At 46.5% G+C, this 142,571-nt stretch overlaps 4 protein-coding genes across 7 annotated transcripts; 2 read left to right on the top strand and 2 right to left on the bottom strand.

The window, feature by feature from the left end:
* The first annotated feature begins 52,812 nt into the window (after positions 1–52,812).
* On the top strand, positions 52,813–60,133 carry XPA (XPA, DNA damage recognition and repair factor). Its single transcript, XM_074569728.1, has 6 exons — positions 52,813–53,160; positions 53,514–53,636; positions 55,800–55,905; positions 57,508–57,673; positions 58,349–58,466; positions 59,884–60,133. Exons 1-6 carry the CDS (start codon positions 52,965–52,967, stop codon positions 60,030–60,032), a joined length of 858 nt encoding a protein of 285 aa, XP_074425829.1. The 5' UTR covers positions 52,813–52,964; the 3' UTR covers positions 60,033–60,133.
* Positions 60,134–61,470: 1,337 nt separating this feature from the next.
* Positions 61,471–92,370, bottom strand: NCBP1 (nuclear cap binding protein subunit 1). Of its 2 annotated transcripts, none has more exons than XM_074569721.1 (23): positions 92,238–92,370; positions 91,955–92,040; positions 91,080–91,180; positions 89,688–89,844; positions 88,219–88,326; positions 87,563–87,684; positions 87,025–87,094; positions 85,239–85,454; positions 84,103–84,200; positions 82,653–82,716; positions 79,337–79,447; positions 78,306–78,370; positions 77,505–77,567; positions 76,112–76,186; positions 74,882–74,985; positions 73,973–74,095; positions 72,632–72,734; positions 71,171–71,264; positions 68,579–68,682; positions 67,810–67,924; positions 65,205–65,348; positions 64,672–64,785; positions 61,471–63,945 (listed from the first exon to the last, which is right to left on the bottom strand). In XM_074569721.1, the coding sequence occupies exons 1-23, from the start codon at positions 92,269–92,271 to the stop codon at positions 63,832–63,834; spliced, it is 2,385 nt and encodes a 794-aa protein (XP_074425822.1). In that variant the 5' UTR covers positions 92,272–92,370; the 3' UTR covers positions 61,471–63,831. The 2 variants fall into 2 exon arrangements, with proteins under 2 accessions (XP_074425822.1, XP_074425824.1); XM_074569723.1 differs by having other exon boundaries at positions 92,226–92,360.
* A 51-nt stretch (positions 92,371–92,421) lies between these two features.
* TSTD2 (thiosulfate sulfurtransferase like domain containing 2) lies at positions 92,422–107,691 on the top strand. The gene is made up of 10 exons (XM_074569724.1): positions 92,422–92,649; positions 92,784–93,091; positions 95,661–95,769; positions 97,409–97,534; positions 99,468–99,573; positions 101,288–101,406; positions 102,062–102,220; positions 103,164–103,302; positions 104,613–104,821; positions 105,546–107,691. Exons 1-10 carry the CDS (start codon positions 92,422–92,424, stop codon positions 105,636–105,638), a joined length of 1,596 nt encoding a protein of 531 aa, XP_074425825.1. The 3' UTR covers positions 105,639–107,691.
* Positions 107,692–110,050: 2,359 nt separating this feature from the next.
* Positions 110,051–139,992, bottom strand: TMOD1 (tropomodulin 1). 3 transcript variants are annotated; one of them, XM_074569726.1, is made up of 11 exons: positions 136,580–136,903; positions 135,672–136,083; positions 128,551–128,715; positions 125,868–126,024; positions 121,718–121,837; positions 118,698–118,787; positions 118,057–118,187; positions 116,354–116,461; positions 114,384–114,527; positions 113,506–113,650; positions 110,051–111,008 (listed from the first exon to the last, which is right to left on the bottom strand). In XM_074569726.1, the coding sequence occupies exons 3-11, from the start codon at positions 128,668–128,670 to the stop codon at positions 110,944–110,946; spliced, it is 1,080 nt and encodes a 359-aa protein (XP_074425827.1). In that variant the 5' UTR covers positions 128,671–128,715; positions 135,672–136,083; positions 136,580–136,903; the 3' UTR covers positions 110,051–110,943. The 3 variants fall into 3 exon arrangements, with proteins under 3 accessions (XP_074425827.1, XP_074425828.1, XP_074425826.1); XM_074569727.1 differs by lacking the exons at positions 135,672–136,083; positions 136,580–136,903 and adding an exon at positions 139,837–139,992; XM_074569725.1 differs by lacking the exon at positions 135,672–136,083 and having other exon boundaries at positions 136,580–137,041.
* Between the last annotated feature and the right edge of the window lie 2,579 nt (positions 139,993–142,571).

Raw genomic sequence — 142,571 nt, 5'->3', positions numbered from 1 at the left:
GGAGCATCCCCCAAGAGCGAGGGACCTTGGGTGACGGCACTGCCAGGAGGCTTTGATTCATCTTCTGGTACAGTTTGTGTCACCAAGGCTACAGAGCAAACTGGACACTTGGTTATGGGGAAATGGGTTTTCATTTCAACACCCTGGGGCGGGAGGGTCGTCCTCCCTCCCTCTTACATGTTACAGCTCTCAGTGTAGACGTTGGCCTAGCTCCAGAGCCACCAGTGCCCTTGTCAGTGTGGCATCAAGAGGTGTGTGCTGCTGCGCTCCCCTTCCTACAACACCCCCTTGGGCAAAGAGGGTCATCGCCATGGCTGGGAAAGCAATGTTAATTTATGTTGCTGTTTTAAGGCCAGATAGCAAGTCTAAAATAAAACTTGGTCAACTTCTGATGCTCGTCCCAGCTTCTTCCGTCGCAGAGTTCAGCCTCTCCCACAGTGCTCACTCGGGGGGTTGACCACAGCTGGCTTTCTCATCCCGAAGCTTCGCCTAGCCCCAGGCGCCGCGCTGCTTGCATGGCAGGCAGACGGTGGTGCCTCACCTCTCTGCCGAGTGATGGGTGCTTCGGCACCGCGTGAGCCCCAGGGGCCGGGGCTGGGTGTGGAGGGAAGAGCATCTCTCAGGGCTGCTGTGCACAAAGCCGGTTTCCGATGAGCTCACGGTGGGGTCAGTGCCAGAACAAGGGCAAACAGAGCGTAAAGAGGGTTTGCGCCCACACGCTGGCCCGATGCAACCTGTATTTGGTAACTGGGATTTAGCTCCTGATCAAATTCCTGACAGATTATTGCGCAACCTCCTTGTAGGGGCAGCAGTGGCATACAATAGGTGAAGGCATTTGGCCTGGTCCAGCTACTAGGCAACGTCTTCTCTGCTTTGGGGTTTGCTCCTGCTCCCTGTCCGGAAGGACTGCCAGACCCTGCTGCGATGGCCGGGAATGTTCTCCCCTTACAGGCAGCTCAGTCGGTGCATTCCCAGCAGCACCCAGCTCCACATGTGGCCAACCCAGCAGATAGCTTGTCTTGCCGCATGAACCAGAGACCTAGGAGCTAGTCCAGCATTAAATATGCTGGGAGCCCAAGGCTTGGAGCTTGCTTGTCCTCCTGCTTGATAGAGCCAGGATAAGACCTGTCTCAGCTGCCCAGGTCCTGTTTGTGCCATGAAACACCAAGGTCCCAGCAAATAGTCTGACGTTCCCGTGAGATGGAAACCTCTGCACATCATGCTCATGATCTGGCTGAGATCGTCTCCAGCTCTTTGTTCACTACAGACCTGGGGGCAGGTGAACCTTCAGAGCTGTTCAGAAGGAGGTGGGAAAGGAAGCAGGGAAGCTTGAAGGCACCACAGAAAAGCCACAGCAGACCCAGGGAGTGCCGTTTCCATCTTGGGTTGGTAGGAGGAACAGAGTGTGGTCCTTCTCCCTTCCCTGTAACACAGGACAATAGCTGTTGCCTGAATTTTGAGTCCTCACTATCACAGGTGGCTCTGGAACCTGCTGGTGACAGGGACAGCTGGACTGAACTGCTCCCTGAAGTCCCTGGCCCCCAGGCCTGCCAAGGAGAAACAGAGGCTGACCCATACTGATGTGCAGAACAAAGTAGGGCTGGTGGCACGGCCATGGAGAGGCTGAAGAAAGGGACCAGGAAGATCGCAGGAGTGTGAACTGACCTCAGCCAGATCTGCCAGGAGCAGAGCGTTAATCTTTTGCTCTGCCCTCATTCCTTCACCATTAGGAAATAGTTCTGCATCAAAAGCATGGTGTCACCTTTCCTTCTTTACCCTACCTTCCCTTTCCTGGGAACCAAAAGAACAGCAATGGCTACGGAACTAGGATGAATGGTTTTCCATCTCCTGCATGTTATGCCTCTTGGAGCCTGAAACCCATCCATTTTCACCCCAGACCCTCAGCCAATTCCTGGCATTATCCTGGGTAGATATTCCCTCAGCTCAGCTCCTGTTTCCTCTCTGTGAACCAGGGATGATGGTATTCCATGTCCTTCCCCAGCAAGGTCTGGCACGTTTGGCAGGTACTAGGTAGGAAACATCTGAATCCAAACCTCAGCACTGACTCATTACCACTCAGGCCCTTAAAATGTTCCCGCGCAGCAGACTTTTCTCCCAGAACCTTTCCCAGCCTTCTAGGCATTGAGCATGAATGGCACAGTGCCGGAGCAAGACACTGTGCCTTTCCTAAATGATGCCTGAGGTTCTCCTCCATTTTTTTGGTTTTCATCATATTCCATTTCTTTGATTATTTTTTTTGTTTGGTTTTTTTTTCTGGTTTTTGTTTTTTGTTTTGGAAGCCTAGAGGGCTCTCAGGAGGGGTCACTTAGGGAGAGAGGCAGCTGAAATACAGACATTTCTTTCTGGTTTTATTCTGAGTCAGAGTAGGAGGTTTGGTGCACAGATTTACGAAAGTGCTCGGGATCTAAGTCTGCTGCCGAAACACCTCTCTTAGCCCAGCAATGGAGGCACCTGAAGCTCATAGGCATGTCACTTCTCCTGGGCTGTATCTATACTACCATGCAGGGCAGCTCTTGGGCAGATGGAGAGGAATGTACCACTGCTTGCAGAACCGGCGCTGAGCTGGGAAAGACCTTCTGCTCCCAGCGCTCAGAGCAAGTTCACCGGGGGAGCCTAGTGCTGGCATCCCCCAGCCCTCTCCACCTCTGCCCAGCCTGCAGGGATGAGGACGGGAAGACACTCGGGCTCCCAGGGCTCCTGGCCCCATGGGTGGGCTGTAGATAGGATAGCTGGCAGGTCCTGTGGACTCAGGGCACAGGGGGTGACCAGATTAGCAGCAGCACCGGGAAATACGCACCCCTATGTGCAAGGATGAGCCCAGCAACATGTTCAGCTCTTGGTATTGGGCAGGGGTGGGGAACAGCAGCTAGCACTGCTCTGGTGGCATGTGCCAAGTCCGTTAAAGGGCTGGAGGGGTACAGGAGCCGCTCTCCTGGATCGGCTGGTATCATCTGACCAGTGTGAGTGTCTACTGCAGAGAGCAAGAGCCAGACCACCCCACCAGGAGCTGTGTTACTTACTGCTCTGGGGCTGGAGCAGCCCCAGTCTGCAGTCTGAAATGGCACAGGACTCTGAGAGGGCTACCTGGCAGCCACAGTTGCCCCTGCGAGAAGGAGTACATTGTGTCTGTCCTGCTCCAAGGACTTCTGGAGGGCTGTTACATGAAACAGCCAGTGCATAAAATGCGCAAACACTCCTCTGGGCAGGAGCACGAGTGATGTTGACCCTTGATCCCTCTTTCTGGCCCATTGATCTTTAAAAAGCTTAGCCTTAGCAGAAAGGGCTGAGGCACCTCCTCCCCATGCCCTCCCACTCATGGAGCAGCACGTAGCCTGCAGGAGCAGGAATTGCTCTTCAAAGGGAGGAGGTGTGACCCCTCAGGGTCTCCCTCAGGCAGAGAAGGGGTCGGCATGGGGAGCCCAGCTCACCAAGTGCTGGGCTTGGGAGACAGAGCAAAGGTCCCCTCAGGAGAGGGGGGCATGATGTCCATGTGGCAGGATGCATGTTTCCACTGCAGACGCACTTCCAGTACTCCCCATTGCTCGGCAGAGGCTGGGTCCACTCACATCTGCTCACATTAGGGCAGGAGGGCCAAAGGTCCAGCGCGCACCTCAAGCACAAGGTGACCTAGCAGCTGCGAGAAAAAAAGCCTGTTTTGGGGGCTGAGCTGGACCCTGACAGTGGAATGTATCCACAGATCGACACCTGAGCATCCTCGCTGTGTTCATGCTTCATTACCAGCAAGCTGCTGACTAACTTCTGGGTAACGAGAAACAATATTCCCCAAATGCAGCTCTGCAGTGATTCATCAGGAGAACCCTTATCTTCATCTTTCAAAAGCTTTAGTCATTTTAATGAAGAAACAACTTCCTGCTGGCTGTATGGGCAGCTCCCCAACACAAACTGCAGATATTCAAAGAGAAGAACCTGTGATCCATTAGTTGACTAAGGGCTATTCTTCAGCCCAGTGCTAGGATAATCCTAGGTGGGAACATCTGCAAAAGGGTCAGCTGTTAGAGGCATTTAAGTGCCTTTACATTGGTATCTAGAGACCTGCTGGGAAGCTGAACCCTATGGAAGACCTCCAGTGACCTCTTTCACAAGTCTTGGGGGTAGGTTTCTAAATCACTGAGGCACGTCTGAAGGCTTCGCTCTCTGTTTTCTCCGTCACTGGGCTTTCAAACAATTGCATCCTTGTCACACATTTGTCAAAGAGAAAGGGGGAGATGAAGAAAGAAATTTCAATAGTCTCAGGGTTTTGCTTACAGCTGCGTTAATGCTGAATAGCACGCGGAGGTAGAAGGGATATCCTGAACAATGTCTGGTCTCCGGGCAGAATCCGTTTCCCATGACAGTGTCTTTCTGAAGCAGGAATGCCAGCATGAAGCAAAACTTGTTAAAGTAGTAAAAGAAGAGGTCTCTATTGTGTCCTGCGTGACAGAATAATCCTCCCTCAAGAACAGACTGCTGTCATTTTCCCTCCCATCTGTGAATTTTGGCTTCAGTCAACTTCGTGATTTTTACAAAGTATAAAATTAAAGTCCTAACCCTTGAAAGCAACACAGCCAAGCCCACAGGATCTTCCTGCAGACATGTCCATGGCTGAGGCTGGAGTTTTACAATACGGATTCTAAAATGTCTGGCTGCATCAGGCTGAAATAGAGTTCCCTGTTAGGCAATATACTTGACAAATACAAACAAACATTTTCCATGTCTCCAGCTGTTCCACTGGCTAAACATCATTCTCCCATTTCAATGCGTTATTCATAGGTTATCATTCTCCTTCTGATTTCTCTTTAAAGCTTTCCTCTCCGAAGTACCTGTGAAAACCTGCAGACAATAATTTAGAGCTGTCTTGCTGCTGTCTCCCTTTCTCCAGCTCCTCCTGCCCTGTGTGTGTTCCACCTTTCTCTTCTGCGTTTGTGCCCTGGACAGAAGTGTCTCAGCTCACAGCACAGCCTCTCCAGTGTGGCATTAATAATTAATCACAAGCATCGTCAGTGTTGTCAGCACCCCCATACGGGAGCTGAACACCCCAAATAGAAGTGAAACAAGTATCCTGGGCTGCTGCAGTCAGACAGGCCACCTCAGGGCCGAGGCACAGAGGGGTTCAGGTGACAGGCTTTCGCTGCCAGCGCTGAGGGCTGCCAACAGGCTCTGCAAAGGCAAGGCGCCGAGCAGCCCGATCAGGCTTGAAGGTTGGACCAGAGACCTCTGGTGGTTGCTTCCCACGTAACTCTTCCTGAGATTTGGTGACAAAAAAAAAAAAATCTTAACAGGACTAGCAGGCAGCTGCGTGAATGTCATCTGCATATTTGTGTCCTTTTGACTCAAAATACGGTATTTCCCCAGGGGTAGATGATGCTTTCCTGTCGGTGGAAGCAGCCATGGCAGGTTTTTGTCATACAGCCCAGCAATTCACTCCTGCTCTATGGTGCCAGGTTCACCCCCGCCATGGCTCCTGTCCCCAGCAGGTTGGTCTCTTCTCCAGGCTCACAGAGGTTGTTCCCCTCTCCTGCTGCAGCCACCACTTGTCAGCCACCACTGTGACCGCCTGAAGAAAGGCAAGTGCAGGTGAAAGGCTCTCTCTGAGCTCACCCACTGGGATCCACACAGGCTCCGGGCAAAACCCATTTGTTGTGCTTTAACTCGAATAAATATGAAATGCTTGCTGTCTGTGCTGGTGATCAGCTATCTCTTGAGAAGGCAAACACTGAGAGCATTATGAAAGCAGACCAGTAAGAGAGAAGGTGCTATTTATAATATAGCTATGATTCTGCCATTAAAGGAAAAACAGTTTATTTTTTTCTGGGGATGGAGAAAATCCTAGGGATGAGTCTGGTTCTTGCTTTTAAACAGTCTTCTCTGGAGCGGAGCATCTCTCCAGGTCCCTGACCACAGGGGAAAGGATGCACATCAGGGAGGCCCAGCTGGTGGGATGCATGCCCTCAGCTCAACAGACTGCATAAAGGACCCTGAAAAAGTGATTTTTAACTTCATGTGCCCAGGGCAAGCCCAAGCCCTGGACACCAGCCAGCACAGAGGAGAGGGTGTCAGAGACAGCCCAGGGACCTGGCCAGGCTCCTGTGCGGTTCCTGCTCAGGGACCACTGGGCAGGTGGGTGCTTCTGGTGTCCTCACATTCCTGTCTTGTGAGGTCAAGTCGGGGATCTGGTGAAGCAGCCTGGCAAATTCGGAGGGAAGCTACCATGCCAAACACCAATGCCAGTGCTGGTGGGACCTTTGCTTTGATGGTAAATGCTATCCAGATTTGGCTCTGGCACTGGAGGCTGAAGTGACTTGTTACAGCCTTTGCACACAAGCAAAAGAATTTCTCGTAACTTTCAAAGCTACACATCTCCAGATCTGATGACAGCTCTGCACTGTTTACTTAGGGATTTCTTGCATTTTTGAGACGGAAGTCTGTCAGCGAGGAATCAGACCATGGATGACTTGGTTACTAGTTCGTCAGTAATTCAATTATGCGGCCCTAAGATTCAGACTGTCTCTTTTTGAAAGATCTGCTCTGTCTGAAGCAGATGGGTTTGGTAAAGGTAGTACTGTACCGCAGTCAAAGCTGTCCGTATAATTTCATGTATAGTGATGTTCCTACACAAACCCCTTGGTTGCACACAGGAACTCTGTGATGGCAGACAGGCAGGGTCAGCTCCGTGGATGGAGTTTCCAGATGCACGCTTCAGCCAGTAAAGCTGTGCTTTGGTGGCAAAGCAGATTATTTCTTGAACTTGATCCAAACTGACGAATAGCTTTAATTGGAAAGAGCGGAGTAAAAGTTCCTGAAAGAGGAAACAACATATTTTGACATTTTCCAAATGAACTTCTTTGCTTTCTTGTTTCACAAGATTTCAGTTTGAAACACACCTTGAACTCTTAGTTGTTTTTGTTTTGTTTTGTTTTGTTGTGTTTTTTTAAATGAGTGAAAATCCTCTAAAAGGGAGAAAGAGGGAGGTTTGCCTATGGTCCAGTTGAAGTGGAATGAACACTCCGGCTCACCCACTGCCAAGCACAGTCAGAAACTTGCCCTCCCTCGGCATTTGTGTGCTGTGAACGAGTCTTCTTTTCATGGGGAGGACAGAGATCAGAGGTGGGGTGATGGGCACACAAACTCTCAGGCAGAGTCTTGTGGAAATCGTTCTTTAAAAACTCTTTAATTGTGAGTTTCTTGAAGGTGTGGAGGGATGCAGTTTCTGATTACAATCCCATGACAGTTGTTACAAGGGGTCTGGTCTATCGCTACTAAAGATTCAAACTGTGATTCTCTCTTAATTAGGGCTGCACAGAGAGCACTGCCTACACCCAGGGCTACCTGTGACCCATTAACACTCCCAGCCTTCCCTTCTTACTGCATTTCAGCAAGTCCCCACTCTCCTAAAATTGCTGACCATCGTCCTCCACGGGTGGGAGGTGTGGCAAAACACCGCGTGTCTGCATAGGTGCCGCTCCGCTTGTGACTCTGTCAGCTGTAAACTGCACCAGAAACAGTGTCTTCTCCCACATCTTCGACTTCTTTACTTTGGAACAACATGCTGAGAACAGATGCCTGCTGGATCTGTGTCAGGAGCGTCAGAAATAGGACTTTCCACAGAGAGTTATTTTTTTATCAGTTGCTTGCTTTTTAATCCATGTGACAAGTACATCACAGATCTTCAAGGGATACTAATTAGGCACCTAAAACAAGATTAAGTGGAAGATGCTGGCAAAGCCATTTGACTGCTATAATTACCATCCTCCTGATTATGCTGTGCCTTTAGCTGGAGTTTGGGCATGACTGGTGAGAATCCAGGATCACTCATGAGTGTAAATCAGCGTTGAGTCACATTTCTCTGTTTTCCTGCATGGCTGCTGCAGATTTCAGATGGAAGCCAGGCAGAAAGGGGAGGACGCTTAGCACCGCTTCCTCCAACCCAGGATCTCTTATACAGTCGAGATGTTTCAGAATTTTTGGGGTGGCTCATACGTCATTGGGGTTGTTTTTGTGGCTCTTCATGTGTGACCTGCTGGCTGCCTTCGCTGTGGTATGAAATCTGCAGTTTCTGCAGTTTCTTTTCAAAGGATGGGGAACCCCTAGCCCTCTGAGGAGGATGTAACCTCAGGCAGTACTTGCTCAGTCTACCTAAATTGTCACGCATCGTGACATATGAGATATCAAATACAATTTTCTTAACAGAGTTAGCCCACTCTGACAAAGATGTCAGGTGATATGACAGCGTGATGAGATGGAAAACGGGGTGCTGATTTATATCTTCCAATTTCTTTCATGCTAAGACACAGTTTAGTTTAAAAGGAGGTTGGGTCGTAGTGCATGGATACAGCCCCCATGCCACCATCCTAAGGGTGCTGTATGCCACAGCAATGGCGTATAATTTGGGAGGCAGCTCTTAAAATCAGTGGACTTAGGGCACTTATGAGAACAGCACCAGATGGGTGCCAAGCTCCACCTCGACCTTGATAGACCTGGATTTAACAACCAGAGACTTGAGTCCTGCAGATTTGTCTGGTAAAGTTTGGAACTGGAAAGAGAGGCCTTGACTGGAAAAACTGAGATGTCTGGCAGCCTTTTCAAGAGAGCGAGAGTATGTGAGCAAGCAGAAGGGATGACTGCACATGCATGGGAGTGTGCGCATAAATTTTCCATTTACATAAGGACTGCTGGCAAAGGCTACCTGGGGTTTAAAACGAGAGAGGCCCAAAAGCTCAGACGACGTATGCTGGAGTGAAAAGGAAGGAGCGGGTGGGCAGACCTCAAATGCATGCAGTGTATTTGGCCTGTCATCGTCGTTTCTGGGGCATTTCTGTTATGAGGGGAGAAATCTCGGGCGGCAGAAGGGAGCTTGTGCATGTGATACCGCGCAAAATTGAAAGCCAGCTACATGTACTGAAGTACTTCTAGGTGGGTCGCCACCCAAACATTTGCCTTGGGAGCAAAACACCTAAATTTAAAAAACAAAAGAAGTGAAATGATCCGTTCAATACACACTTTTGGCAGCAAGGGTTACCGTGTATGCCGCTGTGCTGAGAGAGCTGAAGCAGAGAAACTGGCAGCAAATCTGCGATGACCAGCCAGAGCAGCAACCTGGGATACAACAGCATCCTGCCCCACGGGGTCCAGGGATGCAGGTGAGGAGAGTTGTTAAACTTCAGGAGAGGACTCATTACTCATTGTGTCCTGCCTCTCTGTTGTCCACTTCCTTTGTCTCTTCTGGACAGGGCGCCATGCAGACTTTTGAGTGTGGTTTCCGTAAGCCAGCATACATCAACAGTCCTAAAATCGGACCTTTGTTGGTGTCACTGCAGTGAGGCGAGAGCAAGTGCAGCAGTGCCAGTTGCTGGGTGCTCCACACGCGAGGGCTGGAGGCACCACCAGCTCACTTGGTCAAGGCACTGGATGCCTGAGAGTCACCTACCAGGACAGGGTCTGCCGCAGGACAGCATGTGCTGAGCCTCCCTGGCGAGGTCTCCAGATGTCCCATTCTCCATCTCCAGTGCTGCTGTATCTCCTTTGCCTGCCACCCCCAGGAAGCCACAAAATGATCCCCAAACTACTTCCAGTTTCAGTCTCGTGGGGCTGACATTTCAGCTTAACATCCTGCAGCTTTGCCTGGCTTCTCTCCTTAGGAAAAGGGGAGGAACAGACATTCAGATAGGTCTAGGAAAGGCCCAGGGGAAGGGGAGAAACCCATCACTTTGATGAGAGAAGAGTTCCACTCAAAAATGGTAAATCCTTTGTGAAAGGGTGGGAAACTTTGGAGGCATGTTGGGATTTTTGTTGAAAAATAGTTGAGAAATTTTGTGCAGGATTTCTTAAAAAACCATTTACAGTTGAAAGACAGATGTTTAAAGACTTAAAAAAAAAAAAAAGAAGAGATCTTCCACTGAAAAATCTTGAATCTTGAATGCAGGCTCACACATCCATGGAGAGCTGCTTCCCGGTGGTCAGAGATAGCTGCAACCAGGTCCTGCCAGATGGCATGCCGATGGAGCTGTGCACCGCAGTGCATGTGGACTGCTCACACACACTTCTGCGTGGGGGGATCCTTGTATGAGCCGCTATTCCAGCTTGCTGGTGACTCACAGGCACAGAAGACAGTCTTATTGAGAAATACACTGCTGGTGACAGCCACATTTACATACAATCCATCTCCATAAACCTCCAGAGCTTACCTATGACATCCCAGCCATGCTTGGAGATCTCTCACTTCCACTTGTCTGCTTGCCTCCATCCTTCCAGAGGTTTGTACTGATGGCACCACTGGCCTGTCTGCTGCTAAAGCCTCATGCCTTCCACATCTGGTCCCCATGGGTCCTTCCAGGATAAAGGACTTCACACGGTTCCCTGTTGAGAAGGTAGGGCAAGCCTGGCCCCTCCACCAGGTTCTCTCACACCACATAAGCCCAGGAGGGTCTTGCCTCTGCTCTGAATTGGTCTGTAGGCTCAAGGCACTTTCTTACAGTGGAGAAACACAAGCACACACCTAGCACAAGGTTACCACAAGGTTTGCCATTCTGCCAGTCAGCTCGGACAACAACTTCTATCTGTGCTCTCTGAAGTAGACAAAAACCTACCCAGGCTTCCTGATTTTTCATTTTCCCTTGTCACCGCCATGCAGCCCTCAGTGCAGCATCCCACTGTAAGCTCAGCAGATCCTTCCCAAGTCTACGGACACTTAACAGCTGGTCCACAGTCAGCAACTTCACTGCTGCCTTTCCCACTCTGCAGAGCTCCTGTCTGTCCCTGGTTTCCCTGTGTTCTTCATGCCACTTCCCACCTGCTGCAGAGCATGAGGAAATCGCCAGCAGCTGAGGTCTTATCCAAAGGCTATTTTGGCCCTGGCATGGCCATTCCTCCAAAGATCTGCGATGTGACGTGCTTCTCTCAACAGAAATCAAACACCACTAGCATTCATGACATAATTTTTTCACATGGCCATCAGGCATCTCTGGTGAAAGCTTCAGCTTTGCTTTCCGAGGACTGTGTAACAGTCTCTAGGGGAGCAGTAGCCAGGAAGGACAGTGAAGGAGGGGCTTTTCCTTCAAAACACAGTGTTGGGCACATTTCTTCTCAGAATAAGGCACGAGCACACCTACATCCCTACATCTCCCCATAGCCCAGGTTCTATCCTCATATAGGTACCCATGCAATGGACTGAAGCTCATGGGATTGAGAGAGGTCTCAGAAGGATCACTGTGGAGCTTCTTGAAGAATCGCAGAATGGTTTATACCTGATGGTCTTCAGCCCAACTCCCTGCTAAAAGCAGGGCTCACCAAAGCGAGGCCAGGTTGGCCAGGGCCTTGTCCTGTCAGCACGAGAATCTCCAAGGACAGAGATCTTGCCACCCTCTGGTGCCTGACCTTCCACTCTTGTGGAAGGAATTTTTTCCATATGTCCAACCAGAATTCCCCCTGTTGCAGCCTATGCCCATTGCCTCTTCTCCATTCCCTGAGGACCTATAAGAAGAGTCTGGCTCTCTCTTTGTAACCCCGGGAGGTAGTGGATGACAGCAGCTAGGTACCCCCTTGACCTTCTTTTTTCCAGGCTGAACAAGCCCAGCAGCCTTCTCTTCCATCCCTTACTCTTTACTAAGTTGTGCATACACTCAGTCACATCAAAGTATTTTCTTTTTTTTGGCCACCATTTCCTTGAATAGCTTTGCCCTAAATGTCTCTCCCATCATGGGCTGAAGATTTGGTAGCCCAAAAGGACCACTGCTGACCACCTTCAACAAGAAAGTGATTCACCGTATGGAAGCAGCGCAGTGAACCATACAACACCCCGCCATCAAGATTGGCAGAGATGTGTTCCAGAGAAAGGCCAATCCCAAGAGAAAGCCCATTTAATCTCCCTGTTAGATCTCTTCTCTGCTCTTTTTATTTCTGTCCTTCCCTCACTCCTCTTGCTGGTGCTTAGCTCTGAAGAGCTGCACTGCTCTCAGGGCAGCAGGCTGTGTTACTTCCCTAAGAACACTTTGACCCCGGCAGATCCTCTTTCCAGTCTCCACTTGGTCGAGCCGTTGAGTGGTTAAGTGTGGATTCAAGCCTTCTTGTCATAGCTCTGCTAGGCAGGCATTTCACTGGTGACATCATGCGCATCGTGCCAGAGAGGAGAAGGCCCTTGAGTCGGTTGCAGCGGTGGAGCATGCAGACCTCAGGGACCTCTTTTTTCCACTGTGCTTGACTACAAAATGTGCTTAAATGTGGCCTTAAGCACACACAACTCACATCTGTCACATCTTAGAAGGCAACGAGAGACACGGCTCTTTCTGATCCAGTAAAGTCAGTCACAGAATAACTGTTAAGACTGTCTGGAGCTACTTTTCCAGGATGAACCAAAAATATGACCTCATTAGTGAGTGGGAGGATTTAGCTGGTTTTGATGCTTGAGAGAAAGTCCTTTTCCTGCTGAAATCATTGGAATCCCTGCTGTCACCTGGATCAGGCCTCCAAAGCTCATCATTCTGCATGCTAAGACGCTATAACAAACCATCCCAATGCATCCTGTCAGTTTGGGTACCAGGCCACTGAAGGCTGCATGCCAAAAACTTCCAGGTACTTGCTGGTGCCCCTCTCATGTCCAAAAGCAGCCAGACACAACAGTGGAAAAACCCGAGAAAGACATTTTCGTGTCAAAAACCTACCCTTTCTCATCACTTTGGGATTTCTAGGCAGGCCACATTTTGTGTTGTTTGGCTGCCCAAGGAAAGAAAAGCACTGAACATTCAGTGATTACACCTAATGGGACACAGGGGACGCTGGGGATGCTCCCATCAGCGGAATAGGGAGACAGAAATGCCCAGCAGCGTGCTGCAGAGAGGGGCAGCTGCAGCAGGGTTCTTGCACATGCCGCAGAGAAGGTGATGCAGGACTATGGCGCGCTACGGAGGGACACAGCTTCTCTGATTTCCCCATGTGTCCTAGCTTCTGTCCTCCTTTCTCTGCTTTTTTGTTTTGCGACTGCAGGAAAGATGCTTTCTTGGAGGAGGCCTCGAAAACTCAGAAGCACGGATCTTTCTAAACTTTCCAGTTAAATATTTACTGTCCCAGATAGAAAACGCTTCATTCATCAATCGTCTGAATGCCCCCACCTGGAAAAGAAGCACAGAGCCCCAGAGATCCTTCAGCAAACAAATTCCTTCTCATTACTGACTCTGTGGGCATGACTGCTCTCAGGAAACTTGAAAGTCGAGCTACTCAGAAGTGCTGCCCGTACATGTTTACCTTGGACTGCAGCTTCCCTCTTCAGACTAAATCAGGTACTTTTTGTCTGGTTTGCCTAAACAAGTACAGCTGAGGAATGAACGCTGGAGCGTTCCAGGGGGTTCAGCCACACTAGCCCTGGGTTTTTGACATGCTTTTCAGTAGGACTCCTGCAAATTCCAGGTTAAACAGCAACACCTGCGTGCTCCTCAGCACCGCACGTAGATATCAGAAATGCGGGCGTATTTTTTTTAACGTGTACTTCACCTTACTCATACACGCTGCTTCAGGCTTGTCCTTTTACATAAAGCACAGCTGACAAGGTACTTCTAACCCAAGATGAGATGGTGGTCTGCCTCGCCCGTGGAAGCAGGTATTTAAGGCCCTCAAACTTCATCTGCATCTCCCTGAGAGGCCATCAGGTTAAGCTGGAAGTCGCAAAGGTGGCTGTGAAATGCAAACCATTTCCTCCTGCAGCCCGTACTGGTCCCTTCAGAGCTCCACAGGAAGCAGCAAGACCCCACGGTGTCCTGCAGAGGTCTGGTCATGAAACCCCTGAGCAGAACAAATAGGCTGAAAGATGCAGCATTCAGCAAGAGTAAGTAAATTTGCAGCGTGCTGGGTGGAGCGTGCGTCTGCAGCGTGGTGAGCTTATTTAAACTCTAATATCAGTGCATGCTAGGTTAAAATCACCCATACCCCAGCTAGTGAACCTGCGAGCAGCAAATGTGCTGCGATGAACATAAAGAGCTTTGTGAACAGGCGACAGGTTCAGTGAAATTCCAAAGACCCATACCACATGTTTTTCTCTCTTGGTGATTTCATATTTCAACCCTCAGATACTAAATGGTATTAACGTATTTCAGAACATCACAGAGAGAGTACCTGTGTACTTTTGCTCAAATGGTAATGCGGATTCATACCTGGTATGACTGCCATGCTGTTGGCGTGGCTGAAGTAGCCCTTGGGAAGAGATTTGGCCCACAGATTTTGCAGCATTGCTCAATAATCATTGTCTGGAGCTCATACCTGTACTGGGAAGTCCCATGTACATGGTGATACTGCAAGCAAGGGGCCGTTCGCCTGAGCCAGACAGGCTTCTGTGTGGCTGAGCAGCACTTGGAGCTGACCCCAGCAGTCAATGGTCATTAAAGAAAGATATGTAAGACTGTTTGGGTTTTGTTTTTGGTTTTTTTTCAGGAAAAGAAGATAAAGAAAAAAGAGAAAAAGCTAAACTAATAAAAGAGAGAGCAGGACATGCGTGACAGAAATGTAGCACACTTTATTTATTTGTTCAGTACTGACATGGAAAGAGCCCAGGCTCTCAGCCAAAGCTGATGCCCAAGTCCCAGGAAGAAATTCTGCCTCTAAGCACCCTCTAACCTAGCCAGAGTCCAGAGAGCCATCCCAGGCTGACCACAAGGTCCCATGCTGCCCACAGTCCCACTGCTTAACATCTTGCATGGCAAACAGCTCCTCTTTCCCATGCAGGCTCACCCTGTTGCCTCTTTCAGTCTCACATGGGAGAGGACACATGCTTCAGCATCATCGCAGGGGACAACTCTAGACAGCACTGACAGTAGTACAGCTGTACGAGCATTAAAATAACATCAAAAGAGCATTTGTCTTCTCAGGGCAGCTCAGGTCCTGTGTTTATGTCAGGGGTGAAGGCAAACATTGCTTGTTGGCAGATTGGAGAGACATCAGTGCGAGGCCACGGAGATGGTCGGGTGGGCTGGAGCACCTGATGTACTGGGAAGAGATGGAGGGAACCAGGCTTCGTCAGCCTAGAGAAGAGGCGTCTCATGGAAGACCTAATTGCAGATGCCCACTGCTTCATAGGTGGTTACCAACCTCCTCTCAGAAGTGCACAGGGATGTCTTGTCTTAAAATGTCCCTTGTTCTAAGGGGCAAAAGGGACACATTGCAGCATGGGAAATTCTGATTGCACATAAGGAGAAAAACTCCTTCCCACATGAGTGGTGCAGCCCTGGGACAGGGCCAAGAGACGTGGTGGGATCTCCACTGCTGGGCATGTTCAAAATGTAGCTGGACAAGGTCCTTACCAACCTGACCCACTTTGCAGTCAGTTGAGCCTGGAGAGGGAGGTTGGAGTGAAAACCTCCAGATGTGCCTCTCCACCTGAATGTTTCTGTGGTTCTGTGTGTAAAGCCTGCAGCTCCCAGTCATGTGTTAATCATGTCTTAAAAATTAAATTCTGAGTAATCCTGAGGATTATTTATGTGACCCTGGGGCTTACTCACATGAGCATCAAGTGTAGGACTTGCTCTTAAATGAAGAGCTATACATAAGTCAGCAGGCCAACGGGATTATTCAGCCTGCAACAGTATCTGGCAGATGGGCATGCATGCTTTCCATCCATTCCTTCTCAGACGTTGCTCTAATATAGCATTTTCTCCAACATTGTGTACCTATGTAGGAGAATGATTCAGATAGGCACATCCATGCGTTCCTGCTGGAAAGAAGGGTCATTTACTGCACCCGAATTGCCATTTTTGAGTGTCTTCAGGTCTTTTTGCTATGCATGTTTCAGTTTTGTTTCACTTCTGTCAGGTTAGAGATGTGCTAGAAATGAAGTTTTACATCTTTGACGTCCTGTTGATCTGTGTTACCAAAATATGTGGAGGCACCCACAGAAATCCCTAGTTCACCTTTACCAAGGACTCAGTGCTTTGTGTTTTCTTGGGAGTGGGTCTTCTCAGCACATCTACAACCAGTTGATCTGCCTCAGCTCTTACGGAGCAGAAAAGCCACTTTAACTTTAAGCAAATCTGATTTCATCTGCTCTTACTCATTCACAGATTTCCCCTATCCCCTCACACCTATGTGTTCACAGGCACAGAGAAGTGTATACCCAAGCAGTCTGGCCAGGATCACTTGTGGATGAGGGATACCAGGTATCAAGTTCTCGTCAAGCCTCCTGGGGTTCCTTGGTGATGGTAAGCTGGTTTTTGGGCAGGTCTTGTGTACTTTCTAGGATTCAGGGGTTACTATGGGGTGATAGTTTTCCCTCAGAACTCTGCTTACTTCAGCATCGTTTCTCCTTGATTTGTATTTCTTGAGGTATCAGAAAGAGAAAAGACACAAGTGTATTCTGGGACCTTGTGGCCATCTTCCTGTTGTCAGAGCACAAAGTCTCCTGTTGGTAAGTCACCACCTAATCTCAGCACAGGCCTCTGGGCATGGCATAAGAAGCTGCATTCAGTCAAAACAAATTCTCCATCTCAGCTTCAGTCCTGCTACAAGAGTCCTGTGGAATGTAATTAAAGGAGATCAGAAAAATTTAGATTGGAATGCACATCTGGAGGTCCCTAGTCCAACCACTTGCTCCAAGCAGGGCACCCCAAAGCCAGATCAGCTCATCTCCAAGGATGGAGATAGCCACCTCTCTGGGCCCTGTCCCAGGCCTGCACCATGCTTGTGTGGAAGGTTTGTCTCTATTTTTTCAAAACTTCCCTTGGACTGGATGTCCCAAAACAGGACTTAATTCTGGATGCAGCCTGATGTGTGCCATGTAGAGGTGGAGAAGCCCTTCCCTCCACTGGCTTGCAAGGACAACCCAGGCCCTGGTCAGCCACCAAGTCCACAGGGCTTCTAGCTGATGCCAGTGTCCCTTGGTGTCCACCAAGACCTCAGAGCTACTCTGCTGACCGTGGGTCTCATCCTGCACCACTGCTGGGCTCCTCCCAGCCAGGGGCAGGGCACAGCATTTGCCCAGTCTGTGCTCTGGGAGGTTCCTGGCAGCCCATTTCTACAGGGCTGTGCTCCCCTCCAGCTGGTCCCCCAGTGTGGTACCATCCCCAGTGCCCTACATCCCCCCTTCTAGGTTGTTAATAAAGATGTTAAAAAATATTAGCCCGGTATTGACCCCTGAGAAATGGCACTTTTAGCTGTCTACCAGACACACTTCAACTGATGGACCACTACCCTTGAACCTGATGGGCCATCCAGTTTTCCACCCATTTTGCAGTTCACCTGTGAAATACATTATTTTATCAGTTTAGCTGCAAAAGTAATACTCGAAAACTCAAAAACAACTCTTGCAAAAAGATTTCCCTTTCTAAAACATCATCATTTGCAGACAGAAACTTTTCTTTTTGATCAATTTGATGCTTTGGTGTTGGCCCAACCTGGAAATCAGCATGTCAGTATCGTGCCTGCTGTTCTGAATACCCTGTTATTGTAACAAAGAACACCCACTCCAAATTTCATACTGGCACCAGCAAAAAGGTTTTGTCATATGTGAAAACTAGCAGAGAAATCCATCTTTTGTAAACCCCTAGAGTTAGAAAGTTCATGTATTGTCAACCAGACAATAAAACAGATAGCACGAAGGAAATGGACAAACAGTGCCTTGTAAACATAGTTTCACTAATTAGAAAAAAAGGAGCATTGTTGCTTTTATTATCTCGGGACAAAACGTGAGCTACTGGAATGAGTTACATGCAGCAAAGAAACCTGGCTTTATCTGCAGGTTGGGCGTGCTTTAATCTGACGTCCTGACAAAGCTGTGTGGTGAGTAACACCTCGAGTATGCCTGCCAAAGCTCTGCAGCCAAAGCATGACTCTACCTGTCACTCCAAAGAGGCCCAAATGAATAGCAGGACGCTAATCCCTAGGGCACCACATAGCCTGCAGCTTCTGGCTGCTACAGGAGGGAGCAGATGATGCTTCCTTTCAGATTGCTACAGGTGTGGAGCTCTCACACACACAGACAAACGTGCCGTTGCTCTTTGCTTGGGGTAGGCTAAAGGTCTGGTATGGAAACTAAAGCGCTGAAACTCCCAGGGCACTTGCAGTTCACTGCCCGCTGTAGAGTTTCAGAGCAAAAACTGACTCATCTTTCTCAGGATGACCCCCATACCTCTATGCATTTGGAAAATCTCTTTGCCATGATGAAGGAAGTTTAGAAATTTGGGTGGGAAGTTTAGACATTCTTTCTCTGCACTTGTCTCTAAAAGTTTATATTCCAGCGCTTTGCTGTTTTCCTAGGGAAAAGCATTATACTGACAAATCTATGAGTAGCTCATATAACTAGTGAACACCGTTAAGTTATTAGATCTGAACCAGGAAAATGCCTTTTCCAAGTGAGATATATGAAAACTCTTACTTTGCTTTACAGGAAATGTATCCAAAGTTGCTCTTACAGCAGAATAATTGTTAAGAGCAGCGGTTACCTCTGTACCTGGTTCTTTCTGTAGGTCACCATCAAGTTCACACCAGTGCTTACTGGGTGGGGGACCCTCTCGATCAGCATTTCAGGGGAGAAGACCCAGCACCACCTTCCTCCTGGAGGGGGTCCTTCAACTGGGCTTTTCCTATCAGTTTCTCACCTCCATCACCTTAATTTCCTTAACTAGCTGTTAGCACTGTGTGAGCTATGTGAATAGCTAGGTATATCTGCTAGTAGCTAAAGGCTGTGTATTTCACCTATTTTAAAAGACAAACACATTTAATCATACCTAGAATGACTCCTCTGCAAACTAAACAACAAATATAAGCTCTTGCCTGTGGGAACTTTCTGAGTTATGTCACCATAGATGCAGTATTGTTGTACCATTCTCACAGCTGAGAAGAGAAGCACGTATTAATTTTGAAAAACAGTTCACAGGCTGATAAAATGAAACAATTGGCTCAGTCACTGCATGGGTACGATAGATTTCAAATCCATTGGATAGCAACAGCTGCTGGGAGCTTTCCTGCAATTGCTCTCAGAAAAAAAACCCAGAATTTTAGTGTGGAGTCAACTTTGGATCTCTGCTTCTTCCACTGACTGGAATGGCAGAACGTGGATTTGTTTGGATCATTTACTTACTGTCATGTGCAGGACAGAAGAAAAAAAGGTGCCTTTCTGGAGTGTTCAGACACATGTTTCAAACAGAGTTGTTTTTACTACCACATATATGCTATGACAGTGCCGAACATTTCAGTGAAAAAGGTGAGTCAGGAACATTGCACCTGCCATCAGGATGGGCCTCCCTGACTTACTTTCCTCCCCAGCCAACCCCACATCTCGGGTGTACAAAAATTTCGTATCATGCTTTTGGGGACACAGATTTCAACTCTGCCGCTTCAGATCCCAGAGGTGCGAGAGGTGTAAAGTCAAGGGTCAGCTGCAGGACACAGACCTTGAGCAGCTTACCCCTACTAAACCAAAAGACCTCTCCATTAAATACTTATTTAGTAGACCTGAGACAGCTGGGTACAAAGCCTTTACTGGTCAGAAGCCACATTTCAAACTCCACCCTGAAACCAGAAGCACGCTATGGTGTCATGTGCACGCAGAAGAATACCCAGCTTAGCAAGGAGCTGCCATACCCTGCCCTAACTTCAACTTTCAGGATGATTTAAGGTGGAGCTCATGTGGAGTGACTGTGGTGTTGAATCTCCAGGTGATAACTGCACTCCTGATGAAAAGCAGTGTCAGCATCTGACAGCTGTGGCCGTGGTCTGCTGGCCCATAGGAAGGAGAAGGAAGTCACGCCAGACCCACTGCTACTCGGTCCTGAAGGAACGAGAAGGAACCCAGCTCCTTCTCCTGGAGAGAGCTGCAGCTGCAAATGCAGGCACCGCTCGGCTACAAAGCAGATAGGCTTTATCCCCGTCTTCCAGGAACCAGCCAACATCCCTTGTATCCCAACTGGATTAAGCTTTGACTTGTTTCTTCTAGGCCCCAAGCTCATCCCTGTGCAGGGAAGAGCACTGCGCTGCCCTGCCTGTGTTTGGCAGCCGTGGTGGAGCTTAGCACTGCTGGTAGACAGGAGATGGAGCACGCCATGCAGAGGGAGAAGTGAACTGGTAAGGGGAGAGAGGCGGTGGCAACCTGGGGCTGCTTCAGTCCCCGTGCTGGCAAGCTCCCCCGAGCAGAGATCCCACCAGCTTCTCCAGCCGAGAAGAGGCATGACGAGTCTTTCAATTCCCGACCCTTTGCAGACTGGTGGGCTGCAGCTCCTGCTGGTCTCAGGTGAGATGTGGGCTCTCCAATGGGCTGGTGAGCAGAAGCATGGAGTCCCACCTCCGGCATGCAAAAGCAGAAGATGTAAGAGCAGAGCTTGCTGGCCTTAGCGATCCTGTGTGTGTGAGCTGCTGTCAAGGAAGTGATCCCTGCAAAAGTGGCCAGAGATTGTAGAGGAGTCTGGGTCCCGTCCAGATTCTGCACTTCGGCTGTGATAACTTTTGGGGGTAGATTAAGCATACCGCATTCAACAGGTTTAATTGTTGTAGTGGAAATACCTCCTTTGCTTATCTCTGGAAGCATTCCTCTCCCCACCCCCCTTCCCCCACCCCTGCATTTTGAAGGCTTGGGTTTCAAGTTCACATCTATCAGAACAGAAAATAGCAGGACGTGCCCTATCATGTCCTGGACACCCTAAGCCAAAAACGAGGGAGCTGCACCCTTTTCCCCTCATCCAGATTCTATCTTTTATATGCGCTTAAAAAGTGCACATAAAGTTTTATCACGCCCAAACCATTTCCGAAGCAATGAGCAGTCACATTAACTATTAGAATTTTGAAGGACTGTAATTCCAGGGCAATTTTACCACTCCCTCTGACAGTCTTTTGTATTTGTGATACTATATATGTCTCTCAAACAAACCAGCCCAGAACATATCAATCAAATTATCAGCATAGAGAGGATTACTTAGGCAGGCACTTACAATTTGCTTTTCAGTCCTAGTGAGTCCACAACAGCAGGTAGCCCATCTTACTCTGTAATAAGATTAACACTGATGGAAAAAGTGTTAGTAACCTTTCCAGCGTACCTATAACCCACTTCTCATATTAAGTTAGAGATGCATAAAATAACAGATGTTTACATTAGATATGTATTCTAAAAAAAACCACCTTGGTGTAACTAAACCCATTCTTCATGTAAACTTCAAAGTTCAAGCTGAAATGGTGTTTTCCATTGAGCAGTCTTCAGGAGAGTATGTTAATATGGTTTGTGAGCTCAGAAGTTTTATTCCTCCATGTTTTTCTGCCAAATAAATGTTTTATTTTGGTGTATCACGGACCATTCCTTAAAATAAGCAATAGCTTTGAGGCTCTGCTCTTCTGGAAGGGCTGTTTTGGGTTCACACACACTGAGGATCTCAAGCACCGGGGGATTCAGTCCTTCCTGAATTTTGCAACCACAATGCAGAAGAGCCAGGTGAGCAACTCCAAGAGGTAAATGGTTGTAACCAAACAGGTGGAATTTAGCTTTTGCCTGCCTATGTGCCTCTTCAGGCATGTAGATGTGAGCACTTTCATCACAACGAAACTAAGCTGAGACAAGAAAAGTCACCAAGACCTGATGATTATTGAGTAGTTATAGGCATGAGCCGAGCACTACCTTCCTCTCTGTCTCCAGGCAAAATTTAATTCAAAAACCACAGTGAATATTTTCTTAGAACATGCCTGCAATGTTGCTAGACACAAGTTTCACACCCCAGAGACAGAAGCATGTTCCTGGATTGAGAAGTAATCTTCAGGTCCTGAAGTGCCCACAAGGCTCTATTGAGGTCCATTAGAGTATTATCACCGGATCAGTACGTCAGAAAGGCATGGAAAAAGAAATTTCTTGACACTGTAGCAAACATCATCTTTGGGATAAAGTCTTACAGTTTTTGATGGTTATCTGGGAAGTCCAATCCAAACAGCAAGGTTTTTGTTAATGTGCTCTGCTGAATTTCTCAGAGTCTGACATTGCTCCACACTTTTCCAAAAACCCCTACTTCCACAGACATAGATCTTAGGAGGATCTCAGCTTTCAACAAGAACAATAGCAGCAATGGTGGTAGGGAAAAACATGTGACGCTTGAACACAAAGTTTTGGGAAAAAAGGAATTTAACTTTCATTATTCATTAAAATTCACTGTTATAAGACAACACCTTGTCTTTCAATTTGTTAATACTTCATAGAAGGCAATACTTGGCATAATGCCACAATCAGATATGGCTGTGTATGTATTACATTACAAAGCGATCCAATTTAACTACAAGCAACTACATTGCGTATAAGTGGCCACTCTGCTGGGAAGATGCATAGATCTGGAGTTCACCCTGGATGCCTTTGCTGCTTAATTCTGAAGCCTGCCTATATAGAAGTGAACTACCCCAAGCACATCTTCACATGACTATCTTCTAGGCATCTGATCTGTTCCTGGCATTTTAAAGCCATTCAGAGATACAATGCACTTTCAAAGCAAAAGGAACCAAAAGAATCAGCTGCTATGTATTTTTAATACACAAGCTCCTGGCATTTCAGCCATTCCTGAAGTCTGTTTAACGAGAACAGATGAGCAATCTCTGCTATTCTGACTACTGAAAAGCTTGAAAATAACCCAGAAGTCATTAATTTCCAAAAGGTGAAATGAAGCTGCTCCTAAACTCCGCCTGCTTTATGCAATCCTGGAAAAAACCTTGGATGCAAGGAAATATACATCACCTTTAATACTGGAGAGCTCAGCAAGATCACTTCCAACCACCTCTGGGGAAATGCAAACTTGCTTTACAGTGTACAGAATTTAGTCATCTAGCAGCTTACAGGGGCAGCTTCTGGTTTTGGAGGATCACAAGTGATGAATCAAATCTCTTAGCCATTTCTGCTGGAAAATAAATAATTTTCTGCATTTAAAAAAAATCTTTCTGGTAGATGGAGGGGAGCAGGAAAGCTGTACAAGAGACTTAATCCTTTTTTCCCTTTTTTGTTTCTGCTCATGGTAACAACATCTCACTTCTCAGAGACAGCTGAATCTTCTGGAACCTTGTCTCTTCCTTGCCTTATACTACTGCAGAAACAGGAGTGAAAGAACAGAAAACTGTATGAGAAGACAAAACCCCTGTACAAAGGCTGTTTTAACCTCCTCCTACAACCCGTTTGTCACAATGAAGTGATGCAGCAGGACCATCCTTCCTACACGTAGGTTAAAGAGGCAGCTATGCCAGTGTAAAACCTGTGCTGTAAACGAAATCCCTAACTCTGGTACGGCAACTGTTGCTTTAACAGAGGGTTCACTACGCAAGTGCTTGGGGTGCTCTGCAGCCTCGGGGCATATTCCTCTGAAGAAGACCAGCCCAACAGGAAGCCGGGAGCAGACTATAGTGTTCTATACCAATTGTGCCTATAAAGAGTTGGTCAAACCTGACTGCATACACAAAAAAGTGTATCCCACGCTACAGCAGCTAAAACCAGTGGGAAAGAGAAAAATGTAGGTGCAGCTACTTCTTCCCCACAACCTTTCCTAATTAAGTCTAAAAATGTCTGTAAGGCGAGCCCTGCCCCATCTTTTTAAAACCAGTCACTACATGTGCTTGTCAAAAGTACTTCTTGCACTCTGTTCCGTAAATAAATGCCAGTTAGAAACTGCAAGAAGATAGAGTGTAAATATCAAATAATACAAAGCCTTTAAGGAATGTTTCCAAACACAGGGACAGTGGAAGTATGTCAGACATATTGTACTTCCATCAGGGGATTTCTAAAAACAGTACTACTTCATGAATGCGGCTGTAGGATGGAGCACGTGAATTGGGCAAGAAAGATAGCCCTGTGCAGCGAGAGGTCTGTAGAGGTCTCTCAAAATGCTCACAGCAAATAACGAGAGCTCTGAGCCAGTCTCGTGTGGCTGTACATGACTATACTCCACTGTCCACCAGCCATCTAGAGAGTTTCCAGCAGCAGAAGGCATACAGTGTGAAAGTATGCCATCACTTCCCTTCTGCACAACTTCTAGACACAGCAACAAAAGATGACACGAGCACACACCTTGAAAGCTGGCAAGCATGAAGCATCCCCAAACCTTGCAGAGAGTGACTGTGCCCCTCTGCTCAGCATATCTGGAGTTTTGAGACTTTTTGGAGAAGTTTTGAGAAGTTTTATGTTTCCCAAGACAGGAGGGATGTTGACAAACTGAAGGTTTCAAACACTGGATCACAGAGATGTCCTGGCGATGGGAGTGCAGGATTTTATGGGAAGATGTGGAGGGAACTGGGCTTTTGTCAGCCTGAAGAAGACAGGGCTGCAGTGGGATCCATTTGCAGTCAGCCATTGCCTACTCGGGCAAGACGAAAGACGGACAGACTCTGAGGTGCACAAGGAAATGGCGAGAGACAACAGGCATGGGTTGCAACAGGGGAAATTCTGGTTGGATACAAGGGAAAAAAAATCCTTTCCATCAGTGGTGCAGACAAGGTCCACATAAGAGGTGTCGGGACCTCTGTCCTGGGGGATGTTCCAGATGTGACAGGACAAGGCCCTGGCCAACCTGGCCTAGCAGGTGGCCCTGCTTTGAACAGGGTGTTGGACCAGGGGCCTCCACGTGTTCCTCTTCTAATCTATATTTTTCCATTATTTTTATGACCCTTGGGTGTGGATTCTGCAGTTGTTTGATCTGGGGATGTAGGGAGGCTTTTAGCATTTCTGAGCTTTGTAGCCTTTGGAGTTGAAATAGGGCTTGTTTTACACATGTCTGTGAATTCAGCTGGGGTCTGAGCATCCTCCACAAGCCACCCCTCACTCAGCCACCATCACTGTTTGCCATGAGGCTTTCAGAGCCAGAACTTAAGGAGGAATTCCGGACATGAGATTCAAGATTTGAAGACCTCAGCTCACTCTGTCCACTAGCAGCACTAAAAAAGCTAAGTTGCTTGCCCCTCCCTCCCCTCCCTAATTTTTCCTTAGCTCCAGCCCCTGCCTTCTGTGGTGGCCCTCCGCATCTCCATCTGCCACCAGACCCAGAGCCTGCCCTTGAGACCACCCCAGGCTCAGCCGGTACCAGGACACAGACCCTGGCACTGCCTCTCACCCCGGTGCCCCTCCATCCCTGGTGCTCAATGGTGGGGCAGGACGGAGGGGGACCACAGCGGCATGGGGCAGGACCATCCCTCCTGGCCCCCTCCCCAGCCTCCTCGCTGTGGGGCGGCCGCTAACGAACCCGGGCTGTGGAGATGCTTCGGGTGTCCGGGAGGTGCTGCTGGGAAGACCAAATCTCTCTCAGTCTTTGTGGTCCATGCCTTCACCCAGGCTTTTCCCTTTCCCTTCCCCCAACACTGCTCACGCACTTCCGTGTCCTGCTGCAGCAGAGGCACCCCACACACACGCTGTTTTCAAAAAAAACCAAACAAAAACCAACAAAGTGGCATCCCATCCTTTGGCTTGTTAAGCTTGTTAACCCACTTAACAGCATACCACTGAAAGGGGACTGAAAATGAAGGTCTGGTAGGGAAATACCCCTTCCACTTGTTTGTAGCTGAAGTTTTTTCAACTAAAACATCAGGCACGTGCTAGTCTCACTCTTCCTTGTTTAACACAAAGCAAAGAGCTGGAGCAAGCTGGGAGGACGCGCTGCGGGAGGCTTGGAGGCACAGCCACTAGCCAGAAAGGTTTGGTTTCATAGGTGTGTTTCTTTGACTTGTAACATCATTATTATTCCAGAATGGTTGACAAAGCAAACAAGCACAATTGCTTGGTAGGCAGTTGGTACAGATGCTGAAAGCAGAGTCCCTTTGCCCATCCCTTCCCTGGACAGCTAGTGCCTTCCCGCAACATTCCCAGGACAGATCTCGTCTAACACGTTATTTTGTGTGAAGAGTTCAGACAAATGAACCGTGAAGCAATGAGACAGGCAGCAATGAAGCAAGTACAAACCATGCCCACAGCAGCAATCAGACAGGTTGAGAACTGTCTGCTTCTCCTTCATGGATGCCGTGACGAAGACACGGCTGCACCAGCGCGGCAGAAGGACTCTCACAAATATTTTTCTCACCAGGAGCAACGAGCAGAATATCAAAGAAATAAATACGCTCCCTGGCCCCTTTTCTCCCTTGCTGGCCCAGGCTCCCTCTCTCTTTGGTTTCCAGATCCGTTCCCTTTGCTGGCCACAGCTGAAGAGCATCTCTGCCTGCCCGAGCAGCCAGCCGGCACCTGCCCCAGGCCAGTACTGCAGACTGCCATCCCTGATATTCGAAGGGTTGTTGGGGCCCCCAAGAAGGACTGGCAATACAGACAAGCCTGTTCTCACTATCGTTATCTTATCCTTAAGTTTCCTGCATGTTTCTGAGAGCTGGGACACACGGCAGAAAAGCTAAAGCTGCCTGTGTGGCAACTCTTACACCTACAGAAGGCACCGAAGCTGTCCTTACCTGGGCAAGGGCATGGAGGCTCCAGACTCCGTTCCCTTTGGCGGCTGTAGCCCCTGTGATGCCCAGCAGGTTGGGAGGTGGCAGGGAGGGATGTGCTCAGCCAGCTCCAGGCAATACTCCAGGATGCACCACAGCAGGCCATGCTGTGTTACCGCACATGGGTGTAGGTCTGTTCCCCACAGCCCTGGCAGGAACACGTCCTAGCTCCTGCGTGACGCTGACCACAGGGCACCCCTCCAAGCAACATGTCACCTAAGACACTCATACCAACTGCTTTGCCAGCGTTGCTGCTTGGAAACTTGGGGCTGGCTTTGGGCAGCGGAACAAAGGGTGAAGGAAAAATGGTGCCCAAGACCCAGGAGTACATATAGTCTGGTGGGACACCTGTGCGATTGGGACCTTAGGTGTGCTTGAACTTGACCTGATTTTGAAGGGATGCAGGTGAGGATGGTTACAGGATTTTCCCAAAGGATCCAGGATCATCCCATGTCTTGGAGGCCATCCAGCGCACCTCTACCCATGTCTGCGCGGTTACACCCTTCCACCGCACCAGATGGCCACATCCAGGCTGTGGATGGAGAGCGCTCCCAGGCCTGGGCATTGTTTGGGAGCGTCTGAGCCAAAGCAGCGGCAAGGACAGTGAGGAACGCTGAACAGAAGTTCATGTCTTGTTTCACTGACCAGTGTAGAACTTCGTGTTCCTGCCTTGACACAGCTGGTAAATCTTCCTGTCTATTTCCCTCAGCAGCGCTGTACGCCACACTGCAAAACATCCATACCCTGCACAGTGGGGCTTCTTCTCCCTTCCTCCACCCCAGCAATCTCCACAGACTGGAAAAAGCTGGCCAGAGGTGTTACAACACGTGGTCAGATGGATATCCATGCAGACGCAGAGGCTGTTTGAATGATATCTCCCTGCACCAGCCAGCTCTCCTCCAGCCTGGTGAGTCCAGATGCCACCTACCCCAGTATTTCTTCCCAATGCATGTGTTCCCATTGCGGCCAGGAGAGCAGCTTTGTCCTGCCAGGACAAGGTTCATCTCCAATGACTGCTTGAACAAGAGAACAACCTGATTCCCGCAGTGGGAATGCGTTTGCTGCAAGGAATAGAAGGGGAGCACAAAACATCTGTCCATTTTCTATGTTCATTAAAACCCTTTCTTGGGTACACAGCCAGAGGCAGAAGCTCTCATACATACCAGATTCCCTGCAGGATTTGGTGGAAATTAAAGGAGAGCACAGAGATAGTATTTAGGTGAAGGTTTGGGTGATGAAGCAGAACTGGGGGATGGGGAAGGGTAGATGCCACAGGATTTAAGGCCAAAGCAGCATACAAGTCATGTCTTCTCTGAACCATAGGTGACGCAGATCTCATGGCATTACAGAGCTGCCTGCTGTTGTGTGTGTATCTAAAGCACCACTGTAACCTTTGTGCCTTGAACTGTGGGGATGGCTCGTGGGCAAGGAGACCAGGAATGATGTTTTGAAAAAATGATTGCAAAAATCCGCTCTTTGCTGCTCTCTGGGCTATTTTTAAAGCAGCAGTTTTGCTTTTCAGCTGTATTTGATGACTTCGAAGAAGAAAATATTCCAACAGCAAGAAAGGATAATTCTCTAAAAAGCACAGGGCATCTCACTAGCACGTTGTTCCTAGTAGAAAATTACAGATGACTGCTTCATCTGTTCTTCTGCTGACCCCCTGAGTGCCCGCTCCTTACCTTAGGACATCTGCACAAAGAGAAGCTCTTGCTCCGGCTGCCACAAGCCCTGCACAATAACCTTCTCAGATCTGGGCTGTGCCAGCAAAAATGGGGGCTGACTGCTAGGCCAAATCCAGACCCATCTGTTTACAAATATTTATTAAGTGCTGCAAGCAGATAGAAAATCCTGACAGCCTTCCCCCAGCTATAATCCTGAGGGCTTTTCAGCCTGAGCTGCTTTAATGCTCCTCTCCCCCGACTCACACACACACACACACACATAAACCCTTACCATAGCTATTTCCTCTGCAGAAGGCAACTCAGAAAATAAAATAGCTCCATTTCTTCCAGGTATGTCTGAGATGCCATTTTCTAACAGTAAAAGCGATGGGTCCAGCTGCTTTAACAACTGCAGTATTAGCTTGGCCTGAATTGCTTTCAGGGCTTGAGGATTCTGCTGTGACCCTCACACACCAAACTGCTTTCAGGGGGAATGACTCCAGTGTCACCTGCTGTGGCGCCTCCAGCATCCACTGCAAGTGCCTGCAAAGAACTCCCCTCTCCTGCCAAATGTTTCTTCAGCAGCCTCACTTCATGGGTCAGATCACCTCTGAAGGGTCTTTCCTTCTTTCCAGTCTTCCTAGTCCTATTGCAGAGTAACTCTTGTGGGTGCCTCAGCCTTAGAGGCCATCACTGACTTGCCCTGTCTCGTCTCAACACCTGGACCTCACAAAGCCATTTCCGCACAGGGGATTGGTCTGGATTCTGAAACCAGACGCAGAAACAAATGTGGAAAACATCTCCAGATTATGTCTGTGGGGCAGTCATGGTATGATTTGTGTTAGCCTCCCAGTGGCAAGGGAGTGAGAGTGAGTTTTCAGATGCCACCTGGAAACAGTACCTTTTGACCCTTCTGGAAAAGATGAGAATGAAATAAAAGGAGCAGTTTTTCTTCAAAAGGGCTCTCTTAAGAATACACTTCTCATCCTCAGGGAAAGGACTGTTTTCAAATGCATCTTGCAGGCAGCAAACTAGGCAACATGGAAATGGTTACACCACCACTGGCACCTTTAGTGAAGATGCCTAAAGGACCAGGGCCTGGACAAAGGTAGAAGGTGACACTGGTGCTGGTAATATCTTGTCCAGGTCATTGTTTTTGCCTGCATCACTGAGAAGCCTTCATCCAACCAGAGAAAACATTAGATAAACAACCAGCAACTGGCCAGTTCTCTCTTCCTTGATGAACATACCCAAACACCTCCTTTTAAGTCTCCTCTTTCAAACACATGTTACAATGCCAATGCAGTAATACTCAATCTTTATCTCCCTGGCTCAGAAAGGAGATGGAAGAGCTGGAAAAGGACAGAAACATATTGGGCAGATGATGAGAAGTAAGGAAGAGTTTCTTCATCAGCCAACTACGTCAAGACACATTGGTCTGGAAAGGAGATGACTAGAGTGAAAGCAGATCACATCAGTGGTGAGAGGCAAGGAGAGGGTGAATAGGCAACAACTGCTCATGTGTCTCTCAGTACAAGAACAAAGAGGCAACAAATGTCAGCTTCACATTCAGCCAGAGGAGATATTTCTTCTTACCATATGCAATCCAGCTGGGTGACCCATTACTGTTAGTTATTGTAGATCCAGCAGTTTTGCCTGGCTCAAAAACCCACAGGACAAATTCACAGAAGTGGATGGACTGAGTAACGGAAGAAGAGAAAAGCCACCAAAGCAAATATTGCTGTGGTCAGGAGAAACATACCCTGACCCAGCAAACAGGGCCAATCTGTGATGCTGGGTAAGAAGGAGCATGAGATCCCCTCCTGGGGCAGCCGACCGTGGCAAACCATTCACATACACCTCCCTGTTGCCCTCCCTCATCCCCACACATCATGAAATCATTACTATCATCGTTAAAACCTGGCCACAGCGACTTCCAATCAGCAGGTTGCCTCATGCCATCTAAAGAAAATGTGCCCTGCCTTCACACTGCCTGGTGACAGCTCCTGACTGGAGATTAAGGTATTCTTGACCACGTTAAAGAGATGTCCTCAGCTGAAGCCATTCTGCAAAACTTAGATACCGACTTGTACAAAGGGAAGTTTGCTTAGTGTGGAAAGGGATCCTAGGTACAGTCTGCCACTGCCTGAGGTGCATTACAGAGAAGACAGAGCCAGACTCCTCCCAGAGGTGCCCAGTGGCAGGGCAGGAGGCCCCGAGGCACAAGTTGCAAGAGGGGCTGGATGCAAGGAGAAAACTCTTTCCCATGAGAGCAGTGCAGCCCTAGAATAGGCACCAGAGTGGTGGTGGGACCTTTATCCTTGAAGATATCAAGCACTCAGCTGGATGAGGGCCCGAGCTACCTGACCTAGCATTGTGGTGAGCCCTGCTGGGCGCGCAGGGTTGGATTGGAAACTTCCAGAGATGCCTTCTGACATAAATCTTTGTCAGATTCTGGGAACCATATCCCATCCGGTGTGACCAGCCTTGCAAGCCAGGACTGATCACCCATGTTTAATCAAATACGTGAGTGTTTTTGACAGAGGAACAACATCCTCCATGCACGATTGAGACACCAGCCCACAGACTCCTTGGGTGGTTCAGTGCTCAGCCGTCAGCCCTGTGACTCACGCAGTGCCTCTGCTCCGCTGCCTGCCCTGCAGTACTGTAAAGGATTTGCGCGAGGGAGGAGCTGTACCTGGCACACATGCCGAAGCACCTTCAGCCACTTTTCTGACTATCTCGCTGAAGGATTATCTGTAATAGCGATTCCCAGAAATCTCACAGGTGTCGCCTTGTCTGTGGTAAGGGTAGGAAGCCTACAAGACCCATCATTAGGACGCTGCATGCAGCAGACTTCACATGGTGCCCCCTGAGGAACACCTGAAGGTTTTAGAGAAAACAGGAGCAATCTCTTTTGTTTCTAATTACTCTTTAAAAAAAAGTGTCACCTACCAGCTCTACCCAAGCTCAGTGCCCCATTGAGCCAGCTACCCAGGCGCTACAGCACCAGCACCATTGCCCTGAGGAGCAGCTGCCCACATAGAAAGAGGTGGGAATAGGCAATGACACTATGCCTATTGTCCAGCGTGGAATCAGGGGGACACTGGAAAGCGGTTCACTTTACCCCTAAAGGAGAGAAACAGGCAGCTCCTGTGATTCATCCCTTCCACACAGAGTCCAAATCATCTGTACCGATCTCCCATGGACCCCAGTTAACATCACGGAGAGTTTAAAGGACCAGCTTAGATGAGAAGCCTGAATTTTTGCATGGCTGCTGTAGCAGATGAGCAAAATGATCACTCAAAGAGACACTTGTTGGAGCTAACAAAAAAGGTATGGTACTCACAAGAGAGCTTGGATCTGCAGCCTTAGCTGAATTCCTTCATGAAAATCCCCTCTGCCTTCTCAGTAATAACAACAATATTATTTTTCTCTTTCTCTCTGTCTCTCCCTTCTGTCTGTAGTTTGTTCTTCCTGGTGGAAGGGAAAGGAAGTGTAAATTATTGCAGCACTGACAAGGCCTGAATAGCATCTTCTTTGACTAACAGCAAACCTTAGGAAGCAGAACACACATCTGGAGACGCTACCCATGTGCTTGTTTACTGACTGAAAAGATAAGCATGAAAGCAATTCAAAGCATGTCCCTCTTTTTTATCTCCCTTGTTTCTCCAGTTTCTTGTGCATCTCAGGTGTTTACTAAGCAAATTCACAATTGTTTAGCGCTGAATGCACTGAGATGGGACAGATCTAAATACTCAAGCAGGGAAACTCTAGCATACATTTGCCTTGTGCCTCGTGCAACCAAGGAATTCAAATCACTTGCTCTTTCTGCGCAGCTGGAGGGCCCAGAAGTAATAGAAACTGACCCAGCAGTGTGTAGATCACAGTCTTACAATGGTGTACAAATGTTGTTATCTTGTGAAAGATTCCTTACACGTTGTGGCTGGAGCCAAAATGCCTCAAGCAGAAATTTCACATAGGGTTTTTCATCCCGAATCAGACTCTCAGTTGGGGTAATGACATTATAATCACTAACACTTTTGTACGAGACTCCCATGTTTCTACCAGATGACTTCTCAACGCGCATGTGCTGTGCAGCACTGCCATAGTGAGCACTACGTACGCACGGTGGATTCACTGAGTACACACCGAAGGTGATTTTACAGGTGTGCCCAGAACACCCAGGACTGGTTGAGCACAAGCAGCTTGACCACAGAAATCATGGACCGAGGTTTTGAAGCTTTGAAGTCGTTTTGGATTCACTGGTTGTACACACAAAAAAAATAGGTCTGCACACGTGTCGTGGCTACCATTCAGGATGCCTGGACATTGGCCATACATTCGGAGATATTTATTGCTGTGTTACACAGTGCGACTCTTTGAATAGACTGCCAGACACTCACAAATACTGGAGAAACAGCCCAGATTCTTTTTTTTTGGCCTGGACAAAATATCTGCATGGGAAAAAGAGGACTAACTCAGGAATCCTTGTTCTAGAGCAACTCCCCAGATACTGAGCTATCCAAAATTTAAGAAAGATTTAGCTTATTTAGCTCACCCTGAATGGTTCTCCTCTTCTGCTCCCTAACTGGACTACACACTGCTAATCAGCAGAGCTAGTGCATGAAGACAGACAAATGATGTGTGACAATCCACCAGGGAGCCACTTTCTATAGAAGACTATTTTAATGTATGGATTCCAAGTGCTTTGAGATCCTGTGAGCCAGCAGGAGGAAACCTGGAGCAGGCTCTGTTTAATTAATTGGTTCCTTGCTTCTGATAGGTTTCCAGAGACTTTTACCAGAACTGTGCTCCTAATCCTTTATGCGATCTTGTACCATCTTGTGAGCAGCTGTCTTCACTGGTGGTGACAGACGGTCCCAACAGAAATCTCACTGAAGAGATGTCACCAGGAGCTTGAAGACACTGTAACATGGCCCATGACTTACACATGACTTTTATGCTGATTGAAAGTCACATTGAACACAGAGGAGTACACCACAGGTTGCCCTGGGGAGTGCACAGAAAGGATGCACTTTTCTTAGGCGTTTGCCTTAAAAGACCTATATTTTTAATCCTTAGTAAGAAAGACTAGGAAATATGCTTCGAGAAACCAGAGCTAAAATGGACAAAAAGTACCAATTTCAGCAGTGGAGTTTTGGAGTAGAGTCAGGTCAGCACGGGCATCTCTAATACGGCAGAGCATCTCGGCGCTCCTGGCCCTAGCACAGCCACGGCCGTTCCCGGCAGTGGCACCCACTGTAAGGATGGGATGGAGCCTCTCCGGCGCTGCCACGCTGGGTGGCACTCTGAGCATGCAGACAAGCCCCTGGACTTCTGACTCCAGGGTGACATAGCTGTGGTTTGGGTTAATTCAGCAGCGCAGCAGCTTTCGCCTCAGTTGCTGTGCCTCTCAGGGCTGCCTCCTTTCAGTTCCAGAGAAAGGGTGGGGGGGGCGGGGGGAAAAAACGAAAACAGAAAAAAGAATCAGCCAGAAGCTGGCTGCTTCATTCAAAACTGCACAGTGTGACTTACAGGGGGAATAAATCTCATCAGCTTCAGCTTCTGCAGAGGCAAAATTCCCTCCTCTAGTCTCGATGCTCATTTGTCAACAGCACGAACACACAGAAAAACTGAACCGTTGCTACCGTTATTTGCATCTATTGTTCTACAAACGACAGAATCAGAGGAACAGGATTTAAAAAAAAAAAAAAAAAGCAAAGGAAACAACCCAAAGGTCTGTCAATTGAGTAAAAAGCATTCCTGCGCTGCAGGGTGGGTGGTCCGCTTGGAAGTTGTTAATGGTGTCAGCGCAAACCGGCACAAAAGATTAGCGATGTGTGTGCAAATCTGTCAGCCTGAACACCGCGCTCGGAACCGGGTTAGCCAAGCGGCTTACCTGTGTACCCAGTCGTGTTCAACGTGTGTACTTCACCCGCTGGCACTCCAGTGGGAAATGCGCTCTCTGCCAGGAACGTAAGTGGCATTTTAAAGCCACGACGGATACGCTCACGCAGGGAAACAGGCATAAAACATATGAAAAATGATAAATTCCGGGATGTGGAAAACAGAGCAGTAAGTCACTTGTCCAGCTCCACTGAACACATCACTACCAAGATGGAAACCAAAATCAAGCCCCTTTGCAGCAGGTCGTCTGGTGTAAAAACTTGGGCGCAGCATTTGCAGACCAAGCACTGAAATCCTTTTTCTTTTTGGAAAAGAGCTATTGACTTTTGTATCAAATATGAAACATTTTAATATGTAGTTTGTAGGTGTGAGAATTGTAACTAAAGTAAACGAAAATTCCTGCTGTTCTTACAGCTGTGTTAATGTAAAAAAACCCCACAATGCATTAAAGTGAAGCTGCATAACTGAAGATATTGTCTGGCTTAGTGTCGGGTTAGAGGAGAGCGTATTTGGGTGGAGATTATACAACCAAGCATTGTGGCTCATTTCAAATAATTTAGCAAGGTGCCACTTATTACGACTTCACTTAAATTTTTATAATGTTAAAATTAGTTGTCCCATTAGCTCTGCGGATGAAAAGTCCAACGGCATTCACAGAACAGTAATAAGAGCACCCTCTAGTGGTCTTTATCACAGATATTAATTAAACCTTTTTAAGTGAGCCGTTAGTGTATCTGTTTTTTCATGCAAACAGGGTACCTAGAAAGTTTATTAAAATATGCAAACGATTACTTTATATCTTATTCATGCAATATCAGTCCAACAGACACAACTGCAAGGTTTTATCTTGTTTATTCACCAAAAATGCTATGCATTTAATAAAAGTATTTTGACACTTTCTGTAGCTCAGGGCAAAATAATTCTTTTATTTGCAATTTTCAAAATTGTCAAGGAAAACCTCACGAAGGACACAAAAAAAATGCCAGAGCAGTAAGCTTGGTCTCCATACCACAGACCTTAGTAGAAACTATAACAGAAAATGGAATTAATGTACAGCTGCGTAAAGATGATGTGTTGATAAGAAATCAGTGTTGCTACTGTAAAAAGGAGTCATGATTTACTGATTTTTACCGATCCATTGCAGTTCTCTGAAGCAATCATGGAACACATTGACTTCCCATTTAATCATCATTTACTGTAAAATAATATAGAAATTAGTATCTGATAATCATTAAGCATAAAACCAGAATCAGAACATAAGTACTAGGTTGGAATGTATGAGTAACTTACCAGCAGCTTCAGTCAACTTAGCTTTAGTCAGACTAAGCAGGAGTTACAGCATCAGAAACTGTCAAAGGTAAAGGACAGATGGATTGAGTCTTTCCAGAAGCAAAAGATTAGAAAGAATAGCCTGGATGCCAAGTAGCCAGCAAGCATGCTTTGTCTGCATGTAATTCCCAAATACACCTCCTAGACATGTACCACAGCACAAGAATTTGCCATGTCATAGTAGTATCACACGGGTCTTCGTTTAATCATTATATTGCGTGATTAAGTTAGAAAGTAAAGTTTTGTTATCTGTTATCACAAAAGCGTACTACTTACCCAGCGGGTCCTCTGGGATTTGCCATGTAAACACATGGGTCAAGAGAATTTTGTCCTGTGTGAGGAACTTTGCAACAAGGATTCTGCCTAAGTTAAGATGACTTTATGCTGTCTGGAAGTTTGCTGCAGTGTGTAATTCTGAGTGATCACTTTAGGAAAGGGAAGAAGTGTCAAGAAAGCAAGTTTCACAGCATCAAGTGAATTAATGAAATGATGAAAGAAAAAAAGGACAGCATTTAAATTACCAGGATATTAGGGCTGAAACTGAGGTTGTACATCACAGCACTAAAATGTTCCAGAAGACCACTCCTATGGACAACAGGAGGGACAGACTCAGAAAATAAAGAAATTGGGATAAAGCATTCCAGTGCTCTCAAATGTACCATGGGCAATTACACTGCTCAGAGAAGAGGTGGAGTGGCTAGTGCAGATAAACAGTCCAAGTCCATGGATGTCTGAGGTGATTTGCACAGGCACTTTCAGGCTTTTGTAGACACCAAGATAAAAGTTAATGAATCCATGGGATGTTGCTAGGACTTTACCAACTCTGTATTTCTTGCTTTCTCAGAAAAAAAAAAAAAAAAAAGCAAACAAACAAAAAAAAAAGCAGATGAGTTGAAACTCTTTAAAATACCTCAAACATAACGTAGGAAAATCTGCAACATTCAGGGGGTGAAAAACCAAAAAACAAAAACAACACAAAACCTTCCAAAACTGGAAAAACAAGAAGTGAAAAAACATAACCTGAGGAAGATCCAAACTTCAACAGATCAAAATGGAAGCTGGTTGAGTTTAACACTAATCACGCTGACACATCCTGGAGACACAGAGCTCATCCAGAGTCACGAACAAGTCACACATCCCTCCCGGCATGGGGCTGTACCGGCGCTGCACCAGCTCCAATGGCTGGCAGCTGTGTGTGTCAGGTCTCCGACCACGCAACGGCCAGATGCCAGAGAGAGGTGAGGATGCCTTCACTCAACAGTGATTGCCTCCAAATTCAAAGGGGATGCTGAAAACAGCGAGCCTTTGACCTCTGCTGTGATTAAAACTCTGGCTGAGCAAAAGCCAAGAAAGTGCAGCCTCCTGCTAAACAGATCCCAAATCTGGTCAGGAAGAGAAAGAATTTTTTCTTTCTTTTTTCCCTCCTTTTTATTTTTCTTCACAAATTGCTTCCCAAACTCTAGGCAATAAATGAACATACCACTGTTTTCAGAAAAAGGGTTCCAGTAAATGCCAAAGCTTGGAGTACCTATACCACAAAGAAAACCAATTCTGAAAGAGAGCAAACCAATCTCAAAAATAAATTGGAGGATCTGGTTTTACCTTGCTGCTGCTATGCAAGAGTTTGATTTGAACAGATTAACCAGACGCATTTGGATGAAGGGGAAGTAACACAGGAATGTCGTATGTGTCTCAAACCTGTAAGAAAGGAGTCAGGGACATCAGGAACTCTTTTAATTTTACTTCACCCATGAACGGTTTCAACTAAATCAGGAGTATTAAAACCTTTGGAATCCATTTCTCCCTGTTCCAAGAGAGACGGCAATTAATGTTGTGTGTTAAATTGCTATAGTCACTGCTACTCTTTTTGGCCAAGCAAAGTCATTTTTTTCCCTAGGGAAAAAAAAACAAAACACGACAACAAAAAAAAACCCCAAACAACCAAAACTAAGGTAACAAAATCAGCTAGCTGAAGGAATCCAGGTAGCAAGTGAAGACCCTGATCAGAAACTATTTTCTGCTCATGCTGAGAGGATACACTCAGATTATGTTCAAGATTCAAATGCTGTGAATGGCATTGTCCCTCCCACTGGTCCTGCATTCCCAGGAGGCTTAAGCTGTATGGTGGCTCCATATTTCTCCAACAGGTAGGTTGGTGTGAACCTAAAACGGATGGTCCAGTCAACAAAATCAATTCCATGTCCTCTTTCTCCTCCTCTGCCTCAACCTACTGACCAGGCTGTGGTCCCTTGTGGCGTCTGTCCTGAAGAGCAGAACAAGGGCCTGGAGATGCATGTGGCCAACAACGTGAGATGAACTTCTCGTCACATGTTTGTGGATAACACTAGGAAACCAAATTCTGGAGGGAGATCTGATCAAACCTATAGACAACAGCACTGAAATGCTTTGCAGAGATTTGCAAGTACCAGAAGAGACACATATTTCTTAAATCCTGGTAACCGGGACATGATTTTCTTGCTAGAGCAGACTTTGTCAGTTGTTTTATGGTTTTCTGTTCCAGCTACTCTGCACACAGGAACGCATCAGGCTGACTTGGAAGCAATCGTAAAAAGAGTCTCTTTATGGTATGGCTTAAAAAACCCCCAAGGTATAATACATTGAGTGATATAAAGCAGAAATTTGAAGAATTTGTTTTCAAATAGTTACATTCTCAAAGTCCCTAAACACTTCAGGAAGACCAGAATTTTACACATTTCTCCAGAATGCTCAGCCTCTCACCATCAATATGGCTAGATCTCCTGTCTCAGAGATTACTATAATAGGTGATGTACTGATTTTCTGTCTCAGAAACGCCTGAGAGCCTTTTAATAGAACGAAAAAAGTGACTAAAGCATTAGGCAAAGTTTCTTAATGGTTCTAAGTTGCTATGGGGAAGGTTCTTGCATGGATTAAACAACTGGCCAGATAGGAATAGTGAGATGGGGAAAAGAATTGCCAATACACACGCATATCCCTTTTACGTGATATGTGAATGTCCCTACACATGACAAGTCTTGCACATTTGATAAAAAAAAAAAACAAAAACAAAAACAAAAAACCCACCAAAAAAACCAAACCAAACAAACAAACAAAAACAAAAAACAAAACCAAAAAAACCCCAAACCTGAAGAGTTTGGCTTCATGACAGTTGAGATAGGCCTTCAAACCCATTTCCACAGCATCTCCTCTACCAGCCACTGGTGGGGCAGAAAAACCCTCCCAGTACTTTAGTTTCAGAAAAAAATTACATAGTTTCCTACTTTCCTACAATGTTTTTTATTCTTTGTATTGAAGATACCAAATCATCAGAGGCTGCTATGTCGCAGTTACAGGACACATTTGTTGTTTTGCCACAGTTTCCCATTCTTTATGTCCATGGAAGAGAAAGATGATTTCCCTGGTAAAACAGCAAAAGAGGATTTCTCTTTCTGGATTGCCAGTCAACTACAAAAGTGTGCAGTCATCTTTGTGGCGATCTCTGAAACAGTGAGAAGCAGCATTTTTTCATCATGCCTTGACATTTTCCTATTCACAGATGTGAAACCAGTGTTTTCTATTGATATTAAAAGCAAACATATTAAAGTCCTATTCAGTAAAAGTAATAAAACAGAAGAGTCATGTACAACGCTAGCAAATAAAAGAGATTTACATTGTAATTTCACATTCTGTCATCTCCTGTAACAAGAAAATAATCACAAACTTGCATTAAGATCTCCTGTCAGGGAAGAACGCCAATTTTTGTCTTTAAAAATTTGCACTTCAATTCTTGCCTACCTCTTCTTTTCAGATCTGTTGCTCAAGCATTCAACACTTTACGTGTTTCCTCCATTATCTATCTGTTCAACTGAGATTATATACATCAACTGGGAGATGATAAATGGAGCGTGAAGACAGGTCACATTACTGTGAAAATCCCCTCCTACAGGTGGTGAGCAAATGAGAAAATCTCACAGAGATGACAAATTTAATTCGCCCTGCGTGTCCCGTTCTGTCCAACAGGATGATTCACTGCATAACTCTGATCCATGCGCTATGGCATAGGTGAATCCAGAAAGAGAACATACAAATCCAAGCAGGTGCACTCTCCGGTTTTAACAAGTTCCCTTCGTTTTTCATCGGTCACGTGCCTCTTTTTCACCAAGAAGCCAGCAATACTTTGCCATTTATTTATTTAAGGTAACGTAAGAAATGGGTGTATCAAACTAAAAACCTGATGGAAATACAATCGCAAAGGGCATGTAAGGCAATTTTTGCCTTACATCCCTGAGGATGCAACCGAACTGTTCTCTCCCACAAAAAGCATTTGAAATCATTGGACAAAATCCAACGCCTTAGTCATGCTAAGAGGCATCAGACAACAGCCCGTGTGTATTGGCTGGCCAGTTGCTGGCTACAGAATTCAAATGTGGCTAAAACTGATGCTACCACCCGAACCACCAAACAGAAAGAGAGGGAGAGGGGGGAGAGTGGTAAAGAGATTTTTTTCTCCACAGCCACTCCCTTCAAAAGACAAACCCATGGAAAAGTAAGACTTTGTTAGATCTGTTTCTCATTGAATGAATAATTTAACTGAGGGAGGACAAAAAGATTGGCTTGGTTATAGGTATGCAATGGAACTGTGTGAAGATTGCTATTAAGACTTTTTGGACACAGAGAAATACGTATATAAAGAGTTGAAATGGAAATGTACAGCACAGCAGCTGCTCTGTAAGTAACTCCTGGTACAGATGAACACTGAATCCGGTTTGAAATACCTCATCACACAGGTTTGCTTGCTATTATGTGGCTCCAGGTGTTTAAGTATCAGCTGCAGGATGATTCTCCGTGAATAAAGAGGAAGAGGTGTACTGCCTTGGATGAAGAACCTGTTCATTCCAACATCTTGTTTCCACCACAGGCCACAGGTGAACACCAAGCAGAGGAAAAAACAAGGCAAATATACGGTATCTCCTCTGCAACACTCCCACAGCCTCCAACTGCTTTCAGCACCGGGGATTTCCTGAGCCTGAGGGGGTGTTTGTTCATTAACTCTCAACACAGCCCTCTTCCAAATCCTTGGCCAATCTCCCCTGCGCCCCAGAGAAACACCCTGCAACCCAGTCTGCCATTCAGAAAGGCACTGCACACATCCACCCCACGTCACCATGCGAAGAACCATCTCCTCTGGTTTGTTTAAAGCCCAGCTCCCACTACTGCAAATATGATGGTTTGTACCCAAAAGTCAACTGCCATTCACCCTCTCCAAGTTACTTAGGGTGTGACAGGCCTCAGGCATATCTTCCCTAAGTAATTTCTTTGGATTGAAACCCTGAGCCTACTCAACTTCTCCTTCTAAGGGACACGAAACCAGGCAGCTCAGCATCCTTGTTATCCTTTTCCAGTTCCAGTACTTCCTCTCTGAGAGGCAGGAACCTGCCCTGGTTTGAGGCAGAACAGAACCAACTTTTTCTTTTCAGTAATTTTACTTTGCAGTTAAGCCTCTTCTACCTGACTGAAATTAATGGCGTATTTTTCAGACAGTGTCTGCTCCCAGAGTGGTAAGGCCTGATGGTTACAGTTGAATACCAAGGAATGGTGTGCGCAAAGGCTCTTGCTTGTACTCACTGCTGTAAGAGCCAACGTCAGCTAACTGTGTTGTGTACCACTTTGGAGGGTCAGAGGTGGAAAAGCGTAGCGGGCCCGCACCTGCGGGGAGGAGCCATCGGGACAGGGTATTCCGTCCCGTCTACATCCCTCTCAGTATAAAAGCTGAGGGATCAAAGGGGTCAGCCTCTTTCTTCAATGGCCGGCGTCCGAGGAGGACTCTGTTCATCTGCCTTTGATCCCCATTCGTGCGTTCCTTTATCCAGATTTGGAATCCAGTTCCCATCTTGCACTGAGTCCAGTCTGGGACTTCCCCAGTGCCTGCCGGTGACGTGATGGTCATCCTGGTTTTGTATATAGTGTATATATTTCATTATTTTCCTTTTTTATATTATTATATTTTCTTTTTATTATTAATATTTAATTAAAGTAGTTTTAGTTTTCTTTTCAACCCATAAGTCTCTCCATTTTTCTTCTCCCTTCTCTTCTGGGAAGGGAGAGAGAGAGAGAGAGGTAAAGAGTGCATCTGTCGTTCATTCAGTGGCCAGTCCAGCCCAAACCACGGCAGATTTATTGGTGTCCAACATAGGGCACGACCAGGGCCCTGACAGATTGCCTGAATAGTTCGAATTCCGGCTTGCTCAGTTGATAGAGTATCGGATTTTTTCTGCAAAGTCTTAAGGGGTCGGATACTAAAACAGACAGCTCACATCATGTCGTTCTTGAGTGAAATGTGCTATCGTGCCTTTATAGGCCTTTGTTTAAAGTTAGTTGATGCAATGCTGCTTAACCTGCCAAATGTGTTGTATAACTTATTTACTCTTTGTGTTTTTATGTGGTGGTTTAAACATGTGTCCTGGTTTGAGGTAAAACGGAACCAACTTTCTGTTCGGTAATTTTACTTCTTAGCTAGGCCTCCTCTAACTCTCTAAAATTAACAGCATGTTGTGGTGAAAACTCTTCGTTTTCAGAGTGATAAGACCAATGTTTACAACTTGTGCCAAGGAATGGTACACGGAGACGCTCTTGCTTATACTTATTGCTATAACAACCAAGGTCAGATAATTTTGTTATTTGCCCCATTGGAGAGTCGGAAACGGAAAAGCGTAAAGGGGTCCCACCTGCAGGGAGGAGCAGACAGGACAGGTGACCAAAAATTGACCAACAGGCGTATTCCATCCCATCTGCCCCATGCTCAGTATAAAAGCTGAGGGATCAAAGGGATCAGCCTCTTCCTTCAATGGCCGATGTCCAAGGAGGACCCTGTCTGTTCATCTGCCTTTGATCCCCATCCGTGGGTTCCTGACTCCAGCTCCGGAATCCAGTTCCCACCCATCGCTGAGTCCAGTCTGGGACTTCCCCACTGCCTGCCGGTGACATGACCCTGGAAGCTTAATACGGTTTTGTATATACTGTATCTATTTCATTATTTTCCTTTTTATTTTATTATTAATATTTCATTAGTTTAGTTTCTTCTAAACTCGTAAATCTCTTTATCTGTCCTCCTCCTCTCCGTGTACGAGAGGCTGGGGGGGAGCATCTGTCACCGGCCATTGGCCCATTTGACCAAAACCACGACAGATTTATTGGCGCCCAACGTGGGGCACGAACGGAGCTCTGATAGATTGCCTGAATAGTTTGAATTCCAGTTTGTTCAGGGAGAACAGACAGTTCACATCATGTCGTTCTTATGCGAAATCTTGTATAGCGTCTTTAGAGAGCTTTGTATCAAGTTAATTGATGCAGTGAGGTTTAACTGGTTGAATATATTGCATGGTCTATTTCTTCTTTGTGTTTGGATGCGGTGGTCTAAGCGTGCTATGTTGGTGTGGATTTGCCTTCAGATGTATAAAATAATTGCTTGGATAACGGTTCTACCTGCATATCTCGGGTATCACATGATGGAGTCTTTTACTAATCACACTTTCGGGATGGATTCTTTTGCTAACTACACTTTTGGTTTTACCCGGGGAAAGTTTACTTTGCCCTCTGATGATTATGCCAAAGTACAGTAACAGAATTAGGGGATGAGAAATCTTTGGGCTATTTAGAGAGTGAATGTTACTCTCATTCGTACATGATTCTGTTGTTGGGTTTCCTGAATGTGTTGCAGGGGTGGTTTATTGTTAAATATCAGTGCCGGAGTGAGTATTATGTGACATCTGATATTGATACTCAAGCCCCATGGCCAGAGTCAAAGATAGCAGAAATTCTGACAATCCCGCCCCTAAAATCCACCGCGGAAACTCGGCCAGCCCCGCCACGGAAAGCTGCGGTAGGAATTCAGACAACCCCCCCGCGACTGAAAGCTACAGCAGACACTCAAACAACTCAGATTGCTGCCCAAGCCACAGCACCGGCACAAACAAGGCCACCGGCCCCGATAGCAGCCCCAGCGGCACCGGCTGCCCCGCCCCGCCGGCTCCGGCGCAAGCCACGCCTCCGCCCGTACCGGCCAAAGCCACCGCCCGGCCACAGCGACACCCGCGCCAACGGCTGCCCCCCCACCAGGCCCCGGCAAAAGCCACGGCACCGGCCCCAACACCGGCCCCGGCCCGGCCCACGGCGGCACCGGTCACCCCGCCGCCTGCCCCCCTCCCCCGGCCCCTATCGCCCCGGCCGCGGCGGCACCGGCTGCTCCAGCCCCGACAAGGAGCGCGGTCGCTGCTCCGGCCGCCCCCACAACCAGCGCTGCTGCTGCTGCTGCCCGAACTCCAGCAGAACCGGCACAAGTTGCCCCAGTGACCAGGAAACACAAAGTCAGCTCGTTCCCTCGCCTCTGATGACAAAGACCAGCCCAAGCCAGGCAGCGCAGGAGAGGGTTCCTCTGAGGAAGATCCAGGAGAGGGTCCTTCTCAGGCAGATAAAGGAAAAAGTCCTGCTAAATCAGATCCAGGAGAGGGTCCTTCTCAGGCAGCATTAACACAGGATGAGGACTCAGATGCAGAGATAATCATCAAATCCTTCTCTGTGAAGAATTTGCGAAATATAAGGAAGGACTTTAATCATCACGAAGGGGAGACACTTGTCTCCTGGTTGCTCCAGTGCTGGGACAATGGAGCTGATACCATAGATTTAGATGGCTGAGAAGCTAAGCAGTTGGGAAACCTGCCCAAAGATGGAGGGATTGATAAAGCGATTGGGAGAAAGGCAGATGTCCTCAGTCTCTGTAGGTAACTGCTAGGAGCTGTAAAGGGCAGGTACCCCTTTAAAGATGATATCATAAAGATGATATCGAAATGGACCAGCACAGAAAAAGGTATTAAGTACCTGAGGGAACTGGCTGTGCGAGAGCTGGTTTATAGCAACTGGCAAGTGGTTATAGACCCCGATGAAATGCCATGCAAACCATCTTTGTTGAGAAAGTTTGTGCAGAGTGCACCATCAAATTACTCCCACACATTGTCAACAATGGCCTGGGGAGGGTCTGATACTGATACACCAACTGTAAATGAGGTAGCGAAACAATGTGCAACAGTATGAAGACAATCTCTCTTGTCCCCTTCATGTAGCAGCCGTGGAGAAAATAGTTAAGCAAACCAAGACAATGGCTGATCAAACTATGACCATTGCTGAGACAGTGGAGAAAATGACTACGACAATAGCCGAGAAAAATGAGAAAACTGCCAAACTGCTTCATGAACTGCTTGAAAAACTGTCTGAGAAGGGGAAAGAATCCCACTCTTCCCCTGAGCAGACACAGGTTGTAGTCATTAAGAAAAAACACCCTCCTACAAAGTCAACTCAAGGGAAACAAGATCCACTCCGAGATTTCCTGTGGCTTTGCCTCCGCAACTACGGAGAGGACGTGAGTAAGTGGGATAAAAAACCTACTCCAGCCCTGCAGGCACAAGTGCTTGAGTTGCAAGGTAAAGCAGAGGGAAGAAAGAATTTCTGCAGGAGGGGGGCTGCTCCAGTCCATGGTAAGTGATGCTCCAGTCCTTGTAGGAACTCATCTGCTAATTGTAGATGTTCTCAACATTAGGGTTGCCGTGTCTCCAGCCAGGAGGAGGAGAGGGATAACCGAGTATATTGGACTGTGTGGATTCAATGGCCTGTTTGGATTAGCGCCACTGTCTGTTCATCTGCCTTTGATCCTGATCCGTAAGTTCCTGACTCCAGCTGTGGAATCTAGTTCCCACCCATCGCTGAGTCCAGCCTGGGACTTCCCAGTGCCTGCTGGTGACGTCATCCTGGGAGCTTAATACGGTTTTGTATATACTGTATCTATTTCATTATTTTCCTTTTTATTTTATTATTAATATTTCATTAAAGTAGTTTAGTTTCTTCTAAACTCGTAAATCTCTTTATCTGGCCTCCTCCTCCTCTCCGTGTACAAGAGGCTGGGGGGGAGCACCAATTTCAATTTTACCTTGGGAAAGTTTACCTCACCCTTTTATGACAAATTGATACCATCAGAGCTAGGGGATTTCGAAAATGACTGTTACTTTCTTAAAATTATGATTTCATTATTGATTCCCCTGAATGTATTCGGAGGTGGTTTCTTATTAAACTTTGCTGCAGGAGTAGGTGTTGTAAGACATGGGCTGCTGCTCCTCACCCTCCACCACCCGTACTGGCACGAGGTACTCTGGCTTCAAGAATGAGCACCGCCACTGCTTCAACTCTGACAACAACCACTGCCGCTACTCCAGGCTCGACAATGAGCACCGTCACCACTCCAGCTGCTCCGATAGTGAGTGCCACTGCTACTCCAACTCCATCAGTACCAGCACAAGTCACCCCGGTGACCAGGAAGAAAAAATAGGTCAGTTCGTTCCCCTGCCCCTTATGACAAAGACCAGGTCAAGCCAGACAGCATGGGAGAGAATTATTCTGACGAAGACCCAGGAGAGGGTCTTTCTAAAGCAGACAAAGGAAAGGGTCCTTCTAAAGTAGATCCAGGAAAAGGTCCTTCTCAAGCAGGTCAGGGAGAGAGTCCTTCTGTGTGGATTCAATGGCCTGGCATGTTAGAACCACAGAAGTATAAAGCCCTGGTAGACACTGGTGCACAGTGTACCCTATTGCCATCCAATCATAAAGGGGCAGAATCCATCACTATTTCTGGAGTGAGAGGGTCTCAAGAACTGACTGTATTGGAGGCTGAAGTGAGCCTAACTGGGAATAAATGGGAGAAGCACCCCATTGTGATTGGTCCAGGCGCTCTGTGCATCCTTGGCATAGACTACCTCAAGAGAGGGTATTTTAAGGACCCAAAAGGGTATACGGCTTTTAGTATATCAGCCATAGAGACTAAGAACATTACACAGCTGTCTACCTTGCCCAGTCTTTCAGATGACCCTTCTGTGGTGGAACAGAGGGTTAAAGAATAGCAGATGCCAACTGCTACTGCCACGGTGCGTCGACAACAGTATCACACTAACCGAGACTCTCCAATTCCCATCCAGAACCCGATTTCCTAGAGAGCCAAGGAGCAATCAGCAAGACTTGTTCACCTTTTAACAGCCCTGTATGTCCAGTGGGGAAGTCTGATGGAGACTAGAGATTAACAGTAGACTATTGTGGCCTGAATGAAGTCACACCACCACTGACTGCTGCCGTGCTGGACATGCTAGAACTCCAATATGAACTGGAGTCCAAGGCAGCCAAGTGGTACGCCACAACTGACATTGCTAATGTGTTTTTCTCTATTCCTTTTGCAGCAGAGTGCCGGCCACAGTTTGCTTTCACCTGGAGAGGCATCCTAGTACACCTGGAGTTGACTGCCCCAGGGGTGGAAACACAGCCCTGCTATTTGCCATGGACTGATCCAGACTGCACTGGAGAAGGGTGGAGCTCTGGAGTATGTGCAATATATTGACGACATCATTGTATGGGGCAACACAACAGAAGACGTTTTTAGGAAACGTAAAGAAATAATCAAAATTCTTTTGAAATACAGTTCTGATATAAAAAGAGGCAAGGTCGAGGGACCTGCACGAAACATCCAGTTCTTGGGAATTAAGTGGCGAGATGGGTGTTGCAGATCCCAATGGATGTGATTAGCAAAATAACAGCTATGTTACCATCAACTAACAAAAAGGAAACACAAGCAAGCCTCCTTAGGCATTGTGTGTTGCTGGAGAATGCACATTCCAGGTTACAGTCAGATTGTGAAACCTCTACATGAAGTGACTCTAAAGAAAAATGATTTTACGTGGGGCGCTGAGCAACAACAGGCCTTTGAGCAAATTAAACAAGAGATCATGCATGCAGTAGCCCCTGGACCAGTCTGAACAGGACAGGACATTAAAAATGTGCTCTACACTGCAGCCGGGGACAATGGCCCTACCTGGACCATGTATCAGAAAGCACCAGGGGAGACTCAAGGTCGATGCCTAGGATCTTAGAGTTGAGAATACAAAGGCTTTGAGGGCAACCATACCTCAACTGAGAAAGAAATCTTGGCAGCATATGAAGGAGTCAGAGCTGCTTCAAGAGGTAATAGGTACTGAAGCACAGCTCCTCCTAGCACCCTGATTACCAGCACTGGGATGGATGTTCCAGGGTAAAGTTCCTTCTACTCATCATGCCACCGATGCTACCTGGAGTAAATGGGTTGCATTAATCACACCGCGAGCTCGAATAGGAAAGCCCAGTTGTCCAGGAATCAGAAGTCATCACAAACTGGCCCGAAGGCAAAGACTTCAGAATGCCATGAGAAGAGGTGGTGACATGTGCTGAAGAAGCTCCACCAAATAATGAACTCTCAGATAATAAGAAACAGTATGCTCTGTTCACTGATGGATCTTGCCATAAAAGGTGGAAAGCTGCTTTGTGGAGTCCTGCACAACAAGTCGCGGAAGCTGCTGAAGGAGGTGAATCAAGTCAATTTGCAGAGGTAAAAGCCATTCAGTTGGCTTTAAACATTGCTGAACGAGGAAAGTGGCCAGTACTCTATCTGTATACTGACTCATGGAGGGTGGCAAATGTTCTGTGGGGGTGGTTAAAACAGCGTAAGCAGAGCAACTGGCAGCACAGTAGCAAACCCATCTGGGTTGCTGAGTCGTGGCAAGATATTGCTAACTGTCTAGGGAAACTAGTTGTAAAGGTACGTCATGTAGATGCTGATGTACCCAAAAGCTGGGTCACTGGGGAACATCAAAACAATCCACAGGTGGATCAGGCTGCTAAAATTTTCCAGACAGATTTGGACTAGGAACACAAGGGTGAACTATTTTTAGCTCAGTGGGCCCATGACACTTCAGGTCATCAAGGAAGGGATGCAACACATAAATGGGCTCATGACCAAGGGATGGATTTAACCATGGATGCTATTGTGCAGGTAATCCACCACCATGAAACATCCCGAAATCAAGCAAGCTAAATGGTTAAAATCCTTGTGGTACAGGGGACAATAGCTGAAATCCGAGTGGGGGGAGGCCTGGCAAATTGGCTATATCATAATCCCTCAAACCCGCCAGGGTAAGCGTTACGTGCTTACAATGGTGGAAGCAAGCACTGTGTGGTTAGAAACCTACGCTGTACCCCATGCCACCACCCGGAATACCATCCTGGGCCTTGAAAAACAAGTCTTGTGGTGACACACCACTCCAGAAATAATTGAGTCGGACAACAGGACTGATTTGAAAAACAATCTTATAAGTCACTGGGCCAAAGAACATGGCATTGAGTGATTATATCATATCCCCTATCATTCACCAGCTTCTGGGAAAACAGAGCAATATAATGGACAGTTAAAAACTACCCTGAAATCAATACGAGGTGGAACTTTCAAAAACTGGGAGAGCCTTTAGCACAAGCTACCTGGTTAGTTAACAGCAGGGGAGCCATCAATCGAGCTGGTTCTGCTCAATCAGACCTTTTACATATTGTCGAAGGGGATAAAGTCCCTGTGGTGTATGAAGGGAATATGTTGGGGAAATGTTTGAGTTTATCCTACTTTGGGCAAAGGCAAACCCACTTGTGGGCCTGTTTTTGCTCAAGGACCTGGATGTACTTGGTGGGTGATGATGGAGAATGTTTATTTAGAGCCTGGCTCCCACTTCCACAAATCTGATGGTTTGTACTCAAAAAGTCAACTCCCTCTCCAAGTTACTTAGGATGTGACAGGCCGCAGGCATATCCTCCCTAAGTAACTTCTTTGGAGTGAAAACTGCGAGCCTACGCAATTGTTCCTTCCAAGGGACAAAGAGCCAGACAGCTCAGCATCCTTGTTATCCTTTTCCAGTTCCAGTATTTCCTCTCTGAGAGGCAGGAAACACAACTGGGCACAGTGCTCATGGTGTGAGCTCACCACAGATTTGTGGAGCGCCATAAATCTGTTCCTTGTTTTGTCCTCTGTCCCTTTCCTTCAAACGTGCCTTGCTTTTCCAGACACCAAGCTGGTGTTTGTGCAGGCTGCACATACGCAAAGTCTCTCTCCTGAGTGGCAGCAACCAATGCAGACATCACTATTGTTTATGTAAAGTCAGGACTAGGTTTCCGCACATAAACAACCTTGCATTTCTCTACCTTGTACTTAATCTGCTTTTTTACTGCTGAGTCACCCAGAATTCTTTACAGATGACCCTCGCCCCTGCTAATTTAAAAAAGTTTTGTGTACTCAGCAAACATTCTCATCTTGCTGCTCACCCTTTTCTCTGGGGGAGAGATGAGCTGCCAAGCAGTGCTTAGCTGCCTCCCTGCACTCAGATACTCACCGATTCTCTTCTCTGTGGCTAGGAAATAATGCAGGTCTACACTTGCCAAGTAATGACAGCTACTTTTTAATATATGGCTACCAGTAACCAAGTAATATCAAGTATCGTTTGGCCTACAGCACCTGAAGAACTATTTAAAACACACGTACCATTATGATTATTGACTCGTGTCCACCCATGAAGCCATGTGCATTTCACATAAGTATTATTGCATGACCAGAGGAGCACATATGAGGCAATTTGTAACCCCTTGCTAATGCATAACTATAAGTTTTTATTACCTTCTCATGACTGTGAAAACTAGGAGCACTATGTTTGATTCATTCTGGTCGGAGTGACTCTGAGAAAAAAGGAAAAAACCTCTAGTACATGTTTCTAAAACAGTTTCACTTAATAAAGTGCTAGCTGCATTGCATGGATAGTTGAGGCCCACAGCCAATTTTGTTTGAGTGCCTTGCCTCTGAATTTACTTTTTGAAACCTTCTGATTTCCTTTTAGAAACCTTCTGATTTCCTTTTAATCCTAATTCCAGTTTAGTTGCATTATAACAATGTCCTTCTGCCCTTAAAACCCTTACACTGGGTCCCAAACTTGACTTTGCTTCCGTGCAGTTTTGGTTTGTGAATGATACAGAACTATTTGTTAATCCCCAACCACAATTCAAAAGTTCACTCTTCCCTAAATTTCTACTCCCACAGAACAAGGGAGGAAAGAGTGACACCAGAATAAAATAAGGAATCCAAACACAGGGGTGTTTGGTTTTCAATCAAACAATTCCATTTCCAAGTCATCCAGTAAACACTTTGCTTCACACTACTTGTACTTTACTTACTCGTAATATATTTATTCACCTCTTTGTAAGTCCACCGTGAGTCGGTCCAAAGGAGAGAGTAATGAGTCTGGAGAAGTGTATGCCCATGCGGTACCATTCCATAAACTGCTTCCTGTAGGCCAGGATTACAATTTGCATTTTCATCTACAGGCCAGGATTACAATTTGTATTTTCATCTATTAAATATCTTGTGTTACAGGCCCTTCTCTTTGACTGCAAAAGGTATTTGGACATGTTCATCGTGGCACTTTTCCAACTTTATACACACAGTGAAAAGCCATCTTGCTGAAAGCGGACAGTTTAGTATGACTCAGCTATTAATTTTTAAGGAGAAGGTTCTGTGAACTGTGGCAAGAGATGTATTTTAATTGACAGGAGGAACTACCTACCGCTCATGCAAATATTTGAAGCACTTTAAATGTCTTCATCTGTGTTTAAATATATATATAAATATATATATTTTAAAAAAAAAAAATTTCCCAGAAGCAGGATGTTCTTTTCACAGCGTCCACAGCACACTCTGCTGGCGGCTGTTGAAAGTTAATGCCAAGCACGGACGACATGCTAAAAAGAAATAAAATGTTTTTCGACACAGCAGAAAAGCAGTCTATGGAGGTAATTTCTGTGGGCAGTCAGGACTGTAAGGGAGAGGCTCCAGGGATATATTCCAGGGGCAGCAGGGGAGGGCTGGCAGGAAACTAGTTTCATGGGAGAGAGAGACCTTTTGGGGAGGAAGACTTCTTTCTGTGCTGTAAGGTCGTGCCGATTCGGTATGGAGGCAGGGAGCCAACATCTGTACCAACGTCTTCATTTCCGTCCCTTCAAGGACAGGGCAGCCACTGCCGAAGGGACAAGCGAGGAGGATCACTGGCTGTTCAGTATTAAGCTGGCTTTATATGAAAGTGGCTTAGAGCCACATTTGCATGACAAAGCCATTTACGTGGAGCTCATCAATAAGGAAGGCTATGGCCTCCATTTATTCTCCCTTTGCTCTTGCGGGTGGATCACGCGCAACCAGTAAAGGCAGACAGGGGGATTTGGGTTAAAAAAAAGCCCTTGGCACCCTTGCCAAGCATGGTTTGGATCACCCGGCACTGTGAGTGGATGTGGGGCTAGCACAGCCATGTGGCTAGCACAGCCATGTGGCTAGCACAGCCCTGGGGCTAGCACAGCCATGCGGCTAGCACAGCCATGCGGCTAGCACAGCCGTGCGGCTACCACTGCTATGGGGCTAGCACAGCTGTGGGGGTAGCGCAGCCATGCGTCTAGCACTGCTGAGTCACAGCCATGGGGCTAGCACAGCCATGCGGCTAGCACAGTCGTGGGGCTAGCGCTGCTGTGGGGCTAACATGCCATGTGGCTAGCAAAGCCATGTGACTAGCAAAGCCATGCGGCTACCACTGCTGTGGGGCCAGCACTACTGTGGGGCTAACACAGTCATGGGGCTAGCACTGCTGAGTCACAGCCATGGGGCTTAGCACAGCCATGCGGCTAGCAGTCGTGGGGCTAGCATGCCATGCGGCTAGCACAGTCATCGGGCTAACACAGCCGTGGGGCTAACACAGCCGTGGGGCTAGCACAGCCGTGGGGCTAGCACTGCCACGGTAGCAGTTTAGTATCTTTTCTGAAGAAAGAAACGGCAGCTGAGGCCGTCCTGGCAGGCCCACCGAGGTGGGGTAGGGCGGGCTGCCCCCCGGTTGGGGTGAACGCGGGCCGCCTTCCCCGGTGGCAGCAGAGGTCTCCTCAGGAGCAGGGGAGGCCCGGGGCCCCCCCGGCCGGGAAGGGCCCCGCCGCAGGCTACCCGCACGGGGCTCCACATCCATGTTTAGGCCGCCCCCCGGGCAGGAATGGCGGCCGGGCCGGGCCCAGCCCGCCGCATGCCGGCGGTCGGCCAGGGAAACGCAGCGCGGGGCCCGCCTTCCGCGGACAAAAGGGTGACGCCGTGAAGGAATTCCTGCCGTGCGGGGCGGCGGGCTTTGGGGGGTTTTGTGTGGTTTTTTGGGTTTTTTTTGTGGTGTGGGGGGTGGTGGTTTTTTTTTTTGTAATAGGGTTGCTCAAGCCCCAGGCGGGGGCTGCCGCAGAAAGCGCTCGAAAACGGTACACGCGGAAATCGCAGGGTCATCGCCTCCCCTCCCCCACCCCGCGCTGCAATCCCCGGTACCAACCCTCCCCCTCCCCCAAACCCCCCCGGGGCCGGTACCGGGCCGTGTCCCCCCCCCTCCCGGTTCCCCCCCCCCGCCCCCAGTGCGGGGCCGCCACGCAGGCCGCGGCCCGGCGCGCCCCCCCAGCCCCCCCCTTTTTCGCCCCCCCTCCCCCCCCCCAGTTCCCCCCCCCCCGGCGCTTCCCGTCGCGCCCCGCGCGGCGGCGGGGCGGGTCCCGCCGTGGCGGTGCGGGGAGGCGCGGCGGCGGCTGCGCGCATGCGCGGGGGGGCCTCGCCCCTTTCGCCCCCTCCCCCGCCTCCCGCTCTGCGCAGGCGCAGTGCGGCGGCGGCTCGGCGAGGGGAAGGGCGAGTCGCCACTGCCGCCGGAGCGGGGGGAGACTCGCGGGGCTCCGCTGGCTCCCGCCGCCGCCATGGCGGGCGCGGCCCCGGCCCTGATGGAAGAGGAGGAAGAAAAGGAGGAGGAGAAGAAGAAGGAGACGAAGAAGGAGACTATGGGCGAGCGGCCGCCCCTCTCGGCGGCAGCGCTGGCGAAGATCGAGCGGAACCGGCAGCGGGCGCTGGCACTGCGGCAGGCGCGGCTGGCGGCCCGGCCCTACCCTGCCGCAGGTCGGATGGCGGCGGCGGATGGTCCCGGCCTGGCCGGGCAGCTCCCCGCGACCCTATTTCCCTTCATTTTTGCGGGGGGGGGGGGGGCGCCGCGGCGCGGCGCCGTTGGGCGCGAGGCGGCGGGAAGGCGGGGGGGGGGGGGAGCCGCCGCGGCGGCGGCGGCGCGCGAGGGCTCCCCTCCCCCCTCCCTCCACATGGAGGGGGGGGGAGGGGGACCCGCGCGCGCGCGCGCCGCGGCCCCCCGCCTCGCGGCGCGCGGAGGGGGGGGTGGGGAGGAGTGGAGGACGCCCCCTAGCGGCGGCGGCTCCCGCCGCGGCGCTAAAACGCGGGCGTCTCGTTTGTCTTTTCTGCAGGCGGCGTGCGGGTGCGGGCTCCCCCCAAGGTCGTGGACACGGGAGGGGGCTTCCTCCTGGAGGAGGAGGAGGAGGAGGCGGAGGAAGAGGCTGGCGGCGCCAAGAAAATCGTGCATCCCCCCGGTAAAAGAAAAAGAACTATATATATTTCGTTAAAATAAAAAACCGACCGAATTTTCCCCCCCCACCACCCCTCCCCGCTCCCCTTCCCCCCACCCCACCCCGGGGGGGGCGGTGTGCAGGAAAGAGGCGGCGCCGCGTGCGTGGAGCCGGCGGGGGAGGGCAGGAAGGCGCGGGGGCGACAGTGAGCCGGGCTGGGCGAGCAGGGCGGGCGGGCTGGGCGCCTTTTTTTTTTTTCCCGGGCTTTTTTTTTTTTCCTCCTTTCTTCTTCCTCCCCCTCCCCTTCCCTCCCCCTCCCTTTTTTTTTTTTCTTTTTTTCCCCTTCCTCTTTCCTCCTCACGCGCCTCTCTGGATGTGCTCCATTTCTGGCGCCTCCGATTAAGGCGGCTAGCAAATAACGCGGTAATTAAAAACGAAGAATTTTAAGCCGCGGAAGTGGGACACAGCCAATGCCCTTGGGTATAGCAGATTTTTTTTTTTTTTCCCTTTTCCCCGATGAACGTTACTTCTAGTATTTGTTTCGGGAATTTGAATTTTAAGACTAAAGTAAGTGTAAATCTGCGCGGCTTCGTCGGGGTTGGGAATTTTTGGGATGGGTAGCGTTTATGCCAAGGTCTGAGCACTGCTGCAGTGCCAGCTTTTATCGTTATAAAACGTGGCTGACGCCAACTTGCTGATCGTTTTGTGGGGGATTTCGACATATTGTCTTGCGATATTCTCCCTCCAAAAAAGCAAATGGAGAAGTAAGGATCCCAAAATAGATTCACTTTCTTCTCTGGGATTGCCTTTGTCTTGCTTTGTTCTGCTCTGAATCGGCTGCAGGGCTGTTGGTGCAGTATATCTCTTTGTTAGAAATCGCCACCGGATTTCATTAAGGGTGTAAATAATTAGCAGCCCTGCTTCTTTTGAGGGGGTAACGGTTAACAATAAATTAAGTAGAACGGGGACGCCTTTGCAGCGGGGGTATTTTTTGCTGTGTAATTCATGATGTCATTGTCTTAATAAAGTGTCTTTATGTTCGGGAAGCACTGCCTTAAATGATGAAATGTGATGTAAGAGCATGGCTATGCGAAGTACTGAGCATTCCGCTGCCGCTAGTAGGACTGAATTGGCATAAAATGTCGCCTGTGCAAGATCGAATCTGCTATAAATGCAAACGCAATTAAAAATGTATGCTGCTGCATGCCGAGCATTAATCTTCCGTTTCAGGTATTCTTAATATTCTGCGGCATTACCTCACTTTTCACCTGGTGAAACTGTATAAAAATGTTAATTTTCTGCTAGAATTACAATGTTACTGTTAAGGGGAACATTCCTTAGAGCTGCGGTTACCGGGATCAGTGTTTCTAGGTGTCACATGGAACACAAAGCAGATGGCGGTGACGCTGGAGGTGATCTGCCCGGCGAGGATGCGGCCCCGACCGATGGCCGACAGCGGGATGAGTCTGGGCTTGGAGCAGTGCTGAGAGGGCTTGGGGAGAGGATTGTAGTGGAGCTCCATCCCCATTCCACTCCTAGCAGCTCTCTGGCCATCCACCTCCATTTCTGCCAGCTGCGACGGACGAGAGCCTTGCCGACCGCCCTGGGGCCTCCGATGAGCTCGTTTTTAGGGAGAGGCAGGTGTGGCTGAGCTCGGAAAAAAACAGGAGCAGAGCTGAGAGAACCATGATGCCAGCGCCGCTCCTGTACTGCTTCCTGCTCCAGCCACCCTCTGCGAACTGCGTCCCCTTCCGTCCCTGCTTCCTCCCGTTCCTGCCTGCACGTCCTCGCTGAATCAGGACGGATTTTGAAAGGCCAGAGCGGAGGAAGCCGTAGGAGGGGATATGAAGCACTAAATGGGGGAAGCGCGGAGAATTTTTTTTTTTTTTTTTTTAAACAATGGCTAAGTCGAAACAAATGTGTGCATTTGAATGTTGAAATCCAATACTTAATAGAGTGAACCTTCCAGCAAGAACAGAAATATTCTAGCAGAGATGGGACTGCGCGATAACGGGTTTCAATTTGTACTGTATCTTTCTGGAAAATTTCAATAGAGGAGTGAAACTAGTCTGTAACGAACACTATAAGAGCTATAATGTAAATTTTAGTAAAATTACCTGTTATACCAATTCCAAATGCTTGTTTTTAACTTGGTAGTTATTTAAAAAAAAAATTTCTTTCCATTAGCACCTGTACTAGAGTTTGACTATCTCATCTGTGGAGACTGTGGCAAAGAATTCATGGACTCCTACCTTATGCAGCACTTTGATTGGGCAACATGTGATAATTGCAGGTATTACAAATAATCAGGAGAGGGAAGCTTTATCTTACGTAAAGATTGCTGGATGTAATTTAGTTAATTACAGCCATTCTGTTCAATTTAAAAAGGCTGTCAGCAAAGACACTTTTCAGTAACTTTACACGTACTGAAAAAGTCAGTGGAAGTTGATAACCTGTATTTTCCCTTACGGAAGTGAAAAACGGCATTGTCTCACAAGCCTGTTTTAGGATGGGGGACATCCATACATTTTTACATAATATTATGGAAACATGATGTGTGGAGAGCAGTTAGCGCGTTTGTCAGCGTGGAAACGGGCGTGTGGTTGCAGACGAGCTGTTTGGAAAACGGTTCGAACGCGGAATCCCCGCTTTGCCAAGTGGAGCCGGGGGTTAACCCGAGCGAGGTTCGTACTTTGGTCAGTGGGAGCGTGGCAGGCAAAGGGCAGAGCCCCCACCGGAGGTTACCGGTGGACCTGCAGGGTGAGCAGGAGTTTGACCTTGAGCGGGAGGCAGCCTCTTGGCTGACTTACCGGCAGCACAGAAAATGCCCCAAAAGCCATCAAGATAACGAGGGCAATCAGACCAATCGAGGCAGCCAACCACACGCGAGTGTAAGAATGAATGGGTGGGGAAAAAAAATAGATTGCAGCGAGGAGTTTGTTCCGGGATCTCCCCTGTTTGCTGCAGGGAGGGGTCAGGGGCGCGCACATGGCGCGGGCAGTTCACAATCGGACAAAGTGCTGTCTCTCGAAGCCAAAAATGGGTAGAAAAAGGAGAGGGCTCAGAGCCTTAAGGGTGGTTTTCTTTCAGACTAAGTAGCTCTGGCAGCCGAGCGCTCGAGGTTGCCCGGTGCATTAGCTTTTACGGTGAACTTTGAATTCTAGTAAAGCTACGTTTACAGCAGAACTTCCTTGATGACCGTTGCTGGCACTTAGCGCTTGGAAGATTGTTCCGGCTCCAGCAATTTGAGTTACACTTCAGTCAGGATTGCGTAAATGTAGTTTTTTTTTCGTTAACTCATAAATGCTGCCGTGGTTACACAATTTTTCATTATCTGTCTGGTAAAAGTTACAATCTTTTAAGCTCTCTATTTTATGGTTCCTCTGCCTGCTGTCTTGCATTTAGAAACAAGTGCTTTGTTGTGTTGCTAAGCTGTTTTGCTAATCTGTTTCTGGGATCTAGAAGCATATGGAGTGTGTATATTCTCAGGTGATCTGACTGGTCTCACGTTACACATTCTTTCTCTCTTGACCATGTGTCAGGCTTGTACTTTGTCCTCTTGAATTGCATCTGGGTTAGGTGAATACTTAAAATTATTCATACTCCTTTTAAGTTTCAGTTACTCTCTCTTGCAAGAAAATAGAAGAAAAGCCCTTCTAGAAAAACAGGCTTCTCAGCCTAGGTTTCCTCAAATGGGAGAATTTTTAATCTTAATTTCAGTAAACCCATCCTGCAGTTTAGCTAGATTGTTGGAATCCAAAGTTATTTGCATACATAAAAACAGAGAGGATGAGGACTACCTGTATTTCAGGAATGTTAGAAGTGGTGGGGGATTTAGATGTTAATAACGTGGTTTTCGGGTGTGGCTTTCTCATCGTTATTTTACATCTTTCAGAGATGCTGAAGATAAACATAAACTTATAACAAGGACAGAAGCGAAAGAAGAGTATCTTCTTAAAGACTGTGACTTAGACAAGAGAGAACCAGTACTCCGATTCATTGTGAAGAAAAACCCTCATAATTCACGATGGGGTGACATGAAACTTTATTTAAAACTACAGGTATAGAATCTGTTAGCGTATTTCAGAGCTCTTTTTACCTTCATACAGTTCTAGTAGCCAAAATGGCATCGCTTTGGTTCTGACTCATGAATTAATTTGTTGAAGCCGAGTATATTATGTGTAGCCTGTGTAATTTCCTATATAGTTAAAAAAATACAGAGAGGTGGTCTAGATTCATGAATTTGCCGGTGTTGGTGAGCATTTTGAAGTTGTTCATGGAGCACAGCCTCAGTGGCTTGCACCATTGCAGGTCGTTTCAGTGCTAATCTCAAATGCGTGGGGCAGCTGCTGCTGTCTGTGGCCCTTTGTGGCGGTGGCCTCGTGTTTGCCCTCTGCCCTCAGAGGCAGCAGGAAAGGCCAGTAGATTTTTCTAGGGCTCTTGTCACTCCTTGTTTGCTACTTATACGGGAATGTGGCTGCTTTAGTGGAATATGCAGGAAATTAGAGCTGGGTTTTACCCCTCCAAGTTAAATCTAGCTGATACTAAAAATCAGTGTTGCCTCATACTGTGGAAGGAATGCCATGTTTGCAGGTCGAGAGCAAAGAGACAGATGGGAGGCAGAGGCAATATTGGGTTGGCTTGTACACGTGTAGAGAAAGAATTAAATTGAGTTAGAATAGTTTACTTCTATTGTTTCAGGGGAAAAAAGAAACACATTTATGTCCATCCTGTAGGTAATCAAGCGTTCTCTTGAAGTCTGGGGTAGCGAAGAATCACTGCAAGAAGCGAAGGAACTCCGTCGTGACACCAGAGAGAAGATGAAACAGAAGAAGTTTGATAAGAAAGTTAAAGGTAAAGGGTTAAACTTACATACTGCAGTACCTGAAGTAAAGTACAGTTCTGTTTGAATGTGTTTCTGCCTCTGACTAAAAGTATTTAGAAAACAGTCAGTTTGCCAAAATGGAGGCTTTCAAGAGCTGTGTGGGCAAGCCCGGAGCAGCCCGGTCTGACCTCGTAACTGACCGTTTTGGGCAGAGGGTTGGACTGGAGATCTGAGGTCTTCCAACCTGAATTACCCTGTTGTCCTACGGACATGATGTAAGGGAAGGAAGTCGATTAACAGCAGTTCATTATGGTGTTCTTTTAAGTTTTTTTATATGACCCAAGATATACCATAGATTGTTCTGTTACTTTTCATGACTTGGAGAAAACATAGATTTTTGTGGCAGTGGGTTCTAATTCTGTCATATGTATGCCTTCAGGTGGAGTAACTTTAAATGAAGGTAGAAAATGGCTTTTCCCCTTTTTCCCAGGTGCTGTTTTTACAGCTCGTTATCCTTGTTTTTTCCTGATAAATTAGGAGAGCATTCAATGGGTAGAACTTCTGGAAAACACTTTCGGCACAGACATGCTAGTAATTCTAAAAAAGACCACATATTTGTTTCTTGGCCAGAGCTGTGGCTGACGGTGCACCCGTGCTTCACTACAGGCCGGCACTCGGGGGGCACACAGCTCAGGCTGGCTGTGCTGGTGTTGTCTGGAGGGGGCAGAACGTGAGACTGAGCAAATTACCCCCGTCCCGACCATTGATGTCCAGCGCACAGAAGGACGGGCAGCAGACTGTAGCCGAGATGCCAGAGTTCCGTGCGAGTACAGGCCTTAACGTGACAAAGTTTGCAGCCTGAATGGCTTGTCCCAAAACATGACGGCGTTCTGCTGTTCGGTATGCTTGCCCACCCGCCTGCAACATCCGGATAATTTCTGGGGCTCAGCTGCCAGCCTGGCTTCACTGCGGCTGCTGCAGAGGCAACTCGCATTATTGGGCATAAAGCTTGGAGAATGCCAAGTCATTTGGGAGGCTTACTGTGACCTGAATGGAAAGTAGTCTTTCTTGGTCACGCAAAACAATGAGGCGTTTTATAAAAACTTTTCCTCTGCATTCCACCGACCCCTTTTGGATACCCTTGAATGGCTTCCTGTAAAAAAAGGCAGGGGGCAACATGTACTCAGGCCAGATGGAAAATCTTCTCCTGTGAGATCTCATGTCGGCATAGTTCTTATCCTTTAAAATATGCAAACGAGGTGAAGATTGCAAGGCAAGTCAACGCTTGTTCTTGCAGTAGCAGATTCTCACACAGAATTTGTGGAAGGCGGGCAACAAGCAGATTGTCATCTGTTAGTCCTCAAGAAAGGTGGTTAGCCTGAGTTTTACTAACCATTATTCGTAAGATTTACTAAAATCTTAACGTTTTCTTACATTTCTCATCAGAACTCCGCCGTGCTGTGAGGAGCAGCTTGTGGAAGAAAGAAGCTAGAATCCATGAACATGAGTATGGACCAGAAGAAAACATTGATGAAGATACATTTAAAAAGACATGTACTGTATGTGGCCATGAATTAACTTATGAGAAGATGTAGTGCTAACCTGTTTTTTTTTTTTTCTTTTTCTTAATTGCGTTATCTGTTTAATGGTATTTTGTATTTAAAGTGAAATAAATTCTAATTATGAACAAGCCAAATTCTGTGAAGCATGATGTTCTTCAGTTGCAAGAAGCTCTGTAGAGAAGAATAAGCTTTGGCTTTTAAGCTAGATGTTGGTGTAGCATATAACACATTTTTAACAGTTCAATAAATTGGTACCTTGTAGGCCCAAAGATAAGTCGGTATCCTTCTGTTTCATTTCACGCTGGTGAAATGAAGGTGAACTTCCCCCTACTTGCCTGCTTCCCTTAGCGGAGGAAGGCTCCACGTTTTGCCCTAACTGGAGCCTGGTTTCCAGTTACTGTTGCCGTGGGCGGGCAGAGGACAGCTAGGTGGTAAAGCCCCTCCTCTGGTGGTTGGAGACCATGTTGCAAGGCAGGTTCTCCTGCTTGGATTGGGAGACTCGACTCCATTAAAGGAGAATTCTCTCTCAAAAGGAAGCTGGATGCTCCTGGGGAGTTTCTGACTCATCTCTTAGCATGCTTCACAGGGGAGAGGCCTTAAGGGTATTCTCTTGCTTTGGAGCAAAAGACAAAAGGTGTCTCTGAATACAACTTCTCCCTTTTCATTTACAAATTTCTGACAAATACCTTTCTTTGGGGGGTGGGGGAAGTAGCATTCCAATGTAGATCGCTCTTAAGTGCGCCCAAACGATGTGTGCTTTCAGTAGAGGGGGGATTTTCTTTCAAATCTCTCAAATTGCAAATCTGCAGTTCTCACAGCTGTTGTGGAATGCGGGTGGAAATGGATGAAGTGTAAGAAAACGGCGGTAGCCGGCAGCTCTGCATTTGTTTGCCGTTGTAAATAGGGCAGATCTTGGGGAAGCCTCTGGAGACTCGGAGGCGCCTGGGCCGCTGTGGCTGTGCAGAGCTGAAAGGTTACAGGGGGAGAGAAGGTGTCTGGGAGGGAAGGTGATGCTTCCACCAACAGGCATTCACCTCTCCAAAGCCTAGAGGACTCGGGGCCGTGCAAGGCGTAGGAAAGTGGCACATGGGAGGGCAGGAGGCAGGTCCTGGCAGGGCTTTTGGAGGTAGTTTTCTGGGTGCCATGACTCAGTGCTGTCTTGGGTCCCAAAACTGGCTGCTGAAGCTCCTACCTGTGGGTAGGCGGCAGGAACCACCCTGCCTCACCTCCTGCAGCGGCACCACCCAGAAGGTAGAGAGGGAGGAGGACAATTTCCACAGCAGCAGCACGCGTGCTTGCCCAGGGTGGGGGAGGCATGTTAGGTCAGCCAGGCGGTGAGGGCCTGGGTGTTAGTCATGGCACCAGCAACTGTGCAGGGGAAACGAAACTGCTCCAAACCCGACCTGCTTTGCTTCAGTGCACCACCACCACCCCCCACCCAAAAATAGGTAGCACAAACACTCCCAGTAGCAACCTGCATCACCTTCATTTATTATTGTCTTTAATTGTGCATTTTTTTTCCAACCACACCACATTTCTACAGCATCTTTACAACTATCCACCACCTCTCACACTTCAGCAGTTCCTGGTTTCTCCAGTTAGCTGCTGGCATCACTACGCAAGCGTCTCCTCTTCCCTACAGAGCCAACCTGCTCCGCCGTCAAGTCAGGTGGACGCCACTGGACCTACAACGAGGGGAAGGTGTCCAACAGACTCAAGAAATGTCATCAAAGCTCAGGCTCACCATGGAAGTCAAACCGGTTTTGAAAGACATCGCTATTTGGTTTTAAATCGTAGGACTATGCTCAGGCATTTGCAACTGGATCCCCAGCACCTGCATCTGTCAAGGCTCAGAGGAAGTTACAGGTTTCCAAGTTTTAACTGCATTATCAGTTTTACAGAAGTCACATTTATAGTCAGATCCCCACCATTAGTTAATATCAGAACTCTGATACTGATCTGAGCCAGTGAAAAAAACTATTAAACCCCAATTAAAACCTCTACAGTATTAAATGTTTCTTAAAAAAAAATAAGAGCCAACAGAAAACCCTATTTGATTACTCAAGAACATTAACAGAGAAAGATCTGAAGCAAAAGTCTGCGCGTAACTGACAAAACCCTGGCGTAAAGCAAATTTACAACAATTAACAGTATACCCTGAAAGAACAGAGGGATCAGTCAAATCAGAAAGGGTCAGCAGAGAAAGCAGAAGTCACAGATCCAAGTCTATGAGGACATACTGCGTCAGTACAGGCCAGACACAAACTTATGTCAACATTCAAAGTAGAAAGTTCCATTTTCACCCTCCTCGCTTGATCAGGAGGGTCAATTGGTCAACGTACAGATGAAATGCATTACTAGGCATAATATTTGAAAAAATAACTTGTACAGGAACAAAATTACTCAAAGCTCATCACTTTCTAACCTTAAACTGAATAGCTCTGGGTATGAAATTCTTTAAACATTTAACTGCAAAAGGAAGAGACCATAAACAGCCTGGAAACAGATGGCGCACCAACGGACCCGAGGACCCAAGACAGTGTCTTTGCCATTCATCACTGCTCACTGCAATACAAACCACTCTGCTCTGGCCTTTATGTACGTAATGTTATTTGCGTAACTCAAAACTACTGTATTTTCAGGTTGTGTTTCCCCAGTCTAAGTCGCTGCCCGTGAGATACCACTTAACTTAGCACCAAAATGCTTTCTGAAGACACAGGAGCCACATGCTGTTGTCACATTTTAAAGCAAGGGCAGGGTGTACCATATGCAGCCACTGCAAAGCAGTTGTTACTGAGCCAGGTTGAGGTGAGGGCACCTGCTTCATCCACCCTCATTATCAGTAAGGTTTCTGGCATCACAGCCAGCCTGCAGGTCCGGCTCAGCGCAGGTCTGTCAGCCCAACTTGTTACAGGCTGAAATAAAGGAACAAGCCCAAGACTGCCCTTCCCTCTCCCCTGGCACCTGGAGTTCCTCACACCCAGGTAAGGCTTGCAGTACAGAAGTCAAAAGTTTGTTCCACCAGCTCTTGCTTACTGTCTGTATTCACCAGTGACGACCGCTGCCAGAAGCAGTTCATGATTCTTCCACCATACCCCAAACAAAGGATTGCCTTTTTCAGAAGTTGTCCATGAAGTTCCTCTACCGATTGTTTATAGCTACTGTAATAAGACACTAGACAATACATTTAAAAAAAACGTATTTCAATTGTATTACAACCATGTTCTTTCAAACTGTGAAAATCTAGCTGGCTTGGTAATAAACAAATCTATATGCTCTATACTACTTTGAAAGCTTTAACTCAAGTGTTTCACACGCCAAAGTTAAGACACTTTTCCTGTGCCACCCTAGAGAGCTTACCACACTGCTCACTGAGAAGGTGCATCCCCTTTCATACTCATAAAACACCGTGAACTTTTTATCATTTCTACAATTCCTTTGATTTAAGCGCCAGGCAGAGGTAACAAATTCTACTAGTTGGGGTTTTTCTGTTTGGTTTTCTTTTTTTTTTGCCTGATTTTTATTTTTGTATAAACAACATGGGAGAAACAAAAATACTATTATGAAGTCAAGAGTCAAACCAAATTAAAAGACAACGAAAAGAAGTCATACTTTACTTCATGTCTATCCCCTATCAGTTGTATCTTGTAAGGCTTACGATGCTTACACAGTTTGCTGTTGGTTAGAGTACTGTATTGTTTTATATATAAGCACATGAAAGCCAGTTTTAGTCAAAAAATTTCTTCCATCCCCATATCACGTTTCCTATTAAAAAAAGAAAAAATTAAATTCATTAAAGTCCTGCAGACAAGACTCTGCCCGTGGAGAATCCTCAGGCCTGCAGAGCACAGAACTGCTGAAACACAGCCAGTATGTGGTGGTCCAGTTCAGCTGTAAACAGGAGGTTCTCCAGGGTCACCATGTACTGCTGGATTATCTGGTGATGCTGGTGGATAAAAAACAAAACACAAAACTTTGGTTTTTTTTTCATTTATCCTCACATAAGAGCAGGCAGAGAAGTCAAGATACGTAAGAATCACAAGCCAAATGTTTTCATCAAAATTGTTAAGCGCATCTCATTTTCACAACACGGTAGCCACTGACAAGAAAAACATAACGTCAAGCCACTACTGATTGGCAAGAAGAAGCCCTGTGCTGAAATCCTCTCTTGAGAAGCACTCTGCTCTTCACTCCTGCAGCCCAAATTGTGTGCAGGACACCACGCAAAGGCAGAGAACTCTTAGGAGAATCATGGTATTTGCTTTTCTCTGAAGCCACATCTACTACCTGGGAAAGGTTCAGCCCAGGGGAGAATTATACCACCACTCCCACATCCCCTGCTCGCACAGGTATAGTTTTCTATTACTATCACTTTCATCCAGCCACCTGTGCTTGTTACCTGATTTAATACAGAGCCCAGAATTCGAAAATTATTTTCTTTTTGGAGTACACTCGCAGCGTGGGAATCAACCAAGGACCAGTTGCTCCACCAGTCCGCGGCAGAGATGTGGCCAGAACCAGAGTTCTGACCTAGCCCCACAGGAGCCTTCAGAGAAGACGTGCTGCTGCCACCTACTGCTACTCCCGCAGAGTGCTCAGTTCTCCAGCCACAAAGCTTGTCTACCCGGCGCGTCCCTGCCCACAGCCCTCCCAACCACGAAATGAAGTTTACCTGCAGGAAGATCTGCTGCAGCCTCTCTATACAGCTCTTGTACCAAGGTGTAAATACATCAATTCCACCGGTTTCACAGCGCACTAAGTGCTCAGTTAACAACATAATGAAACGCTGCAGGAGAGGAGAAAATACTTTTTCAGTGTTATGAATAAGCATTCACTGAATACTTATTCAGTCTCGCCAAATGGAAGCTGGATCCTAACCTCAGGTAAGAGGATCTGGGACACAGAAGCTTTGAACAGCAATGTGAGAATAGTTATTTTGCTTGGCAAACACTGAATTTAGCAAGCAAATAAAATCCAGTTACCTTCTGGTTGTTCAAGAAACTGTATGCTAGTAGAACTGCTTTGTTCCTGAGCACTCAAAACCGAATTGATCCTGCTCAGAAGTGGTCTTTGCAGGGATCTGGATTGACTCTGACCCACAATCAACCCTTTCCCATATTCTTATTCCAAGAAGACTCCTGAGATACAAGTAACACTGAAAGCTTATAAAACCTGGAACTGAGAAGAGACTTTGCGCATCATTACCTGGAATATAACAAGGAAGAGATTCTTTTGCTCGCTCTGGGCTGACTCTACTTTCTCCTGCAAGCGCTCTATCTGCTCTTCTAGTGGTCCATCTTCCCGATCGCTGCTTCGGTCGTCGTCGTCGTCATCATCATCACTGTCTCGCTGTAAGTGACAACACCACAAGACTAACTAGTAACCTGGCTACCTGTGGATATGGTAAATGCCCTTTGGTTCCACATGTGAAAAGGTCTGCAGCGCAACTGAAGAGCAGCAACTGAAGCTGCTCTGTAGCTTGGTAAGTATTGTATTTTACTTTGAATATGGTTCAGCAAAGAAGTCTGGGAGGAAAAACGCCAATATGGGGAAGCCCTGAAAAAAAATAATCAAGGTTTCAGAGAAACCGGGGCAAGCTTAAAGATTTACTGGTCTTTTATTGAGTGGAAACACAATAAAAGGTAATACCCCTGCTGACTTATCATTATCAGATAATGAACAGCTTTTTTAAAAAGAAGGGGAAAAAAAATCCAATGTAGATTTTTTGAATTGTTTCCACTGCAGCAGGGCAGGTAATTAATTCAATGAACAGTTCTGAAGTCTCAGGGGTCCCAACAATAAAGCACTTTTGTGCAAGAACTCAGATGAATCCGGCTGGTTAGCACAAAAGGAAGACTAGAGACTGTAGCCCATGGTGTTGAAGTGGGGACTACCTACATTCGTGATCAAAACGGATGTTCTCAGACTAGAAAAGGTCAGCATGGAAACCAAACTACTAATGAGGAACACGGCATGTTCTCATTGCCTCAAAAACAAAACAGACCACCACAACAGCCACCACAAAATACCCTAAGTACCGCACTTGGGAGCTCAGGTAACAAAGTCTTGCACAAGACTAAGAGGTACACAGCAGTAAGCAAAGGCAGAATCTGACAGATTATGGTACATTCAAACACAGATATTGCTTCAGTCTTGTAGGATTGTTTCTGTGCAAAACTACCCTTAAGTTAACAGCCCAAAATTCAAAGGTTTGTTAAGAGGAGCACATGCAACTTGTGACAAATATAGGGCCACGTGTTAACTCACCTACTGCATAGCAAATGAAACTCACAATCAGAAGATAGCTACAGCTCTGAATCAGCGTAAAAAATAATAATGACTTCCCAGAGCAAGTGAGAATTTAATTTTATCCTCTCTATAGGAACTTGCTTTTTCCCCACCTACAGAGGTTTCCTGAACTCAAAATGCTAAAGGACCAATAGGACCAGAGAAAGCATGTAAGCCTTGGACTCATTCCGTAGTAAGGCAATCCACTTTATGCATCAAAACTTGATGGCTTACTTCCTCTAAAGGGCCATGCAGCAGAGCAACAGCCTGCAGAACTACTCAATGTTGCATACAAATATTTCTTCCTGGCACAGTACTCATTTGAAGTACTCAGTAATAAAGAGCTGCAGTAAGAGACAAGTACAAAAATGAAAACACGTATATTTGTTTAGAGACGCCAGAGAAGCTCTTTGCCTCACAGTAAGATCAATGACTGCATCTAAGTGTTCTATATTTAAGGGCATTTATTAACTGCTGATCAATGTAGATTGAGGATGCAAGCAACTAGGATGGCTTTTGCTGGGAGCGAAGGAAACAAGATGAAGGGGCTGGGATGAACCAACACCGGCAAACTGCAAGGTATTGGTGATCTCTCAACAAAAACTTCTGAAAAAATTACTGACTTGTGCAGGTTTCTTCAAAAGCCATCAGCAGCCTCTGTGCCATGTGTCGAATTCTTACCTTAACTTTGTCAGAATTAATGTTTTGGAGCTAGCTACAAGTTTCATGCAGGTAATTATACTCACAGACTACACAGAAACATGGAAATTCTCTCTTGCTATCTGTAACTCTCAGCATGTCTGTCAACTGACTTCATTCTATCATGACAAAGTATTGCATTCAGCCACGCCTTCTTGGGCCCTGTCTTTCCCAGCTGCCACAGAAGACATTCTCTCACCCCATTTTATTGTCTCACTTGGGACAACGGAACAATACAGCGGCTGCTTGCCCATCCATTCGTTGTATATAGTAACCCAGATCATGCAAAGGTACTCAGAAAAATAAGCTGGAAGAAGGAAGTGACAGATGCCAGTGTCAGAATCCAGCAGCATCCATCAGAAGAACAGTAACAGCCAACTTTTCAATGGCAAATAGCTGTTTCCGTGCACTTCTGCATGGAAGCCACAAGAGTACTCTTTAACAGAACTTACTGTAAATAATTTGTAACTGTTCTTATTGTTATCTAATAAGGTAACTGTAATCTAGATTAGAAGGCAAGTGGAAGACATGCTTGTATTGGAAGAGAACTTGTGAGAGAAAGCTTGAACAGAGCAAATGCATATGAATTCCCTCAAACATTTTACTGGATTCTTAGGTTATAGCTACCATTAGAAAGGCGGACTGAGAACATGCAACGAATTTTTAATGGTTTAGTGCTACAGATGACAACATGTCTGCAGACATGCTTCCTGACAAACATTTTATTCAGCCCTTCCCAAAACCAAATGTGTGTCAGTCTGATGGCATGCAGGTTTGTATAACTTAGCTTATAATAATTAAAAATCACAAACAAATTACTCACTCTTTTGTGCTGCCTGGCCAATCTTGCCTTAGTCTCCTCCAGTTCTTTGTGAATCTTCAGAACATGCTTATTCATCTTACGAATTGTGGAATGTAAGATCTCCCAGATATAAAACCTAGGAAAGACACAAAGCTCAAAACACTACATTACACACTAAGATAGAAAACTAAATGTAGTTTCTTACAGAAAAATGCATCTGGGGGAATTAAAAGACTTAGCATCATCTAAGATATCTACTAGAGTGAGCAAACACTCGGCATATAGGAAAGCATACCTGTGATGTAGGAAAACCTAACAATCACTTCTATATTTTGCAGTACACTTCCAATTCATACACATACTGCAAGACTACCAACATCAGATTGACTTCACAGATGAAACATTTCTCCTGTTCTCAAGAATGTCTCCATACAATAACCACGTATCAATGGTTCTACAAGTTAAATACCTCAATCAAAGACCAGGACCACGTTATGCTAGCAGCTATTAACACACAGCAACACACTTTGTCTAGAAATAGTTCCAGTGTTGTTCTGCTTAGAAGACTACTTGCAAAATGACACGCTAGCAACATTCTTGCACTGTCATGTAAACATTCATACCTCAACTCAGGAAGAAAAAAATGCTGAAGTATGTATTTTGTAGAAGGAGTAAAAGCTTAATTGTACCTTTTTCTTTCACTACTCAGTTTTCATAGATTAAACTATGTACTGGCATCTTAAAGTAGTAATTAACAGACAAATAACAATGCAAGACAAATTCTTGTTACCTAGTAAAATCATGTGCAAGCTCTGAAGAGAAGATCCAGTTTGCTACTGCAGCACAGTCAACAATTTGTGTCCGAATCATCTTGTCCACAAGCACAGCAATCATCTATATTTTGTGAAAGACATGATCATCATTCAAAATAAAAGGGCTTGCACACACAATCTCTGTAAAGTATTCCAGCCTCACATAAAACCAGAGATGGTTTGATGCAACTCCATGTTAGTGATATTACTGGCTAATTTCAAATACTTTAGGAAGTTGTGTTGTCTAGCCTAAAACTGCTCAAATTAGGGGATTTATATCAATTACATAAAAAGCATTCTGATTTTGTTTAACAACTCTTTCTACCTCTTGTGAAAGTGATGTATGTTTATTAACATACATACTTCCATACAAAAGCAAAAAAATACAAGCATCACAGTTGGAAGTGAGGCATCAGAGACACAAGTCCTAATATTTGTCATTGAAGTACTCAAACCAGAGCATATATACCTGGTCAGACCACCATAAAGAAGGAGCTACTGTCAGCACACTCTCCTTGAACCGCAACAGCCTTCAAACGCAATAGTAAGCCCTTCTCTACAGGACTTATTAATTTCAGGGCAGAGCCAGCACTGTGCAGTCAATGGAAGTGCTTACTTTGGGGGGTCACAAGCAAACTAGCAGGCAACTGCAGAGAGGAGTTACTGACTAAAGCAGTTGCAAGCTATTCAGAAAAAAGGCTTATCTTAGTTACGCATGTGCTTGAATGCCACAGTATCTAAGAACCACAGCCTGCACTGTATATATCCTTAAAACCACCCATTGTCAAAAAAGGAAGTGTAACAAAACTCCTTTTAAGGAAAGAAAATTAAAATAACTGAATGAATCATACAGAAGACTCAGCGCTTAACTTTCAAGTCCCAGGATAGCATCCTATGCTCTATTTGTCTTTCTCTATTGCCAGGAAGAATTTCTGATTATGGAGCCTGGTCTTAAAAGAACACAGACCTAGGTTTTTGGGAAAACACTTCCTCTCAAAGTGTCTGCTTATGAAGTCAGCTTACTTACAGGTTCAGGGACTACTATTTTGCCAAATCCCTATCTGTAGCACAGAACACTCATTAGCCCTCTATGTTTTGCAAATACTGCTGATAGTCTGAACCAAATCAAAGGACACTCCCACAGACAGAGGAGTAGCGTGAGCAGCATGAAAACAGACTCTGTACAAGTGTCCTGCTGTCCAGGCACCATTTCTTCTGTGTGACAGGGAGGCTGTGGAATCAGAAAAAACAAAGTGCTTGACCAGACGCAAAAGACAGAACTGCAATAAATGCAACAGAGGAAAAATTAAGTCCCACGACCAAGTAGAACAGCAGACCTTCCTAACTTTTGCACTTGGTATTTTTTAAAGTGATCTTGACTTATTCATAAAAATCTAACATGTCTGTTTAGTCTGGGTTTGAAACCTCCATGCCAGTTTGGCCATGCTGCAATACAAAAGAATGGAGAGGAAGAGGATACAGATATTAGATTGTAGTAATGTAATTTCTTCTGATCCAGTTAAATGGCAGTAAAAAGTAAGTCAGACTGTATCACATTTTCAAGGTCAGTAATTTGGATAGGAAGTTTAATACATAAAAAAATTCAAGCTTTTTTGATGGTTTTACTGTATTTAGAAGAGAGGTGACATCTTGCATAGGTAACTCCTAGGTGCTCAGTTTCTCCCCTAGGGAATGGACCACAGGTCCAGCTGCAGATGCAAGGATTACCCACTGCTCTCAGCAGCTAAAGCCTGGCCTATGCAGCTGTAAGGTACAGTCCACTTTCAAGCACAATAAAGTGCAACACAAACACACCACTAAGCAACACATGAAATAAATAATGCAGGCAAATTCAGCTTGAGTTACTTATCAATTTCTATTTACAGAAGAAGGACAGCTGAGGGAGAAAACAACTGCTTTGAACAAACTGAACAGCTTAAACAACGGAGGCATTTTTCATAGGTCTTTCGGGGTGTTATTTCCTCTGTCTCAAGAATGAACATGATCATGGCACTGTCAGACTGATGCGCTCTGAACAGCCACTGACTGCAGCTCTACTCACTCTGCCCACACACAACAGTGACTCCAACATGAGCTTTGTGGAATAACTGTATAGCTTTCACTAACAACTGAAAAAAAAAACAAAAACCCCCCAAAAACCCCCAGGTTTCCACATTTCTAAGAATGTGGCCTGTTTTTGATGGGAGATCTACATCTTATTCCAATTTACACATCCACACTGTTTTCCAATTTTGAACAGAAACATGACTTTAGCAAGATTTACTCTCTTGTATGACAAACAGCATATTACGAATCCGAGCCATAATGACAGCCTTTGCCCTCCCTCAATGAAATCTGAGGAAGAAGTGGCCTCACTGATTGTATATATTTTATGTCCAGCCTTCATTCTAGGCACTAGCAACAACAGTAAATACAATTTGAACTTTCCTTCAAGTAAGATGACAATAGACAAGTTATTTTTATAGGATATAAAGCAAACCAACATTTTTGTTAAATATGACCTCTGTGAGTTGAAACTCACAAAGATACTTGACACTGCAACCTCTTACCTGTGGATGATTCTTCCAAACCTCATATACAACCCTCAGAACATGGAGTTTCCCCTCATCACTTTCAGCAAGCGTTTTGAAGACTTCATGAAACCTTTTAATAGATGTAAGTAGTCAGTGGAGGGGTTGGGATCAGGTCAAAAGCGCAGCAGATACAAAGCAAGTGGTTTAGATTGACCAAAAAAAAATTTTGTGACTATCTGTAGTAGTTCTTGAAGAAATATTCCCTGGAAAATATAACTATCTTGAGCTAAAACAGGCTACAAAGACACAACAGCTTCTAAAAGCAACTTAAATCTTAGTGGTGAACTTACTCCCTGAATCTGGGCTACATTTCTCATTCTCTTAAAAGCTGGAAGCACCTTCATGCTTCATGTGCTTAGCTATACACAACTGGAGCAAAATTTGCTGCCTTTTGAGCCTCAGACCTTCCTTTTGGTGTGTGTTTCCATAACTTTAGACACTTAACCAGTCTGCCCCTTTTTGACGGAAATGCTGCTAAAAGCCTCTATTTTAGCAGAGTTATGCTGACTGCTACACAGCATTCACAACCCAGCTTATTGTAATGTAACTATAAAGCATTAAGAGGCTATTTCTGATCTCACGGCTGCCACTGTTGGTGTGCAGCAGTGAAAATACCATGGCTCGAAGTACTCATATCACCCAGCCTCTCGTACTACTGATCACAGGTGACTACCTAAAGATTCTTAACAACGTTGCCTCTATAAAGCTCCCAGGTCCTTGTTTTTGTAACACCTTTATATATCTTTAAGGACAGATAGAAAATTAACTCATTAAGATGCATGTGACTGGCTTTCATGTATCAGGACGACTGAAGACCAACTCCAAAGCACACAGGATTAAAAATTAGTTATTTTATCTCATTTTGCTAAAAAAGGTGCAGTAAATTCTTTGAAAGTTGAAGCATATCTTTAAGGGATGCACTCAAGTATTTTAGAATGGATTTTACTGTGCTTTGGTAGATGAAAGAAGTTTACATCAGACTGCTTTGAAGTTTCATGTTTTCTTTTTCTTTCTTCATTTTTTATACAGATTTAACTGTCCTAGAGTCATATTCAGAGTGCAAGATATTGCAGTGGGAACTTCCCAGTCATTCAAATGTAAGGAGAAACCCTTGTTCCTCACCATAATGAGCAAATGAGTAATTCTAAAATGAAATAATATTCCAAACTCGTCCCATTTGTGTGATTTACATCACACGGCTGTGATGTACAAATTTCTGTTAATTGCATACACATATATGACCCAGCATTTACACTGCCATTCCTTCAGTAAGTGGTGTCATTAGTTGGCTGTCAACTACAGCCTACAAACTAATCATATTGCATTATGGACCACTTAAAATGTTGCTGACGCTTGCAGTCCAGTTCTTTCATCATGCGTTTCACTGCCAGAATTAAACAGTTCTGTAAACCCCAAAATAATGCACGTTACACTTACTTTGCCAGGGCACTGAAAGAGTGGCTGAAAGACTTTGCAGCTAGATGGAGCAGAGTCTGAACAAAGACTTCTATTTTCAGAGGGTTGAAGGTAAATCCTTCATCTGCAAGTTATTTAAAGTTAAAACTGTAAGTACTTCAAGTACATCACGTAAGCTACTCATAAAACCACAGAGCTAACTTATGCTTTTAACTCATTTCCCAAAAAAATAGTTTCATCAATAGGGTTTTGCAAGGCTGAGCAAGGAGCTAGTAAAGACTTTCCAAAATGTGCAGATCTTCAGGCTCACATTTTGTCACAGAGAAAATGTGCAGAAAGAATTCCAGGTCAGTGAGGGAGCTATCAGAGACACAGCCACCCTACCAAGCTGTAACAGCACTGATGAACAGCAGCAGAGAAAGACAGCAAAGGAAACCGCAGAGCTGTGCGTTGAGCTGAAGGCCTGGCAGACCATAAAGAAGGGAGATCTGATGAGGAGAAGGGAAGTTAAGGATGATTAGGGTACAGAGTCTGGCTATTTATGACATAGGAAAAGGGTCCAGCAAGCATGCATAGCAAATAGGGGTACCAGCGGTGAATGATGCCAAACCCCCTCCAGTAGCTGCAGCTATCTGCAGCTGAAGACAGGCAGGGGGGAGAGCACTCAGTAGTGTCTGATGCCTAAAACAAATTGGGAAACATGATAGTGGATCCCAGGGCAAAAAACCAGATTGTTGCTGCTCTCTGCTTGCATAACAGAACACTTGCAAATATTAAAGAAATACTGAAGCTGTCCCCATTGTAAAGATCACTTCTTAATTCTCTGTCTCCCCTTCTTCTCGCACTCACACGCAGGCTTTAGGAATCAATGCTGTCTGTGTCTGCAAAGCCAAAAAGAACATGAGTGGAGTCCCATCGTGAGTTGGTATCTATGGAAGACTACAGCCAGCGTGATGGCTCTTTTATCTGTCATGGGGCTGCACCGAGGTGAGGGAAGCTCTCAGACAGAGCACAAGCACTGAATCTTGGGTAAGGATAACAGCTTGAACTGCACTCTGTTGCTGAAGGCAAAGGAAATGTTAAATTCTTTCATGTTACCTCTGTCAATAATCACAAGCAAACTCACCTCAAGCACCAGATTACTTCTATTAAGAAAAACAGGGCTGCCTCTACATATAAATGTCTACAAAAATCTCTTAACAATGGTGCATTATTTCCATTTACTGATAAATTGAAACCCACTATTAGAAAGGAAAGAATACAGTTCTGTTAAAAACCACACTCATAGCTCCAAAGGATGGTAGATCAGTCTACACACAAAAGACACTACAGCCTACCAAAGCCTAACAGCATATATCTTACCATCATCATCATCCTGGTTTGGATTAGGCACATCTTTTAAAATGCTGAAGATTTCATCATTACTGGCCTTATTTTTAATTGCGATTGTTAAACAGAGTGCCACAGTATATCCGGGAAGAGATCCTAAACAAAAGCAAAGAGGTCAAAAATATGTAGAGGGCAAGTGAGTATTTTTAATATCAGTTTGCCTCTCAGAGAAACAAGTACATTTCCCAGCTACACCTAAAAGTAGCTGGTTCAATATCATTGTCCACATTGCTATTCCATAAAATGACTCAACACGTTTCCTGGTCTTCACGTTAAATTCAAAACTTTCAGTAGAACCTTTAGAGCTGAGGTCAGGTAATCACTCTCACACTCTCCTGTCTAAAGCTCTACTTCAGATTCCACCAAATTCCTAAAAATACAATGCTTCCTTGTTTTTCCTCACAGTATCGCTGATTATCACACTTTTACGTTTAGGATTGTCTTTATACTGAGTAATGAAAGGAATAATAAGGTACCCCTCTACCTCAATCTTCACATCATCTGCTGCCTCTGTATGCTTCATTAAACCAGGTTTGCTGGTAAAATCTTTACTGTTTCATGGAGTTCAACATATCACTTCATATGCTGACTTCTGGCAAACAATGCTGCACAACACCACAACCACCTCAGCAACAGTAACTTCATTTATCTGGATTTTCTTTTCTTCATAAAGTAACAAAGAGGATTATACTACAGAGATCCAGGCTTAATATATATTAATTGCTCATGTGAAGCATATTTACCCATATGAAAATCATGCTTATTTATTTCAGCTGTATTCTTCTTTATAAAGACAACTGATATTACTATCAATCTACTGTGTTCCTTTGCTCTGAAACACTATTTTCTTCAACTTGACCTCTAAGTAACGTTAATACTTACTATTACTTTCATCTCCATACTTGTAAATGCATACTGGATTAGCAGGACTGAGGACAGAAAAACTTGCAGGAACAATGTCTATTATTCGCTGATGATAGGAGAGTCTGGAAATAACAAGTTTCACAGCAGTAGAATTAAAATAGGAAGAATACCAGGGCTAATTCTAAAGTGACTGCTTTATAATAGTTTTCTAGTATTTAACTTTCATAGAACAAAAATCAGGATGTTTATACAACAGAATGGTAGTTTGCTGGGTAGTAAGAGCTAAGTAAACCAAACTTACTAGTAGATGCTTTCTGTCTGAACTTCTTGCTGCAAGAGTTTCATCCTCATACAATTAATTTGGCTTGTGAAAAGATTTACAGTCTGCCTGGTAGAATGTTTTATGCAAAAGCCCAAGATGTGCTGCAGAAAACTAGGAAGACTAGTTTTCTGTCTAACAACTGCTTTGTTATTCAAAGCAGAAAAAATATATTAAACTGGATGTCTTCATTTTAGTTTCCAGCTTATTTCACTCCTAACAAAGGCTTAATTTTGCTACCAGAGTTTTCAGTGAAATGGAAGAGTACCACAGAAAAATTGCATTCAGTTTGCAGCACAATACTTTCACACTTCCTATACTGAATTCACTCAAAACCAGATTAAAGTTTTCATGTAGGATGCTGAATAGCATAGGCTTTTTGAACACTTTGTCCTTTTTCTCTCCTATATCCCTCTATCTCAACAATTTTAAGTCCAGCTCCAATTGAGTACTCTTGTTGTTGGGTTTGGGGTTTTTGTTTCTTTGGAGGGTTGGTTGTTTGTCAGTGAACATCAGAGGCACCTAGAAGAATCAAGATTAGATTCTCAGTTTTTAGTGTAAGTCATTATCAGTTCCCTCCACTTCTGTGAGTGCTGAATACTTTCCAGGAATGTTGCCTAAACTCTGTTTCTTTCCATGCCTATGGTGACACGTGTCTGTCTGTAACTACAGGTGTGCATACCTGGGATAGATAGCTCACTACCATCTGCTCCACCCGCTTCTCCCTCCCTCTAAAGTAATGCCCCAAGTGTCCTGCAGCAGGTAAACCAAACTAAAATCATAGAAACAAGAGACTCATATCGTAACTGAAACAGAATTGTAAGAACAGACATGCTTAAGACAAGAGTCAAGTTAAAAGGAATCTGACAGTATCCAGAAGCAAAGATCAAACTTTGCCTTGAATGCAACTATGAACAAATCTTACTTACCGCATGCACTTCTCCAAAACCTCTCTCACAAATTTGGGTTTGGGCTTTTCAAGGTCCTGAGTAAGACAATCTGACCTATCAAAGGACAGAATGTGATAGCTTTTAGCAGCAGAATTTGTGCTTTAGTCTCTTTTTGGCTTGGTCTAACAGATACAGAACAATCCTGGTCTAAGGAGAACTGGTGCGCTTGACACAATTTTACAGTGTAGGCAATTTTAAGACAATGAGGTTAAGTTTATTACTGTTTCCTTACTGGCCATTAGCATTCTTGGAATCTCATCTCCATGTGATATATTTTCAAGTAGCTTCCCTTCCCCCAACAGATTAAAAATAATTTGTGCTTACGGTTAGCTGGATTTCCCTTTCCTTAGGAAAGGAACCTGGTGTGATTTCATAGTCTGTTCCTCCCTCACAGGAATTTTTGAACTTCTGGCTGATTTCAAATGCATTTTAGATAAAGTCTCAAATACTGCAAGATTTGTGAAAAATGGCAGCTTGTGAGAGAAACTCATAGAAGCATTGCCACTGCGGAACACCCAGGCAAACCAAAACCAGCTCTTTGAAGAGTGCTGCCTGCTCACTCAACAGGAATGTATACCAGGATAGCCAGCAAGCACTTAACTCCAGATGAGGACAACACAAGAAACTTAAGTAAAGCCACAAAAACGTATCACAAGAAGGTCTGCATCCCTCTCCACAAGGGCACTTGTGCAGATCATCTACAGAAAGCATGTACAGTAGCAGGCTGCATAAGTTACTGTAGGGAGAACTCAACCCCGAGGTCGCTTGCTACATGGGTGCCTGAAACGGAAAGCTCAGGGAAACCTGTGGTTAGACACTGATGGAGTCCAGGGAGCTCCTGCTAGAGATGCAAGTTCAAGATTTGGCATGGTAAGAAGGGATGGCAGTGCCAGGTCTGCTGGAATTTTGGGGCTAGGATTTGGCAGGAGGGAAACAGATCACAAGGTCTCAAGGATAAAGGTTATCAAGAAAGGTTTAGGGTAGTACAGAGAGCAACACTACAGAATGAATACATGATACAAAGAGTCAGAGCAAACCATTAAAAGTAAATTGGGGAGTCATTTTGGAAAATTTGCTAGCAAGCGACTAAGGGTGCAGGACAAATTAAAGAAAACATGTTTCTACTTCCCTTGTTTAGGGAATGCTTATACTGGCTTGAGATTTATCACAAAGTTCACCACGAACAACACAGTGATTTAAGAGATTATCAAGATAATCTACCACTGAGTGGTGGTGAACACATTAAGAAAGATCTCTAAAGAGCTGGAGGAAAGCAGTTAACCGGGCCATTATGCTGCCACACTTCCTGGATAAGTTTGAAATTTTAAGGTTTTTGCAATATCAGGTTCGAATCAAAAGGACAGAAACTTACCAATCTTCCCAGCTCCAACGGAACTGGAAGTTGCTCAAGTGGTGGGAAAACCAGTTAATAAATCTTTATTAAAAGAAAAAGAAAGGTCTATTAAATACCAGAACTGCAGGAAAACTTTCAGTTGAGAATTTCTTATAAATGCATTCTACTTTTCAAAGGCAAGCCTAAACTCTAAAACTATTAAAGCATTAAACAGGTATTTAAGTTGACAGATACAAAAGACTGAGTTCAGAGAATCTGAAAGAAGCTTTTATGGACAACTAGCCTGTCAGGTTCTGTTGTTTCATACAAAGAGATGACCTATTAAACCAACAATTAAAATGTAAAATTACTGCTGAATATGCGACTCACATTTTTGACGACTAATTAAGAGCACTCCTACACAATGCAGACTTCACTCAAAGGGCAAAATCACCACGACTCTCCTCCTCTGGGTGGCACATACGCCATTAACTGTACTTCCAACTTGCCTTCCAGACCACTAGGGAGCAGGCATAGTACTAGATAATGGGAGTACTATGCAACTACGAACAGCTTCGAACAGGGAAAAGTTGTCACCAATCTTAACTGTTCTGTACACACAGACTTGTGACCTCCGGGGGAGTGTTTCTGGGAAGGAGAGGCAAGCAGTCAGTCCTCCGCCTTCACGTCAGATTGCTCAAAGCCAGAGCCCAGAAAACATTCTGAACAGCACCAAGAAGTTCTAACAAGGATTTCTGACTACTCTTTCTGTAACCTCTTCATTTTTCCTGTACACTGGATATTGAGGAATATGTTTCATTGTCTCCAAAACACATTTACCTGTCCACACATGTTGTATTCATTGTATCCAAACGCATGTAGAGCATTTCTGTGGCCTGTGCAAGCTGAAAGTTTCTTATTAAGGTTAACAGAAAAGTACTAGGTAAGTCACATGTTGACCCTCAAACAGTCTTTGATCATCACTGAAGGCTTAGAGAAAGTAAGTCTACACTGACTTTACCCAAGTGCTTTATCCTTCTTACGGTGACTCTATCAACATTATAAACTTTCTGCATGGTTGTCCACGCAGTTCTAGAAACAGACTTAGCTCTAACAATTCAGATTATGTGATCCGCAAACAGTGAGTGGTATCATGAACTAGAATGAAAATTTGGACATGAAATTACCAGCGGATAGACATCTGTTAACCGTCCTCCATTCTCAGAGACTGTAGCTTGATCTAAAACGATGATCTAACATGATCTAAAATGGAAGCAAAGTAGGGGCAGTGTAACAGCCAGAATTAGCTGGGAGTCATGCCTCCTTCCTCAGCATTTAGCCATGCTGTCTGAGCTGACAGATGATGATTGACCTTTTGAATGCGCTCCTAGTAGGAACACTGAGTGGGAACTCAGGCAAGTTCCTCTAAATCATCTGCTACTCTTCCTACTAAAAAAAGAGTAGGAACACTCACACAGTTCTTAGAACAAAAGACCAAGTCTCTAACTTCCTTTCCTTCTCAGCCTTTATTGTGTCTGTGACCATGCCACACATTGTTCAGAATGAGACAGGCTGCAGTGACAAACAGGAGTACTGCAGTTTATCCCCTCACCAAGACAGCCCTTCTTGCGAAGGTCAGAGGAAGTACCAGAACATTGTCCGTAAAGATGAAGTGTCTTGTCCACTTCACAAATCTAGACCTGTGCCAAGTGGGCTGTGCTATTCTTTCACGTGAGCATTACAGGCAAAGTTTCATGCAGCTGCTGTAAAATATTAATACTGCCAGTATTTACTGCTACCCCATCATCTACAGAGCAAACAAAATAAGGACTGCATTCTGTAAATGCTCTCCAGCAGCACAGAAAGGATACAACTTGTGGTAAAGAGCCAGGCTGAAGTTTGCACAGTTCAATCAGGAGTGTTGTGTACATGACTTCAATGTGTGGTGGAGATGGAAGTTGGAACAATTCTGCAAATATTACCTGTAGGAGAGGAAGGCACAGAATCAGAGCACAGTAGCACAGTTTGATGTTGCCCTGCACAAGCCTCAGCTTCACAATAGTAGCCCTCAATCTTTAACAATTACATACCCCAAAAGGCCTATATTATTCTGTCAAATGCCAGTTCTGGGAAAAAGAGAGACCAACTTCTAAAGGTAGTGGTAACCCTATGCTGTACCAATACAGTCCACTCTAAGTGCCCTTATTATTTCATACTAGCACAACACCAGCATTATACATCTATTATGTCTTAACAAATGCACCATGTAACTGTAGAAATGGGCTTAGTTATAATATAACCTACTACAGTGCTACCACATGACCTGAGAAAAGCAGAAATCATCTTATCCTGTTAAATAATAAACATAAATATTAAACATATTAAATGAAGCCTAAGCATTTAGTATGAAAGACTATTTGCATTAAAATGACAGCTATATCTTTTCCATCATGCCCTCTTTTCTCCTATACAAAAACTTACTTAAATAAAGCCTCAACTTTCAACTGAAAATTACAAACAGCATTTCATTTAACAAATATATATGCTCAGTACCCCTTGGTAGAGGACCCTTCTAAGAAAACTGAAGACAATCCTGCAGTCATCATTCATGGTTTTATTTTCAAGTTTGCCTATAATAAGACCTATAATGGCTTTAAGATCGATCTTTAAGGGCTACAAAAAGATCATCATTGTACAACTTTCATCTCTGAGTTTCTGTTTATTTTGCACGACATTCTCAACTACATTTAAATTACATCAAAGGAATCAGGAAACTTTGATTCATTATGGTTGGTCAATTTCCTTTCTAACTTGTTCCAAATAAACATGGAAGAATTGAAGTTTAAATGAGTAAGCTTTAGAAAATCTTCTTACTAGTGTAAGAAATCAGCATCCATTTATAGACTCTACAAACACCACATGAAAACATGTTGACTAGAACTTGTTATTCTATGGAAGGATTTGAAAGCATGAAGAGACTATAAGGAGCTGAAGAACCTTTCTGTGACAGTGCAATTTGGACTGTTAAGACAGATATGGCAAAAAGGTAGGGGGGACGACTCTGTTAAGTAGAAAAGTACTCCTTTTCTCAGGATAGGAAATAAAACCAACTCAATGATCAGTCATTATCTGTTTGAGATATTGCATAAAACTGTATTTGTGATTTTCATCACATGTTCATTATCAAACATTCAGATTAAGTGTTTCAAACTGGCATACCATACTCTGTGAAAATAACAAGGCCACAAGCAAGATCAGGATACTGATGATCTGAATGTCTGACCTCTGTTGAGTTTAAGTTGTACAAAAAGCTGTAGAAGCACAACAGGGCACAGCAATCCAGCCAATGATGCTGCCCAGACACTCTCCATTCACAGCTACCAGAAGTATCCACATAACCGCCTATAATAAGCTACTGCGAGAAAAGGCGCTGCATTTCAGTGTTTTGCACAGATTCCACGTAGCGTGGAACATTCTGTGCTTGGCTTGACAAACTACGATGCGGAGCCTTGGGGACCTCAAAATTAAGCATACTTGGGAAGGTACTGGCAACCACTTTCAGGCTACATTTACTTCTGCCTAACTTATGTTCTGAACCTTAAATAACGCTTTCCTTTATTTGTTAGACTGTATTATTTCTACAGTTCTGTGACTTGCTGAAAAAGTTAGCAAAATTTCACAGATTAAAACTGTTAAACTGTTTTTGAAAGCAACGTAACACCAACTTGACTGTTAAGAGAGACCTTACAAGGGAGCAGGAGTAACCAGAATGAACAAAAGCGTGGAAAAAAGCATGCTAAGCCTTAAAAAACCTGGAGCTTCATTAAAAGGAAGCCATCATAGACAAGTAATGAATATTGTAAAATAACTCAAAATTGCATAACAAAGGAAATTATTACAGCAATAGTCAAAGAATTTGTACACCAGCCTTTCACTTCTCTCCAGTAATTCCATCTTAATGGCATTAATGTACAGCTGAGCATAAAGCATACAGCCATATACAGTACCTGAAGATACTGACAATAAGACCACTGAAGATACTTTGATGTTAAGTCAGGAAATTATCGTTCATTTTAAGGTTCCTCTGTTCTGAATTCAGAGTACAAAAAGAACAAGCTGACCAAAAATAACGTAATTTTACAGCATTCAGAATATTTGGCATTTTGGTGTGAAGAGGAATTCTCAGTCCCACTTTTGTTAAGATAAATCTTCTGCAGAAGATTATTTCTTGTTATAATTAGCTCTGAAGTTCCTACTTATAGTTACTTTTTCATAAAGCCTTTATATGAGAAGTTGTTACTATTATTGAAATCTCTTAATCCCTTTCAACTGTTGATGGAAATTAATGAAGTTCTGTACAGCTGTGCATCTTGAAAACAGACCCTTGAAGGACACAGCAAAAGAAAACCTATGCTGTTCCTCTGGTACATATTACAGTTATTCAAAATTCTCCAATATGGAGGATACCCCAGAGGAAGCACACTGCTATTTCACTGCGAGTACTTTTCAGGGCCAGTAAAAATCATTTAGAAGATCCAAATATAAAATCACACAGAAAAGCTGAGTTTGGCTGGAGATTATCTAGTCAAATGTCCTCTGCATTAGGCAGGGTCACCTACAGCAGGTTGCTCAGGGCTGTGTCCTGTTAGGTTTTGAAATTCTGCAAGGATAGAAACTCCACAACCTCTCTGAGCAAACTCTTCCGGTGTCTAATCACCTTTGCAGTAAAAAGATTTTTCTTCCATTTCAGTGGAGTTTCTTGTATTTCAATTTGTGTCCATTTCCTCTTGTGTTTCAATTCATTTTTTTTTTAAACTAAAAGTGACTCAAATGTAGCCATCTCTTAGACTGTGTGATACATTAGAAGCATCATATGTAAAACTTCAAATGTTTGAGAAACGCCAGAACCCTGGATTACTAGTGGACTAAGACATTTTGGTGTTTGACCAAAGCTCCCATTTACCAAGCTAAAATGACAACAAAAAGCATAAAACTAACACTCAACTGTATGTAACTGTACACAACTGTATATACTTTGCTCATTTAAAAGCCATTGGTTGAATTCAACAGGGTTCTGTCTGACTCCCAAATCAAACTGTAATTTAAAAGACCTATCATGGAACTAACTGGGACATGTTATTCGTGAAATTACGGAGCTACAAAAGAAGTTATTTTTAAAATCCGTACCTCTACGATGTGGTAGTTCAAAGGGATCTTGTTGTTTCCTGGATAGCTCAACAGCTGTGCAGCACTGCAAAACCATAGATACATTTAGTTCAGAACATAGCACAGTAAATGTGATGTAAAGATCAACTAATAAAGTTACAGAAAATGCTTAGTTCTGGGCAAGATTTCACACAAAAGCGCACAAACACAACAACAATCCTTCCAGAGTGTGTCCATCAATCCACTTAAACTTTTAAGAACACTTAAAATGGAAACAGTAGAAGAACACACCAGCATTGCCTAAACTATGATTTGAAATGATGCATTTTATCTCTATGTAGTCACATCACTTCAACACTACACTGTTACACAAAATAGTTTTGCATAAATAGTCACAGTGACCTGTAATTCTGGAATACATATATGAAAAAGGAAAAAAACAAACCCCAAACAACAGATGTTCAGAATGACTTCAAAGCACAATTAAGCTAATGGGTTATATAAGAAACTCTCAGGCTTCAAATGCTTCATCTTTCAATTAGCTCATTATCACCTGTCATTATTACAAAGCAAAAAACTGCTATTTCCTTGATTTCATTTCTACCTCTCTGGCAAATCTTCTGTCTCCCTCTAGCCTTTTACTTTCCTCTGAGAATTAACAGACTGTCCCAGTAACTGCAGCAACCCTGAACTTGTAGTTTCTGCTGATTCAAACAGCTGTAAACAAAATAACTTTATCACATGCCATCATTAAAAACATTGTTCCTGCCCATTTTTTGCATACTAGACAAAGTTTGGTTGTTTTCATTTGGAAGCATGACACAGCCAATTACCTGCAGCAACCCACGTCAGTTATTACCTACCCACATAGATATTGCTCAGGCAGAAACCAAGAGAAGTGCCCCAACTACCTCCTGGCACGGCTGAATTCAAAGTCATGAAAACTACTGGCCCTGCAACAACCCCTAAGAGCGAGCTCAATTATCTCTGCCAGGTAATCCTGAAGAGAAAAAATGCAACAAGGAGGAGTAAGAAGCAAAAGTGTGTTCATAAATACCAGTGCACCGCCAGCTGCAAATGAACCAGCTCAAGGCTCACTGTGCCCTAACAAATCAGCTGCTTGAAAATTCCAGGAAGCATAACACAGCCACACTCTCCACAGCACTTCCATGAAGAATAAGGTGTGTCTGCATGTTTTTTGCAGTGCTTCCTGTATTACCAAGGAATTCCCTTCCCAAGGTGGCACTGTCCCCCTGGATCATACAGACTTTCTATTATCTGGATATTACAGACCCACAGCATTCCAGGCAATAGTTTTTATATAGTTAAATGAGGTAATCCAAGTTCATCAAATGCTCTAGGAGAGCTTTTGCATACATCTTTAGCTCTTGTCTAACCAGTGCAGGATTCTGCATATCCCCAATGGCACCAAAGCCATGGTAGCATATAAAAAGTGCTAAGCTCTTCCTACCAAGTCTTTCTCTCTTTCCAGTGTGATTTGATGATGCAGTGAAGGTTCTCTTCTATCACAAATCGTTCAACAGAGTGGCTGCCAGGCATGACGGGGCCCTGGTAAAATAAGAATTAAGACTCATGAAAGATCACACACACAGTGGTACTACAGATAGCAAGCTATCCTACATACATGTACAGGCGAGAAAAAATAGTCCAACTTCCACATAAACAGTCAGGTCTCAGCTGCCCTGTATCCTTCAGGACTGAGAAACTGGCGTGACACAGTTCCACACAAACCTCAGACTGATGTTTAAAGCAAAATCAATAGTAGGACTCATTACAAAAAGCAATGGGAACAAAATTAGAGATCATGATTATAATAAGTTCATGGGGCATCTGCTTCTTCCTTTGCTCTATGGAGACATCATGCAGGCTACCGCCATGCAGCCTGGAAAAAAAATAATCACAGTTGAGCTGGAATATGATACAGAAATAAAGCCAGGCATGGCCAGGATCGAGGGGAAAAAACACACGATCATGGTCTCATTCACTGCGAAAACCAGGGGCCAATAAATGAAGGTAAAAGGCAGCAGACTTAAAGCAAAGGGAGGTATAAAAGACCTCCTTGGGGAAAGCAGTATATATTCTTTTCCTATACACTTTTGACTATATATCTGCTGTTGACGAATGTTGGAGGCAGACTGTTGAGACAGATGTATCTTTCACCCACCCCAATTAAGCACTCCTTTGTTCCACAATACACATCAACAAATTTTAACAGAGGAGTAAACAACAGCCTTTAAACATTAGGATAAATACCCAGCCTGGAAAAAGACTCAAGTCACCAACTTTATGGAAGGAAAGTCTAACTCTGTGAATGTAGTTTCACTAGAGATTAGAGAATTCAATCAACATTGTCATCCTAAATGAAAGCATCACAACATCCCACTCCCTAAATTCTGCTCCTCGTAGATTTGTTTTGTATGGTAACTTGGCCACCTAGTTCATTTCTGCAGAAGTACCACAGCAGAACTGCTGCTGGTCTTCAAACCACTCACTATCCTGGGAGAGAGGACATCACATTTTGATCAATATTGCCTCAGGAACCTAACCGCGAAATCCACTCACCATCCCCCCACAGTAATCACATACCTCAGGGTCATCCGTGTAGTCAAACATCCTAAAAATAACCCTTGGCATCGGGTACACTGAATCTTCAGTGTGAGGCGGAGGAGTGAACGGAGGCAAATTGTGTTGCAGCGCTTCACAAAGAATGCTGTCGAAAGCCAAGTAGGGCCTCAGAATGTGTCGCTCTTGCCAACGGTCTTTTTTCAACTTCTGAATCTGAGACCAAAGGCAGTCTAAATACTGAAGGAAAAACGTGAGAAACATCAGATGCGCTGAATCTTGTAACAAAGCTGGCAGCTCCCTGAACTATCAGAAATTTGTTTCTTAAATTATGTATTCTATTCAGAAAAAAACCCAGTTTCTTAAACTGCTGATTCAGTAAACAAAGAAACAATTTAAGAATTATAAATGCTAGAGCTGCTCCTAATTCCGCACAACAATATGTTAGTAAAATGTAACTGCTGGCAGATTTTTAAACTTCAGGACGCAGCCCAGGAGTCTGAGCATGATGGCCATCATTTGAATCTGCCAGCAAAACTACATCAGTGAAGATTACTTCAGTTGCTGCTTATTGGTGGTATGAAAACAAACATAATATCAATATTAAAATTGCAAAGACATTCCGTAGAACTGCCATGCCGTTCCCAGAGGAATTGAAACTACGAACTACTGTATATTCAAGACAAATAGAAAATACCTTTGCCATGGTTTTCAACACAATTGTGAGTCCCGGCATTCTCCCTGAGATGGCACAGACACCTGTGCAACTGGCAATAAGCTTGCTTTGTTTAATTACTCTCTTGCTAAAAGGAGTTCAAGAACTCCAGAGGCCTGTGGCCTTACTGAACACAAGTTTCAAGTTATAACTGGTGCAATAAATGCCTTTACATGGAAGCGCTTTGCATTTACTCAAACTATCACACTACAAAATGGGAACAAAACTAGTAACGAGTAGAACCTGAAGTGAACTGGCACGTTTACAGTACTGTGGGTACACATGGTCTCAAACACACTCTACTAATCTCTCCTCTATTGAACTAAATAAGGAAACTCAGATACTGGGCAGGCAGACTACTGATTACGCTGACAAATTAGACAGCCTATCTCTCCAAATTATGATTAAGATGACAGTTATTAAGATTGTGTTTTAATCAAAACAGGAAACAAAATGCTAGAGTTCCAAAACTTTCCAGAAGATCAGTTTACATCTCACTTTCCAGCTAAGTTTGTCCTCAAACCTAGCGGAAAGAAGAAAAGCCAAGACTATCTGAAAAGGCAAATTCCACCCCAAACTAGCCAGATGCCACCTTTCCCCTCCAGCATTTTTCGTTTAATTGTGAAAGGTGGCACAGTAATTGCTGCATACAGCTTCTACACATTTGTTTAGCACTTCCTAGAGCTGAGAAAGCAAAGCCACTACAAAGGTTTCTTTCTTGCAGAGGAAAAACACTAAGGGTTAAGTAAGGAACTACATTCTGCTTCTCACAAAGGTCTTTTTTACAGAAGCCCTGTACCTGCAATTCCGAAACAAACACTACAATTTACAACCATTCCTCACTTCGTAACATTTCCTCAAGGGTCTGTGAGCAAACAACAAAACGCTCTCCTACTCACCCTATAAAACCTTATCTTTAGGGCCATGACTTACGAGAATTGCTCATGTTGAACTTGTTAGAATTAATGATAAACAGGAGACAATTCAAACTATTAATACTTTTAGAGGCACGTTTTAATTTCATGACAAAAGAACACCTTAGTAGAAAATTGTTTTTCAAACTTTCTGAAAGAACGCAATGTAAAGCCCACTCACCTCCTCCTGTGGATGTGGTTTATCAGCAGTCCAAACTTGCAGCATGGGTACGTGAATCTTTTGGCGGCGTCTGTTTACACAAGAAATAAAATCTAACCTTTAAAAGACTAATTTAGGGCAGAATTTTTTTCTTACTGCAAGTGTACTACTATTTGATCTCTTCAGCTGATGAGGTCTACAGTATATAAAAATGAGGTCTGTGAGTACTTAAAATATCTCCATTATCATATCTTGACAACATTAACTTGAAGCACCTAGACAGAAAGCAGTCACACTGCAGAGCACTAAAGCAAAAACCTATCAGTATTCACAGCACAATTACAACTCCAGCTGTTTCAGCAGGAGCAGAACAAGACTTTCACCAACTTAAGACTTTTCAAATCCAAAAAATCTCTCCACCTATTCTGTTTTCAGGGTTCCCTCCCCGAATGGTTCAGACCTAAAACCTTAGAAGACTTTTAAGTGAGCAATAATCAAAGCTGTTAATCTATACTCAGATAATACTAAAAAAGAGTATTTTTAATAGGTTACAACATACTTCAAATAGCTTTCTGTCTGAGACAAGAGACGATCCATTTCAGCATCCTTTTTCTCATATAACTCCTTTCCAACCCAAGGCAAAGATGACAGAAATGCAAACATATACCAGTCACATCGTACCTGTAGGAAAGAAATATACTGAAATCTAAGTATACACGTAAGCTCTAGAAGATTTCATACACACCCTCCATTTTAATTTAAATTAAAACATTAGCAAAACTGTTATTTTGGGAGGATGTAAAGACCAGCAGCTAAAGACTGCATCAGCAAGCTATAAAAAAAAATACGTGTTCTTACTTGAAATGTGTCATTTTTAACTTGAACCATGACAAGCAGACTTAAAAAATGGTATCACTTTCACAGTCCTTCTGCAGATTATTGATATAGCAGAACAAACCAGGCATATGCACTTGCCAAAGTAAAATAAATTCACTTCAGCTACTTCACCATAAAGGACTATACTTTCTTACTGTAGGCATGTATTTCTTTCTTAACTGCCGCAGGTTCCTTTTACTCATGCTAAGGAAACTGCAAATGACAGTCCATTTAGTTTGCTATCTCTACAACTTCCCTATTCTACGCATAAGTACAGAAGCACTGGCACAGAAAAATTGTGAAAGCAGCACCAGAGGAGCCTACAGATCTTTTGCTTACTTGGGGTACATCTTCCTCCTGTGTCACACTCACAAAGTTCTCAAACATAGCTACCATTGAAGGTGCAGCTATTACATGACAATTCACAAGATCTGACAGAAAACGAACCTAAAAGAGACCAAAAAAATTGACTTAAATGAATACTTTTTAAATTGACTGCACAAGAACAAATAAGCATTTCTTAAACAACTACAACAAACCATCAATAAAAGTACAATATTTATTCAGTACTTTGAAAGCAGAAATACTGCACACTGTACGGACCCCCCTTTCAACGCTGGAAAAAAGTACTACAAACGCTGCCTAATATATCATGCATTATAATGTCTATAGCCTGTTTCACTGCAGTAACATTGCAAGGATAATATTTCTAATCAAGGAAGGTGGAAAACACCAGTATGCATTCAAAGACATACAAACTGATACTATAGAAAAAAAACCCTTGTGCTTCTATCTACCCTAAACTTCAGATCAAACTTCAGCTTCATGCTGAAGACTTCATCGGGAAGAAGTCTTGGGAAAGTTATTTGGGCTAAGCAGAAAATCCAGTACTCAATGAGCAACTGTAATAAAGAAAAGTACCCAACTCCTACTTTCCAGGTATTCACTGCTCTGAACAGTCTCTGAAAAGTCTTTGGGAAAGCAGAGGAAATATTTCCACTGCCACCCCCTTAGTTGTTACTCTCACAAGTCATTTGTATATGAGAGTCACCAGAGAAGGTGAAGCTGAAGCCATAGAACAGCACGTTCAGAGTTCTAACAAGGATTTTAGTAGCAACAGTGTCCCGCAGTTGAACAGCAGTCACTTGACAAAATACTTTTAAATACTAGAATCTTAATTTTCACCAGTGGGCTTCAAAAGAAGATGGGGAGCCTGGGGCTCTAAAGCTGCGCTTCTAAATGAGACACCATTGAAGTCCTAATACCTTTTTGCAGACAAAATCTATAAGCAGGAAGAGCTGGGCAAATGGTTTCAAACACAGACACTGCTTAAAACTGCCCGCTTGATCTTCATCCCTCATTAGTAAAATGAGCACGCAGGCCTGATAACTGTCATCAAACATAGATTTTAAGAACCAAACTGTTCATTTTCTTTTCCATAAGAGCCATAAGAACATAATACTCCTTTGAACACAATAGAAGTACATGATTTTCATTTTTCTTTTACATTTGACTGTAGAACAGGTCAGGGGAAGCACCTCTGTTTACTGCAAATGAATTTGTCACTGGGAAAATATACATTTGGAAGTCAGTTTTGCAAATGTAATATGATTTTGCTCCCCTGAGGAAGGAAATATTTCTCACATAACACACGTTCCCTCTTGGTATATCTACAGTGCACCGCACATTGATGCCAGAAGAAACTGTAATACACAATGCAAGGCCCAGCTCTTGTGGAACAAAAAGGTGAAAGAAGGAAGGGAGAAAAAGGATGAGGGAAAATGTAAAACAAACGAAAAAACACTTACTAAATGCACAGCTTCATTATACATATTGACTTTCAGACATTCTTTAAGCTGACGAATCATGGCTTCTACAAATTCCCCACCAAAATTGTAGTTTCTGGCATTCAGCAACCCAACTAGTGTCGTGTAAACAGTAAGCTTTTCTGGTAACAGACGTGCACTGACACAGAAAAAGAAACATGGTGTTAGTTTATTCATCATGTGCCAAATGGCAACTGCATAGCATCTTAGAATCTGCTTATATTAAGTGGAACTCACCTCATGAGGAAATAAGAAAAAAGTGCTAGTGTGATCTTACAGTTCTATCCCATAGTTAACGTTTTAGAGACAATCGGGTTTTTTTAACTACAGTCATTTAGAAAGGCAGGTGCCACTTTCAAGTACATTTAAGGTATTTACTTCTTATTTGTATCTAATTGATGAGTATTTCAGAGGGTTGGCCAAATAAAATAAGTGACAGAATTTATGCAAAGATGCAAGAAGTTGTTTTAAGTTCATAATTTAGAAATAATTTTATTATACAGCATCAGTAAGATAACGTGAGGCATACAGATTTTACACTATTGATTTTGACTCCAAGTTTCTCAAGTGAAAGTAACTGATTTTAAGCACAGCATAGGAAAGGCCAGGTCCTACTGTAAGGGATTAATTTTCCTCAACCGTTTTTGTATGCATGTAAAGCTAACCTTTTCAGAACTGTCTTACTGCTATAAAAAAGTATTTGCCTTATATTAACAAACACTGCTACGAAATAGATTTAAAATATCTGCAAAATCATAGCATAAGCTAGGGCTGGAACACCCTCCCTCTTCTCCACAACCCTCCTTCATATGTCTCTTACCTACTGCCATAGACCCCGTACAACCCCTCCCTCAGACACCAGGCACCTCTGCTAGGGAGACGAAGGAGAGCTTGCTTTCAGCTCTTTGTGTTCTCAGCTCCCCTCCTCTAGTGAATGGGCTTACGGAGCCATGAGCATCTCATTGCCAGAAAAGAGGAACAGGCAATGAGAAAACAGCACAGATAATAAGGCTAAATAAGTGTTAGCAGCCAATAGCTTCAGTACTCTTAAACGTTTCATTGGGATACAGGATATTGCCCAGCATCACTGTGGTCTCATCACTACTGAAGTGCGGTTCTGAGGTTTCTTCTATCTGTTTTGAGCCTTTACACACATTTCAAGGTAAAGTAATGTAAAGAGATATTTTCCTTCAACAGTATCTAGTAAGTAATAAGCTTATTCTTCTATTTCTCTTGCTTGTAGTAAACCAAGCTCTATACTACAACAGCACTCAGGAACTGAAGCCATTCTTGGCATCTAAACTACCTTAAACACTTAAAACTTATGCAGAGAAGAAAACGCCTCCCAGATTCCCAAACATCCTGCATACGTACACAGTACACAGTATTCGGAGTATCTTGCTTTTGTAATTTGGCAGATCAGCTTCCAAAACACCAGCTAGACCCTCCAAGTTGCTCTCCAAAGATGAATTACTCTAAAAAAAAAAAAAAAACAAAAAAAAAATTTCATCATCAACCAGGCAATATGAACCAGCCTGTGACTCTCAGGTGGAAATCAAGGAACTTGGGCAACAGCACCCTTTTATGTCACCTCCTTTTTCAGAGCGACAGGTCAGTTCTGTTAGTGGTAAATAACTGCCCTTACTTGCCTGAGAGGAGCAGCTACTCCTCACAAGAGTTGCACCTGATCACCCACCTCCCCCGCAAGAAACGCCAGTGCTCCCCTGGGATGCAAGATCTAACACTGCCTCAGGGACATCTTGGTAATGCAACTGAGCCTTGATTAATGATACAGCATGAAACTAAACACCTTCGCGACCTGTTTTTCAGTGCACCATCATTTTTGCCCCTGCCCTTACCCTTTCCCCTCCCCCCTCTATTAGCCTCAAATCCTCTCAGGACCTGTAACCTTATGCCCCGGGCAGACCGAGTTAACTCCCCTACATCCTTGGCAGACTGGAACCAGCAACGACATCCACAGACGCTAAGTGGTATCTGTTTGCTGTCTGCTTATCTTTGCTTGGAAGATAATAACACTACCATCTAAACACTCGCCCGTTTTACCATGTGGTTTCGCAAAAGCTGACAAGTTTCCAACTATCTCATTAAAAAAATATTAAAAATTCTTTTTGGGTGGTTAGTACAAACGAACCGCTAACACACAACACACAGAAGGGGGGAGGAGTAGGGAGGGAACCATTTTGACTTTCCCAGCTGCCGCCCGGCCGTGAGGCGGCCCGCCCGCCTACCTTCTCTCCCACCCTGCAGATGAGCGACTCGAGCCTCTCCTCGATCTCCGACGGCTCAGACGTCCTCCGCCTCTTGTGGGGCTGCCCTGCTCCAACACAAGGACCACACCGTTACCGTTCCCACCGGAGAACCCCTGCCCCGGCCGCCCTTCATCCCCGCCTCCTCCCCCCCGCAAACACCTCTTCCCGCGGCGGGACGGCCCGGCCCGGCCCGGCCCGCACCACCCTCGGCACCTCGGGGGGGGGAGGAAGTAAAGGGGGAGAGGTCTACCTCGCCGCTCACCATCGCTGTCGTCACTGTGCCGCCGTCGCGACATGTCGGGATGCGCCGAAGGAACGGGCGGGACGCTTAGCGCGGGCCAGAAGGGGAGCGCGCTCCTACCACACCGCCCAGCTTCCGGCCCGCGGCACTTCTGCTTCCGGGGCAAGGGGCGCGGGGCAGCCACCGCCTCTCTGCTCACCGCTCTATGGTGCGGGTGCCGGCGTCGGAGGACTTCCGGGGTCAGCTGGGCCGGGCCGGCGGGAAAGCAGCGGCGCGAAAGAGGAAACTTCCCAGTCGTTTCCCGGCTGTTTCACGGGTGATGGGGCCTGAGGCGGAGATGGTGCCGGGCGAGGCGCCGCCGCCCGGTCCGGGGTCGCCGCCGGAGGGGGAGACGGCCGCCACCAGGAAGCAGCGCGCCTGGGCCCGGAGGAAGGTGGGTCGGTGGCGGGCGCCGCGGCCCGTCCCGCTGTAAGGGCGGGGGGGGCAGGCCGTGGAGTCGGTGTGCCGGGCCGGGGGACGGTGAGGGGGCAGCGGCGGTAACGGGTGTTGCTTGTGGTGCTATTTCAGGCCTTTTCCTTGTTCGTCAAAGCAAAGGAGGTGCCGGCGGCGGGCCAGTGTGCCGGCGGCGGAGGCGGGCCGCGGTGGCGGTGCTGCCGGCAGGCGTTTGAAGAGCTGGCCGGCATTCACAGGCATGTGGCTCTGCAGCACGGCAGGGACATTGGGCAAAAGGCAGGGCTGGCGGCCGAAGTCAGCCCTTCGAGCGGCCCGGCTCCTGCCGGCAACGGGGACGGGCTGAACGGGCACTCGTGTAGCAGCCCTGAGATCTCCTGTACGCTCCCAGACACGAGCCACCTTAGCTATGAAGAGCTGACGAGGTAAGAAAGTCCCTCAGCGGTTTGGAGGACCGGTACTGGCCAGGAGTGGGGTATTGTCATGCTTACACTTTACATGATCTGCTGCCAGTATTGCTCTTTTATTTTTATGAAGTTCAGTCAAGTGACACTTTAAGATACAGGAAGAGTCTTCCCCAATATTCCTTTACATCTTCAGATACCTTCTTGAGATACTTCTTTAGATCAATATGTGTAGGTGCCCTCCAGGAGTCACTTAATTTATTTGAATTCCTTTCACAAGTGCTCACGCCTGTACAAAATATGCAAATTACTGCCATGCTGTTGCAGAATTAGGTGTGTTACATTGTTTTGACAGTAAAGGTGGGAACTTCAGAGTGTTGAACTATCAGAGCTGTATCTTCCAGCATTGTTAAAGCAGACCTGTGCAGGTTTTACTTCATAGAATCATATGATGGTTTTGGGTTGGAAGGGACCTTAAAGATGATCTTGTTCCAGCCCCCCTGCCCTGGGCAGGGACACCTCCCACTAGATCAGGTTGCTCAAAGCCCCATCCAGCCTGGCCTTGAGCACTTCCAGGGATGGGGCATCCACAACTTCCCTGGGCAGCCTGTTCCAGTGTCTCACCACCCTTACAATAAAGAATGTCTTCCTAATATCTAATCTAAATCTACTCTCTTTCAGTTTAAAACAGTTATCCCATGTCCTGTTGCTACACTCCCTGATAAAGAGTCCCTCCCCATCTTTACTGTAGGCACCTTTTAGGTACGGGAAAGCTGTGTAAGGTCTCCCCAGAGCCTTCTCTTCTACAAGCTGAACAACCCCAACTCTTTCAGCCTGTCCTCATAGGAGAGGTGCTCCAGCCCTCTCATCATCTTTGTGGCCCTCCTCTGGACTCACTGCAACAGGTCCGTGTCCTGCTTATATGTCCATGCCCCCATGTCCTACTGGGGGCTCCAGAGCTGGATGCCGTACTCCAGGTGGGGTCTCAAGAGAGTGGAGAAGAGGGGCAGAATCCCCTCCCTCAACCTACTGGCGACCCTTCTTTTCATGCAGCCCAGGATGCAGTTGACTTTTGGGGCTGCAAGTGCCCATTGCCAGCTTATGTCCAGCTTTTCATTCACCGACACCCCAAAGTCTTTCTCTTAAGGGCTGCTCTCAATCCACTTATTGCCCAGTCTGTATTTGTGCTTGGGATTGCCCTGACCCACATGCATGGCCTTGCACTTATCCTTGTTGTATTTCACGAGGTTTGCATGGGCCCACCTCTCAAACCTGTCCAGGTAGGTCCCTTTCCTCCAGCATGTCGACCGCACCACAGAGCCTGGTGTTGTTGGCAGACTTGCTGAGATGCAGTTAATCCTCCTGTCCATGTGCCCAACAAAGATGTTAAATAATATCTTTGTCCCAGTAGAGAGCCTTGAGGGACACCACTTGTCACCTGGACATCAATCCCTTGACCGCAACTCTTTGAATGCAGCCATCTAGCCAGTATCTTATCCACTGAGTGGTCCATCTGTCATATCTGTGTCTCTCACAATTTAAAGACAAGGATGTTGTACGAGATAGTGTCAAATGCTTTGCACAGGTCCAGCTAGATGATGTCAGTTGCTCTTCCCTTATCTACCAACGTAGAAGGCCACCAGATTTGTCAGGCACAATTTGCCCTTAGTGAAGCCATATTGGCTGTCACCAGTCACCTCCTCATTTTTCATGTGCCTTAGTGTAGTTTCCAGGAGGATCTGCTCCATGGTCTTGCTGGGCACAGAGGTGAGACTGACCAGCGTGTAGGTGCCCGTGTCTTCCTTTTTCCCCTTTTAAAAATGTTGGTAATGTTTCCCTTTTTCCAGTCATTGGTAACTTCACTAGTCTGTCACGACTTTTCAAATATGGACAGTGGCTTAGCAACTTCATCTGCCAGTTCCCTCAGGACCCTCGCATGCATGTCATGAGATTCTTGAAGACTCTGATCTATAAATAAGGAAGGACCATAAAAGAAAAGAGCAGAACAGCAGGGTATGTTCTGCAGAGGTCCCTTTTCTCAGCTTATTCAAGTACCTTAAGGGCTTGTTAGTTGTGAATATGTAAGTACACAAAAATGTTTCAGACTGTGAGAGGGTTTGGCTTGTGCTGCTCAGAATGCTGGTGCGCACAATCTCACTGAAAATTTTGTCTTTTTACGTTTTGATAGCTCAAGCACTTGAATTTTCAGTGTGCAAGTTTGTTAAATGAAGCACCTAATGGGATGCTTGTGTGCACAGAACAGCAGTTCTTGTGTGTTGAGAGAAACTTGAGTAGAGTGCACAGTAGGCCACTGGCAGAGATGTCCCATGCAGCACAGATGAGTTCATTTTGTAACCAGTCCTGAGAGCTAGGAATGTGGGAGCTGTATTCAGTACATATTTCTCTCTCTTGGAAATAAGCCCAGCAGTGCTAACTCCTCCAAAGTTTGTTGTGCTGTTCTGTTTTGTTTTGGTCCCCACATCTGCCAGAAGAAAATTGTCTGCTTTTTGAAGGGCTAATGCAATAGTATGTTTTTGTGCTTTCAACCCTAACATCCTTTTCCTGTTTATCTTTGCCATGCTGTGGACAGCGAGGTGGGAGAAGTACTTCTGTATTACTGTTACTGTGAGGTGAAGGATCCAGAGAAACTCTGTGCTTGGCAAAAGGCCCTGTGCCAGCATCTGCATCTCACTGGCAAGGTAAGGTTTTAGGCAATGGTTGCATTCTTAACAGAAAAGCATCTTCTTTGCTTAGTGCAGGACAATGGGGCACGTGGAGAACCAAGTGTTTTGCACCAGAAGGTGCTAGTCTGTTGTAATGCCATTAAGAAAGGCATTCAGACTCTGCAAAGCACCATTTAAAATTATATTTAAGAGCTAATGCTACAAAGAAAAAGAAAATAATACAGATAATCTTTTATCCCTTTTGATGCTGGGAACCCTGAGTTGTGTAGTATTGAGTGAGCCTCTGATCCACATGCAGCACACTGTGCAGAACCTTGTAAGGGTTACCCCATTGCCATCATTTGAACTGTTACAGGTGTTTTTTACAGGACAACAAGTTTTTTAATCGCTCCTACTGTCAAATAGAAAGGATGCACTTTTAGTTAAAGGCAGGGACACGCAGGTGGCATAATCACTAGTATCAACAGGAGCTGCATGCAGGTGTCTCTGTTAGGATTATCAGGCTGTGTTTATCCTGTGGCTAAAGGATACGCACACAGCTTGAAGGCCAAGCTGGAGGTGCAGCACTGTGCAGCACGGGTTTGGGCTTGCTCTAGTTAACTGTTATGTGTGTCACTAAATCCTCAATGCGCAATGGTCTTCCAGTCAGAATCCCTACAGTGAGCTGTAATCCACAGTGTCAGGAATGAGATGAGAGCAGCTGACACCTTAGGCCACACCATAGGATAGCAGTGCTCATTCCTGCACAGTCTTTGTTCTTTCTATTCCTGGCAGACTAAATCAAGGAGGTGAGTTGGCTCTTGAGGCTGTGGGCAAAGGCTCTCAAAATTTTAGCCTTACGCAGCTGATGTTATAGACTATCTGTAGGGAGAAAGATTTTTCAAGAGGGCAACTCAGAGCAGGAGGCTACTTTTATCTTTGACAACTTTGTCTTCCTAAGTAGCTTCTCTTTCTCTGACAATGGTAGGCACCTTCCCTGTTCTATATGAGCGTAGGTCTGGGGCTGAAATGTCCTGACACATTCACTTATGCTGAGTGCATCAGCATAGCTCAGCTATCTTGTTTGGTGGTTGGTATTTTTCTTTTGTTTTTTTTGTCTCCAAGACAGGTACAGCATTTGCCTTCTCAACCGGTTGTTTTTTCCCTTGCCTCTTATATTCAGTCTTTTTTTTTTTTTTTTTTAATTTTTCACCACTTCAGAGTTTTTGTTCATTTGTCAGTGCTGGAGATAAAATGACTCACACTGAAATTTAATATTACATGCAGTATTATGCATGTTCATTTTCCTTTTAGCTGTGTGAGTCATTGGGCACAATCCCATTGTTCTTCCTGAGGCAGACTTCGAGTGGGAATTTTAATGCTGACAGCAGGATTTGCCTGTTAACCGGTTAGCATTTCTCTCTCTATTGCACAAACTTTTCTGACTGTCTTGATGTCATTCTTTTGAAATGTCTCAGAAGTGATTACTGGGGTTTTATTCCTCTTTTATTTACTGTCTTCTTAATGTTCAGCTTCAGTATAACCATCTTTCCCTTCCTTCCTCGGTATTTCTTTTTCTGGACATACTTCTGTGTCTGCCTCTTGTTACCCAGTCGTATTTCGCTAATTTCACTGTCACGCAGCCTTAGCCCCAGCTTCTTCTCCTGCCTTCTAGGTACGAGTGGCTTCAGAAGGGATTAATGGGACCGTTGGTGGAAGCAAAGTAGCTACCAGTCTCTACATTGAAGTTATGCTTTCCCAGCCTCTGTTCAAAGACATTTTGGGTAAAGAGGATTTCAAGGTATGAAAAAATAATTTATACATAGACATTGTTAATTTAGGATGTTTACTCTTTGAGAAATAAGCACCTTGCTTCTTGGTAGTATTACTTCTGCTCTAGCAGTTCCGCTTTCCCAGCACTGATCTAAGCCAAGGGTTCCTGACCTTTATTTAGATATCTCTGCTAGTTTTCACCAGCAGTAGGGGTTATCATGAGCAGCTATAGCAGCTGCTACAAGCTTTGGCAGTTATGGGTGCAGCTGCAAAGCTCCCCATACAGGTGAATGAGGGAGTGTGCTTCAGCCCCACCATTCTTCAACAACCATTTACTCCAACTTGACTGCCAAAATCAAGGCATCACAACGTACGCTTACCCAAGCAAAGTATTCCTACGCTCTCCTCTTCACCCTGATTTGAGATCCTCACCTAGAAGATTACTGGTTTAGGCTCATGCAGGCTTTGGTGTCCATATAGGTGCACTGGCAGCTCCATGAATTGGATGTCTGCTGGGGAAAAGAGACAGGCAGTGTCCAGAGGTTTCTCCGTACTCCAGTTAGTGCCTGACTGGAGGGAGAGTGAGGTGCTAACTTCTGCTTGAGCCTGAGCATATGTGCTGATTGTTGTCTTCAGATGGTGATGGCATCTGTAGCTGGCACCATATGGCATTCTGGTAGGCTTTTGCTGCCCCAGCACTGTAGGTATTGCTTCCTCTCTGAGGAAGGAAAGCTGCTGCTTTTATTAGCATTTCTCTTATCCACACAATTTTATTTGTAGGGAGTGCTATTTTGTTTACCATAAATAACTAGATCAAAGACAGTTAGTGAAACTCAAATCCCATGTAGAGCTGCAGTGCTGATTCACTCATAGCTTTTCAACTGTCTGTTGTGCTTGGTGGATTTTCAAGGGCACATGTGACCTGTTAGTTACAGTAATGTGTAAATGCAAAAACAAAACAAGGATGAACTTTTACCTTGACCTTGGCAAAACGTCCAACCTTGCATGATCTCTCTGGGCATTGACACTCATGCGTTAGGACACGATGGTATTGTCTGTCTCACAGTTCTTCTGCATGCTGTATATCCAAGTAAGCAGTGGTTTCGGGTCTCTGTGCCATGAAGACACGGAGGAGTGAAAATTGCACTTAGGGCTGTGTAAATATTCAGTGGCCCCTGTAGTTGCTACAGACAATTTCTGTGGTAGCTGGGACAGTGCTGCACAGCACTGCGCCCTTGTTTGAGTGTTTATATGCTTGATAATACCTAAGCCATGTTTGAGGCTTAGCCCTGCAGAAATTCCCAATTCCTGTCACCTGCAATGCGATTGCCTATCAAAAAGGGCTTGCCAGGACCTCCAGAGGGAAAACCCTGCACTTGAGTTTGCAGGGACGGGCAGATGGTGTCAAACTCACTGCCAACAGGTCTTCAGCCTGGCTGATTCCATAGTGTTTCACGCCCATGAACCACTGCAGTTCTCATTGCACGAGTCATGACCGGGGGCCTAGGTGTGCTTTTGTCGGAGGTCACAGTGGCTGAAGAGAGCTGCAGGGCCCAGAGCTGCCACCATGATCTGTTACTGGAGGAGATTATTTAATATTCCTAGCAGGCTCAGCATGCTTTGTAGGGGCCTCAACTTTATCATGATAGGTGCTAGTGATGTTTCTGATCAAGACCTGTTCTTCCCACTCCTCAGTGACTCGCATCTCAGGCTAAATGGTGCCTGTCTCACCTGCAGAGTAGTCATTGGTCCTGAGATACCTGTCTGTCAGGTTGTGGTAGGGGCCCAATGCCTAAACTTCCGGATTTAGAATGTGGATTTCAGTGGGACAGACATTGCTTTCCCTCGGCCATCAAGACCCTTTCATATTCTAGTGAGCTGTAGAAATTAAAGTGAATGGGTATTTTTAATCTTCACACCTGGCAAATTTTTGTGGATTGTTTTTGTGTTTAATTTCCTAGAGCAGTGCAGGAGGAGCTCACTGTTTCCCAGACCTTCGAGTTGGAGTATTCAAAGAAATTGTACCTATGGGCATTGATCCAAAGATAGTGTCTTACAAAGAAAATGGTAAGTTGATTTAATGAAAAATAATGCCTCTCACCCAAGTGAGAGGTAAGTGAAGAATAAAGTACTCTTACCAATAACATTTCCTACTGCACAGTGGCCAGGAGAAATAGATACAGAAATTGATTTCTTACTGCTAGTCAAAAGTTACTAGTGCAGGGAATTTGCTGGCCCAGGTTTTGGTTTGCTAAGTGTTTAGCTGTCTCAAAAAATAGAATTAACTTTCTGTTTTGTGGGAAACACTAACAGTTCGAACGACACTAAGCAGTTACCTTGTTTTGGGGTAGGGGCATACCTTGTGCTTTAGTCAGGGAATAAGTCATTGGACATCTGCTTTAGGCAGATGTAAGGTGAAACTATGTGTGATGGTTAGGAAAGACATTTCAGTGCATGAATATATTCATATTTGTTCTACGTGTTCTGTAGGTGCTTGAGACTGCTTAGAAATGATACCATACAAAGAGCTCCAATGCCGTCTTGTTGTGGTTAGCTTGCAGTAAGAACCAAGCTGTATAGGAAGAGCTTTCCATGGAGTTTTCTTGTGAATCCAGTGGATTCTGGTGCTGTGGATGCCGAAAGCTTTTGTTTGTTTGTTTGTTTGTTTTTCTTTTTCAGAAAATGCTAGAATCCCACTAAAGCTCAAATCCCACAGTTGAGTATATACATGTTCCTATGTTAAGCACTGCTGACTTGGCTTTACTTGTGTTGAAGTTAGCCATGCTTCTGCCCTTTACACAAAAGCAGAGCCAAGTTCTGCATCAGGTTCATGCCACTCTTCACATGATGTAACACAGGCTACATTTGTTTTTTGCTACCTGTAGCTGCTTAGTATGGATTATACCCGATAAGATGTCACTGGCTACGCATCTGCTATGAGGACACTTACGTAGGTGGTATGCAGGAGCACAGAAAATAGCAATTAACAGAGTGGTTTGGGTTTTTTTTCCCACCAAGAGGTTCTGTTGGTGCTAAATTTCTACAGCATCTTTTTGTGGTTTTGGCAGAGGATTATCTTTTTTCCCTGTTTTTTTGGCAGTTTGTGGGATGTATGTTTGGATATTTATTTCCTTTTTTTTTCCTTTTTCCTCCTATTTTACAGCATTTTATGGAGATGATTCCCATTACTCTGGCAGGTTGTTTGTAGGGTTATTTTTTAATAAGGTAACAGATTTTGGTCGGGGGAGGTTTTTTTGTTTTTCAGTAGGTTGGGAGTCCTAAGTCCTGCACAACCTGAAAGCTGAGAAACTATGTAAATTGAAGCTGTACTGAAAGTAATATATGCCTATGGAATTTTTCCATTTTTATCAACAGAGAAGAGTTTCATTGAAAAAATTGTATTTCTGTACGCTTCTACGCCTCCAAATGTAATGAAAGATGAGCAAAGGGAAGGGAAACATTTTTCATTCTTGCTTTTACATCTGCAAGAGTTGCCAGGGGGACATAACAAAGATCATAGAGACAAGCGCCCGTCTGCTGCTTCTTCTGTCATGTGGAACAGTGTTGTGTTTGCTTTCATTTGCCAATAGGAAGCCAAACATGGATAAACTTGGCTGGTTGAGTTGGAATGAAAAGTCTGTGAACTGTCACAGAAAATTTTTGTTTGAAATCTGAGAAGAACCTGGATCAATGAGATCATATGTAACATTGTTTTGTAGTTCTGTTCTCATTTCTTTCCCTTTTTTTTTCCCCTCTTTTTTTTTTGTTGTTGTTGTTAAAGGAATCCACTTATCCCCTCAGGAATTTCATAGAGAAGTAGAACAGTATCTGTCTCAGGCCAGTCAAGGACAAAGCGATACCATCTTGCTGGACTGTAGGAACTTCTATGAAAGTAAAATAGTAAGTGTTGTTTGCCTGTTTCTTGCAGTGTGTTATATGTGCTGGGGGGAAGCATTTCACATTGTGAGAGTGTAACCTTACTGAAAGAAGAGATTCCATGTTTCAGATTAACTGTAATATGTACAAAATTCAGTTTAGTAATGAATATTGGACAGAAGAAGCAGAGGACCTGCTCAGCAACTCAGCGTGGATCCCGCCTGGCTAAGTGTTTATACAACTTGGGACAGGAAGAAGATAAAGTGGTCCATACAACGTTAGCCCTGAATACCATAGAGCTTGAAGTAAAAGCAGCATAATTTGTAAGGATGTTTTCCAGCATTTTTTGCTTTGTCCCATATGTCAGAAAGAATAGGGGCAACTTGCTGTCACACCCACCAGCCCTTCTGCACTGTTCTGGCTCATCTTCTCTCCGACAGTTCAGCTTGCTTAGCTCCCTCTTCTATGTTTGAATGAGGAGACATGCTGTGTCCAGAATCCTCTTACGGATTTTTACAGGTACTTTAATGCTTAAATGCAACTGAGGAACTGCCTAAAGCAGCTGCAGTGAGCTGAGTGTTCTGGCACAAAGGTTTGTTACTTCCTGTAGTTTGAGGCAGAGACCTTACTGTGTAAGACTGCTTGTGACCAGTCGCATGGACATCTGTTGTTATTGCAGGGACATTTCCAGGGCTGTCTGGCTCCAGATATCAGGAAGTTCAGCTATTTTCCCAGCTATGTAGATGAAAACCTGGAGCTTTTTAAAGACAAGCGTGTCCTGATGTACTGCACAGGAGGGATTCGTTGTGAAAGAGGCTCTGCTTACCTCCGGAGCAAGGTGAGATGCCATTCTGAGGGCACAAGTGCCGGGGAGTTGCAAGTGCTTTAGGGGCAGCTGTCTTTTTTGCTGGTCAATTCTTACTGAGCGCAAACTGCTCAATGAGCAGGTGGGGAGATGAATGTCTCTGACACACACTTGCCTCAAGCTGTCTGTCAAGGACATGGGTAGTTTAATGCAGCTCAGGATGATCTGCACGGATGAGTGTCACAGCAGTGATTGCTCTGTGAACATAATTACGTAACCCATTTGCTGAGAAGGGGTATTTATAAGTCTGCCCTGCCCCCTGTAACCATGTTTTAGGAGGGCTTGAGAGCATTCTGCAGTGTTTTCACAAGCTCTGTCTAGTTTATGCTCTGCAGGTGTTACTGCACAGCTTGAGCATCTCAGAGTGCTGAAAATCAGCCAGTCAGTGCTTTCCCAGTGTTGTGGAATTAAATCCAGCACACTGCATTGTTCTAATTGTGCTTTCCAGCCCGCTCTTTTCCTGCATCCTTCCTTCAATGAGCAAGGGAACGGCACACATGTATGTTCTCCAGAGATTTAAACTTTGATTTTTTTTTTTTTTTCTCTGCTGCACCAATGTGAACCCTGAGAAATTCTGCTCATCATAACAGCTTACTACATAAAAACAGAATAAGTAACAGTGCACATAGGTTCAAAAGCATTTGACCTGTGATGCGGCTGAGGAGGTTACCAGCCTTTATTTGACTGTAACATTAAATGCACATTTGGGTTCATGTCAACAAGACAGGAATGTGGAGCTGCCCAGTCATCTCTGGTGGCATTGCCTAGAGTTGTGGGTGCACGTGGTGCCATCTGATGGTCACTGAGAAGACACCGCTTTTTGTTGACCCCTGGCATTTAACATTTGCTTTGGAACTCTGGCACACTACTTCTGCTGTTGTCTCCTTCAGCTTTTCTGCTAATATGCTTTAAACAGGCAGTGTGCAGAGAGGTATACCAGCTAAAAGGTGGAATTCACAAGTACCTGGAAGAGTTTCCAGATGGATTCTACAGGGGGAAGCTGTTTGTGTTTGATGATCGTTACGCCATTTGTTCCAATGAAGATATCATCTCAGGTAGGACTAGATAATGTAAGTGCAGAAGGCTGGGGAGCTATTGCAGTTGTTTCCACAGGGATATGCAGGATAGGGGCAGCAAAACTTGTCTGTGTAGTTCTTCCTCATACTTGCTTTGATCTTTTAGTGCCATCACTTTTCATGATGATTATCAACTCTATGTCTTTAACACATAAAACAGAAATAAGAGAAAAGAGGCTCACTAAACGGAGTTCCCTAAAACTGGAGCAGTAAAAGGAAGCATACCCTGCAGAACAGCTCCTATTATGAGCCATCTGCAGCTATGGAGACGTATGTCAAGCACTACTGGTGTCGTTACTCACTTGCTGCCCACAGTGCTGATCAGACTACGGTTGGCCAAGCGACCAAAGCATTAAACAGTTCTCCTGCTGTCAGCTGTTCTCTGCTCCAGTAATCTCACAGAACATCAGCACAGACTGCCAGGCACTGGAAGACTAGTGCCACTATGCTCTACAGCACTTTGTTATTTTCATGCTCTAAAAGTTTTTGTAGTGTGTGGAATTTCGGTGACCTCTAGTTGAAATCGTTAAGAACATTGCCTGGTCTTCTGGGTGGGATCGCTCTTCAGATACTGCAAATGAAATATCTGTTTTCTTCTTCTCAGTTGCCAGGTACAAATAGATGGAATTTGGCTCTAGCCTTCTTTAGGAAGCAGTGCTGCTTTATCTCTGAGTGGGTAGCTTTTTAAGCGTAACCTCCCATTTCTCCTCTGCAATTACCGTATACATCTTGAAGGTGCCTGGCTGGATGCATTAGAGCCATCCCTACAGAAGCTTCACGGGAAAGTCTGTAGGCACCTTCTTGATGGTACAGCTAAACTGGGCTGTAGCTAAAGGGCTAAAACCTGTCTGAAGTTGTGGAAGAACTCTACCAGGACGCCAAATGACACTCCATCTGCACAAGCCATTGCTTTTAGGTGTGAGCAAGTCCCATGGCACCCCCTTCCCCAGCAGGCAACATTCCTGCATACTGGTATAACTACCACCAGCTTCTTTCTTCTTCTTCTGGCAGCAAGAATCTTTAAATCTGCCTAATCATAACTAGAGGAAGTGAGCACTTTTTCCTTTTCCTGAGAGACAGCTGTCCTAAGTTTTTTACATTAAAATCAGAAGTTTAAAAATTAACTAGGTTCTAGAAGATCAAGCTAAAGCAGGAATTAAAAACCTGGAAGACAACAGATAGCCACTTAAGTGAGAGATTGCACCACCCTGGTGCCAAGGAGAACCCTCTGCAAAGGGGACAGATGGGGCAATGTGGGTGTTAACTTTTTCTTTTCCTCCTCCCTCCAGCATGCAGATACTGTGGGACACTGTGGGACCAGTATAAACTCTGTTCCAGCCAGCACTGCCGGCAGCTTGTCCTGACATGTCCAAGTTGTCGCAACAAAGGTCTTACAGCTTGCTGTCCTGTTTGTCAAGAGAAAGAACTCAAGGTGACTTCAAGGGCTTCAGGACAGACAGTTAAGGAGGAATGTGAATGTACAAGGAGACGGCCAAGGGTACCTATTGAACATGTCTTGCAAAGGACGCTGGACACAGGAAAAGATTAAGCAGTTTCATTAGCTAATCTGATACGTGCTAATGCAAAGGGCTTCTATAACTAGATCCCTATCTGTTACTCAGTTAGGTTTGGAAATCGTGAAAATGTGTTGGCTCGGAAAGTCTTGTTCATATGCTGCCTTTAAGCCTAGAGTATGCCCTCAAAACCATCCATTACTTGACTGTAAATTACCAGAGTGCCCAGCCCATCACCAGCACTGCAGGAGTCTTCTCCCTGGGTACAGTCCTGTAGCCTGGCCTCTACCATGGGGATTCTGGAGCAGAGTATGTGCATTAGGACACAGTTGCTCACAATTCAAAAGAAACTGAAGGGACATAAGAACAATTCCATTCTTTTCTTCGTGCATGGAGATAGATCTGTCCAACCTCTCCGTTGATCATGCATTTCCTTCAATAGCTAGCGTTAGGGTGTGAAAACCACAGATATATCAGTTGAGTGACCAGTTTAGAGCTAAGATATTTTCCACGTACGTGCCATCTGCCTGCATCTCTTGCTTTATACCGCTGAGAAGCAAGTTACCTGAAGTCATTAACTTGACTCCTGCGTTACTGGCTGAAGGCAGCGTAAGGACCAACAGATACTGTCTGTTCAGCCATACTTGTGTGTGACCTGTAGGATGAACAGCAAAAGTAATCCTCATTCCAATGCTCTTGTCTCCCCAGCAACTGTTATTTCTCTCAACTTGTGACTACATGAAATATCCAGGGCTCAGCTCTGCTTGCACTAGAAAAATCCGACAGCTTGAAGCTTGTTGAAACTGAGACACAGAGAGGGGAGCACAGAGACTGTCAAAATACCAGCATTATGGCACTGGAATTGATGCAGACATGTGTGCATAAATGTCAGCAACAGCTATAATGTGACACCCACCTGCAAGAAGGGCCAGAAGGATGATCTGGGGAACTACAGGCCTGTCAGTCTGACCTCAGTGCCTGGGAAGGTCATGGAACAGATCATCCTGGGTGCCATTATGCAGCACATGAAGGACAGCCAGGCAATCAGGCACAGTCAGCATGGGTTCATGAAAGGCAGGTCCTGCTTGACAAACCTGACTCCTTCAATGACAAAGTCACTCACTTGGTGGATGAGGGAGAGGCTGTGGATATTGTTTACCTGGACTTCACTAGCCTTTGATACAGTTTACCACAGCATCCTCCTGGAGAAGCTGGCTGCCCAAGGTTTGGACAGTAGTACTCTGCGCTGGGTTAAAAACTGGCTGGAGGGTCGAGCCCAGAGAGTGGTGGTGAACAGAGTTAAATCCAGTTGGCGGCTGGTCATGAGTGGTGTTCCCCAGGGCTCATTATGGGGCCAGTTCTCTTCAATATCTTTATCAATGATTTGGACAAGGGGATTGAGTGCACCCTCATTGTTTGCAGGCGACACCAAGTTGGATGAGAGTGTCAACCTGCTTGAGGGTAGGATGGCTCTCCAGGGGATCTGGACAGGCTGGATTGATGGGCCAAGGCCAACAGTATGAGGTTCAACAAGGCCAAGTGCCAGGTCCTGCATGCGGGTCACAACAACCCCATGCAGCGCTACAGGCTGGGGGAGGAGCGGCTGGAGAGCTGCCTGGCAGAAAAGGACCTGGGGGTGTTGGTCCACTGCCAGCTGATTATGAGCCAGCAGCGTGCCCAGGTGGCCAAGAAGGCCAACAGCATCCTGGCCTGTATCAGGAACAGTGTGGTGAGGACTAGGGAAGTGTTGTCCCCCTGTGCTCGGCCCTGGAGAAGCCCCACCTCGAGTACTGTGTCCAGTTTTGGGCCCCTCACCACAAAAAAGCCATTGAGGTGCTGGAGCGGGTCCAGAGAAGGGCAGCGAAGCTGGTGAGGGCTCTGGAGAATAAATCTTACAAGGCACGGCTGAGGGAGCTGGGGTTGTTCAGCCTGGAGAAAAGGAGGCTGAGGGGAGACCTTATGGCTCTCTACAGCTACCTGAAAGGAGGCTGTGGGGAGGTGGGGGTCGGTCTCTTCTCCCAGGTAACAGGCGATAGGACAAGAGGAAATGGCCTCCAGTTGCACCAGGGGAGGTTTAGACTGGATATTAGGAAAAATTTTTACACTGAAAGGTTTATTAAGCATTGGAACAGGCTGCCCAGGGAAGTGGTTGAGGCACCATCCTGGAGGTATTTAAAAGATGGGCAGACATAGTGTTTAGAGGTATAATTTAGATTAGTGATGGTTTTTGTCACAGTTAGGCTGATGGTTGGACTAGATGATCTGAAAGGTCCCTTCCAACCTAGGCAATTATGAGATTCTGTAAGGAAACTGCAAGATCCTTTATCCAAGCTAAGTAATTCAAGATTTGGGGATCATTTGTGTTTTGTAAACATGGGTTGAGTTTTTCAAAAGCTGTGAGATGTTTATGCAATTTCCAGCTCCTATTAGTGGAGAAATTGTCTTTGAAATTGAAGGGATCCACAGCTTACGAACTCAAAATACTTCTCTGCCTGCTGCTTTGTGTGCCTGATGCTGTAGAATGTACAGAAAGGTTTAATAGTGTAGAAGATGTGTCTTGATTGAAAAATGTCTTTGAAACTTACTGTCATTCTTGGTACTAAATAGTAGTTAGTCATTAGGAAGTCAAAATCATTTACTCGTTTGTTGGGTTTTTTTACTGGCAACTGCTTTTAAATGCAAGAAAACAGTATACTCAGGTTTCTGCAGTTGCTTTATGACAGTTAGGGCAATGTTATTTTCATACAGATTGTAACTTTCTCACACAGTGCTATGGATTTCATCAAGGCCTCATCGTTGGCTTGACTAGCAACTTCAAGACATGGGCGTTGGCTCCATTAAAGCCATGGCAACCATTTCCTCTTAATTCCAGTATTGCTACCATGAAATCAACCGTTCAGCAACTGTCTTTATGACTGTTCCTTTCATGAAGCAAGACTTTAAAATTTATAATCTGGGAATCTTCCTAGGATGGTATGTAATAGTAAATCTGTGCACAATACATACTGGAGTAGAAATTGGAAAATTCCCATCAGTAGGCTTCTTCAGCAGAAGTCCAAGCAGCACCCATGGTCCCCTCGCATCTTGCCTCCCAAGCTTTGCTGGCCGGTTAACCTCTATGCTTTTGAGGACTGGAATATTTGTGGAAAAACATGCAAGCTCTACTTGCAGCCCTAGTCTAGAGGACTGATGGGAGTGCCCCAACTTGCATATCATACTCTTTTCTTCATGCATTAGGCTAAAAAGAGCACAATTTTGTAATTCAGTCTATCAGCAAGTCTGGAACACAGCCCATTTGGAAGGCTGTTTCTACATCACTTATCAGTACAGAATGGCAACAATTATATTTTATGTGTAAACTTCTGAAACTCCTCTGAGATGATAAATAACCTTTAGTGCTTCCATCGTAATTTTTAAGGTACTGCACAAATACACTTCACCTGTTATACTGGAGGTGCTTAATTCCACAGAGGTAAATGCTGAAACCTAGCTAACTGTCTGCCATGCGGTACACCTGTCTACAAGGTACAATTCTCCTGAGAGCTCCTGGTAGCTGGATATTCTACCTCAAAGGCAGAGGGGAACCATGGGGCTGCTTCTAGTCTTTGCTGCACTAAGGCAATGGAGCAGAAGGGTTTGAGACGTACAGGTGGAGGCCTATAAAGCCAGGTTCCCTCTGCTGCAGAGAGGGAAAAGGGGGGTAAGAGACACCCTTAGACTCCCTCTTGCAAGTTAGCCCATGAGCAGCTTCTGTATCCTGGCTTCTGGATTAGTTTTGTCAGATTAGTACAAATAAGGACTTGCCACGTGAAATGCTGTGTGGTGGGATCCAGGCACCTCAGTTGTAATGCCCGAGAGAAGGCACGTTAGCTCCAGGACAGTTGAGAGTTAAGCAGGATTGGCTGTGACTGCCAGATGCTGCAGTGAGCAGCAGATGGCTTTTCCCCCTTTTCCTGGAGACGTACTGGGATAAACACTGATCCATTTGCTCCTAATACCATCATTTTGTAGCTCCATTGCTGCACAGCTTGATGCCTTTTACCACAAAGCCTGATGCCTCTCAGCACAGCCTGTCTGTGCTGCACAGCTCTCACATGCATCTTTCAGCAAAGTGGCTCTGTAAGAATCAACTGAGGAACCTGCAGTGATTCTGCCGGCTTAATATATGTTTGGGCTGCATGGTTAATCTGGATGCTGCTACAGTGAAACATATGACAAGGTTCTTGCTTTTTTTTTTTTGCCTTTTTTTTTAAGGGCTTTTTTTTTCATTCAGGAAAAGATGTTGTAGTATCCATGGTAATGCTCCCTGCTCTACAGATGCATCTCCTTGCATGTCTGGGTTTCTTAGCACTGTCAGGATTTCCCAGGATAAGATGCATTTATATTTTTCTGAAGCCCTGGAAGAGCTGAGCCCGTACCATGCAAATCTGAGTGGATGGCTCAGCTGAAACTGTGTGGCTCTGGGTTGATGATTTAGTTGATCGTTTTGAAGTCTTTGCAGTGCGTATGGAAGAAAGAGGCTGTCTGCCAGTTTCTTACTTTTTTCTTTTTTTTAAAATATGTTTTCAACTATCTTTCTTTTGTATTCTTTTCATTTTCTGATACAGAACTTGCAGGGAAGAAGCTACGGTGAAGCATTTGATTTGACACCACCGGTGCATTTATTAGGATTTGAAGCGTGACAAATATGTTTCCCACATTGCTGAAAGTGTAGTGTTTCTCTGCTTCGTTGCTCAGAGCTAAATTATGTGTGCTATTTGTGCACAAGCTCTGAAGAAATCTGTGCAACTTGCTGGAATATGTGTAAAAGGCTGCAAAATGTCACCCTTAACAGATGCGTACAGCCAGATTTCTAGCAAGTGAGAACATTTTCTAGGACGCGTAGTCATCAGAGCAAGAATAAGGCTTCAGTACAGTAATGCTTCTGCCAGGAGACCCTTCCTACCAAGCAGAATCCCACCCATGTTAATAGTGGGAGTTTTGGAGAGGATAGTGCTGGGTCCAGTCTGCTCTATGTCTGGGAGCTACGCAAGCGTGTAGGGAGTTCCTCCCAGGCTCGATGATGGGTGGTAGAACTGTCTGACAAAAAGCAGACAGACTATATGCAGTGTCAGTCTGGTGTCAGGGTATTTAATCTAATGGCTTTTCTAGGGCACAGCAGTTATTGTTGCGTTTATGCAGACATTAGGGAAGGCAGTAAAAGAAACAATGCCTAGCAGAACAAAATTTAATTAATGGTCATGGTCTTTGAGACAAAACAGCGAAGAAGGAGAGTTTGACTTGTTTCCAGTGAGTATGTGGACACACGCTTTTGACATAAGGAAACTGAAGGGAGCAGGGGTTAGAAGAGAGGGCGCTCTCTGGTTTGCTGACTCATTTGGCCATCTCTGTGGGGTTAGGATTTGTGTCACATCTCTAAAGGTGATGGTTTTCTTCAGACATGCACAGGATAGAAAGATATTAACCCGCCCTAAACCGCTCAATTTTTGAGGCTCTGTTTTATAATTGGTGGCCTTAAGTTCCATTTAATCAGGGGGTGGAGATAATTTTTTTCTAAGAAACACAGGGATGCATTTGAAACAGCATCTCCAACTAACTGACTTGGCAAATGTCGGTAAAAAATTGTAATTCACAATTCTTGAAATTAGCCACGTTACAAGGTAATAGAAGTGCTTGTTAAAGTAGTTGCTCCTCTACAGTTACTTGGGATCAATTCGGAAAAAAAAAATAAAGTATTTTTTTAATACTTCTATAATTTGTGTTAAACAGTTGTATATTTCACTCATAGATACCACATCCTAACTGTATGAAACACCGTGCAGGAAGTTTATAGAAAAATTAGGTCCCAGGTTAATTAAGAGTCACTTTTACACTGGGATGCACTCTAAACTGAGATTGCATAAAATTGGCTTGAATAGTTTCCAACTCTACAGAAAACTTCAACAGTCCTACTGGATAAAATCCTCAACTACAGCCACTAGTTAGTTTAAACTGTTAGTGCATAAAACAGAACTGAGGCACCACAAATACTCTGTCAAGGCACTTATTGCCTTTAGATTTCCACAGTGTAGCACAGATCACCGGGAACGACCTCCATTGCCAGGAACTACACTCCGGTTCTGCACTTGGGAAAAATAGGCCCGTTCAACTCTGCGAGTCTTCTCTTCCTCACTGAAATAGAAGAGGAAGAGGAGTCAGTCACGGCAAGGCGAAGATGTGGATGGCAGGCTTGGCTTACCCGATGTGGAAAGGAGCCGAGAGATGTGCTTTCTGCCAGGAAAGAAACAGGATAGCACCAGCTTCTGAATTCCTGCTTTAAGCAGCACGCACAGCCTTACTCAGTTTAAAATCAAGGAAGGTAAGATGAGGTTTCTGCCCCTATGAATTTTTAAGGCCAGAAGCTACTTTCAGCCTTACCTCCCTTATTCTACAGCCAATTATATTTCAAACATTTTGTCTTTGTAATCTGGCTTTGGCCAAAGCATCATCTGATGCTGGCTGATGTAAAGACAGCAGGAGATGGATGCCACAGTTTTTCCTTTGCTAGTTTTTCTAAACTGCCATTTCAAATAAAACAAAAAAAAATTCTATTTCATTTCTTATCTTAAGCCTTTAGCCTCCATCTCTCTGATCGTGGTTAATGTGGTCAAAGCAGTCTCGTATTTACTCTTAATGTTGATTTACAGCTCTGACAGCTACACTCATGACTTTTCAAGAAATGTGTGCGAGGAAAAAAAGAAAAGATATAAAGAGGATGCAGAAGTTAGCTCATGAGGATGAATGTAAAAGCCTTCACAGTTGTTTCATATAGAGCATCTTGGAGAACAGAAGCTATAGGACCAAAACCAAGTTCTGGTAGCATCGGGTGATGGTAGGCAAGAGCACTGGAGTGGAGCAGAAGCAGAGAGCTATTGCTGACAGGGAGGAAAATAAAGTTTTCTATACTTATACGTTGTCCAGGTGTGGAGCTGAGATGCTATTGCCAGACACCATCACACCGGTGAATACGAGCTGCAAACAAGAACCAAATCAGACAAAAATGCAGATCTTAATGGTCAAAGAGGCAAAACGCACAACTGTTTGTTACATGGAAGGCAAGTTGTGAATTCCTCCCCTTGCAGCAGGAATATTAAAACACTAGATCCACATCTTCCAGCTGATTACTTTGTATGCCAGGTGCTGCATGGTCATTAAAACACTTGCTCTGTTCCAAAAGACAGAAAATAGCAAGCCTTTCCTGGTGAAGCATCTAGTGACCAGGAATGCAGCTGCAGGCAGAATAAATACGCAGTGAACCGTAACACTGTGTATTCTGCGTGGTTACTGAAGAACTGGCACAGATCTCTATGCTTGGCTGTGCCTCCTAAGAGCATGGTACTGCCTGACGCGAGATTGATATTTAAAAAAAAAATAAATTTTTTTAAACACAACATATTTATCATTTGTCAAAACATGTCAGCCACTTAAAGCTGTTTTTCTGTGGCTTTTAAACCTGAAGTCGATTCATTAAGCGACAGAAGAGCCTGTCTGTGGTGAACCATACACAGAGTAAAATACGTGGTTCCAGTTTTCCACCATTTCTTGACAGCTGGCATTTATACGTTGGGTCTTTTCTCAGACCCTGCCTGTTAGCCCTTGCTTTCCTGATGTGTCTGGCAGAACCCAGCAGTTCCAGTAGTGGAGGGGGTGTCCCTGGGGGCCTCCGGCCCAACCTGCCGCTCACAGCAGGGGTCTGCCTAGCACCGGGGCAGGGCAGCTGCTGGCTCTGTCCCTCTGGGTCTTGCAGACCCCTATTCTCCTGGGGAAGGGGTTCTTCCTAATGTGAAAAAAGGACAATCTGCAAACTTTTGCTTATTCGTCCCAAATATATCATCTGCCGCTGCTGAGGAGTTTGGCACTGCCATGTTTGTAACCACCCTGCTTATGCAGGTAGGAGCCGTTGAGTTCAGTGTGGCTGGTACGTTGGCTGCATTCAATACTGCTCTGCTGGACCGATTTCCAGTGCTCTTACAGCAGCTCGTAGCCAAGCAATGGGAAGCCTCTGCTGCATGCATTGGCTGAAACGGCAGTTTGCAGACCTGCCCACATTTTGCTTCACAAGCACTTCTGATAACTTCACTGAGGGTATAAAGATAACTCAAAGCCATGTGGCTTCCCACCTCTCCCCAGAAACACTTCCAGTTCATTTTGCTGAAGGGAATGGGCCAAGTCCCGCTGCCGTCAAAGTTCAACTCTACCACTTTTCATCTCCTTGTTAAAGTGGCAATGGAGCGGGAGGAAGACAAGCAGTTGTCAGGAATCACAAATGCTGTCTGCTCATAATGCTGTATCACGCACTGTATCAAAACACTTTAGCAGCTCTCGCTCCTTCCCAACAAAACCCACTGTTACTGCCAAAAATGCTACCTCTTCTGGGAGTTGTAGCTGCCCAGTGACTCCAGGTTTGGAGCACAACCCATTGCCTGGCCGACAGCAGCTGGTTAGAGACCCAGTCAGTGAAGGCTGCTTTCCTCCTCGAGGGGCAAGACATGATGAAGCCCTTTGAGAGGCAGTTTCTAATTCAAGCCCACCCACCGGAGCCTTCAAGTGAGCAGTTCTGCCCTTCTCCCTCCAGGAATTTTCCACAGGACCTGCCCGTGTTCCTTGGCTTGCAGCCAGCCCCACTCACCTAGGTCATTGTTATTCATCATGGCATTGGAGGCGCGGAGCCGGGGACCTTGCTGAGTGAAATGGTACCCAAACTTCAGCAGGGAGGTGTTCTTTTCCAACATGTTCGCAATTTCCATTTCTACTTTGTTGCCCAAGGGCTGGCTCTTTTGAAAACAGAAAACAGAAAAGCAAGCTGGTCAGGTCAGAGGGTGATTCAGAGCGAGAACTTAGACCTCGCATCTCCACCCCTTCCCTCCTTCTTTGGACCTGTTGGTCCATTTGGCATTTCTGACTTGGAGCTGGTGAAACAAATGGCTGGCCTGTTCCCGGTACGACTGAGTGGTTCCAACTCCAGCAGACATTCCCACAAGGCCTCTTGCTGAAAAACTTTTATTTCGTGGACAGGTTTGCAGCTGAGAGATGTCTGGAGAACTGATGATTTTGACCTCCCAGTCACACGTCCCCGAGCTCCCCACAGCTCAGCTGTGGGTTTCTGGAGGAGCTAAACTTGTCATGGCATCTGTACCACTGCACATGCTGGAGCTCTCCTTCTCTTTCTCTTGCATTGTAGCAAAAGTTTCAGTTTTACTAAATAGACATTATTATTTAAGTGCCCACAAGACCTTGGAGCAAGGTGTGATATTGTCCAGGTTCATCACTGCCCTCCAGGGCAGCACCAGGAAAGTGGAAAGCTGCTTGCAGTCCCCAGCCTTTGTTAATTGCTGTAGGAAGCAGCAGATACTGCCCAGGAACTGCAGCAGAAACAAGGGGCTGAAACCTCTTCAAAGCAACCTGGCAGTGGTGGTGGGCTGCCACCCTCCACCTTGACCAGCCACTCCATTGCCCACAACCAGGACGTGTTCACCTGATCAGCGCTCCCGCCCGCGCACGCTTTACCTGGTTGTCGATGCGCAGCTCTACAAGCGATGTGTTGCCCTGGAGCGCTTCGACGACAGCCAGGATCCCTGACCCAGAGATGAAGTTTGATTCCACGTTCAGGCTCTTCAGTGTGTTATTGACCTTCAGCATTTCTGCCAGTGCCTGCAGGCAGAGGTGGGTGGTCAGGCCGGCAGGGGCTGCAGGTATTCATCTCTCCTTGCCTCTGGAGGACACAAGGAGGACCCCGCTTGCTGAGTGGTTTCATTGCCACCAGATGGGAGAGCCCTGTGCGGGTTGAAGGGGGTTCCCCCCCGTTGCAGGGGGATTCCTGAATGTGAGTGTGCTGGAGGCCACAGCAAAACCTCGCATGGACAACCCTTAAGGCCACCCCAAAACTGCGTCTGCCCCATGACAACTTCTGTCCCTCTTGTAAAGCTGTGATGGCAGGGATGCTGGCCAGTCTCTGCCCTGCCTCCTGCCAGCCCGGCTCCCGGCCTGCACTGCTCGTTCCACACAGGGCTGAGATGCTTCCCGTCACCGCAGGCAGAGAGAAGCATCTGTCTTGAACAACAAGGGATTATCCATGTCCAAGATGTCTTCCCGAGTGGCATCACAGCCATATTAATCACTTTTGCTTCACAGAAGTGGGCTGGCACACTCCCAACCCCCCTGACCTGATCTGATGATCTTATTTCATAAGCTGCATGGAAGGACCCATCTACACCACAAAACAGAAGGACCAGAAGGTGATGCCCAAGTGGCAGGGCTCCACAGCTCCCCTAGCCCTGCGCAGTGCCCCACAGGCCCTCAAACAACACCTGTGCTGCCTGCACAGGCTTCTTCCCCAGCCCAGCCTGCCTGAAAAAACGTGAGGGCTGTACTCACCCTTCAAAAAGAAGGTTTTTTTCTAACAGGCAACTGGTGTGCACGTGTGCAGCAAAACCAAGGACGCAGCCTGGAAGGCAGCACGAGGGCCAGGCAGAAAGCTCAGCACCTCTCTGCAACCCCACTGATACTTAATACTGCTCACAGCAGCCAGAAAGACCCTTTATCACCCACAGAGGCCACCCGTAAGAAATGCAGAGTCCTGCTTCTGCACAGGTCTGCACAAAGGAATATATGAAAAAGAGCTGGAGCAGACGCGTGCGAGGGGAGGGATGACTGTGCACACAGCAGCGCACCAACAGGCTTTGTCCCAGCAGAAACAAACGGGGTGGCCCTGATGTAGGATAAATCCAGAGAGACAAACTGCTTTTACAAAATGCCACTCCAAAGTCAGTTCTTGTCTCCTGCTCCTCTTCCGGGAGATCCCTGAGGGCAAATATGAGACCAAATGGAATTAAAGGATTGTTCATTATCAATTCAAGGGTTGTTGATATTAGTCTTGTTCATCCTGGAGAAGAGAAGGCTCCAGGGAGACCTTATTGCAGCCTTCCAGTACCCGGAGGGGGGCTATAAGAAAGCTGGTGGGGGACTTTTTACAAGAGCATGCAGTGATAGGCCGAGGGGCAATGGCTTCAAACTAGAAGAGGGTAAATTTAGGTTAGCTATTAGGAGGAAATTTTTCACTCTGAGGGTGGTGAGGCACTGGCACAGGTTGCCCAGAGAAGCTGTGGCTGCCCCATCCCTGGGAGTGTTCAAGGCCAGGCTGGATGGGGCTTTGAGCAGCCTGGTCTAGTGGGAGGTGTCCCTGCCCATGGCAGGGGGTTGGAACCAGATGATCTTTAAGGTCCTTTACAACCCAAACCATTCTATGATTGTGTCCTGAAATCTCCGCAGCTGAAGAAGGAAGCGAAGGAACACAAACCTGTCGGTCACTGGCTTTCATTAACACTCCTGAAAAGAAAGGACCAGCACCAAACACCGGTGGTGCAAAGCGTTCCAAACACACCATAAGGTACAAAAGCAGTCAGTCAGTAACTCTAAAAATACCTTGCCCAAGAGCAGCTCCAGTCACAACTTTATGACGACGAGCCACCAGTACTTACGAAAGCAACAGGGTCGTTGCTCCGTGTCCCAACTATACTGAACTTCTTCACGTAGGTGTTATTTTTCAGCGCTTCTGCAAAAGCTTTTAAAGTTGGTATGGGAATATTCTGTGAAAAGAAATGCAGAAAGCCTGTGTAAGGCCATCATCTGTACGAAGGAATATGCAATACATTTAAATGATACTTTAAATTTCTTATCAAGGTCAAATCACCAAATGCACGGAAGTAATTTAGAAAGGGGTCGATAAATATTTTTACAAGTTCTCTTGCTGTAATCAGCATGGCCTACAGAGCATGGCAACATCTTCATCCTATTTCCCACGCTGCAGATAGCTCACTGCCTTGATTTGAAGCCAAAATGTTTCTGCTGTTTAATTTAATTGCCCAGAAACTCAGCTACTTAGGAACGCAGGCGTTGTGGGGATGTATGTAACTAGGATCCATGAGCTTACAAAGCACTGCTGCTGCGCATTTTAATACGAATGACAGCACTGAGCAACGTTCATGTCACATTCAGGAAAATGTCCACCTACGGGGGCCTGATCCAGAAAGGCCTGAAACGATCGCCTTGTAGTACAAACTACAGACACCTCTGACTGCTCTATACGACATCTTTCAGGCTAACATTTGACAGGCTAGGTCTCAGTCCAGAAAATATATCCACCCTGCTTACTCTGAGTTCCTACAAAATGAGTATTTTTCACCTATCAAACACATTAGATAGATACCCTTTTCAGATGCACAAATTTTCACCTGTCTAAAATTTTAAGTGGTAACCTCAGCTTGGACTTCTTGCCACTCCATTTGGATCCCACCATGTGGAATCATCCACCATCAAAGCCATCTGCTGAGCCACAACACAGAGCCCAGCAGCTTACCATCTCCACTGCCACCCCCCAGTTCTCCAAACCGTGTCCCCAAGTCAAGAGCCCAACACACAAAAAAAGTGCGTGACTGCCAGATCCTCAGCCTGGTGTCCCCAAGGGACGTTTCAGGGTCACTAGCCAGAATCAAATACATGAAAGTAAAAATCAGTTAGTTACAGAAAGGTGCAGGTGGCATGGCACAAGTGCATGTGCAGTTAAACACGTTCTTGCTATTTGAATATGCCATCATTCAACAGACATGGGCTGAGGGTCCTGGAAAATGCATTTTTTAGTATGTGTTTGTGTCACAGAGGCAATATAACAAGTGGTGCTGTGTTCTGATTTGCATTCTACAAGAAGTAAAGGAGACCCACAGACGGGATGGGTGGGAGTTGGACTGGGCTACCTGCAAGAAGGGAGGTTTCTTCTTATTTTCATGGCAAGTGTCAGGATTATGAAGCCTTTTTCCTCCCTCCATTTTATCTTACATAAACAGCCCTTCCACCAAATGTGCCTGACTAAACCATTAAAGCAACCTAGAATGCCTTTAACCAGACAGGCTGGAGATGGACAGGTCTCCCAAACTACCCGCAACACAGCTCCGCTCTTCCAGGCACCTACAGGAGTCCCCCTGCTACCAACCACACAGCGCTGTCCCACAGCAGGTAACCACCCCTGCTGCCCAAAACGGAGACGGGAAGCACTGGTGTTTCTTGTCTCCCTGCACGCAGCGTTATGGTTATTACTCTGTGCAGCAAAACAGACTTGTTCTCTGCCTTCTGACTATGAAATGTTCGGTCCTGTTACTAAGAGAGGAGAGCAGAAAGGAGCAACTACCATAATATTGTTAAGGTTGACTTCCTCAAGGTCAGGATCATTGCTTTGTATTCGTTTCAGCGTTTCCTCCACATCCGTTGAATTCGGTTCCTCATCAGGAACTGGTTTGTATTGTGTGGGCTTAATCACACCTGCAAGTGAAAAGCGAGACACGTGAAACCGAAAGCACCCTGAGCAGCAGCGTGTTCTCTTTGGGTGTGTTTCTCCTCTTCCAGAAGCAGTGTTGGGAGAGGGAAGCATGACCTGACAAATAAACGCAAGGCGTGAGACTCAGCAAGTGCTCATCAGCTCTGTCTATGCTCACGTGCATCCAGAAACGCTGCCCGGCACTGGGGCCAACCATCACGGACAGCCAGTGACTGCTGCTACGTGCTCTCAGGGTCCAAAACGGGGTGATGGAGGGCACACTGCCTGCGTGGGGCTGTTCCCTGGGCTGTGATGGCTCCTGGACGGCACCAGGGCAGCGGCTGAGAGCGTGCTGGCTCGCACAGGGCAAGGATGCACCAGAGATGGCCCCAGCAATCATGGGCTGCTCTGACATTCACGGCTCCAACCTTCACCCTAAAAATAATTCCGAGTTTGCCTCTTCCGGCAGCTTCAAAGCCAAACACTTCAGCCTGGTAGCACTCTAAATCGCTTACTGTTGAGCCCTTCTTTGTTCACGATGGTGCTGCTCCCCAGTGCCTCATAGTACTGCTGGTTGCTCATCAAGGTGTGCATGCCAAGGATCGCTACAGCAAAGAAAAGGAGAACACAACTTGAGTTACTGCAGGCTCCAAAGCCAGGAAAAGACACATATGTGCTGTGCTGTCCAGGATGGGCGTCTGTAGCACATCACCCTTCCTCATGCAAGCACAGAACAACATACAAAGGTTGGACCAAGACCGCCTCCTGTCATAAATACACAAGAGGGCTCAAATGTGCTCCCTTGTTTATTCCAATGGAGCATGATTCATAGGAGAAGAGGAATATCACCTTGCAGGCAACAGACAAATAGCTGAAGCTTCCAAGTAGCTGACTTGATTCAGCATCATGCAAAAATAGCAAGGGCAAGACAATAAAAGACACACACACACAAAAAAGCCATTGGTAGGATTTAGTCTACAGGGTCCAGTCCAGCAGGAGCATGCACACCCTCATCAGTTTTGTTCACCTGGGCACATGCCACATAGTGCGACTGTCCAGCTTTTGAGATGAGCTGTGCCCCATGCAGAACCCAACCAAGATAGGAGGTGGCTGTCATCCGAAGCATTGCAATGCACATCATGTTTTCACCCAACAAAAAGTGGTGGTGGTGGTGGTGGTGGTGTGCTTTGAATTGACCTTTGTACGCTTGGAAGTTGACATTGAGAAGCTAAAGCTCTGGTGGCTCAGTCAAAATGCAGAAAGTGGTGGTATGAACAAAATTCAAAGGCTATAAGAGCCCAAAAGCCAAACTTCTTCTGAGATTTGTGCACCTCAGGCTCATGACTGCAAAGCCAACATGCAAATGCACATTGAAACATGCCAAGGGGAATCTGCCGACATTCTTGCCAGCTGCAAATGAGCAGTGGGAAGCCAATGGCTTAGAAATATTTGGGGAAAGATTCTGTTTATAGAAATAACTCTGCTACTCACAGAAAGTTCATGTTTGAAAATAAAATGGTTTTTTAATCAATTTTTCTTTTTTTTAAATAACTATATGACTTTCTAAAGAAAAATGCACACATGCAAATATTTGTTATAAACAGACACGTTTGAAAAAATCTTGACCTCTGGATGGGCGCTAAAATAAATAAAGGACAAATCCCTCCCTAAAATTCAAGCATGGCACCACAAAGGCGCTTTGCTTTCCTGTGAGCTGCTCCTCTTGTGCTTGGCTGGCACCAGTCGGTCACCATTTGCTCGGTGCTGTGGCCAAGAAGGGCTGGAGTCTTGCAGAAGACTATCCCTGAGGCCCATCACCATCTGTTACGGTGACAGCTCACTGGGACTCCAGGTCTGGGTTGCACGGGCAGGGCAGCCTGCGGCAAAAGGTACCAACAACAACCACCACTTCCCCACACCATCCCCCAGCACATCCCCCGTGGTACTGCAGAGAGCCAAGCAGCCTCCCCCTGAAAGCCCCAGTGTGGTTGGGCACTTTGAGTTTGACTGTTTGTATTTTAGCTGACCCTCTTCTCTGCTGTGTACTCACAGCTGAAATTTTCAGGAGTGCAACACAGCTCGGAAAAAAAAAGCAATTTGCCAGCTCAGCATTTTGGGGACACACATACACCCCAAACACAGCTTGCTCTGCCAACGAAATCTCTCCACCAGCTAGGACTGTGAATATCTGGAGTGCAGACAGAGGGAAGGACCTGCTCTTGTGTCCACATGGGGCTCTGGGAGACTAGAGTTTGTGCTGGTAGGCGAGAGGGACCCGCTGTTTGTAAGTCTGGTGCTTATTGTGTATTATCCAAAGGAACCCAAGCAGAATGAAGGCATCCCACTTCTGCCTCCCGCCACTGACCAAAGGCACGGGAGCCCTTCCAGGACTTGCTGGGAGCCACCCATAAGAACTATCCTACTGGCCTTGCCAAGGAAGGGATCCAATATATCATGGCTGACAACGAGCCCTGCTAAATAGGCAGGAGCTGTTTCACAGCCTTAGCAAACTTGGAAAAGCAGCGCTGTCACTGTCAATATTGAGATTTCGGCACAGCTTGTATCACATCAGTTCTCCTGCTGCCACTTCAAGTGTATTCTCCCAGCAACCGCAGAACGAGCTGCCCTGAACAGCATTCCTCTGTGAAAATAATTGCTGCACAGATCCAGAGCTTAGAGAGGCAGATTTTATAGGATAGGGCTTTATAGCACTCCAGGAGCGCAGTAAAACAGCAAAACCCAGACATGCAGTGCTTGGCCAGGGTACATATGTTGGAAGCCTTAATGCAGAAACACGTTTCTAAGCCAGACTACGCTATTATTATGTAGAAGATGTCTGGTTGGTGTGATTATTCTACAGGCTTCTTACAGGCTTTTGGCATGGAGTATGGAAGTCTGAAGCAGACAGATCTGGAAGAAGAAGCCAGTAGCACTGCAATATTCATCGACTGCTAGACCAGCAGGGGACACGTGCGCTCATTAAAGCATCAAGGGGGTGTCCATATGCTCTTTTGGCGTATGACCAACCATAAAAATTGCAAGAAATCCTTAGCTTTAAAATGTATTGGGACAAGCTCTTTAACAAACAGCAGCCCTGAGCATCCATGGAAAGACTGCTCCAACCTGACAGCTCCTTTAATAGGCTGGCACAAGAAATCCACGTTCTCACTGGGTCTGCTTGATCGTTTCCTAGAGGTTTGGCTTGAAGAAAGCTGTGCTGATGAAGGTGACAGGCTGCAATTTGCAAGATTCAGCGGCAGAGACAGGAGAAGAGATCGAACAGCACACTCTCTTCCCTTGATAAACCCTTCTTCTCCCTCCTCAGCTTTGGTCTGTGCTCCTGATTAAATCACATGGGCTGAGAGTAACTTTAAATATACACTTCTTTTTTAACAAAGAAATAAATCCTGTCAAAACTGACAGCATTCAGATAAACAGCAAAAAACTCAACAGCTTATTTCCCACAAAAGAACAAACAAAAAAGAAAGCAGTAGTTGAACAACTCGAACCCCCAATTCACATGAAACTGTTTTACCAGCGATGTCACAGAGCTCTGCATCGGAGGCATTAGCAAGGGCTTCCTCCAGTTCCGGCTCCAGAGTCACGCTTTCCAAAACAGGATCCATCGGCTTCTGCTTGGGAATCCAAGCTTTTCCTATAAATGCAAAGTGAGGTCACTCTCAGTACAGCCGTAGCACCTGTTTCACAGATAGCCATGCAGATGCATTTCCCCGGGGTGAGGTTTGCACAGCGGAAAGGACAGAAGGGGCACAAGGACCTAGAGAAAAACCGGAGGAGACACTGAATCCCTTCCCATCAGCTCAGTCGGAGTCCTGCTGCGAGGTGAGCCCGGAGGCACCTGCCAGACACCTCCAACTGCGGAGCTGGACTCCTTCAGCAGCGCAGAGGGATGCACCTATAAACGCCCGGCAGTGCATTTGTACCGCACAATGACAGTTCAAGGCACAGCATGCAGAAAGCCACGCACAGCCTGGCCCTGCAGGACTTCACTTCTTTGAAGGCTGCATAAAAGGGATGGAGGTTCACCAGCGCTCACGTGGACCGAGAGAGGCCAGCGGCTGGGACCCAGCACTCTGCGGGATCGCTCCTGCTGCTGAGACAGCTCCGGCTGCCAGCTCCAAAAGCACGGTGGCGGGGAAGGTGGTGGTCAAAAGAGGGTGGGAAGGAGGTGGTGGAGAGGGTCTGGCAGCAGGCAGGGGTAGCAGTCAGCCATCCAGCAAGCACATGGGGTGCAAGGAGGAGCAGCCTTGGGGCAGCTGTTCCAGCTCAGCATTGCTGCAGAGACAGCAGGGCAGGGGGGAGAGACACAGAGGGCATGCCAGATGGAGGCCTCCGTGCTCTACTTCCCAGGACAGCAAGAGGCCAAGGAACACGCCTTTTCCCTACAAGTCAGAGGTGCAAAGCAAGAGGTGCAGCTGGTGAGGCAAAGCTGCTCGTCCCTGGCCTTCTCCTAAGGGGGGCTGCCCACACGGGCACAGGGCTGTGCAGAGAGTGATGCAGCTCCAGCCCAGCTCTGAACAGGACAGGAGGAAACGACCTCAAGTTGCCCCAAGGGAGGTTTAGATTAGATACTAGGAAAAATTTCTACACCGAAAGGGTTATCAAACACTGGAACAGGCTGCTCAGGGAGGTGGTGGAATCGCTGTCCCTGGAGGTATTTAAAAGATGGGCAAATGTGGTGCTGAGGACAGACTGAGAGAGTTGGGGTTGTTCAGCCTGGAGAAGAGAAGGCTCCGAGGAGACCTTAGAGCCCCTTCCAGTCCCTGAAGGGGGCCTACAGGAAGGATGGGGAGGGGCTCTTGATCAGGGAGTGTAATGATAGGACAAGGGGTAACGGCCTCAAACTGAAAGAGGGGAGATTTAGATTGGGCATCAGGAAGACATTCTTTACTGTGAGGGTGGTGAGGCCCAGAACAGGTTGCCCAGGGAAGCTGTGGATGCCCCATCCCTGGAAGTGTTCAAGGCCAGGCTGGATGGGGCTTTGAGCAACTGGTCTAGTGGGAGGTGTCCCTGCCCATGGCAGTGGGGCTGGAACTAGATGGTCTTTAAGGTCCCTTCCAACCCAAACCATTCTGTGATTCCATGGTTTAGTGGTGGTTTTGTCAGTGTTATGTTGATGGTTGGACTTGATGATCTGAAAGGTCCCTGCCGTGAGCCTCCCAGCACTCCCCCATCCCGTTGCCCAGGATGATGACCGGGCAAGCCATCACCCTTCCTCTGCCGGAGCTGGCTGCATCCCAGCTCCTACTGCTCGCACCACCAACGAGTGGGCAGGTCTCTTTGCGGAGGCTGGACCAGGTCAGGCCTGAGATTTCATAGCAGGGCGCCAAAGAAAAGAGAGAGGCTTGTGGTGTTTTAACAAACCATGGCAGAGAGCAGCCTGTTGAGTAAACCCAGTGCTGCTGCTGGGTGGGAGGAGGAGGAGGAGGAGGAGGAGGAGGAGGAGGAGGAGGAGGGGGAAGGGGAGGACAAGGAGGCATCCCAGAGCATTTCGGATCAGTCCCCTCCCCTGAAATAGCCCAGGATCACTGCAGAGAGATAGCGAGTGCAAAGCTCTCGGCCTGGCATGCCAGCCAGGACTATTTTTGTCCCCCGTCTCTGAAACCAGAGTCAGCGGCACCAAAGGGGAGAAACAAAGATCCTGCTGCTCAGAGATGTGCTGAAAATAGATGCTGCTAAATTTAGCCTCAAGGAAGAAGCAACTGCACTTTGGGCTCCCCCCGGTACGAAACGGTGGCTGCTATAAACAGCCTTTTGCAGAAGGGCCCATCTCCTGCCCGTGCACGGCCACCCTGGTGAAGAGGGCAGGAATCTGCCTCCTGGGACACAGCTGCTCTCCCCAAAATAGTGAGGGCATCATGTTCCTGCACAGCCAGGCACCTCCTGGGTACTCTGCAGCAAAGCGTCCAGGTTGGGCTGGTCCCCTCGGTTCTGGCTTGGTGCAGAGATCCAGAACCGTCGTCCCACCGGACACACACACGGCTCAGCAAACTGTACACACCATCTGGTGGGTTCATGCGGGAACAGGAAAAACAGGGCAAACTTAATTCTGCCGTCACACAGTTAACTCCTTTTGACATCTCGCTGTCATTGAAACTTCTGTCTTTTAATTTTAGAAAGTTCCATATCTCAGTCATGCTGTATTACAAGTTTGAACTTTAAATCAAATGGTGCATGCAAACGGCATTATACATGATAATACAGCATTTATGCACACACCAACTCCTACCCTGTGCAGCAGCATGGCCAGGGAGAGCACCTCCCATGGCAACCTGGTAAATCACCCTCCGAACTGCAAACGTGGTGATTTATTTCCAGCTCTGCAACAACTGTGAATATGTAATTTGCCATCTCTGGCTCACAGTCAATGTAAGTAGTGTCTTCACTCAAGTGAGAAGATGTTTAATGTGTTTGAGATCACATCAGATTGAAATATGATCAGCCCAGACCAGTAGCTGAAGACTCAAAATGCCTGAAATACCTCTGTCTCCTGCAGAACGCTGCTACTACCTTCTGGGCCAGCCAGGCCGGTAGCCAATGCTGGGCTGGAGTACATTGGAAGCTACTAAATCACTCCTCCTGATAGCACTCAATTTACTCTTTTCATTTGCTTCTTTCAAGGAGAACTCTTTTTTCTTTTTGATAAAAATGCCACCTGAAGTTTTACTACATGGACAGATTTAACGCAAGCTCTTTCTTGGAGAGGCGCGTGGATCAGTAAGGAGGCAGCTTTGAGAAAGGCATCAGCTGGGCAACGTGCTCACATGCCCACATTTTCATGCACTTCTTTGATGTGGAGCAACAAGTAGTGCAAACAGCATACGACAAGATCTTCTGCTGCAGGGGGACCATGGTACAGAGGAAAGAACAGCAGAAAAAAGCTTCTGAGAAGCTCCTGGAACCCAGAAGGAAGGACTGACTGGGCCACGTCCCATGTCAGATGATATTCAGAGTGCTAATGGGAGCAGGAAAACCCTCTGGCTAACGGGACATGTCCCAGGAGAACAGGAAAAGATGCCAGGAGATGAAAGAGGAGAGAAAGAGCAAACCCCTCGCTCACGGGTGCCAGGGCCACGCAGAGCAGGGGTGTAGCAGCCCCCGCAGGGTACGGTGCAGGAAGACAGAAACATGCAAACTGCAGGAAACTGGGAAATGAGGCTGGGGTTGTCAAGGGGTGATGAAGACTGGACAGGAACTGTTGGGATCATCACAGCTGAGGGGAGCTGTGGAGTTTCTCTATAGCAAGATGAAGTTCAGAGTGTAGGGATGGAGGACGAAAGCCAATGGTGGAAGACAGAACACAGCCTGCTGAGCTCACAGGGCAGAGGAGGAACAAGAGAGGACAAAAGATGATGTCTTCCCCAGAGCTTGATACAGATGCAGTGAGATGAGGATGGGAAGAGGCTCCCCAGTGGTACACCCTCTGTCCATCACTTCACAACATACCAGCTGGTACCCAAATCAGCAACTGCATGGACTGCTTGGTCACACCCCAGTTTATTGGCCAGCCTGGGCTGGGGCTAGACAGCAAAGAGCAGATCCACCACCCCAATGGTGTTACGATGAAGTTGTGCCTAGCAATGTGGATCAGACACAACCCTTCTGCTGCGCACCCACCATGCCTTCATTGTGATGCATCAGCGTGGCACAAAGGATAACCATACCTCTCTTTTCGCCCGTGAACGGAACCAAGTCTTCTCTGTCTTTAACATCCTTCGCCTGCTTTTCTAGGTGGGCCATGAGTTCCTCCCTTTTGAACGGGCCGGTTGGTGGCTTTTGTGTCTGATCCCGCTGCCTGAGCCCTGCCGGCAGCAATGCGTTCTAGCAGGGAGGGGAGAAACACGGGTTATCTCTGCATCAACCATCAATCTGTCCATCAAACGCTCTCCCCTCTCCACTTTCCTCAACGCACTGTCTTTATTCCACATCGCTGGACAATTTGCTCCTCCTCATGTCCAAGGTTTTTTCCATCCAACCCCACTGATCCCCACGTCATCTAAGACACATTGTGCTCCTTCCCCCCTCCAACTTCAAATGCTGGTTCCACTATGAGATCTCCATGTGGCCAAGTGGGTGTTTCTCTACAACAGCAGCTCCAGCCCTTTCTCTGGGGGCTCTCAGCCATCCCCTCCTGCTCCTCCGAGCTTCTTCCCACACCCTCACCATTTCTGCTGCAGTGCCAGAACCAAGATTCTAAACTCAACCGATCTTCTCCTCCCTGTACATGTCTGTCCCAGTGCCCACATGCCCCATGTGTCCCAGCAAGAATCAGTGCAGGGAAATCCCATGGTATTTCCCAGAGAAGACCAGAGAGACGCGGTGGTCTCTTCTGCCCTTCATGATCCAGCATAAAACTAGAGGCAGAGTCTCGCAGAGAAGGTCACTCTGTTGCAGAACAAAACCCCTGTGAACCTCAGCCCTTTTTCAAACTGCCTCCTTGTTATTCAGTCACATTAACCACCACGGGAAGTTGCCTTCCGCCTGACGCATATGGCACGTAAGCACCTGCTTATATTTAAATATAGAATGGCCTTAATGCAGTAAGTAAGACTATTCCCAGATTTGACACTAAGCACGTTCTTTAAAGCTTTGCTGGATAGAAGTCAACGTTTACTTTTTAAGACATCCAAGGTGATTTTGAACAAGATGCTGATTTTTCCATGCCCACATAATAAAAGTAATTCATTATAATTTAAATCTGCATCAGTGAAAAGCCTGGAAAAGTAAATGACTAATAGGAAACAACTAGACTTGGGCAATCTTGGAGGGCAACAGAGGAGAACAGTGCTAACACACAAGCAGGGAGGAATAGGAAACGGCTTGCTTCCTCAGGCTTCATGCTGTGAGTGACCATACAGTCTTCATGCTTTAACTCCCGTACTCAGGCTACACCTGTACTGACAGATGTTCATGACTATTTTACCTTTCTGCATCTCTCACAGAAGGCTGCCTGACTCCACGTCTTCTGAGGCAGCTGTAACCATCCCTATCCCATCAGCCCATGCCCCCTGGGAGCCAGCCTGCCACCTCGTAATTATTTCCCTGTGCTGCAATTAAAAATACTGGTGATGCAACCTACACTGCCCATCATTTCCGGCCCCCGCCCCGAAAGACTAACTGCATGTTGCAGGAACAATTTCTCACTTGGCAGAGCCCAGCCTCATCACCTAACGCTGCCGTAGCCCCGCGTCCTGCCAGTTGGCTCTGCACATCCCCTGCCAGGGCCACCGGGACATGTTGCCTCCAAAAAGCTTTCATTGCTTGGCACCAGCAAGGCCCAGTGTTTGCACACACGCAACTCCTGCTGATGTTGGGAGGTTGCTAAAAAGCAATTGTCCCATTTTGAAAAAGTCTGGGATTTGGATTTCTGCCTAAACGGAGGAAAATAGAGACCATTTGAATCATAGAATCACAGAATGGTTCGGGTTGGAAGGGACCTTAAAGATTATCTAGTTCCAGCCCCCCTGCCATGGGCAGGGACACCTCCCACTAGACCAGGTTGCACAAAGCCCCATCCAGCCTGGCCTTGAACACTTCCAGGGATGGGGCATCCACAGCGTCCCTGGGCAACCTGTTCCGGGGCCTCACCACCCCCACAGTAAAGAATTTCTTCCTGATATCCAATCTAAATCTCCCCTCTTTCAGTTTGAGGCCATTACCCTGTGTCCTATCACTCCACTCCCTGATAAACAGCCCCTCCCCATCCTTCCTGTAGGCCCCCTTCAGGGACTGGAAGGGGCTCTAAAGTCTCCTCGGAGCCTTCTCTTCTCCAGCCTGAACAACCCCAGCTCTCTCAGCCTGTCCTCATAGCAGAGGTGCTCCAGCCCTCTCATCACCTTCATGGCCCTCTGCTGGACCCGTTCCAACAGGTCCATGTCCTTCTTGGGCTGAGGACTCCAGAGCTGGATACATTACTCCAGGTGGTGTCTCACCAGAGTGGAGTAGAGGGGCAGTTTGCTACGGAAGTTCGAAGTGTGCTATGGAAAAAAAGCAAAACCCAAACAACCTACAAACCCCAGAACATTCCCTCCAAGGTGGCCTGATCAGAAGCAGAGATCCGTTGAGCCACCAGCCCTGGCTGACATCAGTGCTGCAAATCGCAGTGCTCGTCACACCGGAGCACACACTCCAGGGCCAGGGCAGGGGAATGTCACAGAGACAAAGTCCCACGTGCAGCCCATCCTTGCGATGGCAAAACTTCTGCTCATCCACTGACAGTCTCTTCCGTCCTTCTGCCAAGCACAGCCTCTGCAAAGGCTCCACTCAAATACAGATCACTAATGCAGCCCATTGCCCCACAACTACTGAGATTTACCGCCCAGAAAATCTCGAGTAAAGATGACTTACATCAGGATCCAGCTCCTCCAGTTCATTCTCTAACTTCCTGAGCTCCTCCTCTGTCAGAGCTCCAAGGATCTTGTCTTCATCCAGGTCTCGGTATTTTTCTAGCTCCTTCCTGTAAGACATCTTAGAGGAGTCTCGTGAATCTCGCGTTTTATGCCGAAAGAGGACCTGAAATGAAAACAAGCAGTGTTAACACCGAACAGATGAAATGTGACACTGCAGCCCGGCTGGTCGGGGGATGCCGAATACCGCGGAGTTGCAGAAGATTTATGCTTAAAGCATGGCGTAATTCAAAGCCAGGTCAGATTGCTCAGGGCCCCCCTGTCCATACCCTACACACAAGTCACGGCCCATGGTCGTGAAAGTGGCACAACTCCAGTAGCACCGTGCTCCACCATGGGCTCACAGGGCAGCACTGAGGAAGCACCACATACAGGACCCTCGCTAGGCATGTCTTTCTCCAAGCAATGCTAGAGGTTATCGAAGTGTCCTAGGCATTTAATTCCTTGAAGGACAATAAACCACAAATCATAAAGTCTCTCGTGCCCTCAAAAGCCCCCAGCAACACCTCCTTGTGCACGGGGCTCCAGATAACGTTGTCGCCAGGTGGGAGAAGAGATTTGTAGCATCACTGAGTACCTCTGAGCCCTCAAACCTCCACGAGGCCACAGTGGGCGGCACTCCTTCCTGTGTTTTAAAGCCGCAAGGCGATCAGGAAGCATTATCCTCTCGTGTCCAGGAGGCTGCCAGTGAAACGTGCCGTTTAGTGACCCACCTTCCCTGCGACAACGTGTGTCCGCACTGCCGCGAGCCAAGCGGCTGACCTGGGCGCGGCTGCACGCCTAAACCAACCCTTCGAGAAGAGAAGTGGGAGTAACACGCTACACAACCTATCCGGATAATCCCCGCCGACCCAGGGGTTTGTGCCGTGTCTCCTAATATGAAACGCCACACACAATCACACACACGTAACTGGACCTCTGCCAGCTCTGAAAGACCATAGTAGACCTTCTACGAAGGTCAACTTGCTTAAAATATGCAGGTGGGTTAAAAATACGCTCACTACAACACACAAGAGTGTATCCGACTCCGCTTTTTTGCTGAAAGTTTCCTTCTGTTCCATAGCGCTGTCTGTATATTTACATTTTTTGGCTCAGTTTTTGTGGAGAACGTTGAGCTCTAGATAATTCAGAGAGACTTTTCTTACAGTTTGAAAAAAAGTTTTGCTGTCTTCTCAAGGGGCATTTGCATTAAAATAACAGCAAGGGCCTGTGCATTTTTTCAAGGAGACAAACATCTTCTGAGTTTCCAAAAATGGCCCCTTTTCAGCTTCTGCAGAGCGTCAGAGCCCTATCCCGAGTCACATCTCCCCAGCTTTGCCCCATCAGGCCAGATTGTGCTCCCATGATCACTTTTCATCAGTGGAGAAGTCTCTTTACACAACTTACAGCACAGCTGCCATTCCAGATAGGAAAATTATCTTTAGCTTGGTCACAAAAGGGCACATTAACGCACACATGGCCCGACAGCAAGCCCTTAAATATAGAGCCGCCACCTGGTCAGACGTTTGGTTTCCCACTGGTGTGATGGCAATTCCTGCATCGCTCGCATTCCTGCCACTCGCCACTTAGGAGGTGGAGCGCCGAGAGACAGCGCCTCCTCCATGGGAGCCCAGAGGGTCAAAACCAGCTTTTTCCACCTTATATTGAAGTGCGCGAACCACGACTAGTCTGCATTGAGTATTTCATTTTTAGTTTTGACCATTCTGCTGTAGAAGGAGATGGAGCTAAAAGCAGGCAGGAAGGCAGAGCATAACGCACCCCAGGGTGCTAAATTCCCTGTAGCGGCTTAAAATACCCACACGTGCCATGAACATGGCAACCTCCGTCTTGTCTACGTGGGGACGGCTACCCCCAGAGGCAGCCACGGCCCCGTCCGAGCCGTCAGAGGTGGCCTGCAAGGGGTGGCTGGGCTGGGACGCAGCCTGGGCAGGGCTGACCTTGTCCCCCTCCCGCCAGAAGGACAGAGACTGTCACCACCGAGAGGCAGGGCAGATGTGGGATGTCAGCGCGCACGGACGACGCTTCTGGAAAGCCCTGCCGGGTTCCTAGGCATCCTGCAGGGACACGCAGCCAGGGCTGCAGATAGCAGCGGCGCTGAGGGCTGAGGACAGGTGCGGAGCCTGACGAAACACGTCCGAAAGCCCCGCGGGGAGAACTCCCGTTTGCTGCGTACCCCAGGCAGGGCCGCGGAGGGGGGATGGTGCCCCTGCCCTTGCCGGGGCAGCCGGGGAGCGGGTGGGCGGCGCTAACCCTGCCCGCGGCGGCAGGACCCTCTGTGCTGCTCCGTGTCCCCCCGGAATGAGCTGTGCGGGTTCGGCATCGCATCTTCCATCGCCACCCCCGCAACCAGCGCGGTTCGCTGGCTCTCCCTTATCTCCACATCCCAGGCCTCTTCCACCCTATCTGGCTCATGAGTGCTGGGAGAAAAAGCCAATTCCCCCATCCGCTGTAAATGGCAACAGGGCTTTGCACTGCCAAAAATAAGAGAGCGGGTAAGTTCTGCCTAATTATAATTGTTTTCATGTACACAAAGCGCTGAAACACCCACCTCCACAAACAGGTCTCCCGGAGCCGTGCTAGGGTTCAAGCACCGTTTAAAACAAACACCCGCCTGCCCCAACCCCTGCACCTCAAAAAAAATAACAAGATCCTCTAACACAACTGCAATATTATGTTCAGATTTTAAATCCACACACTTCTGGACATTCAGGAAAGAGTCAGCTCTAATTCACCACAAATCTGCTCCATCAAATCTATTCTCAATCCCCTCCTGAGATGGCAGCTTTGATTTCTTGCTATTTTTCATTAAGGCTACCAATAGGCTTTTCATTCAATCAACGAAGGAATCATCACAACAAAATATATATGTAATATACAGAAGCCGTGCAGGACCGACACTATTACAACTTTAAGCCCTCAAAAAATTGAAATTCATATTTCCTCAAAAAATTGAAGTTCATATCAACAGCCAAGATAGCAAGGTATTGGGTCTCATTGTCCAAAGTACCCATCAGACACATTAGAAGACAGCCCAAACACTCGCACTTGGTAAGTCTGAAGAGCAAACAAGTTGGTATGCACCAAGACCCATAAAAAGGTTCAAGGAGAAAAGCTAAATTGGATGGGAGATGAACGTACACCACAGATCATCTACAGGGAAGACTGTTCCTACCGTGAATATAGGAAAACAAAACAAAAAAGGCAACATTTGTGATTATGATGGGGGTGGAATAGTTTCTTTTTGAAAAGCACTGGACAAAAAAATAGATGCTGTACATCAAGTGAAAATGAAAAGCATCCCGTGTGACACTGGAAATATTCCTTTAATGCTCTGCCCCGGTACGGCCCCCCTGCAGCACTGTGCCCTTTCTGGGGCACCGAAACCCAAGAGCAGCACCGACCTCCATGTGGGGAACCGGCGGAGCCCCAGGGAAGGTGGCCCACCTGGGACCACTGTGCCCTGTCCAGGGTGGAGAAGAGGCACGGGGACATGGTTGCGCTCCTCAGGTGGGCAAGCAGGGCAGGCAGGAGCAGCGATGGGCTCTGGCTGCAAGAGGCCGCTCGGGGAGGCTGAGGAGCAGCACAGGTGCCACCGAGCCAGAAGATCTGCAGGATCATCTCTCAGTGCTCTGACGACCCCAGCAAAAAGGGCAAACGAGAAAGCAGAACTGGGTAAAGCACACAGAAAGGGCAGCGAGCAAGACAAATTCCAAGAAAACATAAAAACGTCATAGCGAAAACACAGGGACAGATTTCCCCGGGGTGCTGCGGTGCTGGGAAGCCCAGCCTCGACGTGCACAAACTCCCACGTGCGCCAGCAGGATAACCGCAGGGAAGGACAGAAAGCCCTCTTCTATTTGCGTGCACGCGGGGAGGAAGAGCAACTAACCTCAGCGACGACACAGGGCTTTTGGGTGATAAAGTCTGTTATCGGTCCAGTCCAGCCCCGATTCCAGCGTTTCACGGCAGGCTGTCAATTCCACGGCAGCACGTGGGAGGGTTTGGTGCATCCTCAGCCACCGGCCACACCGATCCACCAGCAAGAGGCAGAGGCTGGTGAGAGCCACGGCTGAAGAAATTAACATCCCTCCCCCTACCAAGCAACTCTCAGATCTGCTGGGAAAGTTCTCCAGTGCTTTGAAATAAGAAAGCAGACCAAGGGCTCAGTCTCTGAGATAAGGAGGTGGCCAACGAGCGTTACCAGTGTAGATATCAATGATTCTTGGAAAAACTGACAAGTTTGAAGGCAGAAGGCTATTCAGGATGAAAGCTGTTTTTAAGCATCACGAAAGGCAGGAGTTACCCTGGTGAGGGATAGCCTGGCTTGAGAATAGTTCCTGTTTGACTCATGCAGAGGTTTGATTTACGAGATTTTTTTCATAGCTGAAGTATAAACCCAAGTCAAAGTTCAGATCTATTATTTTTACAGTATAAAAACAATAAACTAACTTCAACTAACCCCCTCATAGTTGCTACAATTCCTTTTGTCTTTCCTTTGACTTTTAGTGTAACTTCAAAGGGCAATACCAGGGGTTTTTTTGGGAAACTATACATACTTTAAGTAACCATTTCCTACAAAATCAAGAGAAGTACTTTCTGTGCATACTCTTAGACCTCAGTGAATCACCCAGGTGTAAATCCAAGATGCATGCTGTGCAGATGAGAGGAGCAAATCAGCTTCAGTTGGTTTCCTAAATGAAGACTATATTTTACGTGGCTTCTCAGTCCTCTGATAAACCTTAAAGCCATTAGCTAACTAATGAAATTTCATACATGTCTCAAACCCTAATTTCTTGTCAAGCTGCGCATGCGCGCAAAGGGTCCATCAGCAGCGGTGTAACGTGGAACAAGCCAAGGCATCTCCTTCGTCTGACAGTCAGGGAATGAAGGAGAGAGATGGGGCATTTGCAGGGAGGTCCAGAGGAAGGGAGGGTACAAGAAGCCCTTGGAGCCATTACATGTGGTAGAGCTGGGGCAAACACAACGGGGATGGTGGGATGAAGGACATCTATCCACCCAAAAGTGAGTCTCTGCTGGTCCTGCAGCTCATGCGACAGCTTATGAGCCCTGGGCTTGCATCCCAGCACACCTGGGTGCTGCTGTGCAAGACCGTGACTCTGCAGCCGCCCTGCTGTTTGAGTCACCGAGCACCCCAACATCACCAGTTCCCGGGGTTTTCAAGAAGGGACCAATGCATTAGGGCAGATCCAGTAACAACAGGGAAAGATGCACATCAGCTCCTTCTAAGACCACATCTAAAACAGTGTGTGAATTTTGCAAAACCCAATAGCAAAGCAGAGCAGAGCACAGGAGGAGCTGGATCCATCCCCAGTGTCACCACACAGCTTTACACATCCAACGTCTTGACCACTGGGTGCCTCCTGTCACTAGTCACCCTGGTCACAAGAGAATCAGGTGTGATGGAGCATGAATGCTTTCCTCCCAACACACAGGTACAAAGGTCACACTTGGAGCTAGTGGTCCCTTCTCTGGCAGACACAATTAGAGCCCAGCAGTGGTGGCCTTGCAGGTGACCAGGTGGCCCATACCTGCGGTACAGGCAGTGAGATGTTTGCCCCATTTCAAGTGAACATACTTTGTTCTCACTAAACATTGAGTCTTTGGCTTGGAGAAATGAAAGGAAGATAAACATCTAAAGCCAGTCCTTTTAGGGGAATGGTCTCCTGCATGTTTTTTGAAGATTCTTTTTGAGGTTGATCTCATTTTCTCAACCAGAGAGGAAAGCACCTTTTTAACAAGCCGTAAACATGGGCCCAGGCTGCAGCACAGAACCACAGAATCCTAGAATTGTCAGGGCTGGAAGGGACCTTAAAGATCATGTAGTTCCAACCCCCCTGCCATGGGCAGGGACACCTCCCACTAGATCAGGTTGCTCAAAGCCCCATCCAGCCTGGCCTTGAACACTTCCAGGGATGGAGCATCCACCACCTCTCTGGGTAACCTGTTCCAGTATCTCATCACCCTCATGGTGAAGAACTTCTTCCTAACGTCCAATCTGAATTGACACATCTCTAGTTTTAATCCATTCCCTCTAGTCCTACCATTACCCGGCATCCTAAAACGTCCCTCACCAGCTTTCTTGTAGGCCCCCTTAAGATACTGGTAGGCCTCTATAAGGTCTCCTTGGAGCCTTCTTTTCTCCAGACTGAACAACCCCAACTCCCTCGGTCTGTCTTCACAGGACAGGTGCTCCAGCCCTCTGATCATCCTCAAGCATCAAGCGCTGTTGGTCAGCTTGGGCTCTGCATCACCACCTTGAACGTACAAGATGTTGAAACATCTTGTTAAAGCTACAAGAGACTTCCTATAGGCTGTGCACTGGAGTTGCAGTGCAAGCTGCACTAGAAAATGTCTGGCCAGGAGGTCCACAGAGGGTGGTATTCCCCTCTGCTTAGCACCACCGAGGCTGCAGATGGATATTGCATCATCCAGTTTGATGTCCCCCAGTAGAACACAAGTCTTGACAAGCTGAAGAGACTCCAGTGCAGGGCCATCAGGGTGGGCAGGAGGCTGGGACACAGAAGATGCAAGGAGAAGCGGAGGGAAGTGGACTTCTTCAGCCTGGAGAGGGCAAGACTGCTGCTGGCTAAAAGGAAAGGGTTTCTGGAGAAGACAGAACAAGGCTTTCCTCAGAGGTGCACAGGGAAAGGAAAAGGGGCAATGGGAATAAGTTGTGGCAAGAGAAATTCTAACAGGACATCAGGGGAAGATTCCTTGCCCCAAGAGTGGTGCAGCCTTTGGACAGGGACCAGCCAGGTGGTGGGATCTCTATCCTTGGATATTCAACCCAACTGGACAAGGCCCTTGGAAATCTGATGTAGCTCTGGGGCTAAGCCTGCTCAGAGAGGCCACTGGACTGGGAACTTCCAGAGGTCCCTTCCCATCTAAACTTTCTGTGACCTGGTCTCAGAAGAATGCACAGGCCTGCCCAACTGTCCAGGTTCCTCCTCTGAATGCCAGGAGGTTACACAGGATGGAAACTGGGCTCCAAGCTGATCCCCTACATTTACTTCACAAAACATTGTTGTTTTCTGCACTCACTTAATTTATCCAGCTGAAGCAAAGTCCTCGCTGCTGTGATTCAAGTTTGAATTCTGATTCTGGTTCAACACAAGGGGGTTCATCTGCCTTCCCCTGAAACAAACTGTTCACCGTGAGCTCAGACATGGTTGAAGGTCACCTTGGCTAAGTCCCTTGCTTCTGCAGCATGACAGTGAGTCACTCAGCCTCCAGGAGACCATCACAGTATCTTGCTTGGCAGCATTCTCACACTGAGAAGCCCTTGCGTAGCTTGCAGAGTAGCCAAGCATCATCTTGAATGATCCTCAATAAAACAGGACATGCGAGGTAGTGGATGCCCCCAGCCCCTGTTCAGCAAGCAGCGCCCATCAGGTGTATCTTCATCCCTTAGCCTTTCCACAGCTGAGCCCGGCAGTGCCAGCACATTCATGCCCTGGATGAGAAGAGTGGACAGAGAAAAGACAGAGGAGGTTCCGGACAAGGGGAAGCTCTGTCATGTCAGATGCAGAAAGCAGAGGTCAGCACACACCCTCACTGTTCCAAGGCAAGCCAGCCATCACCTAGAAAGACCAAGCCCCTCTCAGCTGCCCTGCAAAGAGGCTCATGCCTAATGAAATCCAACAGGGAATCTGCTGTTCCTTCAGAAAACTCAGACTTCTCCAAGGAAGATCTGTATTTCCTCTGGTTTGATACAAAACTCACAACCAGCAGCGGTTAACCTAAGACACACCAAAATTCATGTTCACCTCAGTAAAATATTTGAAAGGAAACTCCTGGAAGGAGGCACTGCGGATCTATCAAAGCACACTGTGACTTCTGCCTCTCTAAATGACACGCCAGCCATACAAAACATGTAATGCTATCTGAAGTTATCATCACCACCCGGAACCCTACATCAATGAGTACCATATGCCATAGACGATACTTACTGATGATGATGCTGCTTCATTCCCATAGGGATCCTCACGCCAAAGCTGGCATTCCCATCCTGGCACTTGACAGCTCCACAGCAAACGGCTGGTTGTCCAAGGTCATGCACGCACTTGGGGAAGCACCAAAGTGACCCCTCCCTTCATCCACTGGTGCTGAGGGAAGTCTTATGCTGGTCACACCCTCCTGGACCTTCCTCTCCCTGCGCGTGCCAGGAGGTGCAACTCTCCCAGATCCCAACCTGACACTCAGAAACCGCCTGTACCTCCCGGCTGTCCTTTCCTCAGCACGCCTGCAGCCTGGAAGCCACACGACTCAGCAGCGGCTCTTACCAAGTGATCTTTCTTATCAGGGCCACCCAGCAAACAGCCCAGATGGCTGGTGACCAGGCAGCACGTAACAGGGTCAAACTCTGCCAAAGCCCAAATACAAACCACCCCAGCTCTATCTCCCCTTCGTGTATTTTTAAGGCACGCAACTTGTAAGCACAGCTATGTGTTCTCCTATTTGGGGTAATGTTCTCTCATGCGCCTGGCATGTACTTAATTGCTTAATTACTAATCCCTATGAAAAGTGCATGGGCACACTTGAGTCATTAGTGACACCGAGCAATCGGTTCCTGCTCTGTAACTTGAACCCTTCCACTTGAAAACTTCGCAGCTGGCACAATCTACACTGAAAAGGGATCCTGGTTTTCTTGCCTGAACTTATGTTAGCCCTTGGATGGACTCCTGCCGCTCTGGCACACTCCAGTCCCAGGGAGCAGCTGAACCTGCTGCTGCGCACCAAATCTGAACGAGGCATTTAACAGAAGCAGGACGCTCACACAGTCCTCCCAGGCCTGAAGAAACAAAGACACGACCTCCAGCTGGGAGAGCTAATGAACCACACAGTGCTGGAAGGGGGCTGAGCTCTGGGGAAGCATCGCTGTAGCCTTGTCTCCATGCTTCTCCCAGGGCATCTGCCACTGGTCGCTGCCAACCAGAGTATCCTGGGCTGGACCCAGGACAGTCTCTTGATGTGTGTTTATCTCATTTACCATTAATGAGTAGGAAGAACTCCCTCCCGGGAGGGTGATGCCGCCCTGGGACAGGGCACCAGGGAGGTGGGGTCTCCATCGCTGGGGGTTTCTAGAATGAAGCCACAGCCTCCCTGGCTGAGGAGAGATCTGCTGTGAGCCGGGGATGGACTAAAGAACCGCTGAGCCACCGTCAGCGCTGACATCCTGTGACCAAAAACATGTGCCCATTTAGCAATACAGAGCCATGGAACACAATTTTTATCACCTCCTGTTTCTTCCAAGAGTCTGGCAGCTTTACAAAGTAAACACGTTTTGACTGCAAGCCCCTGCCTTGAATAGAGAAGTGAAGGCAGAGTCCTCCTAGTTCACGATTTGCAAGTGGTTGTCAACTACAGAGGAAAAAATCAGAAAGCAGATCCCAGCCTCCATCCCTTGAGCTGCGCTGGGCTTTCACAAAAACTCCACATGCCTGCAAAACAGCGAAGCAGCAAACAGAGAAGTAAAACAATTCATCTGCAAACATGACATTCAGTGTCACATTGCTCTGGGGGATGGAGTTACACATCTAGCAACAGGGGACAGATGCTTCTTAGAAAAGGATCATTCAGGATCACTTGAAAAGGTAAGTAGAACTGTTCTTTGGGTGAATGAAAGTAAAACATGGGCAAAGGAACTCAGTAATGAGATAGACCAGGCTGTCTCCACATCTGTTTGACTTTCCCAAATACACCAAGGAGGAGGGGAGGAAGCAACATAATTCCCAATATTATGCAAAAACATATTATCTGGAGAAAAGCCAGCAGACCATCACAGCTGAGAAACGTGTGGGGAAAAGAACAAGATGAGTCATGCTGGAAAACAAAGCAATGCTGAAGGGGAAAAAAAGAGCCCTGACAGGAGAAGAACAGAGACCTTGAAAGGAGCAGCAGTGAGCAAACGATGCAGAGTGCTTGTTGGAACACCCGAATGCATGTACACTAGGGCAACAGGTACAGAGGCTGCCAACAGACGACAGTGCAAACTCTTCTACGCAAATGCAAATGGCACTTGGGGGCGGCTCTGGGCACCACGGTGCCCACCAGACAGTGCTCGGCTTTAGTGTTGTGGCCCAGCTCCTCCTTCCTAGAAGACAAAAGCCGAAGGGCTGACTACCGTAACCTGAAGTAGGGCTTGCACACTCAAAAGCTTCTCTGGTATTTGCTCTATCAGTTCTAGTCTGAGAGAAGGTGCCACCTCTTGGCACAGATCTTCTCTCTTTGATGAGAAATGAGGAGTTCATTCTTCACTCCTGCGTGAGCTGGTGGGTCACACATGAGGAAGGGATTTTATATACACTTAAAAATAACCTCCACCACGTGGCTGAGCACCTTTTTGGCTCAGGGCCCAATACCCAAGGAAAGATCTACAGCAACTAGAGAGAGGACCTCTGCCTCGGGGTAGAGCAGCCGGGCCAGAATGGGGGCAGTGGGCAAATGCGTTCTGCCCAAAAAACCGTCCAGGACCACTTCAAAAGCAGAAGCAGACAGATGAGCACATCAGGAAGGCACGCGAGTGGGGCAGAAGCTGTGTCCAGCTGAGTGAAGGAAAGTTATCTTTGAGATAGGCAGTGCCTTTCAGACGAAGCAGTGGCTCATTCAAGCCGGACAAAGTATGCGTATGGAAAACACACCACAAGGACTCAAGTAGCCTTTCCCCGCACAAATTTCTGCTCTCCCCGTACAAAACCAGCGCAGCCTTCTATTGACCCACCCCCCGGAGAACCATTTCCCAGCGGCGCCCCCAGGGTGACAAACCCAACAGCCGTAACAGAGCTACCGGAGCCCTTCGCAACCCGCCCAGCGCGGCGCCGGGCCCTCTGTCCCCACGCTCCCCCCACGCTGCCCCCACCCCGCCACCTCCCGCCGCTGCCCCCGCTCCCCGCCGGGCCGCCGAGCGCCCACCCCGCTCTGCCGCCGACACGCGTGGGCGCCACCGGCTGCTAGCCCAGCGCCCCCGGGGACAGCCACCCTGCGGGCACGGCCCCCCGGCGGGATGGCGAGCGAGCGTGCATGCACGCGGGCAGGGATGCGGGCAGAGCGCCCCGCCATTCCCCCAAGCCCCGCAACCCTGCGCGCTGCCGGGCGCAGGCAGGCGCGGGGGCGGCCGCTATTTCTGCCGAGGCGCTGCCGCCCGGTGCCGGCCAAATATTGTGCCCAGATAAGGGCCGGGCCGCCCCGGGCCCGCCGCCCCGCTTACCGCAGCCGCGATCCGCGCCGAGCCGAGCCGAGGCGAGCCCGGGCGGCGCGTCCTGCCCGCCCCGGCTCCGCCGCTGCGGGAGGCGGGGGTCCGGCCCCGGCCCCGGCCTCGGCCGTCACTCAGAGGGGGCCGGCCCCGCCGCCCCTCCCGGCCGGGAACAGCTGTGCCCGGCCGGGAACCCGCCCTGGGTCCCCGGTTTGGTCTGTCCTTACCCTCCGCCCGCAGGGGAAGCTCGCACCCTCCATCCCCAGCGCGGCGGAGGGCGGCAGCCCCGCAGCAGCGAGGGCGGCATGTGCTTCCCAAGGGTCTTCCCTGCTCCTAGCGAGTTATGCGCGCTAAAGCCTGCTTTCCTCCCGCGGAAACTTCCTTCAGAGTGCCGAGTCGGGCACCCCGGCAAAGGGCCTTTTTGGGAAGCCCCCCAAGATGCGCACGCCTCTGTCCGTGGGGACGGAGGCCACCGCGAAGCACCCGAGGCTGTGGCTGGAAGAAGTCCTTCCCCAGGAGGAGTGATAGAGCCCTGGGATGGGGGGTCCCTCTTTATGAGGGAGTGTAGCGATAGGACAAGGGGTGACGGTTTTAAACTGAAAGAAGGTAGACTTAGATTAGATACTAGGAAGAAATTCTTTACTGTGAGGGTGGTGAGGCACTGGCACAGGTTGCCCAGAGAAGCTGTGGCTGCCCCATCCCTGGGAGTGTTCAAGGCCAGGCTGGATGGGGCTTTGAGCAGCCTGGTCTAGTGGGAGGTGTCCCTGCCCATCGCAGGGGGTTGGAACTAGATGATCTTTAAGGTCCCTTCCAACCCGAACTATTCTGTGACTCTATGACCCAGGGGGTCTCAAGGCTCGGCCAGACCAAGTTGTGGCCGCCCTGGCCTCTGGCTAGTGGTCGCCCCGCTACCGTGGCTGCTGGGGCCCTGCGGCTGCAAGTGTGGGCATTTTATAAAAGCTGCTTCCCCACAAACACCATCAGTGCCAATGCACCTACTAATTCCATGCCTTATTTAACTCCCTGTCAGTTTGTCCTGTACATCCAGTGACAGCCAGCTCCTAGAGCAGCTCCAAGTCTGTCATCAGCCCAGAGAGCTGCCTTCCAGCCTCGTGGTGTCAACAGTGTTAATGACGTTGCTGACAAATCTCCTTTCCCCCATCTCACCTTTGAGTCACCGTAAAGCCCCATGGATTTGTCCTATAATCTTTTTTAACAAATCTCCCACAAAGTATCAGCCCCGTGCTCCTCCATCTCTCTGCTGTCCAGCCTCCACCATCAGCCACAAGCCAGGAGTGGAGAGGGCCCCAGAGGTATCAGAGGAGGGCAGTCCACCGGAACACTTCTCCAGTCCCACACTTCCCAGGCCTTTCATCTGAAAATGCCCTGTCCGTCTCCATGAGATGGTACCTGGCTTTTTTTCCACAGCTTGTCATACAGGTGACCTAGCCGGTGCTGAGGTTCTGCATCCTGTGGCATTTGGAGAAAGATCTGCAGTTAGCCCTAGAAACACTGGTCACGCCTAGGCCAAACGAAGGATACAAGTGGGGACCCTGCCAAGCAGTGGACTCAGTGCATGCCTCATAGAGGTAAGCAGGATCATGGCCCAAGCCACTGGCATCGTCCCAGCTGCTGGCAGGAGTGAAAAAGGCACTTAGAACCACCCAATTCACCACGGACTGGCCCAAATGCCTGAATTTCTCCAGTCTGAAGAAGCCTGGAGGTGGGTACCAGATCAGACAAACCTAGACGCCAGTATCTATGCTACCTGCTCCCCAACCATCTTTCTCAAGGGTGTGCAAATGGTGAGCAGCTCAGCAAGGGATCCACCAGCACCACCAAGCTTCCCTACAAGCCCACATTGGCTTTGCACTCTGATACACGCGAGGCACTTATTTTTTTTATCCCAGCTGGCTGCTGTCAGATCTAGTTTTGTGGGCACCAGAAATTCATCCAAGGGGAGCGCTAGAGTCCCCTCAGAATGCACTCAGCCTGTCTCCATCACGCGAGGCACTAACCCAACTTCTCAGCACATTTCTTTTCAGTGTAAGTATTGGTGATGCTTCATTTTTAGCTGTCCACCATGACTCCCTGCAGTAATGGACCTGCTGCGAGTAACGCACCTTGCAGCACTGTTCACAAGACACCAAGTATTGCTGATGCTGACCACATCTATGCCCCTCTTCGAAACAGATCTCAAGGTAATGGCTCAGCACCCCTGAAGCATGTCCACTCAGGTCACAGGCTCCTCTTGCCCGAGCCAAGTTCTAACCTCACAGAGCAGGACAATTCTCCTGTTCAAGACTTCCGCTCTGAAAACATCAGCAATGAACAAAAGAACATAAAAGGAAGCTTTCAGCCATTACGAAGGTTTAAAGTGAAGTTTTTTTTCATTGCATGATTCTTCTCCACTTTTCTTGTCTAGCACAATCAGCACATGGGAATGCAGGCTCTCAAACTCAACGGTTTGCCTGATCCGCAGCAAGTCGGAGAACAAAGGATGAGTGTGGTGAAAACACAGAGACAACAAAGGTCTCCCTGAACAGAGAAAGAATAGTCCAGGAGTGGAAACCTTGTAGACGGGAACTCATTTTGGGATGGCAAACAGGATTCTTGTGTTTCTCTAGAGAAACAGAGTTCCTCAAAATGACCGAGGGTGAACATACTGGGTGATGAAAACAGGTAAGCTTAAACTTCATAAACTTAACAAAATACAGCTGAGGTGGAATAAACAGAAAAGAGGTGGTTTG

Source organism: Larus michahellis, chromosome Z, assembly GCF_964199755.1.
Source record: "Larus michahellis chromosome Z, bLarMic1.1, whole genome shotgun sequence".
NCBI lineage: Eukaryota > Metazoa > Chordata > Aves > Charadriiformes > Laridae > Larus > Larus michahellis.
The sequence above is the reverse complement of the archived record's forward strand: the minus strand, read 5'-3'. Positions and strand labels throughout refer to the sequence as shown.

Coding starts and splice junctions, on each gene's coding strand:
- XPA (XM_074569728.1), top strand. CDS start 52,965: ATGGCGGGCGCGGCCCCGGCCCTGATGGAAGAGGAGGAAGAAAAGGAG. Junction 53,161..53,513: donor CCGGCCCTACCCTGCCGCAG/GTCGGATGGCGG, acceptor TCTTTTCTGCAG/GCGGCGTGCGGGTGCGGGCT. Junction 53,637..55,799: donor GAAAATCGTGCATCCCCCCG/GTAAAAGAAAAA, acceptor TCTTTCCATTAG/CACCTGTACTAGAGTTTGAC.
- TSTD2 (XM_074569724.1), top strand. CDS start 92,422: ATGGTGCGGGTGCCGGCGTCGGAGGACTTCCGGGGTCAGCTGGGCCGG. Junction 92,650..92,783: donor GCGCCTGGGCCCGGAGGAAG/GTGGGTCGGTGG, acceptor GTGCTATTTCAG/GCCTTTTCCTTGTTCGTCAA. Junction 99,574..101,287: donor AGTGTCTTACAAAGAAAATG/GTAAGTTGATTT, acceptor TTGTTGTTAAAG/GAATCCACTTATCCCCTCAG.
- NCBP1 (XM_074569723.1), bottom strand. CDS start 92,271: ATGTCGCGACGGCGGCACAGTGACGACAGCGATGGTGAGCGGCGAG. Junction 72,735..73,972: donor AAACCAGGATGATGATGATG/GTAAGATATATG, acceptor AATAACTTGCAG/ATGAAGGATTTACCTTCAAC. Junction 65,349..67,809: donor TGGCCAGGCAGCACAAAAGA/GTGAGTAATTTG, acceptor TGTCACTTACAG/CGAGACAGTGATGATGATGA.
- TMOD1 (XM_074569727.1), bottom strand. CDS start 128,670: ATGTCTTACAGGAAGGAGCTAGAAAAATACCGAGACCTGGATGAAGAC. Junction 118,188..118,697: donor GAACAAAGAAGGGCTCAACA/GTAAGCGATTTA, acceptor TTTCACTTGCAG/GTGTGATTAAGCCCACACAA. Junction 111,009..113,505: donor GATGAATAACAATGACCTAG/GTGAGTGGGGCT, acceptor CTTCTATTTCAG/TGAGGAAGAGAAGACTCGCA.